The 107,652-nt window shown below is 39.6% G+C and overlaps 1 protein-coding gene across 2 annotated transcripts; it reads right to left on the reverse strand.

The window, feature by feature from the left end:
* Positions 1-45,693: 45,693 nt before the first annotated feature.
* LOC149303022 (leucyl-cystinyl aminopeptidase-like) lies at positions 45,694-78,005 on the reverse strand. 2 transcript variants are annotated; one of them, XM_089481800.1, is made up of 18 exons: positions 77,993-78,005; positions 75,718-76,549; positions 73,820-73,958; positions 73,293-73,424; positions 71,818-71,938; positions 66,042-66,196; positions 65,640-65,753; positions 59,718-59,849; positions 58,280-58,411; positions 55,189-55,340; positions 52,936-53,024; positions 51,661-51,844; positions 50,653-50,809; positions 50,088-50,266; positions 48,810-48,971; positions 46,568-46,708; positions 46,183-46,264; positions 45,694-45,825 (listed from the first exon to the last, which is right to left on the reverse strand). In XM_089481800.1, the coding sequence occupies exons 2-18, from the start codon at positions 76,527-76,529 to the stop codon at positions 45,694-45,696; spliced, it is 3,015 nt and encodes a 1,004-aa protein (XP_089337926.1). In that variant the 5' UTR covers positions 76,530-76,549; positions 77,993-78,005. The 2 variants fall into 2 exon arrangements, with proteins under 2 accessions (XP_089337926.1, XP_089337925.1); XM_089481799.1 differs by lacking the exon at positions 77,993-78,005 and having other exon boundaries at positions 75,718-76,529.
* Positions 78,006-107,652: the final 29,647 nt, after the last annotated feature.

Consider the following 107,652-nt stretch of genomic DNA (forward strand, 5'->3'; position numbering starts at 1 on the left):
TGACATTCAAAACAGTAACTGAAAAAAGCCGAATAAGCTTAAATTGTGACAGTGGCATTTATTTACGTGGCTCCTAATTGCTCCTTTGCTTCTCCTGTGTTAAGTGCAGTTGTACGTTTATATATATAGGGTTTTCAGTTTCAGAAGGTTGAGCAATGGAGTATATTTGCAGAAAGAATTTGGATGTCATGATTTCATATGATTATAATGATAAGTTAATAGGCAATGTAGCAAAGTAGCAGGAGAGGCCACCCTGAAACCTAGTTGTATGGGAAGAAGCAATAGCAGCTAGAAACAGGTGGATTTTCTATAGATTAGTGTTAAGACCTCAGTGGGGGTATGGAGTCTATGTGGTCGCATGTCTTCAGACGGATAGAAGTTATTTAGGGATCCAGTGGTTTGAATGCAGTGGCATGGAATCCTTTGTTCTATAAATGTAATGTAAGTGTTAAAAAGGCCACTAGAATTGTGCATGGTTTTACTAACCAAATATATCAGGTAGAGCGTTAAAAGTACAGGTATATTATGATTTAATGTTTTTGGATGAAAGGAAGGACAAGGGGATATATGAAGGAAACCTTTGATATATTACGTGATTAACTATAGTCCAAGAGGGTAACATTTTTTAATTAGCAGATGGAAGACTGGGCTGTAATGGTGAAATTGATTTTTTTACAGAAAGTGTAATAAAGGCTAATAGAGTTTACTAAAATCTGAATCTGAATTTTTTAAAATATTTTTCTACCTAAATCATAAATATCTCCAGCATCAGGTTAATCTATTACTTTTTTTTTAATATGCTTATTTATCGTATGGATATTCATCATCAAAAACTCTTCCATCTCACATTTTTAAATAAATGCATATTTTTACAGACTCCAGTGCATGTTATTACGCCCAAATCAGTGTGTGCATTCTTTTGTTATTGGTGCTGTAATGAGAATAGAGACTTTGTCTCAATTTCTACCTATCTCTGGCACCATATACTGACAGTTTAAGTGTGTAAATAAAAAAAGTTTATATGTTTCATTCCAAAAGAGAGGGTGTGTTACCCTGATAAAAAAGGCAGGGTACATCTGGTGCGTGCTCTAATTACACAATCATAAATATTGCTTACATTTTGTATGACTTTATGTGTGATTTTCAATGGCAAATCAGTACAACAGAAAAAAATGTGCTTTAGTTGCTTTCTGAAACCGAGCCCGAGAAGGCCAAAAAATAATTTGTTATTCATATGTATAGTTGTCTGTACATAATTGTTCACTTTAGTATCTGGAACTAATAGCGGCAAAATGTTGCCATGATTATAGTATAGTTTAAACAGCATAGCTAAATGGTCTATGCGGTTAGCACTTAAAGTTTACTTCTCTCATAAACTACCTTCATTTTAATGTTCACAAATAATATGGTATTCACTATTTGGAGAGGTTGATGGTACTTGGCACTATATGATAAAGCTTCAACAATCTCATTTTGCGTCCTGACTGCAGTCTATTTAAACATAAACTTGTTGCCCAAATAATTCTTGCACTTAGTGTGTGTAGCATAACAAATATATGTTTAGCTAGTAAATGTATATATTTAAACATAACAAATTAATATTTGGTAGCCCCCTTTGTCATCAAACCAGCCTCAAATGCAAATTGTCTTCTTCAGTGGAGAACGATTCATCGAAATTGTTGCAGTGTGCCATTGCTCATTTGCTTACAAGGGTTAATAGATTATTAATAATGTAAAAGGACCACATATTCTAAATTTCATTGCAGTCTGTGGGGCAAAACGCAGATAATTTCATAAACTGCACATACTTGTCCAAGAATGTGTTTTCTGTGATTAGTTTCTGCACCACAACAAGGCACATAGAGAAATAAGTAATACAATACTCACAGATAACTACTGTCCGGCTTGTTAGGCTCTATAGCCGTGGTAAATGATTTTAACACCTAAAAAATTAGTTTTACTTAAAGAATGCCTGAGCTATAAAACCTCTGTGCAGAAGCTTATTGTCTGAGACTGGCAATATGGATTATATAGAGCTATAAATCTCATTTGTGTGGCTGGAACCCCAATGCAATCAGTTTCTCACAGTGCTTAATTACTTTTTTTTCTTATGGACAACTTTAGCTCTTTGAGTGACGGAGTTTGGTGTAATACATTAAACACACTTGGCAAGATGATTAAAAATAATTAGTCTTCCACAGTGGTTTAGGAGATGTTAAATTATTCACTATATCTGAAAGCAAGTCTATGGATGTTCAAAGACAGAGCCTTACTCTAGTCTACTTTTCAGTGACTAAAATTGTCTTTTATCCTGCAGCAGTCAATACATGTATTTTTATCACTTTTCCCAAATATTGCAATATTATGTGTTCAGTTCTGTATTAAAGTTTGTTCTAGGATAATATTAGTTGTAAACTTATTTCAAAATAAAGATGTACATTTATTTCCCATTTTAGGATGTTGTTGAGATTTTTTCATTTCGAAATGCGAATCCTTCAGGACCAATGTCTTTCTGATTCTCTCTCATGGATCTTTTAAACTGACATATTGCAGACATTCCCTAAACCACACATTTGTATACAATTATATATGGTAACGGGCATTCAGATACTATGGAAGCTATGTAGGTAAAAAGGAATGGCAATATACCCACAAGGATTGCGCAGTTGTACTTTTCCCATAAAGAAATAATCCATTAAATGACGCATTAAGGCTGGGTTCTCATACAGACAAATACCATTACCTCTTGCAAGTGTCCTATTCTTTTTAAAAGGTATGTAACCCTCTGGCTTCATTGACCAATCATGATTGTCACTCCACCAAGTTTGTATAATAAAACCAAGTCCAATGTCTTGCATTTGCAAGCATACATTTAACATAACTAGTATATTAAACTTGATTTACAAACTTATTTGTGCCAAATTTAGAAATAGACATATCCTTATTATCTAAACGTTCCCTTCTTCCATCACCATCCCCCTGGACCTTTTCCGAGTTCCACCTAGTACTAAGATACATAGAGCACCTAATCTAAAATGTTGCACGTGGAAACCTATTTTCTCTTATGAGATGCTATTAAAAGTGATACAGAGATTTTTTTAGGTAAGAAAAGTTCAGACGTTTTTGTTACTGCACAAAAACATGGAACATGATTCATTGTTGAATTTGATCTCACAAAAGAAGCTTGTTTTGCACAGACTGAAACATCAAAATACGTATTTCACAGCTGACATGTTTGCTAGAAATGTAAAAGTTGGGCAGCTGCCTAAAAAAATATAGTTATAGGGAGTAAAATCTGCTGACCAAAACCATAGATCTTTCTAGTCTTTTGAAATCCACTGACAAACAAAAAAAATTATTTTTGCATTTCACTTCATTTAGCATGAAACATTAAGTGAAATGGAGAGACTCAGCTAAGGTATATAGAAAAATATGTAGCAAATTATAATCAATGTTAACTCAAAATACAATGTATGATTGTCTCTGGCACACTAACCAAACAAGCCAACAATTACTGCATGTAATAGATGTAGTGTGTTTTCTGGTTCCATAAACAACCCCCTTTAGATAATCTCAAAATAGAGCATTAGTAAAGCAGTGTGTTATTTTGGGGATATATTTGGCAAAAAATTCAATTAGAAATAAGGAAAAAATAGATTAAATCCAGGAAAATCAACCTTTATTTTATTTACCCCCATAGTAAAATGGGAATGAATAAAAACAAAAATAAAATTTGCATGATAAAAAGAAACTAAGTAAATTAGGAGAGTCCAACTGCAAAATGAACTAGCAATAGATACATAGATAAATAGATTGATACATAGACATTATAAACATCAAATATATAAATAAAAAGTGTTACAATGGGAAGGCTATATGGCCAATGTGTACAGAATAAAAAATGGTTTCATTTTAAATCGGGTCATGTTATAGTTGGCATGATCCTCGCAACACACATGTATACCACATCAAATTTTAATTTAATAATCCTAGTTCATAACAACAGTCTATACCCAAACTGAAGACACCGTTTGAAGTCTAAAACATGCTACGCATAATCCACAGCATAAATCTTGACTCTGCCTAAAATAGGACCGAAGTTCCTGTGTCCCTCTTTCTTTAGTTGATGTCCTTCTTTTCTAGGCATTTAGAATATTTTATGGGTATGAGTGTATTACAATGTTCTAAACAATGTGTTTAAAATAGCAGGGAATGGGTTTAGAAATTATATTGTGTAAATAGGACACATCCTTCTTCTTCTATATGCCTTATTCAGTTGCGTAAATAGAAATCAGCTGGCCACAAGTCACATAAAATGACACTGTATCACCCAGCCACACTTCTAAGCTCACCTTGTAAAACAAATGTGTTGGGGGATATGATGCTGTCAAGAACTAAGGTATAACATTCACTATTAACATATAGGAGGTGTAGTATAAATGAAATGACTCCACCAATCTGCCAACTTGGTGATGGACACCCAAGGATGCACTTTTATGAAGCAATAATTCTCCTTTCACCATAAGGCATGATGTCATCCATTAAAAATGTTATGAAGGAGAAAAAGCGAACCACGGGCATCATAATTTAAATCAGGATCTTTGTCCATAGCCTATTAAAAAATTGGTTGTTAAAGGGGAAGTCCAATTGAAACACAGATCTTTTCCTCTAAGCTGTTAATAAAGTACTATATGAAAATAAAGAAAATAGAAAAAATATATATTTTTAGGAGTTAGAATTTTGGTGGATTTTACAGTTTACCATTGAAGAAAACTTGTATTTCATTTGGATCAAATTAACTTTCTTTATATGCAGAAATGGAGGGCACCACTGTTGTTAGTCATGATATTTTGGGTGACTTCCCATGCTCAAACACCACTTTGAGCAGATTCTTTATGGCAATGCTAATGAAATCCTTTTCTCCATAGACGTTCATTACTTAGGGTGTCTGGCTCAATGATTAACACAGAGCCATTCTATTGTATGATAAGGAGTCAATATCTTTGGGCTACTAAGTACACTGCTGTCTGAGGTTATTGTATTATCTAAAAAATATAACTGTTTTAAACAGAAGACAAAATATTTTGAAAACTATTTTTATAATAATTAAAAATATTATACTAATTATACTAATAAATAAAAACTGGACAGGACATGATGAAGTTACATCAAATGTGAATTATAATAATAGCCATTTGTTACATTTCTTATGGGCGCAAAAATGTTCTGTTTTTAGCTCAGTTATCAACAAAGCATATGGGGTTCAGTAACACTACATGAAACAAGGGACACGTGTAACGTGTAATATGTATATTGTATATTTTATACCTTTTTTATAGTAAATAATATGATACAATCTAAACAATGACATCTAAAGAAAGTACTTCTTGTCCTAAAAAAAACCAATATATAACTTGTGTGGGTTCAGAAAACCCGAAAGAATAAAGTTACAGCTAAACACAAGCAGCGCAGAAATGTAAGAACAGCGATTGTCACGAAGGAGTTAAGATGTATGTCCTAGGTCTCTCGTGGTTACACTGGTTTTGCAGAGTACAATCAAATACTTTCTCTCGGTAACATCAAGACTTTTATTTTGGAAGAAGTTGAAAACTATTAGAGAGCGGGATGTCTGTGCATATGGGATCTTCATGCTTGCCTGATATCTTGCTTCCTTCAGTCATTTTCAATAACTCTTGAATGTATCAGATTAGCACTTTGTGATTGTAGCTTTATTCATCGGACGTTCCATTTCAAACATGGCCTCGGGGAAACATTCAGCTAACATATTAAAAGACTCATTTTGCATGTTAAATAATAAACAGTCAAGTCTTTCATTTTACATTTAAATGTACTCAGCCAAATTGTCAATGTCACCAGTCAGAAAATACTTATTGTGGCAGGAATCCAAAGAAATGAGCCAAAATACCTTCGGCCTTAATGTCACTACATATTTGTCCACACTTCAGATCATCTGCCACCTATCAATCTCTTTTCCTGGTACACTAACACAACTGCATGTATTTTTAAGCATGGGATCCCTAATATGATTTTCAGATAATTTAAGGTTTAAAGGGAATTTTAACTTTGTTAATAATTTGATCTTACTTATCCTAATGCTATACAAAATGAGAGTTTTTAGGTTAGCATTATCTGTGAGAAGAATGCATTATGGTATTAATTAGACTTGTGCAAATGGACCAAAAATTATTCGGACAACTTTTTTGTTTAGTTTTTGATCCATTTGTTTACAACAAATTTTGTTTCCAGAGGGCTTTTTCCACTTGAAAATTACATTCATTGTCATTCACTCACACTCTGTCTCTCATTCACACTATCATGTTCTCTCATACTCCTTCATGCTCTCTCACACACTACTTTCTCCGCAATTCCATCTGCAATATTTTGGCCTCTTGGAGTATCTCCACAAAAGGACACCGTTTTTGCGGAAGTACCTGTATAACAACGCTGATACCGGGGAGAAATGGACAAACAAAGATGACAGAAGAACAAGAAGAGGCAAGAGAAGAAGCAGACATGCAAAAAAAAGGAGACAGGAAAAGGTAGGGAGAAATTGACAGAGAGCTGGAGAGTGTGAGAGAATGAGAGAGTGAGTGACAGTGTGAAAGCAACAAAAGCACCAAAAAGCAAAAGAAAACTTGGAGCTCTTTGCTTCATTTTTGTTTGTTTTGTTGGGGGTCCATACCTTACTTTTGGACTTTCGGATGAATTAACAAAATTGGCAAACTTCCTTAAACTTAAAATGTGTATGAATCCAAATGCTCACATCTAGTATTAATGATAAAGTGAACCTGTCATCTACATATACCTAGATGATGTGGCCAAAAATCATTAGGAAATTAAATAATTACTCCTGACTTTCCTTCCCCAGCAACTGAAGGACATGCATCGCTATACACCAGGGCCAGACTGAGGTTGGCTAGACAGCTCTGCTACTTAATGACATAAGTGTGACTGACAGCTAGCTATGATGGGCTGCACATTACACGTTTATGCTAATGTCGTGTAAGGCTGGGAATAACCAGCAGGTAGCCCCACACTGCAGCACCCAATCTGCCACTGATCTGGTGCGTATGAAGCAATATTTGGCAGAGACCCACAGGTCATTTGCCCGGTGTGCAAGATGGCAAGTCTGGGCATTTGTCTTTAAAAAAAAAACATACCAAGAACTTCCCAGCATTGACTACCTGATGCTTCCCCTCTCCTGGCGTGTGGCTGCAAACGGGGGCTGGGGTATACCTGCAATTGGGTATAGGGTTAGCCCCAATTAGTGGGTGGAAGAGTGAACGGAATCTGGTGGGAATTGGAATCCTTTGGGCACTAGGTGGGGATGCCTAAAAGATAGTAACCAAGAAACAAGGGGGAGTATAATAATGTCTAACAAAAACATATAAAATCAAATGAAACTTTAAAGGTGTTTAACTTAGACAAGTATTGCCCTTGTTAGGAGGCAATGGCTTAGCAATTGTTCATTATCACACCTTAATCTAATACGTTGTACACACTAAGATTTTCATCTTCATTTCAGAGGAAGGCATGGTTTTATGAAATAGTCAGTCACTCAAATCCTTATCTGTTTAGATATTTGTGACTGCTTATAATATTTTTAGTGCCCTGACTTATGTCTGTAAATGAAACCATGCTGGTCGGGTTTGATTTCCTTTGTAGCACTTGACACAACATTGGGCAACTGAAAGTTGCCCTGCTTTAGAGTTTTGCGTGTTCCTGGTTACTAAACAGACAGGTATGTTTTCATTTGCATCACTTTTAATTTTTCCATGCAAGGACTTGTGCGCTAATCTGGAAATCTATTCTTTAAGGCTTCACATACTACCGTCATTCTATACACTGTAATTGGGTTCAATTTATGTCTGGCAACTGACTTGGAAACCAATATTTTTCAGTCCATTTCAAGGATTCAGGACTGGGGCTAATTACTTGCAAGGTATTCAAACTGTTTTATCATTCAGTATGAAAACCATGGCTGAAATTATGTGAATTGCATTAAGGAATATGCAAGACGGTCATACAAGGAAAAAGATATCCATCTATGAATCATTTCTTGGTTCTTGCGATTTTTGTATGAGTTCTAGGAAAATGAAAAAACTAATTTATTTGAAACATGCATAGATTCAGAGGAAATACCTCCATAATTTCCTTAGTCCTTTACATTATTTCACTCATTATCTAGCAGAGTGTTCTTTAATACATATGGATTTTTCTTTCATAAATGAAATGAAAATCAAGCAATCACAATTTTGAGGATATTCATAGTGATATTATCCATTGATATGCATGTGGTAACAAAAAGGAGACAAAGATGGACTGGTGTTCTCCCTTTATGTGGCAGGTGAGCTTATGCTCTTTATACAAATTGTCTATTTTCATCCCTCCCATCTATTCCTATAATAAAATGAATTCTATAAAATGATTTCCCTGTAATTACATATTTAAAGTGATATAAACTATACCTTTTAAAACAGCATCATATTCTAGCATGCTGTACAAATGGGTAAATGTGGCATAACAAATAGTACGGAACAATAACTTTCTCGTACAGAAACAAAAGGTAAGGAAGACCCTGCTTAAATGAGCGTACACTCTAGAATATGGTTTGCCTTATTGTTAATGACAACAGATTACAAAAAATTAGTTCTCAATTTCCAGGAACATGATTAAGAAAAATATATGGCTATCATTCAGCAGTACAAGCAGATCTTTGAAAATGCGCTTTGAACTGGACTCATTTCAGACTGCAGCAGAATTATCCCCAGACCACAATACGTAGGAGGTAACAGGAAGATTTTAAATAGTTTAATATGTTTAATATGCAAGTAGATTACAGAATTTGTGGGATTTGGCAATCTGGTGTTACTTCATGACTTAAAAAAGGAAAATATAAAAAGTGTAATCTTAGTTACATTTTAAAAAAAGTATTTCTTTTTAATTAAGTAAACAATGTGATCATTTGATTACCACAGAAAGAATTATTCCAAAATGAGCAAGTAAATCATCCACATGGTAAACATTCTGGAAGACAAACTCCCAGAGGTGTGAGCATTGCTGCTATGAAAACATAATTTCAAAACTTTTAACTTTTTTCACATTTTGCATTTATAGTTCTGGATTACTAAGGTCCACAAAAGATTGCTGACACTCAATTTTGTGGCATGTGTTTTAAAAATTACACTATATGAACAAAAGTATGTAGACACCTGACCATCACACATATACTATATGAGCTTGTTGGCTATCCCACTCCCAAACAACGGGCATTTATATGGATTTTCCCCATCCCCTTTCCAGCTAAAACAGCTTCCACTCATCTGAGTATAAGACTTTCCTCAAGAGTGTGTCTGTGGTCATTCATCCAGTAGAGCATTTGTGATGTTGGATGAGACTGTCTGGCTCTGTTCAGTTCCCCCTCACCAAACTCATCCAACCATGTCTTTAGGACATTGGTTTGTGCACAGGGGCACCATCATGCTGGAACAGAAAGGGTCTTCCCCAAACTGGTGCCACAAAGTTGGAAGCATACAGTTGTCTAAAATGTCTTGGTATGCTGTAGCATGAAAATTACCCTTTACTGGAACCTTGGGGATCAAGACCCGACAAATACCCCCCAGACCATTATCCCATTAAACTTTAAAGTAGGCGCTATGCATTCTGGTTAGTAGTGTTTCCCTGGCATTCATCAAACTTCCAGATAGTGAAGTGTGATTCATCACTCCAGAGAACATGTTCCCATTGCTCCAGAGTCCAGGGTGCGTTACCCCATTCCAGCTGACACTTGGGATTCTTTGAATGAGCTGACCAAATAAACAGAATGACCTTTCTATACACAGTATGAATATAGCAATTCAATCAGTCTGGCGGGAGAGGCAAGAGTTTCTTTTTTTGAGGCCTTTGCTTTCTCAATGGAGCAGCTTTTGAGAGCTTTATGACAAATATGACTACATAATTCATTCTTTTGCATTGTCTCTGAAGGTCGTGACCCCCACAGAGGAAGTGAAGAGCAGGGAATAGGTTAAAATCCAGGACAGGAGTCTGCCCCCATGATTCTTATATTGGCTGGTGGCCTGACTCCATTCTAATTTAGATGCCACAAGCAGTTGCCTAGGGCTTCTAGTATTACAGGAGGCCTTTTTTGTAATACTTCAAAGGCATTACAAAATAATAGTTATCGTGTCCAAATAGAACATATTATCACGCTCCAATATTTTCAGGTCCAGAAGACATCTTTTCCACTTATTGCTATAAATGATGCGTCTTTGTTTGCAATAATACATAACGATGGTTAATACATCTGCACACAAAATTAATTATTTCAAGGAAGGTATACTTAATGCATTTTCCACCAAGCAGTAGTTTCTCAGGTGACAGATGCCATAATACCTTTTTGTGAGAGAATAAAGTGTGTTGGTTTTGTGCATCTGAAATCCATTTACATAAAACAGTTACTGTCCAGATGGATTATTTTATTAGTCTGTTTTCTGTTACCTGCAGGTATTTGGCAGTGAAGAAGTATGCAGCCATTCACGTGAACCTGGACAGGCTGGTTTGCAAGGCAAAACTATGAGTAATGTTTCAAATCATCAACCCACTTCAACAAAAGTGATAGACGTTGATGTGTTTTGCATTATATACAGCCGAGTTAAGTTACTTCCATCTTGGTCTTGCAATAATTGGAACATTGTGAGTTAGTTTGTAATCTGGAGTCAACTATCCAAGGCGCAATGTAAAAATTACTCACTTTGTTCAAAGCTTATATTGCAGTAAAACAGCAATACAGATGGTTAAGATTCATGACACCTTATTAAGACCACTGTATAGAAAAAATCTTCATGGATTTCCCTATTATTATTTATGTATTACAGACAATTTGACAACAGAAAAAAAACCATCAGACCTATCAAGTCTGTCCATTTAGCTGAATAAAGTGTCAAAAGGGCCCAGTCAGAAACCCACAAAAAATGAAACAGAAGGCCCAACAAATTCACCTTTGCAACACCCTCTGTGAAGCAAGTGCTCCAAACAGAGCCAGGTTAACAGCGGAGCACACAAAGCAATTGCTCCAGGTCCTGGCATTCTGAGTAGCCTAAATGACATCACTTGATCTCCTCTTGGCCTGTCAGAGAGACACTGTTATCCCTGTGGGTAGAGGGCCATCATGAGCACTCCTCCCAACCCACCAAGAGACATAACCTGCTACCTGCCAGACTTTCGCCTCAAAGAAAACATTATGCAATGAGCTTGTGAGGTGGGGGCATGGCACTTAGATGGTCACCCAGTCTTTTTTTTTTTCAATATTTCTCCGATCTCACCCTTCTGGCCCGAAGGGCCCTCTGCCCTTTAACATTAGAACTACAGAAACTTAGAATTGCATATAACTCGGGCCACCCTTTTGCACTGGTGGTGAGACACAACATGTCCACCACATTGAGATAACATCATAAGGTTCTAGGCCTGCTATGAGTACTAGGCCTCTCAACCATTCAGATCACGGACTGGACTTTGGCGCGCTTGGGCCCTTCAGATACCTTGGGAAACTGCACTTCCCTATAGTGCCTGAGACTATGATTAATGATACGGATCAACTCGATGACACCTATATGGAAACAGGATGGAGGACTCAACCTCCCTGATGGGGTTCAGGTGAATTTAGGAGATGTGCTACACTTACAGCTTGTTTTTGTGGGGGAATAGGTGGACAGGTACTGTATTTGCTCGATTATAAGACGAGGTTTTTTCCAGAGCAAATGCTCTGAAAAATACCCCTGTCTTATAATCAGGGTCGGCTTATAATCAGACCTCAAATAGGTCTGATTATGAGACTAAGATCCAGATCCCCCGCAGCGATGCAGGGAACCTGGATCCTCCTGTGTTATGCCCACCCAATTTACCGGTGCTTCTGAGTCCCCGGTGCTTAGTTCGGCCAGCGTGTAGAGGTCTACGCGATTTGCCCGGACTAAGCAAGTTTGGAGGAGGGAGGGGGAGGGAGTGTTAAATGGGGGGTGTAAGGCATTTCTGGAGGCAGAGTGCTCTGTGAAATGCCTTTTAACCCCTTTAATGCCACTCTGCCTCCAGAAATGCCTTTTTAACCCTCTATACGCCACTCTGTCTCCTGAAATGCCTTTTACCTCCCTATATGCCACTCTGCCCCATAATATGCCTTTTAACCCCCTAAATGCCAGAGTGGCATATAGGGGTATAAGGCAATTCTGGAGGCAGAGTGGCACATAGGGGGTCAAAAGACATATCATGGGGCACAGTGGCATTTAGAGGGTTAAAAGGCATATCATGGGGCACAGTGGCATATATGGGGTATAAGGCATTTCTGGGGCAGAGTGGCAAGCCTGGGGGCAGATGTGCATAACTGGGGGGGCAGGTTGAAAAAAAGGAAATAAAAACAAAATATTTTTCTCAATCATAGCTTTTATTAACAAACAATTGTTCACATAGTTTACATAAGCTAACATTTACTGGTAAAACTTTTTTCCTATAGGGTCGTCTTATATTCAGGCTTTTTCTTTTTTTCATAAGTTAATATTCAGATTTTGGGGGGTCGTCTTATAATCAGGGTCGTCTTATAATCGAGCAAATATGGTAATTTTGTTTTCTTTTTTGTTTTTTTAAAGTAGGGAGAGGGGCTGGATGCGGGGATAAGGGAGGGGGCAGTTTCATATCAACAGGGGAATATTAAGTGATGCTCCAAGCTTACATTGGGGAGGCTGGGTTTCTTTGTCTGCTTAATTATGAATCCCATGGGATCTCCCAAGTGTTCCTGCTTTTCAAACCTATACAATATAAATTCAGATACCCCTTTCTCCTAATAAGGTGACAAAGATCTCAACGTATTTGGCAAGGACAATTTACTATGGGCTCCCCTTCGAGATTTGATGCTATAAAGGCCGCATCAAACTGGGAAATTCTCATGGCCAAACGGCCTATAACTGAAATACTATTAGTTTAAAGAGACCTTGGCACCGTATTTTGTCAAATCTTTAAATTCAATCTTAGAAGGCAACAATATCCATGATTACACACTTGCAGGTAAAGACCCGGGGTTATGTGGCAGTTACCTCCCCATCTCGCTCCTAAATACTGACCTTTATGTTTAAATATTAACATAATGCTGTGTCTTCTATATCTGTTTCGAACTCTCCCTGTGCATATCCCACTATCTTTTTTTTTCCTTTCTCTGAACAATGTTCTTGCATTTTATTTGGGGGAGAAGGATACCTAGAGCAAAATACCCAACACTAATTTTCTCCAGGTCAAAAGAGGGGCTTGATATGCCTATGTACTATAGAGCTTGCCACCTTCGATCCCATGGTCCATTGCAGAAACTGCAGTGGAGCGGGAGTGTGGAGTGCATGGTGACGGACGATCCATAACTCCTATGTCTCTGCCTCCCCGGAAATCTGGCGCCCCTAACCCCAATTAGGGACAACCTGGCCTTCCCCCTAGCTGTAAACATAGGCTCCTTTCTCTCCGCCTCTACAGCGGAAGGCTCTGAGATCTAGAATTTTCTTTCAAGCACCTCCTTGAAACCGCTGGAGCAGATAGTCCCAGACAGACCCCCTAGTCTCCTAGACAACTTCCTACACTGTTGTCCAACAACATTGTCTAACCAGGGATCTTATACCCTTTGAAGAGCCCTGCACAACTACCTCGCAACTCATATTATATAGCTTCTTTATCAGCATCTTATTGTGACTCTGCAAACCTCTGGGATATGGGAGACAGCACTGCAGATCTCCTTCACCCCAACACAATGGGAAAAAAATATGCATTCTCAACCATCATAGTTCCATTAGTAATAAAAATCAGGAGATGTCATACAAATTGTTGGTTAATCGTTGACCCACATCAAACATGACAAATTCCTGCTGGAGATCCCCTTGCACGATCCTACACATTGTCCCAAAATAATGCCTTTTTGGTCCCAAATCCACTCACTATTACATAGTCCACAGACAGAAAATTGCAACATTCTACCACCCAGGTTGGTCCTTTTGGCTGATGATGCAGCGGACAGGTATTATGATGCTTGGTTTCACTGGTTGGAATTTGCACCGGGGGCCATACGTCACCACTGTTGCGGGAAGGTGATTAACTTTATTAACATATATTCTTTTGGTGGCGTGGGTTCTTTTTTCCCCCCTCTTCTCAACATTCCACTAACTTCTACCCAGCCTTTTCCCCCAGATATGGCCCAAGTTAAGACCAAATCAGGTTCCCCTGGCATAGCTGCTCATACATGCCTTGTTGGTCATAATTATTACCATGTGCTTTCACTGATTATTGCCAAAAACTGTACATTGTCAATGATGCCTGACCTATGCTGTTCATCTTGCTGCATCATGTGAAGTAACATAAGATGTACCCATGGCTGTGTACGATATTGTATCTTTTTTACACATGGTTATTCACTTAAAAAAGACTTAATTAATGGCAGAGGATACTTGCTGTTCTGGCTCTCCAAGGCTTAAAGAATCATCAGCTATAATCGTCAAAATAAAAAAACACAAAGGAATTAACAGTGAAACTGATAATCATTTTCAAAGTTTTGGCTTCAGGGTATTTTTATCAAAGGGGCTTATTTTCCATGTGTGATTAATAATGCACACTGTGTTAAATTCTTTGATGAGTGTGCTACATTAAATAACACAGTATCATGGGTTTTACGTTAAAATATGTGTATAAGTAATTGTAAAACGTATAGCTGTCACGTTTCAAACTTTATGCAAACACATTTTTTTCCACATCAGAAACCTTTTTATCTCAGGAATTCATTCATCTTTGAAGTCTCTAGAATTTGGTAGTGGAGGGACTGAAAATCAATGAAAGGGAGTATGATTTATTAATGTGTTTCAGAGGATATGTTAGTTGGATATTCAAAAGATTTAAAGGTTAACACAAGTTTATACCATCATATCTAAATATATGGGTAAAATATTTTGTTAGCTTGAACATCAGGAACATAGAATTTGATGGCAGATAAAAACTATTCGGCCCATCTAATCTTACTATTTCTTTCCTGATGTAATTGATTCAAATCCCTGTCATTCCTTGGTCTAGTCCCATAGTGAGGATAGCTTCACATCTGTCCCATGCCTGTTTAAATTCCCTCACTGAATTAGCCTCCACCACTTCTGCTGTTCCGTTACCCTCTCAGTAACTTGCAATGTGTCTATATCCTTCTGGAGATCGGGTCACCAGAACTGTACACAATATTCTAGGTTTCAGAACCATCTCCCTCTTCCTGCTTCTGGTGCGTCTCGCTATACAACCCAGCACCCAACTAGCTTTTTCCAATACTTTATTGTATTGTCTGCTTACCTTAAAGCCATCACAAATAATTACACCTAAGTCCCTATTTTCCATTGTCACTGACAGAACACTGTCCCCAGTGCTATATTCTACCTTGGGATATTTAAATCCCAAGTACATTATTTTACATTCATTAACATTAAACTGCAGATGCCACACATGTGACTTTTCTAATTTACGGGTCCCAATAGTGATCCCTGAGGTACCTCACTAATAACAAGACCTTTTTCTGAATATACACGATTACTTACAACCTTCTGCCTCCTATAACTCAACAATTGCCTTATCCATTCAACTATTTTGATATCCAAACCCCAAGACTGTAATGTGTAATGGTGGGACAGTGTTAAATGCCTTACTGAAATCAACCTACCTGGTCTATTATCTTTGTTGCCCAGTAAAAATAATAAAGTAAGTTAGTTTGACATGATCTTCCGGTAGTAAACCTGAGCTGTTTCTGATCATGCAAACCATTTACTTCCAGATATTTAATAATCATATCCTTTAGCAAGGTTTCCCTTAATTTAGTCTGTAGTTGGCCGAGTATTCTCTGCTACCTTTTTTTTTGTGAAGTAGTGCTACAGTTGCCAACTTCCAGTCTTATGGAGCTACTTCAGCCAACAGTGACTGGTTAAGTAAGTCTGTCGACGGTTTTGCCAGGACAATTTAAAGCTATTTTAATAACTTTGGGCATGAACAAAATATACAATAAATTAAGGGGACAGGTTAAAGTTTTGCTTCATTCACTACTTGTTGTACAGTCTGGTTGCTACTTGTTTTTACAAGGTAGGGCCTATCTGCATAGAATCCCAGGTAGGTCTTAACAGGTAGAGTTGAGAGAAGGATAAGGTCAAACCAGAAATGCCCATAGCAGCAAAATGGTAAACTGTAAGAATGTATAAACAGACAGCAGTGGTCTGGATACTGGCAGACTAAGTCAACCTAAGAGACAATCTTAGTTCCAGGGGCAAGCAGAAATCGAGGTCCAAATACCAGTTCCAAGTCAGTACCAAAGAGTTAAGCCAGGGGTATAGGGCAAGGTATTGAGCGGTAGTATATACACGGTTCAGGTTCTGGTTCAGGATAGAGTAGGTATCCGATGCACCTCTTCGTATGAGTTTATTTTGGGTGTTGTCTTCCGTACAGTTTTCTTCAAACTACTCCAACGTTTGCACTGCATGCTCCAAAACTTTCTTGGTTAAGGAACTTTGCAATGGTGGGATGAAGAGAAAAGAGATAATGACTGCCCAGGAAATTAACTGTTGTGTTAGTTTTGTCATGCCTCTCATGTTTATTGTGGTAAAATACTCAATTTCCATTTAAATAAATATCTCTAAAACAAATACACTGGCAAACAGCACATACTATAGATAGTGTGTTTAAACTAATTCAAAACACTTTCACTTTAAAGAGATCCTTGGTTTTCTGACTACAATCCTATAGAATTATCACACATCATCCTAACTTCGTCCTATATCATTGTCACACATCTGTCTTCTTTTATAATTTCCTCACTTTTTTCTTTTTGTTATTGCTGCTAAACTCCATGTTGTAGATTTCAGACTGTGAAATACCCACACTTTATTGCTTTTTGTGACAATGTGAAAGCAAGGTTTTAAATCATGAGATCAATTTAAAAGCTTTCCATCCAAAAGCTTTTAAATGCTTTATGCTATTGTGGTGCACCCCTCGCTCTGTTGTCAAGTTTTGCTGAGTTCCGTTCTTACCTGTTTTTAATTTACACAGTATCTGTTTGAAATAAGTTTGAGTCTGAGATGTCTAAACAGGAAAACCATTCTCCCATTTATGACATACATCTGGCCTCTGGAGTCAGGCATGAACAAAATCATATTAATTTTATTATAATACAAAGCATAATGTCATTCAAATTTAACATGTATTACGAGACCAGTTTTATATTTATGTTAGGCACTTTGCTTATTGTTCCGTTTGCAGCTTTTTAAGTTTGAGAATGTTAGTTTAAATGTCTAAATTTTTCAGTCAATGGCTCCCATTATTACTCTTGGTGACACAGGAACAACGGGTCTAATTATGAAAATCTTGGAAAGTTCTCCCAGAGTAATTGAAGAGTGGATCTAGCACATCCACCAAATGTTAAGGGTAAATACATGTACAGAAGTTGTTTTCATTGGAAACCAATTTTCAGATTATTAGCTGAGGAAAAGAAGAAAAGTTTTAATTACTCACATTTCTAGTTGAATTACCCTTTTTTAGGACATCACAAACACATTGGCTATTCCATACATGGTCTATGAATGAACACATATCTATATCTTTATGCATGCATCTCAGCCTAAACATTCCACAAATTTCAACCATTTTTTTAAATTTGTTCTATCTTGAGTCACCAACATATAAATTATTTAACACTATAACCTTATCTAATCTGAGCCATTGTACCATACCATCAAATGCATATATATAAATATATATATATATATATATATATATATATATATATATATATATATACCGGTATATAAGTTAAATATTGTTGTAGATAAAGACACAAGCAGTCAGCATATACCTTTTACGTACCCCTCATCTTTCAGGTGTCCAAATTGGGATACCTGTGTTGGGGGGTGTCAAGAGGTGTGAGGGGGCAGGCCAGCAACAGAAGTGGGTGGCTACCTCCCTGCCTCACCTGAAGAGTCCCCATATGGTGTTCAGCCACAGAGCAAAGCAAAGTAACAGCATAGGAGCTGTAGTGGAGGTGTGTGCTGCAACAACACAGACTTTTATTCATGTTACAGCTCCCTGGGCCGATTAGGGGAGATCACATGAGATTGCAGAGACCCCAATTGGTCCATGATCCCCATTGCCCACAAAAAGGGGAAAGTGCAGCAGAAACCCCTATTAAGGGTAGATGTGTGACCTAGTAGGGAACCCGGCAAATAACTCACATGAGGCCACTTACTGTAACATTGATCCATAATTCCACCTTCTTGGGATGATACTAGAAGCTCACAAGGTCTAAGCTTTGTTAAAGTGTCAATTCCATAATAATGGGTACCAAATGATCATAGGGAAATTTGATGGCTATATCACACACATTTATGAAAAAAAAATCTTATTCAGTTTTTATTTTCCTTATTTGTATTGTTTATGCAGTACTGTATTAGAAATTATCTTTATAAAGCTATTTCGAAATCTAAGCCAAGACCAAGGACTACATCTGAGTCTCTACATCAGGAAAAATAGGCAGACTAGATTAAAAACGTATATGTATCTAATAGGTTTGCATTGTTTTAATTATTTAGAAACCTAGAGGTTTGATCTAGTGGTATGTCTTTGGTAAAGGAAACAGCAACGTGATGAGAACACACGAGTACAGCAATGCATATTTTTCAAATGGAAGAAATGAGATTAATCACCAATCATTCAACAAACCCATTAAGACAAAGTTACTAGGTAATGTCCTGAGCAGCACAAGAGCAATTTGCATGACAAATGCTAGGTCTGTTATTTTGGGATGCTGTGTGGAGGCTACAGCAAGGTAATGATTTAGAAATGATTCAAACAATATCCTAGACATGATTTAGGCACATGTGAATAAAATAAGCTCCAAACAGTTATGGATAGCTGCCTGTAAGTATTAACTTTTTCATTCTAGAGACTAGAAATTCAATACACAACATGGGATCTTTTCACAAAACTGTGAATTGAGCCAAGGTGAGATGAGACAAGAGTTAATGTTAGGTAAGATTACTTGGGGATGAATAATTACAGTGGTGGTTTAATCTCGCAGATTTAACTATGCAATAAGAAGGATCCTATTCATTCAAAGAGTTAAATCAATAAGATTAGAATTTTTTCTCACCTCTAGCAGCCCATGGTTTAGTGGCCATGTGTTCCAAACCATGTTTCAACAGTCCTAGGTTTTGTAGAAAGAGGCATTGTCATAAGTAGCTACTACAGGAGTAGATCCTGTGATCTTCCTAGAATGGCCTAGAAAGAGGTTTGTGGTTTAAGTGGCTCTTTGGGCAAGGTGGATGGATTGCCATTCTTCCTCCCCTGCCACTTCCAGCAGCTTCACACCTCCCCACTTATTACCCCCCTAACACAGGTATCTCAATTTGGACACCTTCATTGTTGGGGTGTCTGCTACAAATGGCAACCTGAACATTTCCTATTCCATGCAGCATCATTAAGTCTTTTAGCTATATGAAAACATTTCATTTCGCAGACCTATATTTATTTAATAACATAGAGAAAAACCTCATTTCATCAAGCAATGTGGATTCAAAAGCATTAATAATTCTGTTTCCTCTGATGCCTTATGAAACATTGACTGTAATTATAATTAGGCACAGATGTATGAGCATTAAGGAAAAAACTCTGCTCTGCAATTAATCTATTACAGATTATACCAAAATGGACCCAAACTACACAAACGTATTGCACACATACTATACTATACTACTACATATTAATTATGCATGGGCAAAATTCTATCCCGAAAAGCAAATATTTCCTTCTGCTAAAATAATATTCTGAATATCAGAAGTTTCATTTGTAAAATGAAAACATCGAAGTGTTACATTTTTATGTTTACCCAGATATTGTGCGAGGAAATTGTTAATCATTTTAGCTTCGGATAATATTTTTATTGTTAAGAATTCACTTTGTTGGAAATCCTCTAACATTCTGTGCCAGTAGAGCACAGTCCAGCTATAGACCGCCATGGAATAGACAGTGTTTGGCACTTGTCTCAGGAGACAACTCACACAATATACACTATCAGACCCTATCCAGCACAGAGACCACAGAGCCCCATGAAAGGAGGGTAGAAAGCTTCCAGTCAGGGTATGAATACTATACTATGTACGATACTATGACCCCTTGTTGTTACATAGAATAAACAAAAAGCTTCAGGCAATGGTCCAAAAATATTCAGCTTAAATAGTGGCAGTGGGCAGTTGCCCCACAAACCCCCTTGGCAGCTGTCTCCTGGAATTTGGTAAGCACAGCATCATACGATAAGGGAGCTTTATAGGTGAGGGCCTTCCGCATCTAAAGAGGATGTATAGTTTTTATACCTGATCACATTTGGCCACGGGTCTTGAAAACGTAATCTAAATAAAATCACAAAAATGTAAACTTGATTGTATATCCATAGCCAAATGATCTGCCTAATTAAATCCCAATGTAATATGCATCTTAAGTTAAAACACACACAAGCATATCTACACAAACAAACAAAAATATCTGAAACAAAAAATGCAATTTGTCATGCAATAGTCATAGAAACTGGAATTCTAAACTTTTATAACAAACAACAACTTAGATTAGAGAGAGCCTGAGCTGAACAGACAGCTTAGTTTATCATGTGAAACATGATATTCACAAATGAACATCTGAGGAAACTAGGTATCTGTCAGTGTGAATCTGTGCAAAGTACAACCTTCAATGAGGAACTTCAAGAATAGCATTCAAAGCCAAGAAATGGATCTTGATTTTTTTAAAATGTATTTAGAATTTTAGTTTATTAAAAAATTTACTGATTTTGCATTTTTAATAGTTTCAAAGGATAGGACAGTGTCCTACTCTTGAATGTTCTGTTCCGTTAAGATGAAACATTAATTGTACTTGCTAGCATGTTACTCAAATACACCTTAGTAGATATGCCATGTCATTCTTTCATCCAAAATGTAATCACTTAAAAACAGCACAGAAATATTCTTTTAAAAGTTTTTCAGTTTCTGTAGAACATTCTTTGTGAAGAACATTTGACAAAGGGCTCTATAAGCAACAATGACCTCTACAAGCCTTGTCACAGACACTGGCATCTGGGCAGCTAAGGAAGGCTGGCACCTTCTGGCCCAGCCCCTTGCTCCTCCACTAACATATACACTAGCACACACTACCAGATACACACACACTCGCTATAACACATACACACTCACACGCACATACATTAACACATACTAACACTCTAAAATATGCTTATACTAAATGATACTTGTTTCATTGCACCCTTTCTTTGCTTTGAGCTGTTCCTTATAGCTGCTTGGACACTGTGCGAACAGCTGCCGCTATTATCTCAGACTATGTACCTACCTCCGAAAGAGGGCTGGTTCAAGATGGACAGAACTTTATTCCCCGGCTGGGTAGAGGCATATTGCCTACACCTGCAACAAATTAATAATGTCTGCTTTTGTATCACATGACATTTATGACATTTTAAGCGTTCTTGGTGAAAATGATGAATAAGACAAAACTGATTAACATGATGACACTGTAGTTGTAACATTCCCCCCATAGTCCAAAACAGGGGAATTGCCAGCATTTAAATGTTGAAATGGACCTTTTAAAGTGTTTGCTGAAAGTACCTCAAGAGCCAAGTCCCACTCTTGCATGCTCCAGCGGATGTCCGTAAACACAGTACCTCATAGGACTAGAGCAAAATATTTGACACTCTATTATTCAATTCGTGACAGACGACATACAAGGTATGTCATGAAAAGATTGACCCAAACTACAGGCCCAAACTACAGGAAAATAATGTTATTTAAGGTTATATTTTTATGAATAAAGATGTCTAGCTGTTAGATTACTCACTTTTTTTAAAAGAGAAAAAATCTTACTTAGTGGCAGCTATAAATTTGAGCAAAAATGAGTAAAATACTAGTAAAAATATTGGAGTAGTATATGACTTTTTGAAATGCCAGGATTTTAAAAACGAAATGTTATTAAAAAAAAATCAAACACACCTTCACTTAATGCAAGGTTAACATTGTCTGGTCTCATTTTTTTCAGATATTTGAGATATTGAAACTTGAACACACCTGGGAAGGCAAAAAGAAGGCAGAACATGTGTAAAGCATTCATTAAAATGTCATGTGCTCAATGAATCAGGAATGTGCTATGTGCAAGAATGTGCTCAACACAAAGATTTCAGATGCAATAAAGACATCTTTACCTGGAACAAAACCATCCTTTAACCCCTTCGCGACCTTTGCCGGTTCAGGACCGTCATGACATGAAGGTCACTAAATGACCTTTGACGGTCCTGAACCGTCAAAAAGTAAAATAAGCTAAGAAAGTGATCAACGATCACTTTCTTCGCTTAAACGGCGTTACTGTAATGCCTCGATGTCGAGGCATTCAGCAAGGCCGAGATCGGCATCGGGGGCCATGTCTGGCCCCTCCCGGAGGCGTCAACAGCCGCCATACATTGTATGGCGGCGGATGCCCGTTTTAAAAGCGTTTAGGAGGCGATCAACGATCGCCTCCTAAACTTAAATGGTGTCGCTGGAATGCCTCGATCAGGAGGCATCCAGCGACACCAAACACTTACCTCTGGGTGGGCTGTGACCGCTCCGGAGAGCGGTCACAGCCTCCGCTGCCGGTGATCTTCGCCATCAAGCAAGATGGCGGCGGCCCGGGAAATAAAACAATAAAGACGAAAAAGTTCGCTAGAGGGTCTCCAGACCCTCTAGAGAACTGGCTCCACTTGCTGGTTGAATACAGGTACTGCATTCAACCATGCAAGTCAATGGAGCCCAGCTTTCTAATCACTATGTGATTAGTAAAATATTCAAAAAAAATAAAAATAAATAAAAAATGGAAAAAAAAATTAAAAAAAAATGTGCTAACATTTAAAAATTATTATGCAGTGATGTCACTAGATGAACCATCCAGTACCAGAAAAATGTGTAAAAAAAAATATAAAAAAAGTATTAAAAAAATAAAATAAAATTAAAAAATAAAGTTTATTATTTTGAGCAAGTGCTAAAATTTCTCAAAAATCTCAACAAAGAGTTAAAAAAAAAGCACTTCAAATACCCAAGGGGTGTCTAATATATAAAAAAAATGGCTGATGGGGTAAATTGGAGTGGCCTAGCTCAAAGATAGGGCATAGGTACAGACTGACCAAAATGGAGAAAAAAAGCGCACTTCCCAAATGTGGCATTTTAAATCTGAAACAACCCGACAAACCCATGCATGTCGGGTATCACTGCACTCAGGAGATGTTCCTGAACACACATTGGGGTGTTGTTTGACAGTGGCATATACCAGGACCTGTATATCTATAACTAAAGTACAATTTGTGTGAAAAAAAAATAAAAAAAATTACTATTACAAAGTTTGACAAAGTGTAGTTCTATAATTGGTGCATGGAAAGGGTTAAAATAACAGCATTTGGAATACCCTGGGGTGTCTAGTTTTCAAAAATATATGGTTTGAATGGGTTAAATTGAGTTAACCGGCTTCAAAGATGTTCCAAAGAGGAGATGGAGGCAGACTGACCAGATTTGTTAAAAAAGATTTGGAAATCATAAAACGCTGCTTGTACTTATTGCCCTATAACTTACAAAAAACAGCAAAAAAACATAAAAACATTGGGTATTTCTAAACTCAGGACAAGTAGTAGAATCTATTTAGCTAGTTTTTTTACTTGCTTTTTTAGGTGAGTAAAAGATTTTTCAAATAAAAGTCATAAAATGTGTTTTTTTTTCAATTTTTCACCATGTTTTTTTAATTTTTTTATAGTAAATAAGATGATACGATCAAAATAATGGTATCTTAAGAAAGCCCATCTTGTCCTGAAAAAAACAATATATAACTTATGTGGGTACACTAAATGGGTGAGGAGAAAATTACAGCTGAACACAAGCACCACAAAAGTGTCAAAACAGCCTCGGTCCCACAGGGTACAAAACGAAAAATGAGCCCGGTCCTTAAGGGGTTAAAAAGTCAAGTAGGTGTTTAATTGAGCTTTACACAAACGTATTATTTACATCAGAGAGGCCAGGGGCTTAAAACACTACGGTAACGGGTCCTTTCTGGCTTTCACTGCTATTTATTTACCATAATCTTGTAGCTAAATGAGTCAATCTTGTTTTATTTATGCAGACAATTTTTGAATTCAGTTACTCTCCAGATATAACAATATATTTTTAGATAATTGTGTTTAGTCGCAGGGAGATGAAAACTTTTTTATATTCCATATGAAAGCTGAATGAAATGCACAGCTGCGTTACGTATTGAGAATTCTTCCAAATGACACAGTTGTAATAATATGATTTGGCTTCCGTTTAATACGCTTTTGGTGTTTCAGACAGTGTGAGTCACCACAGAACCTGTATTGAAATGTTTGTGGGTCATATTTAGGTGTGACCCTTTCAGGGGAGGGCTGGCAGCCTGGGGGGCAAGTCTAGTCAAGTGGCCCACTGCGCCACCAAAGCGGCTGCGAGCGACATTGAAAGCGGCCGTCATGCGGCAGTCACTCCATAATGAAATTAAAGCGGCCGGCGTGCATTCACCGCGCCGCCCAATAGCCGTGCCTCAGCTCTTTATCCCACCCCTTTTTAAGACGTGGGACGAAGAGCTGAGGCTTGGCCATTGGGCCTGACTGCCGCACGACGCAGGGGCGTACCTAGAGTATTTGGCACCTGTGGCAGATCCTGTATCTGGCACCCCCCACATACACACACTTGAAAACTGCATAGTACAGCATAATTGTTATCATTATATACTTAGGGATTACGCTGTACCACCGTCAATGTGTGCCTATACATTGAGCCAGACACTGACAATACTGCAGTACAACCCCTATCACTATATACTAAGCCAAACATTGATGTGGTGTAGGCCTACCATGTCAGTGACTGGCTTAGTATAGTATATAGTAGGGATGCACTGAAAAATTCTGGACCGAAACTGAAAATTCAGCATTCACTTGGTCAAAACCAAAAAAAAAAAAAAATACTTTATTAAAAGTAACACACCAAAATTAGACAAAAAAAATCAATAACAATATTATATATATATATATATATATATATATATATATATAAAATTTACAGCAATCACAATCCTATCATGCCCAGGTTCTAGCATGTGCTCGCTGACTTAGCATGATAGGAGTGTGATTGCTGTTTGCAATTATATATACATATATATATATGTATGTATATAGTGTTATTGAATTTATCTGTCCAATTTTGGTGTGCAATTTACTTTAAATAAAAGTGTTGTCAACACACCAAAGTTGGACAAAAACAAACAAACTTATAACAGCAATCACACTCCTATCATGCCTAGGCAGCCAGTACATGCTGGAATCTGGGAAAGTGATTACAGCCTCCTTATGCCGTGCTATCCCCCTACACTTACACATCCATGCTATCTAAAAACCCTCATTCACAAACATTCAGCATACACTATAGCATAACACCCATCACTCTCACACACTTACTAATCAGCTATTTTCCTACCTTTCCTCTGTCACTGTCACTTTTCCTCCTCCTCTTCGTTCTTCCTCTTCTTCTTCTGTGTCCTGTCCTTCCGATGCAGAGAGCGCGGAAGATGGTGAGCGTGGCTTCAGTGTTGTGCGCCGGGATTTGACATCAAGTCCTGACGCACAGTTGCCGCGTGCATCGTTTTTGGAGGTGTGCCGGTACTCCTCAGTGAGCGGCACCCCGGGCGGACCGCCCATCACCAGGTACGACGCCAAGTCCCGCTAGCAGCCGCTTAGTTTTTAACTTTGCGGCTGCCTTGAATGTTCGTCCCGGCCCTGGACCCTGTATACATCACAAGTGTCCCTCTTTAGTAGGGATAGACCCTCTTTGGGACTCAAATCCTCATGTCCCTGTATCATCCTCTGATGCCCCTGTTTCTAAGAAGAGAGTTTGGCAGGTTTTGAGTGTATGACAGTGTTCTATATCCTTAAAAAGACACAAAAACATGTTTTAGAAAAATCTGTTTTAGTCACATGTACTGTTCTTCTGAATGCCTTGCTCAATTACATAGATGCTTATTAATAGGCCATAAAGCCACATACCTCACCCCTCTTAAATACATATACCCCAGTTTGTACATTTGAAAGATGGAGGTACAGCTCTCTACCATCATCTCTGGTCCTGGTGGTCTAGAGAGTCAGATCATAATATTCACATTTTTTGTCACTAAACAGCTTATTCTATCATATCCTCAGCATTTCAGGTGTCCAAAGTGGACACCATTGTTGGGGGGGCACAATTAGTGGAGGGACTGGAGGCAGGATCAACCACTTATTTTACCCACGCAGCCATCTAGATGCCTGTGATGTCACATCTTATTGCTCTGCTTATATATGTCACAAGGTGGCCATGTGGGAGCTGCAATTGATGTCTGTACTGAAATTTGTGACTATCATACTTAAAATGTGACATTGAAGAGGATTGTTATCAGTAAGGGCAAAACAAAAGTCATCAGGATCAGTGCCATAAAATATTTAAAAAATGTATATTTTTGTGATGGTCCTTTTTTATTTCTACCTTTTAGTTTGTACATTGGAATATACTCTATACTGTAACATGAAAAAGGAGTTAAGGTTTATAGGTGATGTATGAATATCACATACACATTGTAAGGGGTAATGTATATGGGGTCAAGTAGTAGACATATATATTGCTGCCGGGTGCCTGCATTCACAGGAGCAGTTTTACAATGAAATGAATGCAAGGTGTTTGGAAGAAAGACTTCAAAGTTTCCAGACTGGCAAATCCATCTCCCTGTGTTCACAACTACTCCTTTTACAAGCAAGGTGAAACCCTGCAGTCTTCGCACACCAGCACAATAAAACCACTGTATCTTATTATATTTCTAATCATAGACGGAAAATAAAGCCGGTACACGGGTGATTTATTGAAAACTTTGGAAAGAAAAATTAAATAGAGTAAAAGGTTAGTTAATAATGATTTTGATGACATTTTCCTTTCTCACTCTCCCCAATACTTTGTTATATCCTGTGTTAGAGTGAACTTTTAATTTTAAAATATTTTATTGTATACACTACTCTTTAGAACATAAGCCTCTCTGGGGTCAGCTTTCTACGGCTGGCTAGTATAACAGAATAAGTAGTCTTATATTTCTGGAAACTCGTGTGGTTGAAGTTTAGAAAATATGGATACTATAGAGAGAGCATCCCAAACCTCTAGATTTCGTCTTTATACAAATATACCAAAGCACAAAGAGAAACAAGAAAACACAGAGCGCTCATGGCATTTCAGATGGTCTGTTTCTAGGGTGTTTCCCCCCTTTTGTGATATCTTGAGATTAAACCGTACAAATCAGTTATGGTTGTGGCATTCATTTATTTCTACTGCCGGTAGACTTTCTGGCCAGGGAAAGAAGGCTTATGTTAGTTCTCTGGATTGCTTTTTTTCTGTTTTAAGGGGTCTGCTTTCATAGTTTTTAGCTTGCAAGATATTTTCTGTCTGCATTAAGTCTCCATGACTCATCTAACTTATACTACAAAGTATACATCATTGTAGGGTCTAAGAAGCCTGAAATAATAAATGAGTGAATTCTACATATTTAAAAACCAACCTTATCCAGTATCTTACTGTTAAGATCTTCACCTTTAGCATCCTGAGCAACGTTAAGAACTGTGAAAGGCTAAAAAATAAATGAGAATTCACTACGCTCCTCAATGCCATCAGTGAGTTGTGGCCAGCTCCTTACAGGGTTTCGTAAACATATGGTTATTTGCAGGGGTGTAACTAGAAACCACGGGGCCCTGGTATGAAAAATTTCCCCAGGCCCCCCAATATCAACAGCTAGTCTGTGCCATCATTGCCCTCGCACAACTGGTCTGTGCCTTCTTTGCCCCTTGCCCCCCTTCCAATATACAACATATTTAAACACACTTACACAAATTACACATACTTACTCATACTCACTAACACACACTCCAACTCACCTCACTTACACAATTACACATCCATGCTCATAAAAACACACAATTACACATCCATGCTCACACACACACACAATTACACATCCATGCTCACACACACAATTACACATCCATGCTCATACATACCCATGCTCTCATACACACACAAGTACACATGCATGCTCACACACATCCATCCATACATACCTATGTACCTATATCCCACCTCTTGCCCCAGCTTACCCCTCACTGCTCCTGCAGCTTCTGTTTCACTGTGGTTATTTGTCTATAAGGGATATCATTAGATATTTTATATTTTATGAAAAATATATACACATATAAATGGATCATGTTAGATTTTACAAGGCAATTTGAAAATAAATGTATGAATATGCAATAAGACATAGTTGAACCTATGTAAAATTGATATGGAAATAATATGTAAAATGTTCATACACAAAAAAAAAAGATCTTAAATCTATTAAATTATTAAATTATTGTTGGATTGGATGAAGCTAACAATTTTTTTTATTATTATTTTAAAATTGTTTTAGTCTTACAGCAATTTTTCATAATCATGTATTTTTTCTTTTCACCAGAACTTCATAGGCTCGTAAAACAAGAGATTGTGCAACGGGGACATGCATCTGACTTCAATATGTTTTCAACTTATAACATTACACACATGCTACAATTTAACATGTATTGTGCCTTTTGATTTAAATCATTAACATATTTTCCAGAGATCATGAGCTTTTATATCGATGACATAAACAGAAAGCACATATTGAGAAAATAAATAGCAAGCATTCGATTTGAAAGGAAAAAAAGATGAAAAGTCAGCGTGGCCATGTGATGAATATGGAAACATAGGAGCTGTGGGGGTTGATGTGTGTGAAGAAAAGCAAATCTCTAGTTAATTGAAGAATGAAGCATCTTTCCGGACTGAGTAGAACAATATCTTTAGTGTCTGGAAATAGGTTCATAGGTTTTTATTATTTCATAGTCCACGATCTGAATAGACGGGCCATGAGGTACATCACGATTCCATAAAATAGAAAAATTTGGAACGTTGAGGGAGAGAGGTATTTTGGACCCAGAATGCCACACATTTTGCACCCTTTATAAGGTTTCATGCAGGAAACTACATTTCCCTTTAGGCAACACATCAAGTCAGATAATGTTAATGAAGCACATCCAAAGCTAATTAGAATAGATCAGATGGAGCTCAATGCCTTCCATATCTCTCCAGGTAGCCCAGGTGGGTAAGCTGCTTTTGAAGGCACCTTGCCGCCAATACTTGCATTTACCTTGCTCAATCCTTCTCAGTGAGTGGGTTTAGCCACCCGGTATCAGTCAGGTAGACACTTGTTTAGTTCTCTGGTGAGAGCTAGTTTTTTCTTTGTGTGCACATTTTGGAAAAGATTTGAAGACTTTGTCATTTGTGACACTGGAAGACTGTGCTAAGATCCTTAACATGTGCCAATAATTTGTCAATCCAATGGTAGACAGATAATTCCCTTATCTTTTACGTATCCTACATACAGATTAGGCTATTTGTTGTGACGTGCACTGTATAGGGTAGATTATTCCTCCCAATAAAATATAATAGCAAACCTACACATTATATGATTAAGTCGCATTAAACATTCAGATAAACCTTATAGCAATGCACTGATGTAGAACTTTTTTTCACTTATCTCTCATGTATGTATCCCCAATTAGTGATTCCCTGAATACTGATGGCTATATTAAATAGCAATATTCCCATAAATCAAGTGCCCTGGGCTCATTTCATGTAACTGTGGGAACCAGCTATTCTAATGAAATCACACTTCCAAAGAAGAATTGGTACTTTGGGGCAACATCTATCAAATGAGACCAATGAAGACTGTGCATAGTGGCAAATACTGTACTATACTATATTAATTACCCCATACATTGCATATTAATCCATTCAGATTAATCCATTCAGGCTTAAATAAACGGATGTGTTTTGGTACTACATTACATTTATTTGTATATCGCCAGCAGATTCCATAGTGCTTAACAATCAGTTGGTTAGATCAATTTAAAATCACAAACAGTAACAACCTGACCCAAAAGGACAAGTGGACCCTGCTCTTGAGTGTTTACAATCTAGTTGGTTGAGGGGAAAGGGAAACAGTAGGAGAGGACGCCTTGGATGGGGATGAGTTGGTCAAGTCTGGATGAGCTGTTGTTGATTGTTCAGATGGCTTAGACAGGGTGTTGGCTGAGAGTGTTATGAGGAAAGGTTGTATGCTTCTCGGATTCATATTAATAATGGATGTGGGGATAACCCCTAGGCACCAGGTGTTTGTGGCCTATTGGAAATCAATAGAACAATATATTCTTTTGTTATAGATGCTACTCATTATATTACATTAAACCTGATTGCATATGCATGAAATGCAATTAATACAACTATGTAGTGAGAGCAATCTCTAATACAGAATGGTAATGATGAGAATGGCAGACATTGTCTCTGCGGTAGGGAAAGGAAGCGTGAAAAAAGACAGTTGACTAAATGCACGTGCAGATGTATAACATTTATGTAAAATCTAAAAATAATGAAACAGCATTTTTAAACATCACCGTATGAGGATAGATAGCATCTTGCACTTCAGAGAAAAAAGAAATGTTCTGAAACCTGGAATTTTTTACAAAAGAACAAAGCAACCATCATCGAATTAAGGATTAGACTTGATTTGTTTTAAAATGTACGATAATTGGATAGGAATTTGGCTACGTTCTAATTTCTAAAATATAGAATTATCACTTTGATACGTATGAATGTTGAGTGATTGCTTAGAATTAACATTATTGTTTGGGGTTTTTTTTAACTTGAGGTCTCCCTTGATTGGATACATTAACATATGCTCACAGTACAATATTACTGCAGTACGCATACCCATGATGATATAACATAAATTCAAGCAAACAGAACTTAACCCTTTTGCATCGAGTACCAAATAAAACAAGAAAAAAAGAAAGCTCATAAGTGTCAAAAGTCCACATAGTGGGAATCTTTAGGAGTTGCAAAATGCAGTGTTTAATGGAGGTGCTAAAAAAAAGTAGTAACAGAAGCGATGATATCAATACTGAGAATGTAAATATAACATTCGTGTATAAAGGTCTGGGTAAAAAAAAACTAATGAATAAGTAAAACTGCACTGATTAACACTTTTTTTTTCCCTAAAGGCATAGATGGATTAAGCAGAATCCTGTATAATTATATATATATATATATATATATATATATATATATATATAGTGACAAATCCTATAGCATGAGGGCCATACATGTCACTTTTAGGGGTCCTAAGCACAGTCCTCTAGGGCAATCAGAGTCAGGAACAGCAGCTTTGAATAAAACAGCGCTTTATTTTAACTGCTTAAACCCCAAAAACCAAATCATAGAAAGAAAACCTAGCTCCCAATTGGAGCCCTCTCTAACTAAACTATGCTGGTCCAGACTGACCAGCCTAATCACCCACTAACTCAACCTCCCAACCAGACCCAGCTACGCCAGGCTCTGGAAAACCTCCCCCAGACAGCACACAAAATGTCCAGGCAGGTATTGCCTCACTTGGCTCAGGGATTGTCTTCTTCAGGGCCTCTCCTTGCCCTGGGAGCACAGGGAACTTCCTCTTCCCCCAACAGTCTCTGTGTATCAGGCTCCAGGGGTTTTTAATGCCCAGCACCTGTGCCTGACGCCAGCCCCATAGAAATCCTGTACTGGATCCTGCAGACTTCTAGCCTCCTGGAAAAGCCGGCATGGGTTTCCCACAGAATGGTGGAATGGAGCATTGGCCCACCCTGCTCTCCAATTGCTCCACCCCAGGAACCCATATTTACATTCTGGATAGCACCTGTACCCAAATGCCAAAATAAGCATCTCCCTGGGGTTTACACCGTCACAATATATATATATATATATATATATATATATATATATATATATATATATATATATATATATATATAATCTCTTTCCCTGCCACCCAGGGAATGCATTTGATCAAGTGACTCACATCCAGCCAGCTCTAGTTCTAGCTCTAGGATCCCCTACAATCATGCGCAATTGGTGCTTCCATTCATTTAAAGGAAAGCTCAGAACTCAAAGAAAGCCCTATAAAGAAATATTCTGTACTAAATTAGCACAGAAAATAGACAGAAAGTCAGTCAACAGTTCATGTGCAAAGATGTCTTACTATATAACTAGTTAGCCAAACACCTTTTTAGTTATTAGATCATTATAACACATAACTGAAAAAGTTTGACTAAAACAGCTTTCACTCTTCAAGGGAGAAAAGATCTCTGATGCCAAATCTCTTCTACAATCTCAAATCATCACAAGAAGGAAAGCTATTTCCTTAGATACAATAAAATGTATCTGTCCCGCCAAATACTTCCCATGTAAGGTAAACCTTGTAGGTGGTACACGGTTTCAGAGAACACACATCATAGTAACAATTGAAACGTTTCGTTATAAACAGAACATTTTGTAACCTCAGATTATTCTTGAGATTTGAAACCGAGGTTTTAGCGCATTTAAGAAATGTCATCTGCTTCCAGTAAAATTACTTCCTACATATCAACGCTATCAAAAATAAGTTTGCAGGTTAATTTATTAATTAGATGCCATCTTCAAGAGCAATCTGTAGTATGATTTATTAAATCTTTCACTTTGGGTTTTTTGTTTTTTAATCAGGAACATAATTTTGGAAATATCTAATTTAAAAGAAAAGTATAATTTTATGTCAGTGAAGATGAAATCTGTTTTGAAAGGTAGCAAAGCTAGAGTAACAACAGAGTAACTTCTGCTGGAAGTCCTGACCCTTCTTCTTGTTCCTACCATGCAAAGGCTTCCAGAACCAATTAGCTTTTACCAAAGCAGAATAATACTTTAGTTGAGAGGAACAAAATCATAAAATTCATCTTTCCTTTAAATTAAAGAAACTGGCAGCATTGATATATTATCCAGCCCCTGTCAAGCATCTCCTACACTTCATCTTAAATGCACTTAGGAACTCTTACAGTATAGGGTAATCCATGCATGGATCACTATCCACATATACCAATTATTTCCCACTGACGGGGCTTATCTAAAACAAATTTGAGGTTGAGTCTTCTCTTGGCTTGGTTCTGAACTGTTCATCAGATAAAAAATAAGAATGATACTTTTTCATATTTTTCTTGCATAAAAGTGAGATAAAAATTGAAATATTCCCAGGTAATATCCCAAAAAGTAAGCTCTTTTATGTCTCTTATGTCACGTTTAGTGCCATTATATGACTTTGGGTACAGCATATTTTTATGTACTTTAATAGGTGGCACTTTTAATGAATGCAGTCTCCTTCCCCCAGTGGAAGAGCCAACAATATTTTAAGGAGCAGGATTTTAAAATCTTTAAAAGTTTGCGTCGGAATCTCATCTTACTTCTCCAAGGTCTTGTAATATATTTTATAACTTGTCTAGTGTCTAATGCAGTGCGCGCTATCAACAAGAAACAGGTGCCAAGGGTTTTCAGTAAAACTTTAATACATCTTGTTAACTGCAGCAGGTTAAACAATGCTAAACAATGCCAGAATACCTCTAACCGTATGAACGTAATTATAGCAGAGGCTGGGGCTGATAAATGGCAGCTCTACTACACTATGGAAATTTGCCCACAGCATGAATGGCTTTGCAGGGCCCATCAGAAGTGGCAGGAACTGAATGAGATAACATTAGACTGAGATAATGGTATACTAAAATACCGGATACTGTAGAACAGCTCTCATACCCAAACACCACAAGAATGGGTCTCCCTGGCAAAAGCCCTCAAAGATAAAGTCATTTCAATGCTACCAAAATCACCTCAAGTAAAGGTCATAATGGAACCAGATTGAGTTGGAGGCAACATCTACGTATTTATAATCTCTCCATTATTTGTTCTATTTCTGTCAAATATAGAACACATTTCCCTCTTAATTTTGTTTTGACATCCTATCCAGTATGAGAACAATGTGGAATGTTCGTATTTTCGTTACTATGTCCTCAAGTTACTACTAAAACATAAATATATTAGCACTTGGCTTTTGTGTGATTTGTCTGTTATCCATGTACCACTAAACCATAATTGCTCTGGAAGCAGAAAAGTTATACTTTGCATGGGGGGATTTTTGTATGATTGGTAAATTTATTTGTCAAAGAGCTCGATCAGCTATTAAAAACTGGCATAAACAGGGTCAAACAGGTTTAATGACCCCATGTCTCTGTCATGTGGAAACTTGGAACAATATTCTGTTCAATAATTATCTATAAATGTTATGTAGAACATGAGCTCAATGTTATTTTCTGAAGAGTGGTGGGGAGAATAAAAGTGTTAAAAAGAGAATTCAAATATTAAATGAAGGAAATAAAGTTATAGTCAGAGAAGAAAAAGTATGTGTTGCAGGGAAACGTTAAAAAAATGGTAATAATTACACTAAAGGACATGAGGTTGTAAGGGACATAACCAACTTTTTTTTTTCTTCGATGTACCCAAATATAACTGTATAAATACTATAAATAAATAAAACACCAGACATAATTTGGATGAAACGGGCCGTGGTCCTTTATTTAGTTTACCATTCAATCACCATCAACAGTAATATTCATAATAAACAAATATAACAAAAAAACATATATACCAGCTCTTGGCCCAAGCCCAGAGCATTCCAAACTAAACAATACAACCTTTGGCGACCGCCCTAAAAGCCAGAAGGCATAATTTAAACCTTAAAGTTCACCCCATGATATAAGGCAACCGTACCCTGATAAAAGACAACGACAAATACAAGCAACAAATACACAATTTTAAGGGTGGGTGGGAGGATGCAACTTCATCAGTTCTTCCATGGCGTCTTCAGACTCAAGGTCCGTGCAGACAGCTCAGCGGCTCGCCAGGTAAGTGATCCGTTCCTTCATGGGCGCAGCTTTTTATAACCAAACTTCCCCCCAATAGCACGGTGCGAGGCACCCCAAAAAACACGGCAACACGCTTACACAAGGGCAGATGAAACCTACGTTATATAACACATTTTTTTTTAATCTCTACCTGCTGACCTCTCTGTGACCCCTCTGCCTATTCTTTCCCTTTATAACTTGACCTCTACTTGCCCCCACAACCGCATGACAGCCTGCCCTAAAGGTGCAGGCTTTATCAAAAGGAACATACCAACTAAAAGAAAGGGGGGGGGGAAATCAACATGCATATAAAACTAATATTGCTGGTGAAGTGTCGGAGAATTTCTGAGTACTTCTATACCTTGGGGTTCCAAATTATGTAGCTATCTTTATCAAACGGCTCGAGAGAAATCAGCGGAGACAGGAGTGTATGTATAAAAAGATCTCTGTTTATTCCGGTGCATTATGGATGTATTTATATATCATAATAAAACACATAGTAATATGTCCTTATAAGCAGCATATTTACAAAATAACAGGGACAGAGGGTGGGCAATCGATACTTGTTGTTGCATCCAAAAGAACCTGGTACGTAGTTCCAGCCAAAACCGGTGTTCTCAGATAATAGTGTGGACGTGTATTAGGAGAACAAAATATGGGATCGAGCTCATCCCATATTCTTCAACAGAAGGGATACTATCCAAAAAAGATTTTGGGCCAATCTTGTATACCAGATGCCCATACATAATAAATAATACAAGTGCCTGTCCACATTCTTGATTAAATAATACATAATATTATTATATAGATATATAATAATCACACAAACTGATTATGGTGGCACAGTTTGTATGCATATTTTAGTTATTTACCACTGACATACGTACTTAATGCTTTACAACGGCACATTATTTGTAGCCATATCGTAAGTACAGAAATTGTACATTTTGATAGGGGCACAAAAAGTATGAATAGGAGAAGCGGTCCCTGCCCTTTGGAGCTTACAATCTAAGCTATTACTAACTACTTCTTGTTACTTTGTGCTCAATTGCTCAAGACTTTTGGTTGAGATACATTAGAATTGACAAATTTAGGAAGAAAGGAATAATTGCTTAAAACAGGCACGTCTGGCCACTGTCTCAAGACATGTAAGTAAAAACTCCTGTTTTCCACATTCCAGAGCAAAATAATAACTTTTTGGCACTAAGATGCAGTATGTCTTAATATGTATGTCTGAATCGCTGCTACCAAAACAAAGCATATAAAGCGTGTGTGTGTGTATATATATATATATATATATATATATATATATATACACACATATAAAACACACATGTTAAAGTTGAAATACATTGTTGGTGTAATAATGTGATGGGGTGTTATGAATTATAGCTCTTGTATGAATTTCCAGAATATAGTACACATGTATTCACTTATATTCTCAAATGAGCAGATGGCTTGTGCAGCATAAAGGACAATAATAAAACATGGAAAACTTTTTGAACTTTGTATTCACAATATGGAGAGTTTTAAGAGCAAAGTAAATATCTGCAGTATGTCTAAACATTAGAAATATGTCTTTTTACTTCCCATTTCAATCATAAATATTTGCCTGAATATAGGCCGCACTCCCCCCCCACTTTAAGTCCTTAAAGTGGGGGAGCGGCTTATATTCGGGGTTTAGCACAGGAATGCGCAATTCGTATCGCCCGACACCCGGGACATGCAGTTCCGGGCGCCAGGCAGGCAGCAGGGTTAGGATACAAATCCCCCCGCAGCGTTACAGGGAACCTGCATCCTACTCTCCGATACGCTGAGACAGCCTCCCCTGCCGGCACGGGAGGTTGTCTAAGCGCATCGCGCAGACGTTCACTGGCTGGGGCGATGCGCGCGTAAACAACCTCCGCTGCCGGTTGTTTATGCTCGCATGGCTGCAGCCGGTGAACGCTGAGTGCCGGCACCGGAAGTTGTATACGCGTATTGCGTAGATGTCCCCCGCCGGCCCCGCAAGACACCTGGGAGTCTGCTCTGGTAAGTCTAGGGGAGGGGCAGGCACATCTCGGGGACAGAGTGGCAGCATATTTCAGGGGGGCAGAGTGGCAGCATATCTCGGGGGGCAGAGTGGCAGCATATCTCGGGGGGCAGAGTGGCAGCATATCTCGGGGGGGACAGAGTGGCAGCATATCTCGGGGGGGGACAGAGTGGCAACATATCTGGGGGGGGCAGAGTGGCAGCATATCTATTACAAAAAAAATTCTTCATAAAAAGCACCTAACTTTTAGGGTGTGGCCTATAATCGAGCCAATACGGTAAATGTTATTGTGCCATAGAAGCCCAGGTTGTAATATAATGAAACCTGCGTGGAATCACAGCTCTATGGACTATACCTAGAAAAACAGAACTGCTGGTTAAATTTAATCATGTATGAAAATAGTCATTAATTAAGGAAAGTGGCTTGTCGTATAGGGCTCTGAAACCACTGGGGAAAAAGAATGTAAGAATGGGTTCTATCAAACCTTTGTGTATTAGGTCACTGAACCAAATAAATACTGGATAAAGTAGTAGCGAAGTTCTTTAACGAAGATCTTAACTATCAAGAGAAAGTTAACGTTGTCAGAAGAAAAAGAAGAACTTTATGCCAAGATATGATGTAAAATGGTCTAGCTACATGATTATCTGTAGGAAGCTATCCTGTATTTTCTTTTTCAAGTTGAGTTCCTTATGGTGTTAATTAGATTTATTAAAATTTTTAATGCATGTGTCAATTCTGCCAGTCCAACCGGAATCAACAAATAAGACCACTGTTTGGCTAATTACACTTGTTATTTTCTAGTAATACCAGCACACATCTCCTTGAAACTGCAGTCGACCCCTTCATATAACTGCTGTCTGTCCGACTCGCCCAAAGGGTATTTCCAGGACATCTGTCCTTAATGAACAAACGTTTTCCCATTTGGCACAAAAAAAAAAATCACACAAAAAGGCTCTATTTGGAACCTTATCTAGTTCTATTTTCACCTCTAAAGAAGTCTCACAGAGAAACGCGTCAGGTTTTCTTTGACTATACAAGCACTTGCAAGAATAACCCCATATGTTTTATACATACCCTGTTGCATGTATTACGTTATTGTCTTTTATTGTGAATACATGAATAAAAAAATTGTATTTTAACACATTTGGTTCTGTTATTAGTATTAGTTTTCTGAAGCTACCACCAGTCACATCTCATTCTATAGTAGGGATGTCAGGAACATTAGACTGTCCCTTTAATAGCAATAGGTTATTGTTCCCTGCATTTCAGGGTCCCGAAAGTTCATCCCCCACTTTATATCATTCTTTAGCCAAATAAGAGAATAAAGACAAATTTAGGGTTATTGCAGATTGATGTAATCGACACAAATAGGCACATATAGGAATCTGGCATTCAAAATAATGCTGCTAGCTATATTATGGAAAATATATCAAGGACAGTGAAGTCTCCACTGTTGCTCTTCAGCAACATGCTATCTTTGTTTAAGCCAGCACGCTCTCCATGGACTAGGTGTTCACTTGTGTTACAGCTAAACACAGCAGGGAGCTTCTGAATAACCTTCATGAAGAATAGTTTTAGAACAGGAGTAATAAATTTAAGACGTAGTTTGGCAACTGAGGCAGATGCTTAGTAACAGGTCCTGTGCAGATGTTTGATGATCTTCCCATAACTGATAACTGGGGGATATGTGCCAAAAAAATTCTAGGACATTGGCCCACAGTAAAATACAATAGTTTTTTTTATGGATATATACTTGTTTTAGAGAGTGGCGTGTCATGCTTAAATGTGCAAAACCTTAATAAAAAGGAATAAAATTACTTTTGGTTTAGAGAAGCGAGATCAATTACCGGTACTTTCTTGAACTAAAGATTTAGCAATGTGTATAGTATGAACATGGAAAAACATCATCCATGGCAAAATGCGAGTGAACCTAGAAGTCCAATGGACAGCCTACAGGAGGGCACTAACTTACATGCCAATCCTGCCAATGGCAACTGATATTAATGCAAAAGCATGGGGAAAGACATATGTTGACATGACTAAGAGTTTAGTTATGACTTTAAAAGTATTTTGGCTGAACATAGGGATGAGAAGAATGGCCCCAGCAAAAACTGAATGACAATGTTAGGACCAGTCAGGGAGAAATACTTCTGAGATCATTATTCTATTAGGTAAATAATATCATAGCACCCCATCTCTACAAAAGTCCTCCGCGGCATGAACCATTTCAGTCTCTATCATGTATTGGTAAACTCTAATTAAAGCAGCTTTATGTATGCAGAATGTGCAGGACCATCTGGTACAACCTTTTGCTGTGCTCTGAAGCTGTGATTAAAACAGCAGGCATGATGAAGCCCATGTGTTAAACATGTCCATATTGGCATATGTGTATTTTATTTTGGAGACAAGACCGTTAGATCTACCAGACATTGTTACAGACTAATCATTTAATTAGCTGCATTCTCCTAGGTCAGGGGCGTCCAACCTGCGGCCTTCCAGCTGCTGCAGGACTACATCTACCATTATCCTCAGCCAGCCCCTTAGCTCAAAGAGCAATATGGGAGATGTAGTCCTGAGGCAGCTGGAGGGCCGCAGGTTAGACGCCCCTGTCCTAGGTGGTTGTAATGGCATTTCCTCAATGGCTCTCATATTTCGTATTATATGCGGATGTCAAAAGATCTAATCAATGCCAACATGTATTGATGAGAGGCAACATTTTTAAGATGCTGTTCCACCTAATATTTTCTCATGGCCATAACTTTCTTCAAGTCATCAAAATAAAAATATCAATATTAACAAGATTGTTATGTTGATTTTCTCTCCATATTGATTTCCCATCTGGGTTGTCATTCGATGTTATGGACAAATTATTGGATTTTTTTTTACACTTACCAGTAATTTTTGGACATTATTATTATTATTATTTATGAATTAGTGCTGTGTCAGATTAACTTTAATATTCTGATTTCTATGCATATGTATTCCTGCCAAAGTAATACCAGCGAGTTTCTTTTTTTTTAAAGTTTTTTACTTGAATGAATTTCTGTTCATGGACCTATATTGCTATGATTTTATTCATGGAATTAAAGGGTTTTTTTTTTTTGTTTTTTTTTATATATACTGTGACTGGATGAACCTGCTCGGAAATGGCTATTCATGTTTTGAGAGTGATTTATTGATTACTTTTTGGAAAACACAACTTTACAAATACATATGTGAATCATCATCGACTCTAGAGCATATGTGTAGAAGCTCCTTGAGTTACAGATATTCTTGGCTGTAAGTTTAAAATGTTTTTTTTTTTTCTTTGGTTTTCCCTTGGTATGTTTAATCCCTTTTGTTTGGTATTCCCTTGTAAATGATGGAATTGATTGGTTAATGTATATAGATAGATAGATAAACAAACTTTAAGGGCTGTTTATAGCACCATCATAATCTGCAGTGCTTTCCAATAGGCATTACAAATAGTAGATCACATAATTTGGTTTTACAGAAACAAATACTGAAAAAGATCTTGCTCAAACAAAAAATGCCCAAGCCCTCTGCATAAACCCTTCTTTAGTCAAGTAACATTTTGGTTTATTAATAATTTTTGCCCGGAACACTCCTTAACATGTGGCCATATAAATTGAAAAAGGTTCTTACAACTTTCTGTGTTGTTTTTTGCTATTAAACCTTCAGAACAAAGAATACAATGATTGTTCTGCTATGGTTTATTTAACATACTAGAGGAGGCAATAAATGTTATTTTTATAAGGGGATCATCACGTTTATCAAGGTATAATTGTATATGGAGTCACATTATGCATTATGGTTCTGTTACTGACGGTGGACAGTTTTCTGCTGACCCTGAGATTATGGGCACATCAAGTATTTTTCCTTGTATTAAAACAACGCCTGTGTTATCCAAAGTGAGATTTCGTTATTTACCTATTTTCCAAAGAGATTACCGTTGCCTGCCAGAAACATAACAAAAACGTGACAACTCTGCCTTCTATAAAACATAAGAGGTATTAATATTTTTGCAACAAAATTAAAGTATTCTGTTATGTTACTCTGTCTCGTGGAAATGATCTATACCATATCATCCCATAAATAGTATTCCTGGAATATGTGTTATTACATAGAGATTATTAAACAATTACATTGGATGTTGGGATCTTCTCATGTGACACCAAACTTCTCTGTTTCAATACAACCTACATGAAAACATACAACCTACATGAATTAGGCAACATATAAGAGCCATTCAGTCCATCTACTCTGCCCATTTTGTTCTGTGTTGACTGTGTGTCATTTGTCATCTAAGTGCTGGTTTACTATGTGCTGCAAGCAATGGGCTTCCAAATGGAGATCACAGGGGGATAACGGGATCCCATGGCAGCTCACTAGGGGTGCCGATAGACTAGACTTATTTCTAGGAAGTCTTTGGACATTCAAAAGTACTACAAATGATCTTTCCAAAGGAGCATTTTAAACTCACCAGAGTAGGTGGAACAGCACTTTTAGGAATCTTGCTGACATTTGGTATTTTAAGATGGTGGTTCTCAACTCATCATAAACCATCATTAAAAAGCAGAATTTACTGAATCACACTTGAAAGCAGTGGGTTGACCCCTAAAATTACTTTCATGTTAGCGGTCTAATAAGACTGACTTTTTAAACCAACTCAGGAGTTGTGTCTTTAGCACTTTATATGCTAGCAAAGTAACAGAAAACACAAATGAGGTGTATAAAATCTGGCACATCTCCTCAATCACTGGCAGTAGAATGGACCGTACTGAAGAGCTCAGTCACCTTAAACATGGCACTATCATAGGATGTCACCTTTGCCACAGGTCATCTAAATTGCTGCCTTGTTAGATCTGCCTCTTGTCCATTGTTTTTATAGAAAACTGGTATCTGGTATCTACATTTCAAGGCATGTACACTATGACTTTTCTATATTTAAAAGGTTAAATGTCCACCATTTTCCCAGTAGCAAAACACAATCCAGAAAGGACATCTGTGTCGCAGTTTAAAACCACTTAGTGAAGAAACTGCTTTCCCTAATAACTTAATTTGGAAACTTTGTGGTTATCAGAGAGTGCATCTTCCTCTTGTAAAGAATCTAAATATCAAGGTCATTAAATAAAGTTAAAAAATGTTAAACTTCCTCTTAAATCAACAGTAAGATAAACTTTTCTGTCACTGGTATTTCCCTTGACATTTTTAGCAACATAAAAAAAGCATTATACCCAAGATTGAATAAACAGATGTGATGGTTTACACGGTCGACAAATAACGATAAAATATTTGTGTGCCCACATCCAAAACAAATTAATTTACTTGTTTTTGCAAATAAAAAATACATTTCCATTAATTAAATATTCCCGACTGTGTATGGCTATTGATATAAAGTTAATATCTGTGTTACTGCAAATATGCTGCTATATCTGTGGTAAAGAAATCTCCATCTTTGACTACCACCAGTGGGGCGATATTTCTGCTTGTTTGTTTTATTGCAGGAATTTTTATATATTTTGGATTTCTGCATGCAGGATGCTTAAAGCTACAAGGTAAGTTATTTTGTACATAATACATTTGAAGCTTATATCGGTCTATTTCTTCCATTCACATGCCTTTGGTGGAAGAATAAGAAGCTTTTTTTTTTATTTTTTAATAAGCCTGTCTGTCTCTACACACATGCGAGTTCTTTACTGAACGGCGCTATAACTTTGAAATCATACAATATTGTGCTGTGACTATTTTGCCGTCTCTTTTACGTCCAAGCCTGACTGCATCATCTGATTAAAGGTTGTAAATTTTCTGGTGGATTGCATGGAGTGCATTATATTTTTTTATGGTTTTACGTTTTTGTACACTTTTTTGTACGTAACCATTCAGCTGGTGCAGGGTAAGCGCCAAGTATTTCTTTTGTATTTTGACTGTAAATATGCTTCTATCAGTGGTATATTAAACTCTATCTTTAACTTCCACTAGTGGGGCAGGTCAATTCTACTAGATCATATAACAATGTGTCACTTGCCTGTGTCATGGTTTTGCATGGCCCCTTTTTTTATATGTAAGTACAGGCATAAAAGGAACACAGAAGAATCAAATTGTTCATCCTTACAAAGTTACCCATAAAAGCACAGATGTTGGTACTGGAGAAAACTGTTCTGTCTAATCTGCAGCACTGAGCCACCAGTTTAATGTCTTCCAGATGCTTGGGTATAGCCCATTGCAAATAGTGTTGACAAATTATAATTAGGGGCTCGAGATGATCCAACTGTCTCGGTGGATATAGGTACAACCACAAAATAAGAGGAGATTGGAGGGTCCTTAGTCTATATGTAAGTATAAGCATTTGGGGAAAAGTCAAGAGAAATAACTCTAAAGCAATGTCCTTTCATAAAGATGCAAGTAATTCAGTAAAAAGAAAGTATTTTTAGGTTTTGAAGTAAGATGAGACAGAAGCATTCTGTAAGCGACAAGGTAAAAAAACATACATACATACACATATATATATCTCAGGTTAGCCAACATAGAGAATGTGAAAATGGTTGCAAAATAAATGCCGTATATATTTTTTAATATATCAGTGTCAGAAGAATGCAAACAGAAAATGTTCCATCACTGAGAAAGATACACGGGTTACAAATGACAAGCTCAAAGCTCATGTGAAATGCGTAACTTATTTTCTTAAGGTTATTTCAGTCAACGACCAATGGCAGAGATTTCGCAATTAAAGGAGACTAACCTTGTCATTATCATTTACATACCTGATCCAGGAGTGATTCAATATATGGAAAGTTAATAAAACAACTGGACCAGATGGGATTCAATTACACGTACTTCAGTAACCGACAGACCTTTATTTTCTAAGATTCGTTTCCATCTGGAAATGTTCCACTAGACTAGAGGAAAACAAGTGTGAGGCCATATTTTTACAAAAGGGACCCATTCAGAAACCGGGAATTATAGACCAGTAAGGCTATTATGGACACATCCATAGTGTCAAAGGACTGAAGGACTGCCAACAGATGAACATTTACTATGCAACAATATCATTAGTAGGCGTCAACATGGTTTTATTAGTAAAAGGCCACGTCAAACTAATATGCTTGCTTTTAATAAAACCATAAGGCACAATGTGGACCATGGAGATGCAGCGGATGTGCTCTACAGGATTTTACAGTACGATACAATTCGATATGGTGCCAAACAATAGCTTGATTGAAAGTATTTGTACTTGAATAGAGAATAGATCTCAATGTAATCTTCACCGAGGGCTTGTGAGCAATGAAGGAAAGTTTGAATGAAATTACCTGGCTGCTCCTTTATAACTTAATAATAATAATAATAAGATGAAGTGATGGGTGATTTCCAGTGCTGGTTTCAATTACGCTTTTCTCAGATGGGGTATTGCACAGCAAGTTACACAGCTACCTCCCTAGAAAGTTCCTCCAAGTAAGAGTCACAGATAACAGAAAAATTTGGGGATGGAAATGTGGAAAAAAAAAAGTGGAAAAAAAATTACGGCAAAAAAGAAAAATTCATAGCGCCTTGTTCAGTGAAACCAGTACGTAGGATCTTGAAAAAGTAATACAAACTGACAAATAAAAGCCAACTGTGGGGATTGTATGTATTTATTTTGACTTTTTCTCATTAATTCTTGATAAACAAACAAGCTGGTAACAAGTTCTAGAATGTCACTTATTAGGAAGATACTTGTGCTCACGTCTGAATGCTTACTCCTGCTTCTGAAAATGCAGAAAAAACCCAATCCATACTTAATGTTTTATACACAGAAAAAAAATATTAATATTTTTATTTTTTTATTTTTTTACACAAAAGTGTTCAAGCATAGTATCAAGTCCGCATAAAAAGTTAACAGTGCTATTACCCCCAACAAAATTGTCGTTTCTCAAAAAAAAAAAAACAAAAGCAAAAAACACTATAAAAACTGAACGGATTCATATATTTTTTTTTTTCTTTAAATGTTCAGAAAACTTTCTGGAGCAGAGATAGAACTATAGAACCCGATTCAAGTGCAAGTAGGAATTAACACACAAAAGTGTTTCAGTAGGAATCTGGGTCTCTGTTCTGGGTTAAACGAGGCAGCTGCCTCTTACCATCTCTACTCCATTAGAAAACACAGTGCTATTCATAGGGTATTGCAGGATACGAAAACATGTTCCCATAAAAAGGTGTAATAATCACAACCAAGAAACCAGCAAACAAGCCTGAAGAACTAAAAATCTGTGCTATCAATAGCCCTCCTTTTTCCCATCCCTTTTAATCCTTCCCCAAAATGCCAAACAACTAATATTTACTCATAACCAATAGGGTTGCAATCATTATATACAAATAATTGAAGATAGTATTGACTTTCGACGGCACCTGCCCAGAAACCATCTTTTTAGCATTGTAAATTAAACGCAATGGTCTCTGAGTAATCGGCTTAGTTAGAGTCGGACAGCCATACCATTGGGTTCAGTACTCCACAATAAATACATTCTCTCCACTCACGCAAAAGAGGAAAGGAAAGGGATTTTACTTTTTGCCCTGAGCCATCGATAACTTCCTAGTAGTGCAAACCATGTTGCAGATTCCTTGTTAATTTTCACTTGTGGAAATAAAAGAAAAACCTTCTGAGGACACAGATGCCTCTTGGTGAACGCTACAACCAATTTTTAATGCTGTCCAGGTTCTGCTTGATCCACTGGATGTTCATCTTGATCGTCTCAATAGCCTCCTTAACGCACCACATGTCCCTGCTCTTGCCACTTGTTGAGTTGAAGAAAGAAATCACCTAAAATGATCCGAAAGAGTCATGTCAATAAATAAAAAGACATTAATGTTCCTTTAAGCAGATTTACAAAAGCATTTTATACATTTTAGAGCAAATAAAATAAATCTAACTTAAGCATAAGACAACGATAATGCCACTGGTACAATAGCTGGAGAACCTCACATATGCCCAATAGCGCCGCTTACAGGACTCAAAACAGAGATACATGTTGTCCAATTAAAATAATCTTTACAGATTTTGTTCTTTGCTACAATTGGGTGACGTGAAAAAAAAAAAAAAAGAATTAAAATATCCATGTCTTTACTTTGTCATGTTTCGGGAACTCACTTATAAGCAATACATTCCAGAACAACTAACCTCATTTAGATAAGTTTCTGTGGAAAACTGATAAGTTGTCTTGGTAACAATAGTTTGTATAATGTATGATCCAGGCTGGAACCTAGAAGCAAAAAAATTAAGTAAAACAATTGAAATATTTCACATTTCTTCAAGCATTTAACAAACGTTAGACATCAGTGCTAAATGTAATGGCAAAAATAGGTTCCTCATTCTTGTACTCAGATTTCTACAGGTAGTAATGAATGATCTAGAGCGTGTATGGGTACACAGGAGAACGATGTACAAGAAACATTTTTTGGAATACTGACCACACTTCTGGTTTCTTACACTACTGACAGAACAAGAGACCCTTTGACTGCATTCTAAGGAATCAATTTAGAAGGGCGTAAAAACTTGCACTTACTTTTGATTGATTTCATCCCAGTTTTGTTTCACAAAGTCCCAGGCCACCAAATAACCGGGTACATGTCTACTGATAAAAGTAATAATTCTGTGCAGATCCTGGGACCTTATGAGGTTTCCACGAAGACTCTCTTGCATCAGCCTGTGAAAGAAAAAAGGACATTGGCATGGGTGTTTAAAATCTGGAGCACAACTATAAGAAAAACATAAGGGTTCACTACTGAAGGAAAGTTCTCAGAAAACACTCAGAAACGCATGCAGATATGCTCAAGGCACCGAAGATACGTAAAACACACAAGTCCAGCTTTGCAATGCCTACCTCAACATCCCTCAACTTCCAGCTATAAAGGCAAACAGGCAAAGTTATTATTTCTTTTGTAAAAGAGCAGTTTCTCTGGGATGGCATGTCTGTAAAATGTGGTGTACCGATCTAAGCCTCTCTTATAGTTGCATATGTAGTCTACTTTCTCAATGTTCTCTGTTTCTATTCTATTACTGTAGTTTGGGGTAGCCGTATTAGTCCAGTGTATAAGAATGCAAAAAAACCAAAAACAGAATGTTGCAGAATCTTGTAATACCTTTTTTATTGGACTCCCAAAAGCTTGTCTATTATTTTAAATATTGTTAGTCCAATAAAAAAGGTATTACAAGATTCTGCAACATTGTTTTGTTTTTTTTGCATTCTTATTTCCACTTAAAATCAGTTATTGTAGAAGAAAATTAGTCTAACTGCCATCAATAGACATACGAACTATTTATGATGAGTTCATCCACATTGACTGAATGTGGATTCTTCTATTTTTATATATTTATTTAAGTTACTATTGAAATAAATTGTTCATATCATAAGAATACATAATTGCCAAGAGCTAATTCAAACTAAATGAATAGCAATGTATGTGGCAAAACTGTGTTCTGTGTGTTAGTGGTGTTAGCATGTAGCGTTAACATGCATGAGTGCATGCTGTTAGCATATGTGTGAGTGTTACTGTACAGTGTTAGCGTGTTACACGTGTTACACGTGTTAATGTGTATGGCAAGTCCCATGGAAAAGAAATATACTTTTCTCCTTAAACATAAAATCTAGTGCTCTGTACCAGTTATATAGGTTAGCATTGACAAAACCTGGCTTATCTCATTTTGTTTTAATAAACGTCCTTTATTTGCAGCACTGGATGCTGCCATTATAGTGGGGGACTTCTCCTGTGCAATCACCAAACTGGGCTCTTTTTTATGTCAATGCTAATGAAGTCCTAGGAGCGGTCATATTCACCATAACGAAAGGCTTTATGCAGCTGGTGTTGCTGCAATGCCCTGACATTGAGGCATTCAGCAACCCAAAAAAAGTCATGTGCCCAGTTTGATCGCCCCTTGGTTTCATATAGCCACCTGAGACATGCTGCCTATAACAACACTGCGGTGCCCATTCAAAAGAGAGTTCCCAGGGGGTCTCTCCAGACCCTCCCGAAAACTTTGAGCCTGTCCTACAGGTTGAATACAGGTACAGCAGCCAACCATGCAGGTCAATGGAGCCCAGCTCACTAATCACTATGTGATCAGTGAAATAAAATTAAAAGAAATATACAAAATTGAAAATGTAAAAATAGTTAAACTATACATAAAAATGTAATGCAGTTTAAAAAATTAAAGACCCCAGTGATGAAACCATGACATCATAAGGGGAATCATCCAGTTCAAAGAAAATATGTCCAAAAATGTAAAATAAATAAAATCTGCGCAAGTCCTAAAATCTACGCTGTATCTTCTCAAAAATCCTGCCATGAAAAAAAAAGTTAACACCAAAACACCTTGGGGTGTAAATATATGACTTGATGGGGTAAATTGAACTGACAGGCTTAAAAGACGTCCCAAATGGCACATGGGGCAGAATTACCAGTTTTAAAAATAATGTTTCTGAAAAAGCAATATCCAACCTAAATAGTAGAACCTATTTTGCAGGTTTCTATATTAGCTTTTGTAGAGGAGTAAAATATTTTTCAAATTGTCACACAGGCAAATAAGCAGAATTAGTGCTAAGGGAGGATAAAACGTGTTTTTTTTAATAATAAAAAACCCACTTCTCAATGGTTCATTTTTTTTAAATATAACTGTAAAATAAAACAGCTGATACAAGGGGAAGATTATTGGATTTTCTCATCAGATTTGCTGAAGGTATCTCCTTATAAATGTTTTTTTTTATATAAGATTTTATACAGGTACTTAAGGGTTTGAGCAATACGCACCAAAGTAGTTTTCTGGCATTATCTGTACTTGCAAGTGCTTCCAATATTTTGAGCTTTTCGGTTTCAAACATGGATGAAGCATAGACTTCAAAGAGATACCCCCATCCTTCTTCAGTTTTAGCTCCGACCTTATACACAACCTTCATAACATCCGTGGGAAGTCTAAAGAAGAAAAGATACACTGAGCTTTACCTCAAATAAACATAGTATTAAATGTTTATAAGAAAAGACTGTCAAAATGAATAATCCGAACAGTTGCATCATTCACACCGATAAGTGGGAGATTACAGAAAACATTGTTTTTGAAATCAATCTCACAATATGCAGGATTAGATTTTATTAAACAAAAGAGCAAAAATAAGCATCAAGTAATAAGGTACTTTTCTGACTTCGATATGGACCACATTATGCTCTGAAAACAGACCCCACGGCACAAAGTTCTCATGCTACACTTGGGGCACTAATGTACCATAACAAAATGCAATCACCCCAAAGACTCAAAACTCCTTTTATGAGCGGTTTCAGAGGAACGATCGATGGATTGTGGCCAAATAGACTAGGTTCTTGATTTATTTGGGGGGGGGGGGTGACACGCATTATGCTGCTCCCTATGAGCTGATCATCAGGTTCTATAGAACAGCGTGGCAAAAATGGGCTATTTTTTCCTAAGGTGTTTAAACTCTAACCAATAATTGGTCTTATCTTATAGGCCATATGCCAATATCATACATGTTTAAAGTGTGGTTCAAGTAAGATTATTTCATTTGATAAATACACTGTAACAGAAGCAGACCTCAAGCAGTTGGGTTCTGCAATTTCCTTCAAAAAAGGAAAACTTCCTGTGACTAAATATATACGGGGAGATATTGCTTGGTCTTATACAGTATATCTGCATTTTTTGAAGAGTACCACATTGCAGATGAGTGTGTCCAAAACAAACAGGGACATCTAACACAGGGCAAAAGTCGTGGGTACTGGGACCACAATTACATTAGAGGCCCACAGCAGCTGTCCATAGGGTCCCTTCAACATTCATCATAGACTCGCACTCAGGTACTCAGAGCTGGGGGGCTGTGGTATAGCTTGCCATGGGTTTCATTAATTATAAAGACTGCCCTTAGGATGAGCATTGAATATACACAATTAACGGCATGCTGATTACAAAAGAACACAATGTAATTTTATAAAGTCTGTATCTCTACACCCTATGCAAAAGAATGAACGATTTGTAGACCATCATAATTGTGTCTACACAATATACACAAAAATAAATCTTACTGTGTTCCATTGTTCTTCCATTTGTCAAACCACTCAGTGGCTTTAGATGTGCAGTCCATAAAATCATAAGAGCACGCAAAATCCAGAAGTGTGGATCGTAGCTCTCGTTCAGACAGAGTTCCTTCGTCAGTCCAACTTTGGTTTTTAATCTGGTTCTTTAGTAAATCCAAAGTATTATGCTAAAATGACATAAATATTTGTCAAAATGTTAAAAATGTAACTGAAATAAATCACATCTGGTTAACAATGGCGTTAACCCTGCTTAACTCTAGAAGCACCTTCGATTCCAATAGAACGGTATAACCCAATCTTTATAAATATGTTATTAATTAATACAGAGAATAACATCATATAGGTTTATAAATCGAAAGTCATTAATGCAAGTCCCCCATAAAAAAAGGACAGGATCCAAACCTTAATCAAGTTAGCACGTGGCTTAAAATAGCAATGCGTATTACATAGGTAACACAGTGAATTGCCAATAGACAATATTTAGATAAGATATATGCATCGTTCATATGCTGGCATGTAGATCTGAAGTAAAATATTAAAACAATATACAAACCATCACTCTTCCAGCCAAAAGTGTCTCACCGCGCTTATCTAGGATACCATAGATGTGGCTGAGTTGGTGTATCACTTGTCTGATGGGGGCAACATTGGTTTCATTCACAATGTATGAAAGTAAGTCAAAGGCTTTTGTCAGAGCAACTCTGCCCACCCTGGTAGGACATAAAAGGTATAAAAAGCATTAGCCCTATTGGCATAAAAAGGGGGGGGGATTCACAATTCACAACATTACCATTCAAGTAATCTGTAAATAACCTATGAGCGCCCAGCACACATTCTAGCAAACCTCTAGTTTCTTGGCTATTAAGAAATTATAACTACTATGATCCTACTGCTGGTGGAAGATCAGAGTTGCATTCATTGACATGTGAAGAAACAGAGCTGATGCACTCCTGATCCACAGCAACAATATTCCCGTCTCCCACTAATTTATATATTTTAATTGTTATCCCTTAAGAGAATCCGTTCAATTAAACTGCAAGGCAGTGATAAAGAATAAATTCAGCATTTTTATTTCATGTGAGATCCACAATTGGTTCTGTTTTTGGAAACCAAGTATGGAAAACTACTCACTCATTCTGTAAAGTTCATAAAATTATGGGAATTGGTATTTTATTATTCATCATAGTAATGCACTATATGGCTAATTAAGTTAGATGAGTAATAGAAATTGCTTTAGATACGATGGCAGAAAAAGAGATAGAGATTTCTTCACTGTCAATAAATCAGAAGTATGTTGAAATATCCAGTGTAAGTTTGAGGTCGATGAGTATTTCCTGTCCAGTATGAAGCAAACACATTCCAGAAAGCGATGGAACATATTGCTTAGTTAAAAACATGCAGAAATTATATTAACGGACAGGCTGCAAATCATTTCTTATCGACTATTCAAAACGAACAGAGCATTTTCACAAAATGAAAAGTTGCCTGTGTACTTGACAACCAGTTGGAAGATAACTGTGATTCGAAGTGGAGGTAGAATAAGGAAAGGACGTTGATTTACCCCCCAAGCACAAATATATCATGGATCAGATTGGCTCTGTCGTCGGAATGTAGAACTGTGTGATCGGAGTTGAGCTGTCCAATGAGACCATTCCAGCCCACATCACCATAGTCAACTAAATAGAATCCAGTCATCCGAACGTTGAACTTTACCCATGAGTTTTCACTGGTGAGATTAATTTTGTCTGCAACAGGAAGAAGAAACATATGTCAGTAAAGACTTCATCATGAGAGTGCTTCATTGTTATTAAAAGGGACAGTAAAATGTCCCCAGCAGCCCTATTACAGAAGAATGCATATTAAAGTACTATTTGTAGCAGCTGCTTAAGCTGTCAATCAGTGGCAGGAAGTACCTCCAATGAAATCAATGGAAGCCCTGTCACTGACTGACAGCTGAAGGAGCCAATCAGTGGCAAGAAAGTGCGCCCATTAAAATCAATCAGAAGACTTTACATATGGACACTGGAGTCTTTACTCAGAGGCAGTGCTGGAGCTGACTGCAGGCGAGTACATCACGTGACCAAATGCATCTTTCCTTTTGCAAAACGGACCCCACAGTCATCACATGGGTTAAAGGGTTAAAAGTTAAAGCGCTTATGCTGCTTAAGTCTTTTTTTTTTTTTTGTATTATTAAAATACTTGCTTGTACAAAACTATTACCGTTTAAAAAAAAACAAAAACTCAAGACTTTGCATACAAACAAACTACAATGAGAAATTTTGCATTCAGTCTAGCTGAAATGTAAGGTTTGCCTGGCATTAGAACAAATTTTACCAGGAACCAATACAAAGTATTTTTAGGTGGAAGCACAATTATCCAAATATGTTTGAGTTTGAGTTTATTTTTTATTTTTTTAATTGGGAGGACAATTTCACCTAATTGTATGTATTAACTGGGGTTACTTGGACAAACACCTGCCACTGCAAGCCTAGAATGGGACAATAGTTGAAAGGAAACAACCAAAACTCACAATAAGTGACAAATGCCCTCCAATTTACAGCCAGCAGAAGTAAAATATGCGTGTCAATATGAACACGTTAGGCACATACCTGGGAACCCTCTGCGTGAATCGCCGCTTCTCTGGGTCACTACAAGGAAACCCATAGTCTCGGGAGCGGCGTTGCTGCGCGCCTCACCCCTCCGACAATGGCACGCGTCCGGACCACCCACTGATCTCAAAGGGACCCGCCAGGGGCCTCCAGATCCCAGGTACAGGTAGGTTTTAGTAACTACCTCACTAAAGGTGAACATTCTAAAGACAAAGAGGAACACTCACCCTTTACGTCGTTTAGCAGGTGGACGTTTTTAAAAGCAGTTTCACTGGTGTCACTGGTGATATAGGATAGAGGAACGTGCCACACAGTGCTGAATTAAAGAGAAAATGTCATTAGCAAAACAAACATAACATTTCCAATAATATGCTTTTGAGATTTAACCATATCCCTTTCCAGCCTTTTGAGTAACTGTGAGGGGGAAAGATTGATCCTATGCCCTTAAGATAAAGGTAGTTTGAGTTCCAACCTGGGTACAGTCCATGGTCCTGGCATGCTGAGAGGCACACAGATCAATTAACCATTGGATGCGTTAATAAAAGCACAAAGCAACGATGGACCCTTCTGCTACGCTTTTTTCCCTCGTCACCTCTCCTGGCCTTCGCTGGGGTCTCTAAAGACTTTTTGGTGGCACCAAGAATATCTGGACCTCCTTCCGACTTCCCAAGGAGTATGGCTCCAGAAGAGGAGGAGTGGGAACCTGGTGATCTACTGTGGCCTTAATTTTGGTACTTGCCACCTTTCTTTCACTGATGCTCGGAATCACACCACCTCAGGCTTTGGAATATTACATTTTATTTTTATTTTTTTTAAAACCTGCCTGCTCATCTTTAAATTATTTAATTTATTTAAAATAATAAATCAGACATCTCATTCTTGGCAGAGCACCATGTAATCTGCATTATGTCTTTTTTGTGCATACTAAATGCATACTCTTACTTGGCCACGTTAAGTTTGGGTCATTGATCCTACAGTATTCCTCTAGTTTCCTAGACCATTTGTCATTTGACTTAACCGTCGGGTGAGCATACTTACAAATCATCCGTAAACAGGCATGCCTTCCGTTACAGAGCAGGAGGAATAATCAGGACAGGCCCTAAGACTCCTGAGGTAGTCCCTGGTAACCTTACCCTCTTTTGAATGGACTCTGTTTACGACAACGCTCTGCTGTCTACCATTGACCAAATATTTTGCCACTCTGTAAAACTTAGGTCCACTTCCAGCATCCACACAATAAGTTAGTTCACAAACTGTGTGTAACAATACCAAAAGCTTTACTAAAAACTCAACTGTTCTGGAAGTTACAGAAGTAAGTCGGGGAAATCTAATTCATACAACATTAGGAAACAGACAAGGAGATTTTGGTAATCAATGGGGACATTCTCTCCAAAAGAGGATATTTCCCTGTAAAACAACTGTCTGGCATTTATTCTTTTGCCGGTTATGAAAAAAATGTACAAAAGGTAGCCAAAAATCAAGCACAGGAAATGAAAATAAACACATACAGAAACAGAATGTAGACTTCAAACTCAACACAAAATAGATGACTACACATGAAAAGGCTCAGACCATTCACCTCTAAGCCACAGCAAATTATATGAAGAAAAATGCAAGTATTAAATAACAGCAAGCCTGAACGATTTGGAAGTCTCTAGACCATAAGTAAGAAAGTAAAACGCGATGATGGATGTTACACCGGTATACATACAGACAGTACTGTTTTTGTGCGGAACCTTGGAACACTGTACAAGCAGGCCTGGACTGGTCATCTGGCATGCTAAACAAATTGCCAGTGGCCCAGTGATGCAGCGCGTGGCTGCCGGTTGGATATGCCTGGCAGAACGCCACCTGAGCATAAAAAGGTAGCGTGTGGCCATGCGCACCCAGCCGCCGGTCATCAGGCAGCTGCATGGGTCAGGGTCCCCATCCCCAGTCCGGCCCTGTTCAGTGACTACCGAAGCTAAAAGTGTGTGTGTGTGTATTATATATATATATAACAAATACAAGAAGTTGGCTAGTAAAGCTTTTCCGCCTAAAGACGACCCCTACAGAGCTTATCATTTACACAGTATGGGGGCATGACAAACTTAAACGGAGGAGTCAATACACATCCATTTGCAAAATAAGCTCTGCTGATTCATCTAGTACATAAAAAAAAGAAATATGTTTTAAAAAGTATATTAGTTTCAGATATATGTTAAATATTACTTTTTCTGTTTGTGTTATAATATATGGTATCTGTCACATAGTCGACTTGAAAAAAAGAAGCCAGGTATTGGGAGTTGGAAAAAAGCATAAAATAACCAAAGCCTTAGCACGACAAATGGGAAGAATTTTCTTGTGAAAAGAAATATAAATAGGTTTCTGTGTAGGAAAGTTGTGATTATGGTAAGAAATTCAAGAGAAAGACAAAAAGACAATTTTTAAATTTATACAACACTTAAGAAATACAAGTTTTTGAACCTTAAAATGCCTACCTGGAGTTTTCTGTTGGGTTATTAGTCCGTAGGAATCGTTCCTGGCTAAGATGTATCTCTTTCCCTTTCTTTATCGCTGTTACTAGAGGATAGCCAGCCTGATGGGTCCAAGACTTCATCAAGTTCTTCATATCTGGATTTGACTGGGTGATCTAGATGATGAAAGTATATGGTAAGGTGCAAAAACAAAGCTTTCAAACCGTATCGCTGTATAGAACAGTGCTGTTCAACGGGGCGTAAGTAGACTTCTAGGAAAAAAAAGTTTAAACAAGATTATAATCGAGAAACGAAACAATAACCTAAACACGGGGTAAGTAGATAATTATCAAATATTACACTAACATTCAGCAGGTTTTAACAGACAGGCAATGACCCTCTATATCCGAAGGGGACAACCCAAGCACGAGGTTTGGTTCCAGGTCATCTGATTATATAGCATTCCCAGCACTGGCTTAATGTCCTTTTAATCGGTTTATTTACCGTAGATGTGTTTATATATTTTAATCTACTTAAAATAAAATCATGTCATTTTATTTTAGATCATTATGTTGCCAAATAAGACGTAGAATTATATTTTTGTATTCAATGATACTTAAAGCTAATTTTATATATCCACACGATTACATAGGCAATGTTTTGTCATTACACGTTACGGCAACCAATTACTTCATTAATCCATCCCAGTATTTAAAATTCTACACACTGCATATCTTTTCCCCAATCTCTTAGAACATATGTTTGCTCCCACGATCTTAGTGACAAGTCAATCCACAGCTGCACAGAGAATACGTCCGCATATTAAAAACCATATCAACACGACAATGCTGTAAATCAGGAGTAACCTATCCAGCTATTGCACGAAAAAAAAAACAATCATCAGCCAAATAATAAACAATATATGAATCAGAAGTCCAGAAATTCTACTCTAATATGCATAAATACAGCCAGCCGACAAATGCTGCTTATTGGAAAACTCCCGAGAACCGTAACAGAACATATAACCTACGGATCCTTGTTTCATGGGTTAAAGTAAACCCGTCACCCAAAACAAACTTGAAATAACTGTAAAATCTCACATAATAATATTACCCTATTTTAGGGCACCAAGAACGAGCGCGCATAGGCACAGTCGCAAATCAGAAGATATTAAAAGAAAATGTATTTTTTAATGTTATCTGCAATGCTTTGGGTGTTAATGTAAATCAGTGGTATTACTGGCCTTCCGTACTGGTTAATAAGGTCACAAAGATGTGTAAAAGAAGAGTGAGATTAGTTAAATGGGATACGTCGTCTTATCAGACGTAGAGACAGGAAACCTTAATGCAAATAAAAAAAATCCCATACAGTCTGCTAGAAATGGTAACATATAGAAAGTATTTTTTTAATTTCTGCTGATTAGCATCAAGATTTTGCGACAGGTAGACATTTTCTATGTAGAGTTTTGCATGCAGCAAGAGAACACCAAACAAAACAAATTATTTAAGGCAATATAAACTAGGTTTTCTGGCTGGGGTCCATAAAAAAGGGGAAAAAATTGTTTGAGGTGGTCTTCATCAGGCAGTGGCATGTCATTTAGAGAAAAACAGAACTTGTGTTAATTTGTGGGCTGTATTCCTGCATTGACATCTTACATGATCCCAGCTGCTGCGGAACTCCACTGTAATGCTCCAGATAAACACGAAATATTTTTGAGCTGTGACACCACCGAATTCCCTGGAAATTCTGTTCCAGTCCATGGGGTTGGAGAAACAGAGCTTCAGTTTTAATTATAGAAATATTCTTTTAACCCCCGGGTCAACCCTTTTTTTTAATCAACCAGTTTCCTGATTAGCATCATTGCTCGTTGATATCGTGGCACTTTCAAATGAAATAGATTTATAGTTACACTTAGTAAATTGGAAATACCAACGTGTCAGCCTTTAACACGCCTGCTTCTGATTCAGTTTCATTGTACATAATCAGTCATTGTTTTGGAATCTTTCCAAATTAATCTAAAAGTAATGTCCTTCAACTGTTACGCTGTAAAACATGTCCCCCAAAAGGAAGTAGGTCAGACACTGATGAAGATCGGGCCTATGAGGCATAAATATATATACCGTATTTTTCGCTCCATAAGACGCAGTTTTTTTCCTCCCAAAGTAGGATGAAAAATCAGCCGCGTCTTATGGAGCGAAGATGCAGGCAGGGAGGGGGGGGGGGGGCAACGATATACCGTATTTATCGGCGTATAACACGCACTTTTTTAACTAAAATCCGGAGCTTAAACCCTACCTGCGTGTTATACGCCGATAAATCCGGGGTCGCAACTGAGGCAGGCGGCGGCGGCCGCCAGCAGGAGTCCTGGATTTCTGCCAGTCAGGGGGGCCCAAGGGGTGCCGAGTGGTTGCTGAAGACAACCGCTCGGCAACTCTCGGGCCCCCCTGCCTGACAGATATACAGGAATCCTTTGCTGGCGGCGGCGGCCGCCGCCGCCACTGCCGCCTGCCTCAGCGCTTCAACTCCTGTGTTGGAAGCGTTTGTCTCGGGTGCCGGCGCTTTACGCTGGGCGCCGGCATATGACGTCAGACGCCGGCGCTTCACTGCTTCACTCGGCACCCGAGACAAACGCCTCACGCTTCCAACACAGGAGTTTAAGGTAAGTGACCGGGGCGGGGGGGGGGGGAGATCCTGAGAAGGGGGGGTTAGGGAGTTAGAGGGGAGATCAGGGAGGGAGGTCTTACTGTGTGTGTCTTACTGTGTTTGTGTGTGTGTGTCTTACTGTGTGTGTGTGTGTCTTACTGTGTGTGTGTGTGTGTCTCACTGTGTCTGTGTGTGTCTCACTGTGTCTGTGTGTGTCTTACTGTGTGTGTCTCACTGTGTTCATAGCTTATTCAGTTATTGTAATAAATATTTTAGCCCATTTTTTAGCTCAAAATATTTTTTCCTTTTTTTTCTCCTCTAAAATCTAGGTGCGTCTTATCAGCAGGTGCGTCTTATAGAGCGAAAAATACGGTATATATATATATATATATATATATATATATATATTAGTGTATGTATATAAACAGCATTATATATGTTGCGCCATCCAAGAGCACCACATACGACTTACCAAATTCATACTTTCCCACAGACCATCACTTGTCGCCGATCTGTATTCATAATTATTCAAATACTGTTTTATGCAAAAATGGAAAATATCTTCAGAGAGATAATTCTTCAACATCAATAAAATCGCAGCACCCTTCAGGAAAACAAGAGGAAAATACACAAGTCAATGTAATCTAGCGATACAATTCATATATGAAAGCGTTAAAACACAAGTACAAGGATTCTTTCAGAATTTGGATCCGAGATATAAATCAGAATAGAAATTCGGTAATATTTGTACAAATAAAACAACCAGTTATTGTGGTCTAAAGAGAAAAAAGGATTTTAATTCTCTTTGAAGCTTCACAGAAATAGCCTGATCAAGAAAGAAAACATATAGCTTAAAACCCAAAGTGTTATTTATTAACCACACAGATTAAGTCAAATCATTATTTACTGAAAAATGTTATCTTAGTTAATTATAAAAATGTTGTACAAATATGCAGTAATGAAGACAAATTGTCTTCGGTGTAGAAAAGGATAACACATATGATGTTATGTTTTGTACAGTCATGCCATGGTCTTTGTTTCGCCCAACCAGGGTGACCCTATACTTTTGATTTTGTAATGGAGGCTTTTACTATTAAAGAAACCTCCTCCCATTTCACATTGAAAATTAATCCGGGACAATATGCTGCTCCAGTGAATAAGAATGGTCTTCCAATCCCTTTCTATGCATAGTTTAGCAGCCAGTAAAACATGTGTGATTAAGATTGTTTGATACTTGGAACATTTGGTTCTGAAGCACGTAGTACGTTCAAATCGCCTGTCCTCACTACATCTCTCACTACAGACTTCCAAACCGCCTCTCGAAGCAACATCTGTACAAGCGCTGTGTGTCAGGAGCTTCATGAAATGGGCTTCCATGGGTCGCTGTACCTATGTGCAGCGCCAAGCGTCAGCCGGAGGAGTGTAAAGCACAACGCTACTGGACTCCGAAGCAATGAAAACATGTTCTCTGGAGTAATAAATCACACTGACTGTCTGGAAGTCTGACGGATGAATCTGGGTTTGGTGGCCTTTTCATGGAACATCAGGCTGAATGGGCACACATTTCTCTCATACACACTCCTAAATCTTGTGGAAAGCCTTCCCAGAAAAGTGGAGGCCTTGTGCAAATATTCCATATTTATGCCCATTGTTTTGGAATGGGATGTCCAACAGGCTCATATAGGTGTGATGGTCAGGTGTCCACATACTTTTGGTCATGTAGTGTAATTTTAAAATGTATACAATATCTATCCACTACTACCACCTTCTGGGACACCGTAAAACTGCAATTATGGCCAATACATTTTGGGACAAAACAATGAAAGAATAGAACACAAAGTGTGCTTTCCAAGGACTCCTCTTTCATACCTACACTATATATGTGGGGTACTTGGGACTGAGTTAAATACCTTAATATATGACAGATCATCAAACATTTCCTCAATGTGCTCTGGGGACTGCACATCCGTCGATATAGGATGAGATGTGATTAATGCATCTTTTTCCAATGCCTTAAAACGTTGCTTCAAGAAGCCATCATCCTAGAGAAAGCAGAATACGAAACAATGAAGACTTTCAAAGGATTGCATTCAGTGAAAGGACGTTTAAGTATTCATACACAACAGGCACTCGGGTAATAATGTGTTACGCAGAGAGCCCATATTCGGGTCAAATACTCCCGATTCTCCTTAAAGAGACACTTCAGGACCATCATTTGCATTTGAATCCATATTATAGATGTGTGGGTCCTTTAAATGGTCTTGTGGTCTGCTTTGCAAATGCACATAGGTATTCCCGCCAACATTAAATTGCCCCTTTCCCCACTCCCCCACTCCCCAGCTAAATGCATCTCCCTGTACATGATATACTTATCGCCAGTCAGCTCCAGTATCTGCAGAGTACTTTAATATGCATTCTTCTATATTAGGGGTATCAGGGACATTAGGCTGTCCCTTTCAGTATGTGGGAACTTCCTGGGTAGATTTTTTCCCCCTCATGTGACGAAATCCTGATTTGTGCCCAATTTATTTTGGGGAAAAAAAGAGTAACTCAAATAACACAGTGAGGGAATTTAAACATTGGGGGATAGGCATAAAGTTATCCTGATTTTAAAGCCAAGGACTTGTTTTAAAAGTCTTAGTTTTACATTACAAAATTGGTATGGATAAGAAACAAAAAGTGGCAGCAGAAACAGTCGGCCCATCCAGTCTGCCAAGCCTCTGAATACTTTCTTTAGTAAACGTTTCTATCATATCCCCCCTGTCACGTCTTTCTTCCAGGCTATATAGGTTACATAAATCATCTGCCATTTCACTTATCCCTCCAGGAACATCAACCCTGTTGCAAATATTTGAGTCATCAGCAGGACAGATCCCTGAGGTACCCTACTGGTAACAAGACCTTGTTCTGAATATATGCCATTGACTACAACTCTTTGTTGTCTGTCACTCAGCCAATACCTAATCAATTCAACAATATTAGGATCTAAACTCAGAGATTGCAGTTTATTTATAAATCTTCTATGTGGGACAGTGTCAAAAGCCTTACTGAAGTCCAGATACGCAATGTCTACTGCACCACCACGATCAATTACTTTAGTCACCCAATCAAAAACAAATCAACAAGATTAGTTTGGCACGATCTTCCTGACGTAAACTCATCTTTCTGATCATGAAAGAAGACAGTCAATTAGATCGCCATTAACCACATTAGCCACTAGATGGCGATAGCATGATCATGTTAAATATATTTACATTTAACAGAATGTAAACGTGAAAAGTTACCATAGTAAATTCCTTCAGAACCTATAGTGAGATGGAATAATAGACACTCAGATTAGTGGCCCTCGCCCCTACATCATTTACTTACAGAGGGGGAAAAGGAAGAGAAATGATACGTTCATTAGGTTTTCAGAGTTAGCGTAGGTAGGCCTTTAAATATTATCCATTTAAAGTATTGCCCTTTCACTGAAATGGGCTACATGTTTGTAGCTATGCAAGTAAATAAGTACATTAAAACAATAACGTTTTCTAATGGATTTTAAGAATCATATGGTGCAATTACAGCACAAACCAGATGACAAAAAAAGTTTATCACGCTCGCATAGACCAACATTAAGTATTTTCCACCCCATGAATTTTAAATTATTTTTATCTGATTATTAAAATGTCAGATAAGTATTTTATTAGCGGATGTAAGCAATTCCCAAGGGGGGAGGTAAGGGAGATTCCCAGACAAAAACTGCCTGTGCTATAAACAGAAGAAAAATGCCACTAATTATGGTGCCTACAGTCATTAACTTTAATGCTACCTAATCCTGCCTGTAGCCGCTGGCACTCACCAACCTTACCACGAGGCAATAGATGATGTATCTACAGATGTACCTGATAAATTGGATAAAGAATATGAAAATATGCTGCAAAACACATGTGACAAACAGCGGGTGACACTAACTACACACTCTTAATGTTAAACACGCGATACATAATAATAATAATAATAATCAGTAAAATAAACTATGCCCATCCTACCACCAACCAAGTTTATGGCATCTTCATTTATGATAAAAGTCTGATATGTACGTTATCCTGTAATGTAAAGAAACCATTTTAATATACTCGGGTCACTGATTTTATAGCATGTGTAATAAGTTTATTTTTTTTAAACCATAGTGGAGCTAAGCCACGTCCGTGTGTGTTTAGAAATTACTACTTGCATCCATAAAATGCAATGTGGATCGAGTATTTCACTAGGTTACTAAACTTGATGATGGGGACCATAAATATAGAATGTGACCACAGAACCATTCGGCCCAACTAGTCGCCCAGTTTTTCCAGATGTAAAAACTCAGGCCTTAAATCAACCCTTGGTCTCATCTTAGGTTCAGGATAGCTTTATGCCCTAACTTTATTAAACCTCTACCACTTCTGCTGGGGCGCTGTTCATACACATTGAGGAGGGAGTCCTAGTGGACTCAAAAATGTGCTTGATAATATACTGTGTTTTTATGGCAGGGTTTACTATGCAGTCTTGCTTGTGTTCTGCTGTGTTGCTTCGTTATAAACCAGACTTATTTATGGATGTTCCGTTCTCCCCACACACATATCATATGATACACAGAATCTGACCACAGATATGACCACGGGCGTAGGAACCGGGGAGGACAGATCCCCCCCAGAAAATCATGCGGGGGGGACCGATAATATAGAAATCCCCCCCAGGGCTGTACGTGAGGCGAGTGCACTCGGGTACAGCTGTGAGGGTGCTCACAGCTGCCCGATCGGCAGCTGCAGCCTGCAGGACTGGTTAGGGAAATCCGTGATCTCCCCAACCAGTCCTGCAGGCTGCAGCTGCATTAAGGTCACACTCACCAGCGTGCTGTCTGTAACTGAGCGCCGGGCGACGGGATATGACGTTTATATCCAGCCCCGGCGCTCAGCATAAACAGCTGTGCCCAGCCGCACTGCACAGACTGCGAGCGGCAAACCAGAAGGAGAGTTGGAACAGAAATCAGAAAGGAGGAAGAGAAAGGTAAGAGATGTGGAAAACGAACGTGGGAAGGTGAGTGGGGGGTCTGATGTGGAGACTAGGGCTGAAACAACGAATCGATAAAATCGATAATGGAAATCGTTGTCGACGATTTCCGTTATCGATTAATTGAGTGATCGATTCGTTGTTGGAGCACTCGGCTCCTTTTACTTACCTCCGCGAGCGTTCCCCGCTTCCGCTACACGCGCCTTCTTTTAGTTGCGGTTCGCTCTGTGCGAGTGGCTCCGTTCGCACAGAGCGGTTCGCTCTGTGCGAGTGGCTCCGTTCGCACAGAGCGGTTCGCGGGGGTGGGGGTGGGGCAGGCCAGGGTAGGAGACTGAGTGCAGGGCAGGGTGTGAGTGTGGGGGCAGGGCAGGAGACTGGGTGCAGGGCAGAGTGGGGGTGGGGGTGCAGGGCAGAGTTGGAGACTGGGTGCAGGGCAGAGTGTGGGTGCAGAGCAGAGTGGGTGCAGGGTGTGAGTGTGGGGGCAGGGCAGAATGTGGGGGCAGGGCTGGGTGCAGGGCAGAGCTGGAGACTGGGTGCAGGGGCACAGTGCAAAGTGCCAGGGCTGGGTGCAAAGTGCCAGGGCTGGGTGCAAAGTGCCAGGGCTGGGTGCAAAGTGCCAGGGCTGGGTGCAAAGTGCTGGGTGCAAAGTGCCAGGGCTGGGTGCAAAGTGCCAGGGCTGGGTGCAAAGTGCCAGGGCTGGGTGCAAAGTGCTGGGTGCAAAGTGCTGGGTGCAAAGTGCCAGGGCTGGGTGCAAAGTGCTGGGTGCAAAGTGCTGGGTGCAAAGTGCCAGGGCTGGGTGCAAAGTTCTGGGTGCAAAGTGCCAGGGCTGAGTGCAAAGTGCTGGGTGCAAAGTGCCAGGGCTGGGGCAAAGTGCCGGGTGCAAAGTGCCGGGTGCAAAGTGCCAGGGGTGGGGCAAAGTGCTGGGTGCAAAGTGCCAGGGCTGGGTGCAAAGTGCCGGGTGCAAAGTTTCTTGAACAGTAATAGTCCACCTCTTTTCAGAATGTTTGGGGTTATTTAGTTTCATAAATATTGTGTTTGGGTTTTTGTACTTTGAAAATATAGTTTTTTTTATTACATCATAACAAAATAAGAATGTTAATGTAAATTTTAAGTTGTTTTTTAACATCCAGTTCATTAAATTAATTTAAATAAAAAAAATTTGCATATTGTTTTTTTTATCCGATTAATCGAAAAAATAAATCGGCCAACTAATCGATTATTAAAATAATCGTTAGTTGCAGCCCTAGTGGAGAACGAAGGTAGGTGGATGGGGGGGGGGTCTGATGTGGAGAACGAAGGTGGGTTGGGTTGGGATGGGGGGGTCTGATGTGGAGAACGAAGGTGGGTGGGGGGGGTCTGATGTGGAGAACAAAGGTTGTGGGGGGGGTCTGATGTGGAGAACAAAGGTTGTGGGGGGGGTCTGATGTGGAGAACGAAGGTGGGGGGTCTGATGGTAGATTTGTGTGTGCATATACATATGGTGAGGCATGCGTATGGGCACTTGGGCAGGCATATGTGTGTGTGTATAGGGCAGCTGTGTATATGTGCGTGTACGTGCATACGTGTGCATGGGCAGTGTATATGTGTACGTCTGCATGGGCAGTGTATATGTGTGTATATAAGGAGTGTATTTGTCTTATAGTGTATACGTCTGTAAGTATGTGCAAGGGCAGTGTATATTTATGGGGAGGCGTGTGTGTGTGTGTGTGTGAGCAGTTTATGTATGTTTGGGCAGGCATGTATAAGGGTAGTGCATTTGTGTGAGTACTGGCAAGTGTGTATCTGCAGGCAATTGCAGCATATATGTGTGTTTTTGTGGGCAGGCATGCGTAAGAGCAGTGCATATGTGTGTATGAGCAGGCATGTCGTACTTAAAGGGAAGATAATGATTCCCTGTAATACATAGTAACATAGTTCATAAGGTTGAAAAAAGACCAAAGTCCATCAAGTTCAACCTATATACATATTGTGTGACTACTGTGTTGATCCAGAGGAAGGCAAAAAAACCCTTATGAAGCAGATGCCAATTGCCCCATACCAGGGGGAGAATTCCTTCCCGACTCCAAATATGGCAATCAGAATAAATCCCTGGATCAACGTTCTGTCCCTATTAATCTAATATCCATAACTTGTAATAAACCCATTGTTTAACCCATTGTGTGTGTATGTTAGTGTGTGCATGCGTGTGTATGTTATTCAAGTGTTTAAGCGTGTGGATATGTTCCTGTGTGCATGACGTGTTAGGAGTCTTAGATGGTTCCTTCAGTACATCATAGTAGTCTCTGTGGCCGTGTCCAGTGGGGTCCATCTGTGGTTGTAAGATTTTTCTTTTTTTGTGAGTTTCTGTGGGAATTTTCTCCCATTCATCTAGTAGAACGTTTTATGAGCTGAAGGTGATATACCAAGACATTTTAGACAACACTATGCTTCTAACTTTATGGGAACAGTTTTGGGGAAGGTCCGTTTCTATTCCATCATGACTGTGCCCCAGTGTACAAAACAAGGTCCATAAAGGCATTGTTTGCAAAAATTCCCCACAGAAACTCTCCAAAATCTTATGGAAATTGTTCCAAAATAGTGGAAGCTGTTATAGCTGCAAAGGGGGACCAACTACATATTAATGTCTATGTATTTAGAATGCAATGTCATAAAAGTCCCTGTTGGTGAAATGGTCAGGTATACCCTACCAGTAAAAAAGCTATCCCCCCCCAGATTTTTAGGGGTTCCTACGCCCATGGATATGACCCATATAGCCTGGAGATCTTGATTACTAGCCACATTAACATGTATATACTTACAGCATTTAGATCTGGGAATGCGGATTGCAATGAAAAATACTGCATGTAGGTTGCGAAGCCTTCATTCAGCCAAACATCATTCCACCACTCCATGGTCACCAGATTCCCAAACCACTATAATACACAATATATAAAAGCACATAATCAATACATAATTTAACAGTCTGCTCCAGTAATATATTTAATACAGGTGATGCCACAGGCCTGGTCCAGAGCAGCATGACCTGATACCCCTGTACCTTCTTGGTGCTACATGTACTCCTCATGCATGAAGTCATACTGTGCGGCATGAAGAAGCAACGCTACGGAGGTCAGTGGCCTATTAAAGCTCAACGACGTCTGGTGTGCAGATTTAAAAAAAAACATTCTCGAAGAGGAGGTAAGTTTTAAAAACATGATTACCTGATGTGCCAATTCATGTGCAATCACCATGGTGACTTCTTGTTTATCCATAACAGAAGAGAGGTTCTCACCGTAGAGAAGGGTGGTCTCGCGAAATGTAATAAGCCCCCAGTTTTCCATTGCTCCTGCTTGGATGTCGGGAATAGCAACCAAATCTATATTTATAAAAAAAAAAAAATTGCTTTAAATATTGAATATAGATTTTTTTCATTATGAATATAATGATAATTTTATTAGGAAAATGCATTAAAGCTGAATTGGTTCAAGATAATAAAAAAATGTTGGTTTAACCGGCCAAATCACCTATGATCACCCCAGATCGTACAAGCGGGATGCTACAATATACGACTATACCACCTAATGAAAAATTCCAACAACCTATGCAAGTTTTTTCGCAATCAAAATAGCTAATCAGTACACAAATCAACCTGAATGTTTTCAAATGAGCCGACAAGCATAATTTTACAATTATGCAAATGAAATGGTTCAGCAAACACAGAAGAGCCTGCAGCATTACACCAAATTATAGCCAACGCACACAGGTTTAGCAAGTCAAAGTAAAAATGACTTTGTAGGAGCATAGACATACAATGGGTTAAGGCTCCTTCTCCTGCTATAGCACCCCTAAAAAGTAACTTTGTGGTCTAGCTATAGAATATTATGCTGAAAACATTTGCTGAATATGCAGCAGAGCTCAATTATTTTTTTATTTTAAGTAGAATGAAAAATAATACGCATCCTATACAGGGACAAGAAAAAGTAAGTGAACCCTTTAGAATTACTAGCATTTAAATAACCAAATGCCCATGATTAACTGATCATCAGCAAGCTGAATTTGATAAAAGCTGAAGTTTTAGCCGTTTGCTGGTCCTGAGCATTCATATGTGAGTTAACACAATGCCAAGGAGGAAAGACATCAGCAATTATCTTGGAGAAGCAATTGTTTCTGCCCATCAATCTGGAAAGTGTTATAAGGCCGTTTCCAAACAATTTAAAGCCCAGCATTCTACAGTGAGAAAAACTGCATCTGAACAAACCACAAGACTTCTCGAACAATGTCCTTTGGGCAGATATGACCAAAGTGGATATGTTTGGCCATAATGCACAGTGCCATGTTTGGTGAAAACCAAACAGCATTTCAGCAAAAAACAAAACAAAAAACCTCATACCAACTGTCAATCATGGTGGTGGAGGGGTTGTGATATGGGCTTGTTTTACAGCCACAGGACCTGGGAACCTGTAGTCAATGATTTGACCTTAAGCTCCACTGTATACCAAAGAATTCTGGAGTCAAACGTGAGGCCATCTGTCCGGCAACTAAAGCTTGGCCATAATTGGGTCATGCAACAGGACAATGATCCCAAGCACACCTGCCAATCTACAACAGAATCGCTGGAAAAGAAAAGAAACAAGGTGTTGCAATAGCTCAGTCAAAATACAGACCACAACCTGATTGAAGTGCTGTGCGTAAACAAGTGCCCGCAAATGAACGGAAGCAACGTTTTACAGAAGAGTGGGCAAAAACGTGCAACGATGTGAAAGACTGATAAAGTCATACAGAAAATGATCACTTCAGGTTATTGCAGGGAAAGGTAGTTCTACAAGCTACCGCATTGGTTCGATTATAGGCCGCATCCTTAAAGTTTGGTGCTATTTTAACCCCTTGATGACAATTGCCGGTCCGGGCACGTCCCGGAAATTCATGTCGATAACGACAAATGACGTGCCAGGACCGGCACGTCATTAAACGGGTGCAGAAAGCGATCTATTTTCGCTTTCTGCACCGAAACGGCGTTGCTGTAATGCCTCGACCTCGAGGCATTCAGCAACGCCATTATCGGCACAAAGGGGCCATCTCTGGCCCCTCCCCGGGGCGTCAACATCCGCCATACTTTGTATGGCGGCGGACGCCCGTTTTAAAAGTGTTTAGGAGGCGATCACCAAACACTTACCTAGGGATGGACTGTGACCGCTCCGGAGAGCGGTCACAGCCGCAGCTGCCGGTGATCTTCGCCATCTGCAAGATGGCGGCGGTCCAGGAAAATTCAATAAAGAAAAACAATAAAGTCTAAAAAGTTCGCTAGACGGTCTCCAGACCCTCTAGAGAACTCTGGCTCCACTTGCAGGTTGAATATAGGTACTGCATTCAACCATGCAAGTCAATGGAGCTCAGCTTTCTAATCACAGTGTGATTAGAAAAAATAAATTAATAAAATAAAATTAATAATTACAAAAAAAAATAGTAAAAAACCAGTAAAACGTAAAAATAATTTCCCACTGATGTCACTATCAGGGGAACCTTCAAGTTGAAAAAATGGCAAAAAAAAAAATATATATATATAAAAAATATATTTTTGTGAGCAAGTCCTAAAATTTGCATATTAGCTTCAAACAATTCTCGCATGGAAAGAGTTAAAATACTGGCATATTAAATGCCCATGGGGTGTCTACTTTTAAAAAATGTATGATTTGATGGGGTAAAATGAATTGGCCGGATTCAACAACGTCCCAATTAACACGGGGGGGGAAGGATGGCCACACATCTAATTTCCAATTAGAAAAATGCACACGTACCAAATGTGGCCTTTTAGTTCCCCCCAAAAATGACAAACCCATGCATGTGGGGTATCACTGTACTCAGGAGATGTTGCTGAACACATATTGGGGTGTCGTGTGACAGCGGCATATACCAGGAGCTGTAAATTCATACATAAAGTAGGTGTGTGTGGGAAAAATACACACAAAAATACTACTGCAAACTTTGAAAAAATGCTGGTGGTAAAATGTGTGCATGCAAAGAGTTAAAATACCAGCATTTAAAATACCCTGGGGTGTCTAGTTTTCAAAAATATATGGTTTTGTTGGGCACACTGAAATGGCCCGGCTCAAAGATGTACCAAATAGGGCACGGGCAGTGGATCCCCAAATGCCAAAGTTCAACATTGAAAAATGCGCATGCCCCAAATGTGGCTCTTTTGCCCCCGAACAGCCAGGCAAAATCATTCATGTGGGGTATCACTGCGCTCAGGAGATGTTGCTGAACACATATTGGGGTGTTTTGTGATAGTGACATATACGAGAACTTTTTAATTCATACCTGAAGTAAAATGTGTGTGACAAAACAAATGGAAAAAAATGACTATCACAAAGTTTGACAAAGACTGGTGGTAGATATGGTGCATGGAAAGAGTTAAAATACTAGCATTTGAACTACCCTGTGGGGGCGTGTTTTCAAAAATATATAGCTTTATTGGGCACACTGAAATGGCCCGGCTCAAAGATGTACCAAATAGGGCATGTGCAGTTGATCCCCAAATGCCAAAGTTCAACATTGAAAAATGTGCATGCCCCAAATGTGGCCCTTTTGCCCCCAAACAGCCAGGCAAAATCATTCATGTGAGGTATCGCTGTACTCAGGAGATGTTGCTAAACACATATTGGGGTGTTTTATGATAGGGACATATACCAGAACCTGTTTATTTATACCTAAAGTAAAATGTGTGTGAAAAAAGAAATGCAAAAAAATTACTACCATAAAGTTTGACAAAGGCTGATGGTAGAATAAGTGCTTGGAAAGGGTTAAAATACCAGCATTTGGAATACCCTGGGCTGTCTAGTTTTCAAAAATATATGACTTGATGGGGTAAATTGCATTGGCCGGCTTCAAAGATACCCGAAATGGCACATGGGGGGAAGAATTACCAGATTTGGAAAAAATGGCTTTGAAATAGCAAAACGCTACCTGTACTTATTGCTCCATAACGTGCAGAAAAAAGCAAAAAAACATTGGGTATTTCTAAACTCAGGACAAATAGTAGAATCTATTTAGCAGGTTTTTTTATTACCTTTTATAGATGAGTAAAAGATTTTTCAACTAAAAGTTAGAAACAGTCATTTTTTTCTAAATTTTTCACCATATTTTATACTTTTTTTAATAGTAAATAATATGATACAATCAAAACAATGTCATCTAAAGAAAGCCCTTCTTGTCCTGAAAAAAACAATAATAGCTGTAAATTACAGCTAAACACGAGCAGCGCAGAAATGTTAAAACGGCCATTGTCACGAAGGGTACAAAAAGTAAAATCAGCCTTTGTCACGAAGGGGTTAAAGAAAAATGTATCTTTAAAAGGAAAAATACACATTAGTGGATTAGTAAAACAGTCAGCATATGTTTATATATAATCAGAAATTTGGAAAACCAAAATCAATTTTAAGCCCTCCCCTTAATTCCTAATGCACCTTACTTATAGATATGCCCCTCTGCCCCCTAGATATGCTTTATACCCCCCTGATATGCCACTCTGCTCCCCCCCCCTCCCAGACTTACCAATGCATCCCCAGACTCCCTGGTGTCTAGCGGGGGCAGCCGGTGCACATCTGCGCAATGCGCGTAGACAACCTCTGCCGCTGCTCGCCACTTCTGCCGGGGCTTCTATCCCGGTGCTTCGTCGTAGAAGCCCCGGCGGAAGTGTTGGCAGCAGTGGAGGTAGTCTACGCGCAGAAGTTCACCGGAGGAGGATTCAAAGAGTAGAAGTTGTGTAATGCAGCAGGACAATGACCCTAAACTCAATATGGTTGAGCTTAAGCTGTTCTGTAAGGATGAATGGTCTACAATTTCTCCCGAACGTTGTGCAGCTACTGGAAGCACTTGTTTCAGGTTATTGCTGCCAAAGGAGGATCGACCAGTCATTAAATCCAAAGGTTCACTTACTTTTTCCATCAGCACTGTAAATGTTTAATGAGTATGTTCAATAAAGACACGAACAATTAGCATTGCGTTTGCCTATACTTGTGACTTGACTTGGATGTAGATCCGATAACATTGTTTGAGCAATTCATTCGGAAAATCGGGGAATTCCAAAGGATTCATTTACTTTTTCTTCCCACTGTATGTTCTTGGGGCAACACATGAATACAGCTATAGCACTGTTTATAATAACGATGGGTTTAAACGGATTAATACTTGGGATATTCTATTTTCTCAACTCAACAGAAATAAAATAAATCAAGAATCATTTCTAGAAGTAGAGCTTCAAAAATGAAAATTCATCATCTGTTGATGGGAAACTAGTGGAAAACAGGCAGAATTAAAAACGTTTTATTTCTTAATATAACTTTACACTGTAAAATTTTGTAATCCAGATCACAATGTAAAATGTTAACCCTGTAAGTGCTGACTCCTTATCACACTAATTATTATTATGATATACCACTACTTTGTGGTAAACAGTAGAATGACTTAGTCTTAATACCCCAGATGATCACTCTGGCTAATAAAATCTTGGGAGGAAAATATTACATTGTACAGGCAAGACTTCTTTAGCGCTGTCACAAAGAATCATGAAACCATGTTTTCTTCAATGTTACCTTCCATTAATGTATACAGCACTGTATTTTATGGTCAAAGAATGCTATTTTTTAATGAGATATATCCTATAAAAGTCCCACCCAGCTTACCTAAAAGGGGATTTAATTCAATAATAATTCTTAAGAAACAAATTATAGGTATAAAATACACATTTCCAGATGTATGACATTATGTTTGCGTCTCTGGTTCACTAGCTCTTTGAGGCTCTAACTACCAATGCCCCCATCCTTCCGACAAAGGATGATGGTAGTTGTAGTTTACAGAAGCACAAAAATGTTTAATAATGCAATTATATCTTACTTTCACAGGGGTGTATATTTACAGCACAAAAGCCAGCACACGTCTGTATTTAACTAGCAGTGAAAACTTAACAAATGCTATAAGTACCCTAATAATGTTACAAACCTAATTTCTTGAGTGGATATTTAATTTCAAAGTATTTTGTATAAAAGTCCAAGAGCTTCACAGCCGACTCCAGGGCATATTGGACTTGATCCATTTTCTGCGGTATGGCATAGACAGACACCTGGGACAGTCACAAAAAAAGGAAAAAAAGAATAAAAAAAACAGCTGGATTTCAGAAAATTTCATTTTTTATCTCTTATTTCTCTTAGTAAACGTGCACTCACTTGAGTATACGTGGTGGTTGGTATAAGCATGGCTTGCCCCAAAGACTGTCACAAAACACATTGATTCATGGTTTAAGGCAGGACAGTGTGGTTTGTTATCTTCAAACCTTTGTTATGCTTGGCCAAAACGACATTTGTTCCCTATTAACCAAGACTTACAATGTATGGTTAACCAGGTCCAAGTACAACAGCTCAGACTGGAATAGATCCACTGAAATCTTCATTAAAACAAAGCCACGTGTGACAAACGTACCACTGTAATTACAACTTTTCAATAATTGGGGGGGGCAATAACTAAATTCATTACATTGAAACAGTCCTGCAAAACACCTTGGTATAATTTTAATTACCAATAAAAAAACTAAACTCTCAAGAATCCATGTTTAGCTGCCTGGAACAAGAGCGGAATTTTAGATTTACCTCTGCCCTTTTCAGGGGTCTTGCAAGACCAAATCAGGAGTTCTTTAGGCATTATTTGTGTTCTGATGTGTATTTAAGTCAATGTCGCCTGTCAAGTATTCCCAAGAGGGCAGTGGTGGCCATTAAGGAAGGACTGCTTGGATATCAGGGAGACTGGGACAGTACGTTCAGGGAGAGGCACGTTATGGTGGAGACCAGTAGGTAGAAGCAGATGGGCTGGCGATAAGGATGAGAAAGATGACTGCACAATGTGAATGGGGGGGCAAGGTATTTGTGAGTAGGTGGGCTTTGGATAACAAAAATGACTGGATGCAAGGTGTGAGAGGAAGAGGGCATAATAAGACCTAATAAGCAGAACTAAGGAGGAGCTGAGCGAGTGGAAAGTATAATAGTTGTGGTGGAATAACCAGGAGCTGCCTCCCGATAACATCTTCGGAGGAAGAAGGCTGCACCCCTACAGTGTATCCAAACCAGCCTAAAATTCATGCACACACACATCAAATCAAGGGAAGCCCAACGTCTCCTGTGTAAAGGTCCATGTTTTGTACGTTCATGTCTACGCTATCGCGAGAAACACATAGGGCTGTGAAAACACTGCCAGTCTTCCCCTTGATGTGACGTTGCATGTATGTTTTTTGTAAGGAGTACTGTCCTCTTCCTCTGCTGATTGAATTATTTTTATCCCCACATCACATGCAGGAATGAGAACGCATGGCTATCACAGACTGACTGATTTTGTGAGGCTGTTCATCGTTGTAAGTTTTGTTTTTAAGTTATGTGGCGAATACCCTGCAGCTCTTTTCATTTCAATCATAGCGAAAGATCACTTACCAGCGTATCGTTTGTTTCTTTTGAAACGTTCTTCATGTCTGCTACGATGAAAGCAACCAGATAAGTACTCATAGCCACGCTTGTAGAAAATTCATCCTGGAGGACACCGTCTGCTACAGTGGTTGTTTCTATCTGAAATGTAATAAAGCAAAACATAGTTTGACTGTTCCTTCTATCCACACAATAAAAAACAAAGTGATGCTCATCCTCAAATACTAACGGTCGGCTATTGCTTTATTACATCTGAAATGTAATAAGGCAAAACATAGTTTGACTGTTCCTTCTATCCACACAATAAAAAACAAAGCGATGCTCATCCTCAAATACTAACGGTCGGCTATTGCTTTATTACATCTGAAATGTAATAAAGCAAAACATAGTTTGACTGTTCCTTCTATCCACACAATAAAAAACAAAGTGATGCTCATCCTCAAATACTAACGGTCGGCTATTGACATTTTTTATAAAGCCTGTTAATGCACGTGCTGAAAACTCACACAGCTAAGACAGCAGAACTGCAAAATTACCTTTGGCATATTTGAAAGAGAAATGTGCTCTTCGTTTCTTTTGATCCTGATAAGGAACGTGGATTTAAACGCTGGTTCATCAAAACATGGAAACGCTTTTCTTGCCGCAAGGGGTTCAAATTGGGTAGCTGCAAGCCACCTATGGATACATAAAAGGATATATTTGCATAAGAGACCCTTGTATAGTTAGTATGTAAGAGAAGAATTATGAAGCATATGCTGTAAAACGGTGTGTTACACAGTATACTATTTCTGAAAATGTTAATGCTTCACAAAAAAATATTATTGTAACATAACAGAAATTTAAAAGTTGATAGATCTGTAAACAATGTACTCGGCACACATACAAATTGTACAGCTTCGAGGAATATGATGGTGCTCTATAATTCTAGAAGTAATAAATACAGACATAAAAATCGGGTTCATAAGTAATATACATTACATGGCCAGGTTGGCTGTTCTCCTTCTATAATGGAGATTGGTTGGCAGAGACGCATAGTGACGTCCTGTATCAAGACCCACTTTTGATGACGCTAAAGTAGAAAGATGTCCATATGGTCTTTCCATCAAAGAAGAGATAGAAAGGTACCTATGACTGGCTGAAATTAAGGTTCTGTGCTGCCTTTTTATTATGTTACAAGTATTGGAGGCATTCAGAACGAAATGTCTGAGGATGTTTCTAAGAAGCAATGCTGGTTTTAGATTTATAGCTGAAAAAAGGTAGGAAGCGGATAAAATAAGGAGTCCAGGAAACTGCCGAAACATACTTTTTGGTCTTCAGCCTAGCCAGAAAGCCAGAAAAGCGTTGACTGCCTGAAAATACATCCCACTTGGAAGTAGTTAATAAGGGCTGTTGGCATTGGGGCATTTAGTTTCCTGCTCCACTAGAAGGCAATTCCACCTACAGCGGTGAAGACCATGGGCTTAATCATTCCTGAGGAAGGGTGATAACCCAAGATGTAAGTTTAATTACCGTTACTTTTTTTTTTCTACCAGTGTTTACTTATGACTTTTAAGTTTCAAATTTTGGCTACTCAGAGATTATACAGCTTGTGGCATTGTAATGCCAAATACCATGCCTTTCCAATAACATTATATTTAAAGACATTTAAAATGAAAGACAATGTGTGGCAGCTCTCCATAAAACAAGAAATTCACAAATAGGCTACAATGGTAATAAACAGGACTGGTGTCCAGTATTTTGCATGTGATGAGCGGAAAAATAACCATTATAGTTTAATTTCAGTGAGTGAACCCCTTCAATAAAAATCAACATATCATATAATGTGGGCCTTAAAGCCCTGATGTTTAGGATAAGAAGCTCTGGTACTAAACGACTAAAATGTTACTACAATATAGGGAGTTCTACATAAAAATATCTAAACGTGGACCAGTCAACACAATGGAACACCCCTACTAATTGCCCCATGTTAATGTTTATAATAGTTTATCATGACCCCAAGGATCAGACTGTTATGAAAACATAGATTCTTCCTCCTCTTGTGGACATGCTACTTTAGGAGAACATTTTCCACCAACGCTTTAGGTTGACAGAAAATAAACTTCTTTTGTGTCTTCTACTCTAACATCATGGGATATGGAGGTTCTGTGGACCCTCAGAGAAAGCACTATAACTTTCGGTAAGGAATCACACAACACGGATAGCTTTGTATGGCCTTTTCAGGGATATACACAGTGCAGCGGTATAGAAGAGGTTTTATCTGTAAACTGTAGTAGTAAGAAGAAGCAGTTTATATTATTAACAAGAAAAAAAAAAACACAGCTAGTTGTCAGCATTTTATTATTCCTCATTTAGAGCCAGGGACAAATGAGAAGCCCTACATGAGATTTCAGTCACCAATACTATACTGAGTCAAAAACAAACAAAACCCATTTACCTTGAACTGTTTCCATCCATGTAAGAGACTTTGTAAAATCCATAGTAGGAGCTTGAAAAATTAGCACTATAGCCCAGGGAAAGAATGCACTCTTTTCCCTTGATGATCGGTTCAGGCAAAATAATGGCTATCTCCTCAAACGTTGGATATTCTAGCACTTCCACCTTCTCCAGTGATTTCCCTTCTGATAAGACACTTGCCTTGGTGATATGAAGACCTGAGCTGTGGAGTATTATATTCTTTGTGTTTTCAGTGACATTTAGCTTAATTTGGACTAAACCAGTAAATGCCATAGTTGACATATTAGGATGTAAAGTGATATTGTATTGCAGTGGTAAGACGCTATGTGGAAGTCTGTTTTTTGCCCACGGGAAAACTTTTCCGTTAGAAGCTATGGGATATATTAGCTCCATCGAATGGTTTTTTACATGGCATCCTTCTTTGGTGAAGGTACACTTCGGAAGAAGATAAACCACTGTGACGATAGCAATTGCAATCACGACCACCACCCCACATACAATAACTGTCCTTGCAGAAGGTACCGGACACAGTCCTTCTTGAGTGTGTCTGAAGTTTGAGCCACTGTTGCGGAGACCTGAACTTCTGTTCATGAATGACATGCCCAACAGTTTTGCAGAGGATTCATAATCCTCTTCGTCCTCATCCAGATCATGTTCTCCCAAGCCCCGAACCAATAACCGCGAGCTCCTTGGTTCATATTCAACGTCATCAGATTCTAAAGGATTTAGGTTGGACTCTTTGGCCAAATCAACAACATCAGGTTCTTCTTCAAACATGCTGTTTTCAATCATATTTCTGGGCAACTGTGCCCGATCTGAGAAGAAGAAAAAAAAAAAAAAGATTAGAAATTATAAGAACAATTTGATTCATAATGTACATGTTAAGCTTCTTGGAACAGCTTTGTCAGTTTACCCAAATCCAATATTTTACAGATCAGTACACTAAATAAACCATGTACAAATGACTGTCATCATCTCAGCTTTCAGTATGATTAATTTATTAAATCTACCTTTAGCTTGTGCTTTTTGACTTGTAATCAGCATAGTTATTCTAAATTAAATGGCTCTGGTATTCCTTAAAAGCGAAGTAAGAAAACCGAGGGGACTAGGAAACAACATTAACTGGCATGATATCTTTTCCATCGATCTCAGCTTCATCAATAGTATAGTCAATCAGTTTTAAAGTAAATATCTCCAAAACAATTCCACTGGTTGAAAGAAAAAAAAACACACCAAAAAATAAGCTTTTTTTAGGATAGATAGCCTTTAAGACAAACACAATTTAGTGGACCTGAATACAGTTTAAAAAATGTATAAAACAGAATTACACTATACCAAACAAGCTTTATTACCACAAGACTCCATAGAATTACCAGCGGCAATAAAACACAACCTTAATTAAATTAGGTTACATTGTACGGAGAACACTACTAAGGGAGCGGAGAGCCAAAATCTCAGCATACTCCCACTCATTGCTTTTAATTTGTTGCCATGCAGCTACTTGGCAACATGAGTAAATGCAGATTAAAAGATAATAATAAAAAAAGGAAAAAAAATATATTGCTGTTTAAAGGATTTTAGCAGAGCCAGTATAAATTAGCCAAATTAAGATTACAACGTATATCAAATGCCTCAATCTAAACACCAACAATTCTAGAGGAGTCTTTAGAGAAGGCAACATTTTAAATAAATGAAGATCATAAGGTAAATTATATATATATTACACACACACACAGTATATGGGATATTAACATTAATCTATTTATATTCATACAATGGGTAAAGATTATATATAATAAACAGTATATATCATTATTATTAGCCAAGATGAGAAAATGAAAGTATTGCTAATAAAAACTATATAACATTATTATCCTGCCCCATCAGGACAATACATTTGTACCCCAGGTTTGTCAGACTAAGTGATAAAAGTGAGCCAACTGTGACTTGCAGGGTTTATCATATTATCATATATTTTGGATCACTGACGTCAAATCTGAGCCGGACATTCGACTGAACACAAGCTCAAGAGCTCGCAGGCCATCCCGGCACTAAAAACACGACCTCCACCGGCAACCATTTCCCTACCATAACTACCGTCGATTTACACATCGCCCAGTCTCGCAGAGCCGTGTCATATACTTTTATAGCCTCTCGGAATAAACGTTGGCCAATAAAGCTCTGTAAGTAAACAGGAACCCCAAGCGGAGCTGTAATCCGAATCCCGGCTGTGTGGATACACCTGCAGGGTGGTTAATTATTACTTGTTTCTAAAAGGTCTACAGCAAATTAGATCAAAAGGAATTATATGTCAACTACCATGTACAGCATATGCCGTTTGCTATGGTTCTCTCTTTTGGACGGTTTATAAATATCTCCCACAAACCATTATTTATAGAAAGTGACAGAAGGAACAAACATCAGATCATGTCTATAAAGAGAGCAATCTGTTTGTGTCTTGATCTAAACAACCGCCAAGCTCTGGGTTTATTACACCAGTAATTTTGCAAACTGTACACAAAGTAAAAATGGAGGTACTTGCCGCAAAGCTTACACCCACAGAAACAGAATCTGACAGTAGATTCTGTATGAACATTTTTCCTAATGTAAAAACTCAATACTTAATGAGTCCTCGGTCTTGTCTTAGATTCAGAATAGCTTTCTGCCTATCCCAGGCATGTCTAATTTCCCTCATTATATGCCAGCCGCTCATCAGATGGTAAAATGATTTAGCGGTTAGACTCTTCGGATAGATTAAATCAGACAATTTTCCGATGGGATATTTGTACCACTGGTAAAACCATCCCAGCCTTAAGAGAACACGAACCTCTTGATTCTGAATACAAAACAGACATCTGGCTCCTTCTGCCAAGACATCTATAACTGGACCACTGCCAAGCGCTCTCTAAAACAGAAACCTCACAAAGAGCTTGATAAATCATTGGCCGGTGGCATAATTCAGCTTGGCTTCCAATAAAACCTTTGGAGAGGTTTTCCTTGCGTATTCACAAACGACATGAATATTTACCAAAAAGAATGCTTCAGCTTTATCCTCAAATTGGTTTGTTCTGATTTCCAAACATGTTATCATGTTAAAAATAAATAAGAAATATAGGGTGAGATAAACTAAATTAAAGTGACACCAACACCAAAAGCATTTTGAGGAAGCTTGATACAAAGGCGAAAATGCGTCAGCGGCTACTACACCTAAGTACCGGGTGGAAGAGATGCGGATACAGCTAACTCTGCAGGAGCTCATCACTCATCTCCTTTAGCCAGGGTATCGCATGCAACGGATGAATTAGACTATTCTGAAGCTGTTGTCATAAGGTGAGCGTGTTATTTTAATATTTTCGCTTTGGAGGAATAAATATTCATCTTTTAGTGGAAGTGTTCAGAAGTGTAAAGCTGCACCATTAACTCTTGAGAAGTGCTATATGTGAGCATTACATGCTCTGCTCCAATGGAGTGAGATTCCTCGAATTTTCTGAATCAATTTACGTGCACAGATTGCACTATATGTGTATATATGTCTGTTGAAATATTGTGGAAGAATTTTGAAGATTCCATGATTTTGGACAAGATTTGTATTAACATTATCACATAAGTATCTAAAATCATTTTGGTGTTGATGTCGCTTTAATTTAGTTTAGCCTATTTTGTTTTGGTTTTTTTTAAGATTTATTTTCAACAGGGTATGGGTGCGATCTCTGTTTTAGAGCATGTTTATTATACAGCGCTCTTTTTTTGGTTTATAGGAAATGATGCGCCTACCTTTGGTTGACGTCGGAAACGGAAGATAACTAAAAATGGAGGCGTTAACTAAAGATAACACAAAATTATGTTTTTTGGTGTCAGATTCTGTAATGATTAAGTTCTGCTTGTTTACTTGTCTTAAAAGGTGTAATCTTTTGATTAAGCTTTATCAAGGTACAGTACATGAGATGCATACGAACGACAATATACAACCAGTTAGGTGGAAATATAAATTCTGGCACCAATTAAAAATGGATAGATTTTTATTATTTAGCTGCACCTGATAAGCCAGAGTCTTTTATTATTATTTATTGCTTTATATAATCCCATAACATTCCAAGCTCTGGGAGGACATAATAAGAAGTGTATCACATAACAAATGGAACAAAAGGTGAGGATGAACCTGCTCAGATGAGTTTCCAATCTAGAAACTTTTATCATCTCTCTCCATCACATAACTGGTACTAGTATATCACCCCCTCAGACATAAAGTGGATAAAAACAAATCTAACGGATGAAGGAAAAAGGTATGTAATATGTTTTGCAACAATTAGAAGCATACAGTTCACAAAAGGCATGAAACAATACAAAAACAAAAACCTTAGTACAGATCCGTGACTACATTTAAGTTAAAGTGTTTTTTACAGTGATAATAGCCTACCCCATTTACCATTATCAGAGGATTCGGGCACACGTGGACATTGACGGGTCCTGTTCAATTCCTTGGATGCATGAAGCATTACACTTTTATGGTTTATTGCTTGTTTTGTCTAAGACTTCCTCTCAATAGGAAATGTTACTTGATTATAAAGAGTTATGAAAAGTACAATAACTACTGAGAATTAGCGCTAAGTGTAAGAAATGAATAGGATTATGGTTCGACAAATTAATCTGATGCATGCATTGATGGAGAACATGTAATACCCATAAAAAAAAAACTGGATCACGTTTGAAACATTTTACTCTCTTGGCCCTTATAACTTCTCTGGGGCTCCTGATGACCTCTCAAAAAAAAATTAAAAAAAAACACCAAAAGAATGGTGCTAATAGCAGAATGATTTTAGGACTATTAGGAAGCTCTTAAAGCCTCCTTGACTTGGATGTACTATAGGTTCATATAAATAAGAATTGAGTATGCATTGCTGCCACGATGGGGGGTATAACCAATACCTGTGCATGGGACCACCACATTGGCCCTTGATGCACACTAGCTGTAAATGGGCTTCTGGGAACTGGGCCCTCCTGGCCTGCTTCTCATGTCTGGACTCTTGCAGGGTTTGGGGCTTAGTGGTCCCTCTCGAAGCATTGGGGCCTGGTGGCACCTTGAAAGCTTTAGGGTCTGACAACTCTGTTTGCAAGCTTACATATGTAAAAAATAAAAATACGAAATACTGAGGAGACCAGCATAAAATACAATGCTGTAGGCAGGACTGGCATAGGGCTGGTTACATTTTGTTTTGTTGCAATAAACTTCCTTTATATACAGTCCTAGAGTTTGTGACATTTTTGTTTTGTGTGGCTTTTTCCTACAAAAACATCACTCTGAGCAGATTCTTTATAACAATCCTAATGAAGTCTGTTCCACAGACTCATGTCCACCTGGGTGATTGAGTTCCAAGCTGTAACATTTTAGGGGTCCTTATTTTATAGCAAGTTCCATCACATTAATAAATTGAAAAAAAAAGAACAAAATCCCACCAATAAGCATGACTGCTCCAAAAACAAAACTAATTTTCACATTTACAAAACAAACCATTATGTTTCTAACCTTGTATGGCTTTTGTAGTATACTCTATTCATATATATATATATATATATATATATATATATATATATATATATATATATATATATATATATATATATATATTTATTTTTTTTAAAAAAATTTTTATCTCCTTTTGAAACTGAGCCAGGCTATGTCTAGATTTTCAATGTCATGTTCAGTGGCTGCCTGATGTATGTAAATAAACTGCAGACATCAGTAGGGACGATTAATCATTTTTTTTGTTATGTCTTCTGCAAAATCATTTTAAATTAAAGACCTCAGGGTACATGTCCTCCCTTTACTATCCCTCCCTGACTTAACGTAAAAGAACGTTTAAAATTTCGATTAGCATAAGTACTGCGTTAATATAACAAATCACAAAATAAAACAGAAAATAATCCAGATGAAAAGTATACCAATCAATTCTGTATATACAAAATGAGAAATAGGCTATTTCAGATAATCACGTACCATACCATACAAAACGACAGATAGTTCCTTTTCACAAAGATCAATATCCATTGTCCTCTCGATACAAGTTCATATACGTCTACAAAGAATAATGCTCCTTCAAGATGAAATCCATGCCAACGTAGACAACATCCCGATGCTGGTATGGATGGAGATTATCACCGTATTGGCAAAACATTTGAAAACATTGTCATGCATTTCAACAGAAAGCAATCCATACCATAAAGGTTATACGATTAATAAACATATAACAAAAAATGCCTCAACAAAGCATTCTAGAATTTCACAGACAGAATATATGGTTTTAATTGGACATGTTTTATTTGTACGTTAACAGAGTTAAGGCTCAGACTTGTTAGCTGTGAGTCATGTTCCATGTTACTTGTTATTATCAAATTATAAAACCTCATGATCACTTATTCCTAATAAGTCTCCTTAAGACACCGATTGCCTGAAAAAGCTTTTTTTTTTTTTTTTTTTGCTCACTTTAATATACACAACCAAATCTACTGTTCAAGCCTAAAGAAAAGTTGTTAGTTACTCCATCTCTTTTGAGCATCCCCATACGCACTTTAAACTACAGAAAATGAAGGGGGAAATGCAAATGGTAACATTTTCTAATCTGCAAATGCAACCCTTTTCTCTTATGATCAAAGACATCATTAACTTAATAAAATACCTAAATACTCAATATGGATGAGACTTCAGATGAGAAAATTTTGATGTCATAATATCAAGAATATCATAACAAGAACATCAACTAACAGAGTAGATGGTCTTGGTAAATGACTACTTTTAGTATGAACAATGCAACACCTTCCATATACACCAATCAGCCATGAAATTATGACCACCGACAGGTGAAGTGAACATTTAATCCTCAAAATTGATATTTTAGAAGCAGGGAAAAAAAAAAAAAAATAATCGGCAAGCGTAAGGATCTGAGGGACTTTGACAAGGGCCAAATTGTGGCTAGACGACAGGGTCAGAGAATCTCCAAAACCGCAGATCTTGTGGAGTGTTCCCTGTCTGCAGTGGTCGGTACCTATTAAAAGTGGTCCAAGGCACAGGGTCATGTTTGGCCAAGGCTCACTGATGCGCGGGGGGGGGGCAAAGGATGGCTGGGGGGGGGGGGGCAAAGGATGGCTGGGGAGTCCAAGTCTTGTTATTCTACCTTGCAATCTACTGTTTTGTACTTGTTCCTTTATTCACTGCCTTTTAAGTCTTGTGATGCCCAATACACAGATAGAGGATGACAGACGGTGGCCTCGCTAACGCAGATGCCCAATCCCTTGGTGAGAAAGAATCCTTAACATGATAGCCTAACATTATTCCTATCATTGAGTTATTGAGTACAGGTTCCACACTATAGAGTAATACATGAATAAGATCTCATGAGATGAGGCAGGATTGTTTTGTCATCTATACCTTTGCAATTTTGCTTATTATAACAGGCATGAGAAACTAACAAAGAAAATAGATGCAAGACGCATACTTTATAACAAACAGGAACAAAACACAGATGATATGTGGAGCCCGTCTTGCACACTGTTCCCTGCATCCAGCCTGGAGTTATTTCAGGGTTTGTTTGACTTGTGATTTAGTAGCAACTTTATTTAAGATTAAAGTGTATTTGTTTTATTCCAAGAATACTGCTCAGGGTACATTAGCACATTGTAAGCAAACATAACTCTTTGCAATGGTGTTTCGGTGGTAAATATTTATTGACCTACAAATATCACAACCTTAACAGCTGGATTATATTACACTTCACAAGCATTATATGGGAAAGTAGGTTAGTAGTAGTCCTTGGTGGGCTTCGCTTTAATTGGAAATGACAACCAAGATTATTATATTAAATAAACATTTAGTTTTATATCTTTACAAAATGTTTAAGGCCACCAGAACTGTTTAAGTTATTTTCAGATAAATCTCAATTTTCCTGCAATTGTAACCTATTACCCATCAAGACATTGGGCTGTCTCTTCAAACTACTCACCAGCTTCAAAACATATAGTAAAGCATTAAGACCTCTTGATCACTCTATACACAGTTTGCAATGTAGTTTATCACTACGCTTACAAAGAGCCAATTTATTATTAGTCTGGACGTAAGTTCTTGTGAGGGTCCTTTACCAGTATAGACCTGCGCAATACTAGCCCAAGCAAAATAAAAGGCAAAAAACATTAAAAAGTAGAGGGTAAGCTCCAGTGTCTTGAAGATAAAACACAGACTAATCTTTAATGACCATTTAGCTGGCAGCGGTACCAGTGATGACATTTACCTCTCAATGTCATATTATGAACTATTCCCTGCACCGATGCAGCACAAATTAATCAAATCCAGCCAGGAATTAATGTAGCTTCCGCAACGGTAATTTGGCAAGTGGTTTTTTTTTTGTTTTTGTTTTTTAGAATAAACCCTTCCCTGAAGAAAAAATACTCAAAAGGAGTCTTTGTAGGTATTTTTTAACATATATTTTTAAAATATGCAAGTAAAACTAGGGGCAGATTGCTGTGTTGGGTGATCAAGCATCTTGGTGCCCCTCTGCTCAATGGACCTCCCTAACCAGCCCATTTAATGTATGGAGTTCAGCGCTTTACCTGGTGCTGCACTACTTTAAGAGGTAGAACTCCATAAGACATATCGTGGAGCTCAGCTGTGAGGAGGGTGGCCATGGAGGGGACATTGTCCTGGATCAGACCTAGGGCAGATCCCGATATAAATAGCCAACTCCTAGGAACACCTAGTACTGATGGAATATTCACTGTTGCATATGCAATTTAAGTACAAAACGGAAAGCAGTCAGCAGGAACACTCCTTTGGTTGGTATGGTGGCTCCACCACTTGTATGAATTTGCACAGAAAGCTCTTTATATCAAGGAAGACAATGGGAATTATGTATGTAGATGTCCCTATATGTTACTGCTATTAATTGAAAGGCAAAGTATACTATGCAAAATAATAAAGGTGGGTGAGCCGACCAGTGACAAGGAAAAAGGCTGAGCCGGGCCTAGCCAGACTAGGATTGTGGAGCTGCAAGCAAGCTGGGCTGGATTTACCAACCTCACAAGGGAATTCCTAACCTGCGTCTGTACAGATTGCTCAATGACCAAAAGTAAGTAAGAAGTTTGAGCCGGCTTGCACTCCTAAGGTCTCGATAAGCTTGGCTGAGAAAGATCTCTGGCTCAAGCCCAGTTTGGGCCCATGCCGGCTTTCCCAGCTCTACAAAGTAAACAACGCAAAAAAAACCCTGAAAAGTCTAGAGTATGACAATAGAGAAAATGCCCGGGGGACATTACACACAAAATAAAGGTATGTAAGCAAATATGTGGAAACCATATGGTCTCTAGAAACTTTTAGCTGCAAAAGGGGAAGCTATGAGGAGATCTCTTAGACCGAGGAAGTGCGTTTTACAGAAGACGCCTTCTTTGATTGGCTAGTTCTTTAAGGTTGTTGGAGGAGGCATCAGGGAGTCAAGAACACATGGTAACACATATAAAACAAAGGTTTGCAAACTCAACTACGGCTAGACTTTCTCCCTTGACAACAGGTGGCTTAGTAAACATAGGGACAGGATTTGGGACCCTGCAGTAGGCAAAATTTCTCCAGATCCAGCAGAATTATCAACAGCAAGTGTGCCTTGTATTAGGAGATTCATCTTCTGCTCAATATGATGGCGTCTCCACACGGCTGAAGAACAGATTGATACCTGATTGTTCCCTATTGATATTACGGGTATATTCTTCTAGATTTAGTGAAAATACTTTATACTACATCTGCCTTTCACGTAACCGGAAGAAAAAGGAGACAAGCGTCCTACTCTTCCACATAAACACTATTTTACAGAGATTCGCGTCCACGTCTCCTTCTTTCTCCTACATCTTCATATTAGTTAATGCTTCATGGTCACAAAAGTTTCCTTAAGGCGGACAGCATGTGCTCATCCCCCATGCAGGGAGCTCTGTCTGCCCTTCAGCTGCAGATGGCAGCCCCTGTGTGACAGTGGCAGAAGGTCCCAGGGGTCAGAGCAACACCAATGAACAAGCCAAGGCAGCCATGTGGATCCAAAATGATCCCAGCTCTTAGCTCCTCACTTTGTTTTCCTTATTTCCAAGACTGCAGCCTGTCTCCCTCCGCATGTTATGGCAGCACAAGCAGAAAACTATTATGCTTTTTTTTGTAAACAATAATAATGACGTCAGGGGCTGGATAACACAAATACTAGACTCTTCCCCACATTGGATCAAGTCATGATGTCAACACCCTAGAGCGGAAGGACTGCTTGTCAACAAACAGCAAATACTTTAGTGCCGAGTGATAGATTGCAGGAGAAGCGGCAGCTCTACCTCCATGCCCCAGACATCTCACAAACCCCCCGGCAAAGGCAGGCAGTGTGGGGGCTCCTCACTGCCTTCTCACCCCCTCCCTTGTCAGCTCACCGTTTGCTTGTGGATCCATAGCCGGGGTGGGTTACAGGAATCCCCTCTCGCCCTCAGCTGGGGGGCGGGGGGGGTGTATCGGAGTGTCAGGCTACTGCAGGGCTAGTGCTCTACCATCATGTGGTCACTCACAACGGGCTTCTCCTCCGGGCGCCGCTGCGGTCCTAGAGGAGGAGGAGGATCACCCGTCGGAGCAGCACTTCCTCTTCCCCCACCCTGTGTCAGTCACTGATGTCTCCCCTCCCACACGCGCAGTGAATCGTGTGAGCGGCCGGGGGCTGTTTAAGCTTCCGCCCGGCTCTGACGTGGGAGACCCCCGAGGGCTCCGATTGCCCGGCTCTGGATCCGCCGTTTTTAGTGTAAGTGTAGGGGCATAACACAAAATCCTGCCCCCGGCACTGCACGCTATGCAAGGGAGGCCCTCCTCATGTGTGTCAGGTTATAACATGTTATGGATGTGTGACAGTTGCGCTCACTTATCTTAAAGGGACCCGCAGCCGTCATATGCACTTTATTGTGTATTTTAATGCGAGTGGACCCTTTAAGTGTATGTTTCCCCCCTCCCCCGTAAGGATTTGCCCCTTTCCGAACTTCCCACCCATTTGGCTCTCAGGAGATGTGTTTGGCCAGGGGGGGGTCTGATGAGACCCCTCTGTGTGCCGACATGCGTATTGGTTTTCGTGGGAGCTTCAATTATGGTTGCGACTAGTTCCTATCCGGTAGAAGGACCATGTCCTTTACAGGGATAGGAAATAGCTTGCTCAGTGTGTGTGAGCTATTTTCTATCCAGCAAAATTACCTTTTGCCCCCTAGTGGTCAGGTCCTGTACAGGGATAGGAACTATCCAACTCATGTAAAGAGAGCTAGTTTCTATCCCCGTAAAGGACCTTTTGCTCCATCGTGGACAGGTCCTGTTAAAGGATAGGAACTAGATGGTTCATGGTGAGAAATCTAGTTTCTATCCAGCTAAAGGACTTTCATACCTCCAGCTCACACAGGTCCCTTACAGGAATCGGAACTAGACAGTTCATAGTGAGAAATCTTGTTTCCATGGTCTTGCCATGGTCATAAAGGCAAGAAAAATTTCGGAAACATTGTCTATTAGATTTTATTTACTAACGCGGTTTCATAACATACCCATAGATATGCCTAATAATAATTGTTGTGTTAATGGGTACCGACGTGTCCTTTTCATGACTCCAATTGTCTTCCATCTGTCCTGGATTCACACCTTAACCCTGTGTGGTCCCTAATCATCTGAGCAGGAGAAAGACACAGCCAATGGAGCCTTTCTTGGATATTCTCCCTTGTGTATGGCGGTCCGACCCACACAGCTGAGCTGTTCCCACTACCTTTGCACTTGTCCGCTCCACAATACTCCGTGGGCAACAGCTTATGCCTGGCTCCTATTCCAAAAAACCGCCACCATGAGGACGCAATCTATTAACCTACCCATTTCACTAAAAAGTTAATGTTATGAGTGGTTGAGATAGACTGTAGAAGAAGAAAACAGTATAAACATTTAGTTAATGAAAAAAAAAGGATTTTTAATTGCAATTCCAGATATATTACATGCGTTATGTTCATTTAATTATTCGTGAACATATATTATTATTATTACTATTATTTTGAAACATATAATAGTTAATAAAAGTATGGTGATATTATCTGAATGATTCGAATCCCAATGAAGGCAGAGAGTCGTTCAAAGATTCGGATCTTACAGGGATCCGAATCTTACAGTGATTCGGATCACTGTAAGATCCGGATCACTTTAAGATCCGGATCTTTGAACGACTCTCTGCCTTCATTGGGATTCGAATCATCAGATAATATCACCATACTTTTATAAATACCGTATTTGCTCGATTATAAGATGACCCTGATTATAAGACGACCCCCCAAAATCAAAATATTAATTTAGGAAAAAAACAAAAAGCCTGAATATAAGACTACCCTATAGGAAAAAAAAGTTTTACTAGTAAATATTAATTCATGTAAACTAATTTTCATATTTAATAAAAGCTATGATTGAGAAAAATATATATTTTTTTATTTCCTTTTATTTGCCAACCTGCCCCCCCCCCCAGTTATGCACATCTGCCCCCAGGCTTGCCACTCTGCCCCCAGAAATGCCTTATACCCCCCTATTTACCACTCTGCCCCATGATGTGCCTTTTAACCCTCTATATGCCACTCTGCCTCCAGAAATGTCTTATACCCTCCTATATGCCACTGTGCCCCATGATATGCCTCATACCCCTATATGCCACTCTGGGGGTTAAAAGGCATATCATGGAGGTATATATATATATATATATATATATATAACTGCTAACAGCAATCACACTCCTATCAAGCCAAGGCTGGAACCTGGGGATGATAGTAGTGTGACTACAGCCTCCCTATGCCATGCCACCACCACCCCCCTTACACATCCATGCTATCACACACACACTCATTCACAAACATTTAAATACTCATTCATTCCATTAATCACACATTCTTACCCAAAAACCCTCCCCCACCCCCTTACCTGAACTGCAGATCTCCCACTCGCAGACTTCTGCAGGGGCCCGGCTGTGCGAGCAACTTCTCTGGCCCCTCCCCCAGAGGAAGGAGGGGGGAGGTAGAGTTATGTGAGGACTTTGCTAGCTTCCTGTTCTCCTGCTGCTAATAGCAGAGACGCTGCTCGCGACCAAAGCCCGGTAAGCAGCATGGCCCCAGCAGAATGAGGTCTGATTAGAAGATGACCTCGATTATAAGACGAGGGGTATTTTTCAAGACTGGAAAAAACCTCGTCTTATAATCGAGCAAATACGGTAAATGTCTGCAGCTACTCAGGTCTAAGATAATAGGGTGTATTCACTAAACAGGGGAGCATTTAGGAGAGCTGCACTTCTTACTTATACTCTCCATTATAAATGAGCAATTGTGACAAGTTTGCCCTTCAAGATAGCAGAGCTGGCCTTGCGTTGTTTTGTTTGCACAAGAAGCGTACTGAGGTTGGCTTTTTTTTTTTTTAAACTGTTTATTCAAGAAGAAGAAGACACGTTGTAGAAGCGAACATTGTCATACAACATGGTACAAAAATACGTTAGTACAGATATACCAAAAAAATACAGATGTATCCAAAGAGAAACACATGTTTGAGACTATACATTCGCGGTGGATCTCTATGCACACCAATTTAACAGACTGTGGACAGAATAAAGATATGGACAGCGATAGCCATATGGAGCAGTAACCGCGCTATTACATTAAACTGTCACGATAATATGAGCGTCAACTTCTCACCATTTTTTTTTTGTATTTTCTGACAAAACACAGAAACAGAACCCAATAAAAAAAATATAATAAAAATAAAATAAAAAAAAATAAAAATAAAAAGAGAAACAAATTGTGACCGAGATAAAGGTAATTCGAGGACATATATCATCCGGCTCTAAGACGTCTCCTCCTTAGTACCTTAAATATGTGAATAACGGAAATACGTCCATCGGTAAGTATCTTATTGAGAGCAAGGAACAGAGGGAGTATCATGGTTGAAATATAAGGAGTCTCAAGTAGATAATAACACCCTAGAGCAAAACCACGTCGTATGGGTAAAGACCAAGGTGAGTTGTTGGTGTAGTCTAGGGGAAAGTGTGTTTATGTATGGTTCCCAAATGTCAAAGAATTTTTCTCCCCGTTTCTCCTTATCTTGTAAGACTAAGGTCCATTCCAAAAGCAGAGTTTTTGTTACTTTGTTTTTCCAATATGCGAGGGAAGGAACGTTAGCATTTAGCCAATGATCCAGAATAGTTTTGATTGCTATTAATATTAAGTGATCCAGTAAGATGATTTTACATTTTCCCTTAATATGAAGTGCATCATATACTCCCATCAAAGACTCAAAGGTAATATTAAGAGGGCTGTGATCTATGACACTACCTATTGTGAGGCCCACCCCCCTCCAAAAATTCTGAATCATGGGACAGGTGAGTAAGCAATGCTCAAGATCGGCGGACTCTAAATTGCATTTACAGCACCGAACCACGTTGAGGGGAGACAGATTGGATAGTTGCTTAGGGGAGATGTATGCCCTGTGGAGGAGCCTAATGAGAGTATCTTGAAACCAAGAAGCCTGTAAGTGTTTAAAACGTCTTGTGAATGCTTGTAACATACTATGAGGGGTGAGGGAGGTATCTGGATGTATGGAAGACCACCTGGCCAGACCAACTGTAGATTCTGAGTAGTTAAAGAGTCGAAATAAAGCCCTATAAAGTGTCGAGATCGAGACCATGGGTAAGCGCGATGGATCGAGCAATACCTCTAGAGCATGGTTTTTCTGAGCGGGATGCATGTGTTGTAAGGTTTGATGTAAATAGTGTTTTGCTTGCATGTAGGGCCACATGTGAGATGGAGGTAGTGAGTGCTTTTCCCTAAGGACTGGAAAAGGATAGCATCCTCCTGAGGTTGGATCAAAAATATCAAACAATAAATTGAGGCCCTTGATTTTCCATCCCTCAAATCTTGCATCTGGGGTCAGTCCCTGAAAATTACGGTTGCCGGTCAGAGGTAAGTAAAGGGAGTGGGCCGAGGTGCCGAAAAGTGACCTGCGGGCATTACGCCATGCCCTAATCGTTGCCATTATCAAAGGGTTAGTGCGACATGGAATAGGTATGTCTCTTGTGGGTGCATGGAGAAGGTAACACAAACTCCACTCTGGGCAAAAATTCTGATCTCTCCTCCAGTCTGTATAAATGTCAGAAGCAGAAATCCAGTCTCTTGCAAATCTAAGAAGACACGCTATATTATATAATTTAATATTGGGAAGGTTTAAGCCACCATTCGTTTTTGGTTGGGTGAGTTTTTGAAAACTAATCCTGGGCTTACCCCCCTCCAAACAAAACGGGAAAAGGAGCCATGAATTTTCCGTATGTCTTGTGGTGATAACATTAGCGGAAGCATATTGAGGTTGTACAAGAAGCGAGGGAAAATCACCATCTTAATAAGATTAACCCTTCCAATGAGATTAAGTGGAAGGGTTGCCCAGGCTTTCAAATCATTTAAGGATTTGACAATGATAGGGAGTATATTGAGATCATATAATTTAGTTATATCCACTGGGAAAACTATCCCCAGATATTTAATGGAATGGCAAGCCCACTTAAAAGGCCATGACGTTAACGTGTCAGGAGGCCTCCCCTCCGAGAGCCACAAAGCTTCGGATTTATCTAAATTTATCCGAAGTCCCGAGACCTCCTCAAAACTATGCAGGCAGGACATAATTATTGGAATAGTAGAAAGCGGAGCCCCCACGAAGAGTAGCATATCATCCGCAAACGCTGTGATCCTCATCTCCCTCCCCCCTACTGATATACCTTTGTAAGCGGGCGAGTTTAATATAAGGCGTAAAAAGGGATCTAAAGCAATATTAAAAAGGAGTGGGGACAAAGGGCATCCTTGTCTGGTGCCCTTGCCTAAATCAAATAGAGGGGAGTTTAAATTATTAGTTGTAATGAAGGCCTTGGGGGAAGAATAAACCGCTTTAATATAGTGCGTAAAGGAAGAGCCAAAACCTTGATGTTGCAAGAGGGAAAGCAAATAGCTCCAATTAACGTTATCGAAGGCCTTTTCAGCATCTAAATTGAGCAATAAACGTGGAGTATGTGGGTCATTCCTTGCCGTAACCATAGCTGCGATGATATGCCTAGCGCATGTAACTGAATGTCTGTGTTTTATAAAACCTCTTTGTACAGGGGAGATAATTGTCGGCAAAAAGGAAGCAAGTCTATCAGCTAGTATCTTGTGCAAGATCTTAAAGTCTGAATTCAATAATGAGATCGGCCTGTACGAGGAAGGGGAGTAAGGATCTCTGTCCTCCTTGAGCAGAACAATGATGCGGGCAATGTTAGAGTGGGGGGGATCACTGGTGTGCCGAAGGAGGCATTAAAGGCGGAAGTAAGCGAAGGAGTAGATTGTTCTAACAGGATTTTATAAAATTCCGCAGGTAGACCATCCGGCCCGGGAGCTTTGCCTAACCTGAGGTTGCCCACAGCCCTATGAACTTCGTCCTCTCCGATTTCCTTGTTAAGGAGATCCCGTTGTGATTTCGATAAGCGTGGAAGCTCCCCCTGACGTAGGAAAGCATCTATGGACTCGGCAGGAACTGCATTGGGGGAATACAATGATTTGTAGTAATTTGAGAAGACATGAGTAATGTCTTCTGAGGAGGTGCTTAGAGAACCATCTGCCAACCTAATTGCAGGAATGGTCGATTTGGGCTTTACTGATTTGACTAATTTGGAAAGGAGAGCACCCGTTTTATTTGCATGACGAAATAATTCAGCCTCCTTATAGCGGATTTTTAACAAAGAGGCAGTATGTAGAAGAGTGTCATATGCTAGCTTGGCCTGATCATAAGCTACCTTGGAAGTAGGTGAGGGGTCCACAATAAGCCGTCTCTTAGCCCTTGACAGGCTGGCACTGAGTTTATTAAGATTAGTAATAGTTTCCTTCTTCTTTTTAGCTACATAAGAGATTATGTGGCCCCTGAGGGTGGCCTTAGCGGCTTCCCAGAAGAGTAGTGGATCACGTTTATGAGCCCCATTGTTGTCTTCATATTCGGACCACGCCGCCTTAAGGCTGGCGCAAAAATCCTGCGATTTATACAGTAAGGGATTCATCCTCCAGTTAAAGGAGGAGAGTATGGGAGGGCGAAAAGCAAATGAAAGTGTAATTGGTGCGTGATCAGAGATAATAATATCCAGAATCTGAGCCTTAGTAATGGAGTGTGAGAGGTGGGTCGTACATAAAATATAGTCAATTCTCGTGAAAGAGTTATGGGGGTGAGAGTAGAAAGTGAAATCCCTCTCAACGGGGTTCAAAATACGCCATGCGTCAACAAGTTGCAATTGTCTGCAAAGGCGTGAGATCGGGTTACCACGCGTACCCGTAGCAGGATAGGAGCCTTTGCTGTGATCCAGTTTAGGGTCAGCCCACGCGTTAAAGTCCCCTCCTACAATCAAATTGTCACTGAACAAAGGAAGTAATGTTGCATTTAAAGAATTAAAGAAGACGGTTTGTGCAGTATTCGGAGCATATACATTACAAATAGTAAGTTGTTTACCATCAACAGTACAGAACACTATGAGATATCTACCTTCTGGGTCTTTAATAACTCTCGCAATGGAGAGATCAAGAGAACGGTGAAAGAGGATAGACACCCCCCTCCCCCCATTTGGTCTCGACACTCCCACAACCTCTCGTACCCAACCCCTCTTAAGCTTACAGTGCTCCCCCTCCTCCGAGCATGTTTCTTGCAATAAAGCTATCCGAGCGCCCAGAGTATTTAAGTGCTGAAGGACCTTGGTCCTTTTTACAGGATTGCAAATTCCCTTTACATTCCATGAGACAATTTTTAAATCTTGAGAGAGTAAATTAGGCTTTGCAAAAAGCGTCATAAGTCAAGGAACTAAGAAATTACAATACGGGAAGTTACCAAGAAACCAAAAAATACAAATTAACCACCACCTCTCCCAGCGAGGAGGTAGCGGTGTGATACTTGCGAGCGGCGCTGGACTGTGGAGTTCGGAGAGTTTCCTGCGTGTCCATGGTGGAGCAGAGTCGGTGGGCGATGTGCCATCAGATGGATAATGTCTCGAGAAATCAAGTGGATCTAGCGTGCAGAGCCAGGGTCTCGGTCGAACAAGAGAAAACAGAAGAGATAACCAAATAAACCAAAACAACAACATACAAAGTGTAAAACGCATTCTCGGAGCTGGCAATCTGTGTGCGCTCCATAGGGGCCATAAGAGGACAAAAATTGGTTAGGTAGTTCCAATGGTGAGGAAGTAGAAGATGTAGACGCCAATCATTCAGTAACTCTTGGAGCTCGAAATCTCATGAGCTAGGAAGGGTCATCCAAACGACGTATAAAAGTGAGAGCATCTTCCGGGGAGGCAAACCATTGTGTGTGATCATTGTAGATGACTTTAAGTTTAGCGGGATAGATTAATGCAAATTTTATCTTGCGAGAGTGTAACTGTGAGCATATGGGCGAGAAGGCCTTACGCTTGGATGTCACTGTCACCGAGAAGTCTTGAAAAATCAATAATTTTTTGTCCTTGTATTGGAGAGCCGGAATTGATCTGTATCCAGACAGTATTTCTTGTTTGTCCTTGTAGTTGAGAAGTTTAAATATCACCGGCCGCGGTCGTTCTTGTTCCGTCCAGCCAGGGCGACCAATTCTATGGGCTCTTTCTATGGTAATTTGGAAGACAGATCTATTTGGAAATAGAAGAGCAGGTAGTGTGTTGGAGAGGAATTCCAGCAGATCCTTACCAGTCACAGATTCCGGGAGACCTATGAGTCGCAGGTTGTTGCGGCGACTCCTGTTTTCGAGGTCGTCCACCTGCTCTTCCAACAGACTGATTGTGCGTTGGAGATCCCCAACGTCGGATTGTAGCTGAAGAGACGTAGACTCCTGGGTAGAGATTCTCTCTTCCGCCTCGTCTAGTCTGTCTATGGTTTGTTTCAGGTCTTGTCTGACAGCGTCTAGGGTAGTTTGCAGCTTGTCGAACTTGCCTTCTAACAGTGGTGACAACTTTTCCACCACTCTTTGAGCGATAGAATCGCCGTCATCATGCGTGGTATCCAATTGAGATATGAATTGGGAACCTTCAGGATTTGTGTCTATGGAGGATGTCTTTGTTTTTTTTGAAGACTTTTCCCTTTGCTGTTTGGCAGACATCATTGGTGTGGACTCAAGGAATCTCTCCATGCGTAGGTGTTGATGACAGTGAGACCCTTGTGCGCCAAATCACCATCAATTTGCGTCGTTAGGAGCGGAATCTCTGACAGGGTCGCCCGTGTTAAGACTGAAACTGGTGAAGGAACGCGTTAGATAAGTACAATTAGCATAGGCATAGGCAGTTCATCATAAAGTAGATACATCCTCATAAAGGTGATCCTCTGGCCCCCTACAGATGGTGTCAACCCATGACACTAGTGGGACTCATGCATCAATTCTCGAGAGACGGTGAACGAAGTAGTGAGGTACCTTTGTTGGTTAGGTACAAGAAGAGCACTGTGACTTAGGGATAGCTGGATATTTGATACAACTGGCAGTCATGCAAAATACAGCAGCTTGATTCAAACAGTATTGGAGCAAAAAAAGAAAGTCAGATCAGTTGTAGTTGTGTGAAGCAAACAGCCATTCACTGACCATCAAGCAGAATTAAGGTGGAAAGGCAGCAGGGAGACACGCAGAACAAAAAAATGTTGTAAAGAAGGCCTCCAAAATTCTGTATTCGCGGGCCCAGCTCTAACTGTGTAGTGCTGTATCCTTTTGCAATAATTTCAAAAAAAAACAAACAAAAAAAAAACCTACTAGAAATGAGATGATGAGGATGCGTGTGTAAAGTGAAACGGTACCGTCTAGCAGGTGCCTCGGGTGAAGGCAGGTGCGTCACAATCCCTCGAGATACGGGCCTAGTTACACGGCGGTGTCACGCGGTTGACAGGCAGACTCCCGGCCGGCATCCAGCTCCATCCCCTTCCCACACGACTCGGCAAGGTGTTTTAAACCCGTCTGCGGATCTGTCCGAGGTTCGTCGTCGTCTCCGGTCTTGTCTCGAGCGGGACAGGAGACCTCAGAGGGTAATGGCGAGGAAATTGTTCCCGTTAGGATGGAGCCGATGCGTAGAGCGTCTCACCAGGATGGCCGCCGACCGGAAGTCCTGAGGTTGGCTTTTAAAGTATTATCTGGGTGTTTAAAAGTTCAGTTCTCTTATAAACTCCCTCTTCCTCGAACAACTTTGTACAACAGATACATTCTTTTTAAAGGGTTAATGGAAAGGTACATCTTTAATCACTACGCCGAACAGTGGCAGAGTTATACATCATGGGGACCTCGGTACATGAATATTAGAGGTGGAGCTCCCTGTAAAGGATAATACCAAATTGGTATCCTAGCAGGCAATAAACAACCTAGAAGTGCTGTTAAAGGGACATCCCAGCCATCATATGCACTTTAACATATATTATGCGTCGCCTTTATTCTTCATATTCATTATCTGTCTTTATTATTTCTAAATACTCTTTGTCACAGTCCTGGGTCCCGGCAAGCACGGGCAAGCTAATGTCCGTGCGCGACGGGCACCACGAGGTGGAGACCACCAGAGACAAGTACTTACCCGATCTCGGCACATCCATGGTTCCTGAGTATAGCTGGGGGCGTGGTCTTGATGACAGGCTGAAGCTGCATCAGTGATGTCATCCAGTGGGCGGAGCTTAGGTCTGGCACAGGATTTAAAAATCCGGACATCCTCCTCCCAGTTACCCTGTTGTGGTCTTTACCGTGTACCGTGTACCGTGTACCGTGTACCGTGTACCGTGTTGTTTAGTCTCCTGAGTATTTTGACCCTTTGCTTGCCTGACGTCTCTCTTGCCTGCTGATTTTGTTCTGCTACCTTCTCTGATTTGGCTACCGAATTGGCTTGTCTGACTACCCTCTCTGGATTTTGACCCCGGCATTGATGGTCTGACCCAGCTTTTCTGACTACCCTTTTGGCATCAACTCCACCCTGCGGGATCCTTTACCAGATCCTTCTACGCTTTACCAATAACTTGTTGATCCAACTCCGTTCCAATATTACCTGCCTCTACCTGGCCTCCTTACTGTTGGGATCCTCTAAATCCTGGGGTGCTGCTGCCGGGGGCTTCTCCTTCAGCAGTAGTACTTTGGGTAGAAAAACTTCTGCGGTAAGTGCCAGTGTGGTGGTGGTCGTGACACTCTTTTTAAAATGTATTTACCTACAAGTTAGCGGGGATATTACTCACTTTAAGTAAAGCACAAACATACCGTATTGGCTCGGATATAGGCCGCCCCTGTATATAGGCCACACCCTAAAAGTTTGGTGCTTTTTTAAAAAAGCACCAAAAAAACATGCTGCCACTCTCCCCCCCCTGAGATATGCTGCCACTGTCCTCCTCCTCCCCCCCGAGATATGCTGCCACTGTCCTCCTCCTCCCCCCCGAGATATGCTGCCACTGTCCTCCTCCTCCCCACCCGAGATATGCTGTCACTGTCCTCCTCCTCCCCCCCCGAGATATGCTGCCACTCTGCCCCCCCCCGACTTACCAGAGCAGACTCCCGGGTGTCTTGTGGGGCAATACGCAATATTTTTTATATTACGCAATATTGCGTAGATGTCCCCCGCCAGCCCCGCAAGACACCCAGGAGTCTACTCTGGTAAGTCTTGGGGGCAGACGTAAAACGCATCGTGCGGACGGTCACCTTGCCGGGAGGGAGATTGTTAAAGCACATCGTGCAGACGTGCCGGCAGTGGAGGCTGTTTACCCGCATCACCGCAGCCGGTGACCGTCTGAGCATATCAGAGAGTAGGATGCAGGTCCCCTGCACCGCTGCGGGGGATCTGTATCCTAACCCTGCTGCCTGCCCGGCGCCCAGGACTGCATGTCCCGGGCGTCGGGCGCTAGACCCCGAATATAGGCCGCACCCCCACTTTAAAGACTTAAAGTGGGGGGGGGAGTGCAGCCTATATTCGAGCCAATACGGTACATACAAACATTATCACACACACAATTACACATGTACATTCATTCTCCATACATAGATCACACTATTTCACATTTGCACCCACCAACCTTCCTTTTTTAATGTTGTTTCAGGTAATAAAGCCATAAGACAATGTGTATGAATATATGAATACTTTATTATATTACAACATTTCAGTTAATTTCCCAGGAAAATATTTATGCACCAACTCTAGGGTTAATGATTCTAGAAATACAACCAAGTTAAAGGTTGCCTCTGGACTCAGTTATTCTTCAGCACAAAGGAGAGGAAAACCCCCCTGGGGGGAACCTCTGAGGGACCATGGCTTGAAGAACTGCCCTCCCTCTGGGCTCCACCCTGATCTCCCGCTTCCATTCCCGCCAATATCTCCCCCCATTCCACTGTTTCCCTCTCGTATTTCCTTCTTCTTCCACCTCAAATTCTTCTTCCATTTCTACCCCTTTATCTCTTCTTCCATTCCACTAAATTTCTCTTACTTCTCCCACATGCTCTTCTTCTTCTATCCTCTTCCCTTCCCTTCCTCTTCTTGTATTCCCTCCCCCCTATTCCTCTCTTCTTGCATTCACTTCCCCATTGTCCTCTTCTAGCATTCCCCCAATTTTCCTCTTCTTGTATTCCCTCCCCACAGTTCCCTCATCTTTCAATTCCACCCCGTTTTTCACCCTTTTTTCCATTTCCCTTTCATTTCAGTTATCTCCTATATTCGCTTTTTCCATTTCCTCTCCTATTCTCCCTTCTTCCATTTCCCTCTCTTTCTGTTCCCATTTTCCTCTTCTTGCACCCCATTTCACTTTACTTTCGTTTCCCTTCATATCCATCTTCTTTTATTTCCCTCTTAATCCATTCCCTTCCTCATTTTCCTATTCTTCCAATTACCACCACTATTTCTCCCTTTTTCTATTTCCCATCCATTTTCAATCTTTCCATTTTCTCCCCATATACCTATTCTTGCATTTCCTTGCCCATTTTTATCTTCTTGCATTCTTCCATTTTCCTTTTCTTGCATTCCCTCCCCATATTTTCATATTTAGGCTCCCCATTTCCCTTTTCAATTTCCTTTCCATTCTATCTTCTTTCATTCCCCCTTCTTGCATTCTCCCTATTTTTCTCTTCTTGCATTCCCCCCTCCATTTTTCTTTTTTTGCATTCCTTCCCCCCCGTTTCTCCCCTCTTCCATTCCCTTCCTCATTTCCCTTTTCTTCCAATTCCTTCCCATATTTCCCACTTTTTCCATTTCCCTTCTTTTTCAGTAATCTCCTATTTCCTCTTCTTCCTTTCCTGCTCATATTCCCCCTTTTTTCATTTCACTCTTTCCAGTCCCTTCCCATTTCCCTCTTCTTGCATTCCATCTATTTGTATCTTCTTAAATTCCCTCCCTCTATTTCCATCTTCTTCACTCCCCTTTTCTTCCCTTTCATTTCCATCCCATTTTCTTTTAATTTCCCTTTTCTTGTATTCCCTTGCCCAATTTCCCTCTTATAGCATTCCTTCCTCCAATTCTTCTTCCATTTCCTCCCCCACTTTTCTTTTTTCTTTCTCCTCCCTAATCCCCCCTTTTTCCATTTCCCTTCCATGTCAGTTATCTCCTATTTCCTCTTCTTCCATTTCAGCTTCTAGTCTCTTTTCTTAAATTTAACAATTTTCCTAAACTCTTCCCACTGTTTCCCTCTTTTTCCATTTCCCTTCCATTCTATCTTATTTAATTCCCCTCTTCTTCCATTCCCTCCCACCATTTCCCTCTTCGTCCATGCTCACTGTTATCCTCTTATTACATTTTCTCCTTGTTTTCTCTCATCTTGCATTCCCCCCTTTCCCTACCCCATTTCCCTCCTCTTCCATTCCTCTCCCCATTTTTCTTTTCTTCCATTTCCCACCCATATTCCCCCCACTTTCCATTCCCATTTCCCTCTTCTTGCATCCCCCATTTTTATCTTCTTCAGTTAATTCCATCGCCTTACCCCATTTTCCTCCTGTTGCACGCCCTCTTCCTCAGGTACACCCACCATTTCCTTCTTCTTTCCTGTCATTTACATCCCATCTTCTTTTATTTTCCTCTTCTTGCATTCCCTCCCCAATTTCCCTCTTCTTGCATTTCCTCCCTCCATTTCCCTCTTCTTTCATTCCCTCCACCATTTCCCTCTTCTTGCATTCCCTCCACCATTTCCCTCTTCTTGCATCCCCTCCCCATTTCCCTCTTCTTGCATTTCCTCCCTCCAATTCCCTCTTCTTGCATTTCCTCCCTCCATTTCCCTCTTCTTGTATTACCTCCCCCATTTCCGTCTTTTTACATTCCCTCCCCAATTTCCGTCTTCTTGCATTCTCTCTTTTCTTCTTCTTGCATTCCCTCTGCCATATTCTCCATCTTGCATTGCCTCCCATTTTATCTTTTCATTTCCCTCTTGCATTCTTCCTATTTACATCTTCTTGCATAACCTCCTCCTTTTCCCTCTTCTTGCATTCCCTTCCCCATTTCCCTCTTCTTCGATTCCCTAGCCCATTTTCCATCTTCTTGCATTTCCTCCCTCTATTTCCCTCTTCTTGCATTCCCTCCCCATTTCCCTCTTCTTGCATTCCCTCCCCCCATTTCCCTCTTCTTGTAACCCCTCCCCATTTCCCTCTTCTTGCATTTCCTCCCTCCATTTCCCTCTTGTTGCATAACCTCCTCCTTTTCCCTCTTCTTGCATTCCTTCCCCATTTCATTCTTCTTGCATTCCCTCCCCCATTTCATTCTTCTTGCATTCCCCATGTTCATGCAATTGCATTCCCTCCCCCATTTCCCTCTTCTTGCATTTCCTCCCTCCATTTCCCTCTTCTTGCATTTCCTCCCTCCATTTCCCTCTTCTTGCATTTCCTCCCTCCATTTCCCTCTTCTTGCATAACCTCCTCCTTTCTCCTATTCTTGCATTCCTTCCCCATTTCATTCTTCTTGCTTTCCCTCCCCATTTCATTCTTCTTGCATTTCCCAATGTTCATCCAATTGCATCCCCTCCCCTATTTTTCATCTTCTTCCATTTCTCTTCCATTTTATCTTTTTTCTCCTCCTTTTCCCTCTTCTTGCATAACCTCCTCCTTTTCCCTCTTCTTCAATTCCTTCCCTATTTCATTCTTCTTGCATTCCCTCCCCCATTTCATTCTTCTTGCATTCCCCCATGCTCATCCAACTGCATCCCCTCCCCATTTCCCTCTTCTTGCATAACCTCCTCCTTTTCCCTCTTTTTGCATTCCTTCCCCATTTCATTCTTCTTGCATTCCCTCCCCATTTCATTCTTCTTGCATTTCCCAATGTTCATCCATTTGCATTCCCTCCCCTAATTTTCATCTTCTTCAGATCCTTCTGCCCTTTTCCCTCTTCTTCCATTTTATCTTTTTTTTCATTTCTCTCTTCTTGCATTCCCCTACCCCATTTTCCTTCTGTTTCAGTTATCTCCTATTTCCTCTTCTTCCATTTCAGCCTCTATTCCCCTTTCTTCCATTTCCTAATTCTTGCATTCCCTCATTCAATTTCCTCTTCTTGCATTCCCTCCACCCTTCCCACTTCTTGCATTCCCTCATTCAATTTCCCTCTTCTTGCATTCCCTCCCCCATTTTCATCTTTTTACATTCCCTCCAAATTTCCGTCTTCTTGCATTCTCCCTGTTTTCTTCTTCTTGCATTCCCTCTGCCATATTCTCCGTCTTACATTGCCTCCCATTTTATCTTTTTTCATTTCCCTCTTTTTGCATTTCCTCGTCCATTTCCTCTTCTTGCATTCCCTCGTCCATTTCCCTCTTCTTGCATTCCCTCGTCCATTTCCCTCTTCTTGCATTCCCTCCCTCCTTTTTCCTCTTCTTGCATTCCCTACCCCATTTTCCTTCCGTTTCAGTTATCTCCTTTTTCCTCTTCTTCCATTTCAGCCTCTATTCCCCTTTCTTCCCATTTCCTTCTTTTTCCATTTCCTTACTCCATTTCCCTCTTCTTGCATTCCCTCCACCCTTCCCACTTCTTGCATTCCCTCATTCAATTTCCCTCTTCTTGCATTCCCTCCCCCATTTTCGTCTTTTTACATTCCCTCCAAATTTCCGTGTTCTTGCATTCTCCCTGTTTTCTTCTTCTTGCATTACCTCTGCCATATTCTCCGTCTTACATTGCCTCCCATTTTATCTTTTTTCATTTCCCTCTTTTTGCATTTCCTCGTCCATTTCCTCTTCTTGCATTCCCTCGTCCATTTCCCTCTTCTTGCATTCCCTCGTCCATTTCCCTCTTCTTGCATAACCTCCTCCCCTTTCCCCCTTCTTGCATTCCCCTACCCCATTTTCCTTCCGTTTCAGTTATCTCCTATTTCCTCTTCTTCCATTTCAGCCGCTATTCCCCTTTCTTCCCATTTCCTTCTTTTTGCATTTCCTTACTCCATTTCCCTCTTCTTGCATTCCCTCTCCCATTTCCCTCTTCTTGCATCCCCTCCCCATTTCATTCTTCTTGCATTCCCTCCCCATTTCATTCTTATTGCATTCCCCCATGTTCATCCAATTGCATTCCCTCCCCCATTTCCCTCTTCTTGCATCCCCTCCCCATTTCCCTCTTCTTGCATTTTCTCCCTCCATTTCCCTCTTCTTGCATAACCTCCTCCTTTTCCCTCTTTTTGCATTCCTTCCCCGTTTTATTCTTCTTGCATTCCCTCCCCATTTCATTCTTCTTGCATTTCCCAATGTTCATCCAATTGCATTCCCTCCCCTAATTTTCATCTTCTTCAGATCCTTCTGCCCTTTTCCCTCTTCTTCCATTTCATCTTTTTTTCATTTCCCTTTTTGCATTCCCTCCCCCATTTCCCTCTTCTTGCATTCCCTCCCTCCTTTTCCCCTCTTCGTGCATTCCCTCCCCCATTTCCCTCTTCTTGCATTCCCTCGTCCATTTCTCTCTTCTTGCATTCCCTCCCCAGTTCCCTCTTCTTGCATTTCCTCCCTCCATTTCCCTCTTCTTGCATTCCCTCCCCAGTTCCCTCTTCTTGCATTTCCTCCCTCCATTTCCCTCTAATTGCCTTCCCTCCCCCATTTTCCTCTTCTTGCATTCCCTTCCCCATTTCCCTCTTCTTGCATTTCCTCCCTCTATTTCCCTCTTCTTGCATTCCCTCTCCCATTTCCCTCTTCTTGCATTCCCTCTCCCATTTCCTTCTTTTTCCATTTCCTCCCTCCATTTCCCTCTTCTTGTATACCCTCCCGCATTTCCCTCTTCTTGCATTCCCTCCCCCATTTCCCTCTTCTTGCATTTCCCTCTTCTTGCATAACCTCCTCCTTTTCCCTCTTTTTGCATTCCTTCCCCATTTCATTCTTCTTGCATTCCCTCCATTTCATTCTTCTTGCATTTCCCAATGTTCATCCAATTGCATTCCCTCCCCTAATTGTCATCTTCTTCAGATCCTTTTGCCCATTTCCCTCTTCTTCCATTTCTCTTCCATTTTATCTGTTTTCATTTCTCTCTTCCTGCATTCCCTCCTCCCCTTTCCCCCTTCTTGCATTCCACTACCCCATTTTCCTTCCGTTTCAGTTATCTCCTATTTCTTCTTCTTCCATTTCAGCCTCTATTCCCCTTTCCTCCATTTCCTAATTCTTGCATTCCCTCATTCAATTTCCTCTTATTGCATTCCCTCCACCCTTCCCTCTTCTTGCATTTCTTAATTCAATTTCCATCTTCTTGCATTCCCTCCCCCATTTCTGTCTTTTTGCATTCCCTCCCAATTTCCATCTTCTTGCTTTCTCCGTGATTTCTTCTTCTTGCAATTCCCTCTGCCATATTCTCCGTCTTGCATTGCCTCCCATTTTATCTTTTTTCTTTTCCCTCTTCTTGCATTCCCTCCCCCATTTCCCTCTTCTTTGCATCCCCTCCCCCATTTCCCTCTTCTTGCATTCCCTCCCTCTTTTCCCTCTTCTTGCATTCCCTCCTCCATTTTCCTCTTCTTGCATTCCCTCCCCCATTTCCCTCTTCTTGCATTCCCTCCCTCTATTTCCCTCTTCTTGCATTTCCTCCCTCTTTTCCCTCTTCTTGCATTCCCTCCTCCATTTTCCTCTTCTTGCATTCCCTCCCCCATTTCCCTCTTCTTGCATTCCCTCCCTCTATTTCCCTCTTCTTGCATTCCCTCCCCCATTTCCCTCTTACATTCCTTCCCCATTTCCCTCTTCTTGCATTCCCTCCCCCATTTCCATCTTCTTGCATCCCCTCCCCATTTCCCTCTTCTTGCATCTCCTCCCCCATTTTCCTCTTCTTGCATTTCCTCCATCCATTTGCCTCTTCTTGCATTTCCTCCCTCCATTTGCCTCTTCTTGCATTTCCTCCCTCCATTTCATTCTTCTTGCATTCCCCCATGTTCATCCTCTTGCATTCCCCATGTTCATCCTCTTGCATTCCCTCCCCTAATTGTCATCTTCTTCGGATCCTTTTGCCCATTTCCCTCTTCTTCCATTTCTCTTCCATTTTATCGTTTTTCATTTCTCTCTTCCTGCATTCCCTCCTCCCCTTTCCCCCTTCTTGCATTCCCCTACCCCATTTCTCTTCCGTTTCAGTTATCTCCTATTTCCTCTTCCTCCATTTCAGCCTCAATTTCCCTTTCTTCCATTTCCTAATTCTTGCATTCCCTCATTCAATTTCCTCCTATTGCATTCCCTCCACCCTTCCCTCTTCTTGCATTTCTTAATTTAATTTCCCTCTTCTTGCATTCCCTCCCAATTTCCGTCTTCTTGCATTCTCCCTGTTTTCTTCTTCTTGCCATTCCCTCTGCCATATTCTCTGTCTTGCATTGCCTCCCATTTTATCTTTTTTCATTTCCCTCTTTTTGCATTCCCTCCCCAATTTCCCTCTTCTTGCATTCCCTCCCTCCTTTTCTCTCTTCGAGCATTCCCTCCCCCATTTCCCTCTTCTTGCATTCCCTCCCTCTTTTCCATCTTCTTGCATTCCCTCCTCCATTTTTCTCTTCTTGCATTCCTTCCCCCATTTCCCTCTTCTTGCATTCCCTCTCCCATTTCCTTCTTTTTCCATTTCCTCCCTCCATTTCCCTCTTCTTGTATACCCTCCCCCATTTCCCTCTATCTTGCATTCCCTCCCCATTTCCCTATTCTTGTATTTCCTCCCCCATTTCCCTCTTTTTGCATTCCCTCGTCAGTTTCCCTCTTTTTGCATTCCCTCCCCATTTCCCTCTTTTTGCATTCCCTCCCCATTTCCCTCTTCTTGCATCCCCTCCCCATTTCCCTCTTCTTCCATCCCCTCCCCATTTCCCTCTTCTTGCATCCCCTCCCCATTTCCCTCTTCTTGCATCCCCTCCCCATTTCCCTCTTCTTGCATCTCCTCCCCATTTTCCTCTTATTGCATTCCCTCCTCCATTTTCCTCTTCTTGCATTCCCTCCCCCATTTCCCTCTTCTTGCATTTCCTCCCCATTTCCATCTTCTTGCATTCCCTCCCCATTTCCCTCTTCTTGTATTTCCTCCCTCCATTTCCCTCTTCTTGCATCCCCTCCCCATTTCCCTCTTCTTGCATTTCCTCCCTCCATTTTTTTCTTCTTGCATTCCCTCCTCTAATTTTCATCTTCTTCAGATCCTTTTGCCCATTTCCCTCTTCTTCCATTTAATCTTTTTTCATTTCCCTCTTCTTGCATTCCCTCCCCATTTCCCTCTTCTTGCATTTCCTCCCTCCATTTTTTTTCTTCTTGCATTCCCTCCTCTAATTTTCATCTTCTTCAGATCCTTCTGCCCATTTCCCTCTTCTTCCATTTCTCTTCCATTTAATCTTTTTTCATTTCCCTCTTCTTGCATCCCCTCCCCATTTCCCTCTTCTTGCATCTCCTCCCCATTTTCCTCTTCTTGCATTCCCTCCTCCATTTTCCTCTTCTTGCATTCCGTCCCCCATTTCCCTCTTCTTGCATTCCCTCCCCATTTCCCTCTTCTTGTATTTCCTCCCTCCATTTCCCTCTTCTTGCATCCCCTCCCCATTTCCCTCTTCTTGCATTTCCTCCCTCCATTTTTTTTCTTCTTGCATTCCCTCCTCTAATTTTCATCTTCTTCAGATCCTTCTGCCCATTTCCCTCTTCTTCCATTTCTCTTCCATTTAATCTTTTTTCATTTCCCTCTTCTTGCATTCCCTCCCCATTTCCCTCTTCTTGTATTTCCTCCCTCCATTTCCTTCTTCTTGAGTTCCCCTACCCCATTTTCCTCTTCTTGCATTCCGTCCCCCATTTCCCTCTTCTTGCATTTCCTCCCCATTTCCATCTTCTTGAATTCCCTCCCCATTTCCCTCTTCTTGTATTTCCTCCCTCCATTTCCCTCTTCTTGCATCCCCTCCCCATTTCCCTCTTCTTGCATTTCCTCCCTCCATTTTTTTTCTTCTTGCATTCCCTCCTCTAATTTTCATCTTCTTCAGATCCTTCTGCCCATTTCCCTCTTCTTCCATTTCTCTTCCATTTAATCTTTTTTCATTTCCCTCTTCTTGCATTCCCTCCCCATTTCCCTCTTCTTGTATTTCCTCCCTCCATTTCCTTCTTCTTGAGTTCCCCTACCCCATTTTCCTTCCATTTCAGTTATCTCCTATTTCGTCTTCTTCCATTTCAGCCTCTATTCCCCTTTCTTCCATTTCCTAATTCTTGCATTCCCTCCACCCTTCCATCTTCTTGCATTTCAACATTTTCCCCACTTTCCATTCCCATTTCCCTCTTCTTATATCCCCCATTGTCATCTTCTTCAGTTCATTCCCTCCCTTTTCCCCTACTTCCATTTTCCCTACATTTCATCTTCTTTTCTTTTTCCTCTACTTGCATTCCATCCCCCAATTTCCCTCTTCTTGTATTGCCTCACCCCATTTTTCTCTTCTTGCGCTCCCTCTCCCCATCTTCTTCAGGTACATCCCCATTTCCTTCTTCTTGAATCCCCCATTTTTATCATCTTCTGTTCATTCCCCTGCTTTTCCCTCTTCTTTCATTTTCCTTCCCTTTCATCTTTTATTTTCCTCTACTTTCATCCCATCCCATTTCCCTCTTCTTGAATCGACTCACCCCATTTTCCTCTTCATGCTCGCCCTTTCCCCTTTTCCATCTTCTTCAGGTACACCACCATTTCCCTCTTCTTTCCTTTCATTTACATCCCATCTTCTTCAATTTCCCTCTTCTTGCATTCCCCCCATTTTCTTCTTCTTGCATTCCCTCCCCTAATTTTCATCTACTTCGGGCCTTCCACTCATTTTTCTCTTCCATTTCTTTTCCATTCTACTTTCTTTCATTTCCCTCTTCTTGCATTCCTTTCCCATTTCACTTTTTGCATTCACTCCCTCATTTTTATCTTCTTACATTCTTCCTGTTGTCTTCTTTGTGCATTTCCTCCTCCCATTTCTCTCTCCTTGCATTCCCGCCCCAATTTCCGTCTACTTGCATTTTCCCTGTTTCCCTCTTCTTGCATCCCCCCTCCATTTCCCTCTTCTTGTATGCTCCCTATTTTCCTCTTATTGCATAACCTCCTCCTTTTCCCTCTTCTTGCATTCCCCCATGTTCCTCCTCTTGCATTCCCTCCCATCATTTTCATCTTCTTCAGATCCTTCCGCCCATTTCCCTCTTCTTCCATTTTATCTTTTTTAATTTCTCTCTTGTTGCATTCACTCTTCCCTGCATTCCCCTACCCCATTTCTCTTCCGTTTCAGTTATCTCCTATTTCCTATTTCCTCTTCTTCCATTTCAGCCTCAATTCCCCTTTCTTCCATTTCCTTATTCTTGCATTCCCGCCCCCAAATTCCTCTTCTTGCATTCCCTCCCCATTTTCCTCTTCTTGCATTCCCTCCCCCATTTTCCTCTTCTTGCATTCCCTCCCCCATTTCCCTCTTCTTGCATTCCCTCCCTCCATTTCCCTCTTCTTGCATTCCCTCCCTCCATTTCCCTCTTCTTGCAT

This window comes from Sceloporus occidentalis, unplaced genomic scaffold (assembly GCF_023333645.1).
Source record: "Sceloporus occidentalis isolate IW3139 unplaced genomic scaffold, rSceOcc1.0.p SCAF_16, whole genome shotgun sequence".
NCBI classification, from domain to species: domain Eukaryota; kingdom Metazoa; phylum Chordata; class Lepidosauria; order Squamata; family Phrynosomatidae; genus Sceloporus; species Sceloporus occidentalis.

What these genes read in the sequence shown, in the direction of transcription:
- LOC149303022 (XM_089481800.1), bottom strand. Translation starts at nt 76,529, where the DNA reads ATGATTGAAAACAGCATGTTTGAAGAAGAACCTGATGTTGTTGATTTG. An exon ending in TGTGGGAAAGTATGAATTTG is followed by an intron (nt 55,341 to 58,279) that starts GTAAGTCGTATG and finishes TTCATCATCTAG; the next exon opens with ATCACCCAGTCAAATCCAGA. An exon ending in AACCCAACAGAAAACTCCAG is followed by an intron (nt 53,025 to 55,188) that starts GTAGGCATTTTA and finishes TCTTTAATTCAG; the next exon opens with CACTGTGTGGCACGTTCCTC.